The 106,159-nt window shown below is 28.6% G+C and overlaps 11 protein-coding genes, 4 long non-coding RNA genes and 2 pseudogenes across 28 annotated transcripts; 7 read left to right on the top strand and 10 right to left on the bottom strand.

The window, feature by feature from the left end:
- Positions 1-3,701: 3,701 nt before the first annotated feature.
- LOC145189825 (acid-sensing ion channel 1C-like) lies at positions 3,702-7,633 on the bottom strand. The gene is made up of 7 exons (XM_090089650.1): positions 7,485-7,633; positions 5,802-6,544; positions 5,513-5,660; positions 5,320-5,376; positions 5,052-5,238; positions 4,555-4,646; positions 3,702-4,021 (listed from the first exon to the last, which is right to left on the bottom strand). Exons 1-7 carry the CDS (start codon positions 7,558-7,560, stop codon positions 3,891-3,893), a joined length of 1,434 nt encoding a protein of 477 aa, XP_089945776.1. The 5' UTR covers positions 7,561-7,633; the 3' UTR covers positions 3,702-3,890.
- On the top strand, positions 7,237-18,340 carry LOC145188180 (uncharacterized; annotated as a pseudogene). Its single transcript, XR_016453114.1, has 7 exons — positions 7,237-10,246; positions 14,314-15,639; positions 15,809-15,913; positions 15,984-16,161; positions 16,259-16,290; positions 16,486-16,705; positions 16,802-18,340. The product of XR_016453114.1 is annotated as an uncharacterized LOC145188180 (transcript).
- Positions 10,291-13,919, bottom strand: LOC149887249 (uncharacterized). Of its 3 annotated transcripts, XR_016453117.1 has the most exons (4): positions 13,611-13,919; positions 13,135-13,177; positions 11,355-11,472; positions 10,291-10,844 (listed from the first exon to the last, which is right to left on the bottom strand). It is a non-coding gene; the product is annotated as an uncharacterized LOC149887249 (long non-coding RNA). The 3 variants fall into 3 exon arrangements; XR_016453115.1 differs by lacking the exon at positions 13,135-13,177 and having other exon boundaries at positions 10,628-10,844; XR_016453116.1 differs by lacking the exon at positions 13,135-13,177 and having other exon boundaries at positions 10,632-10,844; positions 13,726-13,919.
- A 267-nt stretch (positions 18,341-18,607) lies between the features above and the next one.
- On the bottom strand, positions 18,608-21,626 carry LOC149887250 (zinc finger BED domain-containing protein 4-like). Its single transcript, XM_090091496.1, has 5 exons — positions 20,977-21,626; positions 19,810-20,865; positions 18,938-18,941; positions 18,732-18,848; positions 18,608-18,685 (listed from the first exon to the last, which is right to left on the bottom strand). The coding sequence occupies exons 1-5, from the start codon at positions 21,624-21,626 to the stop codon at positions 18,608-18,610; spliced, it is 1,905 nt and encodes a 634-aa protein (XP_089947622.1).
- A 4,832-nt stretch (positions 21,627-26,458) lies between these two features.
- On the bottom strand, positions 26,459-32,313 carry LOC145189826 (acid-sensing ion channel 1C-like). The gene is made up of 8 exons (XM_090089649.1): positions 32,153-32,313; positions 31,909-32,015; positions 28,933-29,669; positions 28,681-28,828; positions 27,246-27,302; positions 26,893-27,079; positions 26,723-26,814; positions 26,459-26,634 (listed from the first exon to the last, which is right to left on the bottom strand). Exons 1-8 carry the CDS (start codon positions 32,188-32,190, stop codon positions 26,504-26,506), a joined length of 1,497 nt encoding a protein of 498 aa, XP_089945775.1. The 5' UTR covers positions 32,191-32,313; the 3' UTR covers positions 26,459-26,503.
- LOC149887251 (uncharacterized) lies at positions 31,589-36,421 on the top strand. Of its 3 annotated transcripts, none has more exons than XR_016453119.1 (3): positions 31,605-31,762; positions 31,866-32,254; positions 35,581-36,421. It is a non-coding gene; the product is annotated as an uncharacterized LOC149887251 (long non-coding RNA). The 3 variants fall into 3 exon arrangements; XR_016453120.1 differs by lacking the exon at positions 35,581-36,421 and adding an exon at positions 32,770-32,889; XR_016453121.1 differs by lacking the exon at positions 35,581-36,421 and having other exon boundaries at positions 31,589-31,762; positions 31,866-32,263.
- Positions 34,036-35,587, bottom strand: LOC149887252 (uncharacterized). The gene is made up of 2 exons (XR_016453118.1): positions 35,348-35,587; positions 34,036-34,604 (listed from the first exon to the last, which is right to left on the bottom strand). It is a non-coding gene; the product is annotated as an uncharacterized LOC149887252 (long non-coding RNA).
- A 961-nt stretch (positions 36,422-37,382) lies between the features above and the next one.
- Positions 37,383-49,439, top strand: LOC145190091 (acid-sensing ion channel 1-like). Of its 4 annotated transcripts, none has more exons than XM_090089652.1 (8): positions 37,383-37,517; positions 38,885-38,979; positions 46,131-46,870; positions 47,207-47,354; positions 48,300-48,356; positions 48,518-48,704; positions 48,956-49,047; positions 49,202-49,439. In XM_090089652.1, exons 2-8 carry the CDS (start codon positions 38,901-38,903, stop codon positions 49,330-49,332), a joined length of 1,434 nt encoding a protein of 477 aa, XP_089945778.1. In that variant the 5' UTR covers positions 37,383-37,517; positions 38,885-38,900; the 3' UTR covers positions 49,333-49,439. The 4 variants fall into 4 exon arrangements, 3 of the variants coding, with proteins under 3 accessions (XP_089945778.1, XP_089945777.1, XP_089945780.1); XM_090089651.1 differs by lacking the exon at positions 37,383-37,517 and adding an exon at positions 38,400-38,534; XM_090089654.1 differs by lacking the exon at positions 37,383-37,517 and adding an exon at positions 38,539-38,612.
- LOC149887253 (uncharacterized) lies at positions 40,574-42,115 on the bottom strand. Its single transcript, XM_090089655.1, has 3 exons — positions 41,964-42,115; positions 40,904-41,881; positions 40,574-40,745 (listed from the first exon to the last, which is right to left on the bottom strand). Exons 1-2 carry the CDS (start codon positions 42,058-42,060, stop codon positions 41,127-41,129), a joined length of 852 nt encoding a protein of 283 aa, XP_089945781.1. The 5' UTR covers positions 42,061-42,115; the 3' UTR covers positions 40,574-40,745; positions 40,904-41,126.
- On the bottom strand, positions 42,452-44,542 carry LOC149887254 (uncharacterized). Its single transcript, XM_090089656.1, has 2 exons — positions 42,664-44,542; positions 42,452-42,589 (listed from the first exon to the last, which is right to left on the bottom strand). Exons 1-2 carry the CDS (start codon positions 43,102-43,104, stop codon positions 42,473-42,475), a joined length of 558 nt encoding a protein of 185 aa, XP_089945782.1. The 5' UTR covers positions 43,105-44,542; the 3' UTR covers positions 42,452-42,472.
- Positions 49,440-51,565: 2,126 nt separating the features above from the next.
- On the bottom strand, positions 51,566-53,693 carry LOC149887255 (uncharacterized). The gene is made up of 2 exons (XM_090091122.1): positions 53,313-53,693; positions 51,566-52,289 (listed from the first exon to the last, which is right to left on the bottom strand). Exon 2 carries the CDS (start codon positions 52,287-52,289, stop codon positions 51,759-51,761), a length of 531 nt encoding a protein of 176 aa, XP_089947248.1. The 5' UTR covers positions 53,313-53,693; the 3' UTR covers positions 51,566-51,758.
- Positions 53,694-59,131: 5,438 nt separating this feature from the next.
- LOC145190300 (neo-calmodulin-like) lies at positions 59,132-61,002 on the top strand. Its single transcript, XM_090091730.1, has 4 exons — positions 59,132-59,344; positions 59,499-59,675; positions 59,834-59,966; positions 60,175-61,002. The coding sequence occupies exons 1-4, from the start codon at positions 59,254-59,256 to the stop codon at positions 60,275-60,277; spliced, it is 504 nt and encodes a 167-aa protein (XP_089947856.1). The 5' UTR covers positions 59,132-59,253; the 3' UTR covers positions 60,278-61,002.
- Positions 61,003-62,019: 1,017 nt separating this feature from the next.
- Positions 62,020-63,648, top strand: LOC149887256 (uncharacterized; annotated as a pseudogene).
- An 803-nt stretch (positions 63,649-64,451) lies between these two features.
- LOC145190302 (poly(rC)-binding protein 3-like) lies at positions 64,452-71,906 on the bottom strand. 3 transcript variants are annotated; one of them, XM_090090898.1, is made up of 15 exons: positions 71,727-71,906; positions 70,059-70,112; positions 69,439-69,462; positions 69,323-69,355; positions 69,158-69,201; positions 68,731-68,803; positions 67,919-68,038; positions 66,679-66,699; positions 66,094-66,201; positions 65,950-66,018; positions 65,661-65,694; positions 65,507-65,550; positions 65,352-65,401; positions 65,115-65,234; positions 64,452-64,891 (listed from the first exon to the last, which is right to left on the bottom strand). In XM_090090898.1, exons 2-15 carry the CDS (start codon positions 70,101-70,103, stop codon positions 64,732-64,734), a joined length of 945 nt encoding a protein of 314 aa, XP_089947024.1. In that variant the 5' UTR covers positions 70,104-70,112; positions 71,727-71,906; the 3' UTR covers positions 64,452-64,731. The 3 variants fall into 3 exon arrangements, with proteins under 3 accessions (XP_089947024.1, XP_089947025.1, XP_089947026.1); XM_090090899.1 differs by lacking the exon at positions 71,727-71,906 and adding an exon at positions 70,204-70,302; XM_090090900.1 differs by lacking the exon at positions 71,727-71,906 and adding an exon at positions 70,208-70,283.
- Positions 71,907-74,648: 2,742 nt separating this feature from the next.
- On the top strand, positions 74,649-76,627 carry LOC149887257 (uncharacterized). The gene is made up of 2 exons (XR_016453476.1): positions 74,649-75,319; positions 75,427-76,627. It is a non-coding gene; the product is annotated as an uncharacterized LOC149887257 (long non-coding RNA).
- A 5,557-nt stretch (positions 76,628-82,184) lies between these two features.
- Positions 82,185-94,793, top strand: LOC149887258 (origin recognition complex subunit 2-like). Its single transcript, XM_090091382.1, has 17 exons — positions 82,185-82,311; positions 82,428-82,571; positions 84,903-84,983; positions 85,075-85,152; positions 85,563-85,597; positions 86,122-86,170; positions 88,432-88,501; positions 89,638-89,659; positions 89,771-89,878; positions 91,073-91,179; positions 92,710-92,842; positions 92,955-93,051; positions 93,173-93,237; positions 93,347-93,428; positions 93,511-93,744; positions 93,903-94,021; positions 94,155-94,793. The coding sequence occupies exons 1-17, from the start codon at positions 82,293-82,295 to the stop codon at positions 94,242-94,244; spliced, it is 1,533 nt and encodes a 510-aa protein (XP_089947508.1). The 5' UTR covers positions 82,185-82,292; the 3' UTR covers positions 94,245-94,793.
- Positions 94,794-100,562: 5,769 nt separating this feature from the next.
- Positions 100,563-104,681, bottom strand: LOC145190315 (uncharacterized). Of its 4 annotated transcripts, none has more exons than XM_080067145.2 (5): positions 104,327-104,681; positions 103,846-103,996; positions 103,031-103,220; positions 102,572-102,666; positions 100,563-101,230 (listed from the first exon to the last, which is right to left on the bottom strand). In XM_080067145.2, exons 2-5 carry the CDS (start codon positions 103,994-103,996, stop codon positions 100,692-100,694), a joined length of 975 nt encoding a protein of 324 aa, XP_079923271.2. In that variant the 5' UTR covers positions 104,327-104,681; the 3' UTR covers positions 100,563-100,691. The 4 variants fall into 4 exon arrangements, with proteins under 4 accessions (XP_079923271.2, XP_079923268.2, XP_089947507.1 ...); XM_080067142.2 differs by having other exon boundaries at positions 100,563-102,411; positions 104,327-104,448; XM_090091381.1 differs by having other exon boundaries at positions 104,307-104,384.
- Between the last annotated feature and the right edge of the window lie 1,478 nt (positions 104,682-106,159).

Raw genomic sequence — 106,159 nt, forward strand, 5'->3', positions numbered from 1 at the left:
CTCTACTTCCATATTTAAATCAAATTATTTTTATTTTGTTTGGAAGCGAGTTTATAACCGCGGTGCGACCTGATATAAAGTTATAAAATTATTTTCCAAATATCTTTTAGGTTTTTGAGTTGGAGTAATTTTCATTCGCTCATTTCAATAGTTTTTTTGTTTTTTTTTTGTGCGTCATGTTTTATACAGAAGTTAACAGATCGATATGCACGAAGAAAAATCTTCTAAAAGTAATACTCCCTTTTTTTATCTTGCTTCTTGGATAATTTACAGGTTGTCATTACAAATATATTTATATATATATACATATATATATATATATATATATATGTATGTATGTATGTATGTATGTATGTATGTATGTATGTATGTATGTATGTATGTATGTATGTATGTATGTATGTATGTATGTATGTATGTATGTATGTATGTATGTATGTATGTATGTATGTATGTATGTATGTATGTATGTATGTATGTATGTATGTATGTATGTATGTATGTATGTATGTATGTATGTATGTATGTATGTATGTATGTATGTATGTATGTATGTATGTATGTATGTATGTATGTATGTATGTATGTATGTATGTATGTATGTATGTATGTATGTATGTATGTATGTATGTATGTATGTATGTATGTATGTATGTATGTATGTATGTATGTATATTTTTATATACAGTGGGGTGCAAAAAAAAAGCCACACTAACATTTTTTCTTGACTTTAAGTATAAAATGTTTAATCAAGCAAAACAAAAAAAATTGGATGTGGCAGTGAAAAGTACAGGAAAGAAGAGGTATGTTATATATATATATATACTAATAATTATATAACAAAAATCTTTAAAAATACGGAATAATATGGGCGCATTTAATATTTTAGAAAACAACTAACTGATATAGGAATTGGAATAATTATTGAAGCTGCTGACCGAGCAGAGTCTTTTAGAAGAATTGGAAAGCGTTTTAATTGGCAAAACTCCACTATTAGCAGATTGGTGAAGAAATATAAACGAACTGGTACAACTGAGAGGTCCATCGGATCAGGGAGAAATCCTAAAACTTCAAAAAAGGAAGATCGCTACATTCTTAACTTCGTTAAAAAAGATCGTAAAATCACACGTAGTGAGATAAAACTAGATTTGAAATTTACTAATATCTCAAAGTGGACAATATCTCGTCGAATAAAAGCATCAGGTGAATTTTTTTCCGGAAACCAAATAAAAAAATCATTTGTCAGTGAAATCAATCGCAAAAAAAGATTAAAGTCGTGCATTGAGCACAAAGATTGGATATGTCAACAATGGATTAAAGTTATTTGGAGCGACGAGTCTCCTTTCGTCTTTTTTATAATGGTTGATCTCACTGTTGGAAATTAGTTGGGGAAAAACTCAACCCCCAAACATGCAACACAACCATTAAACATGACAAAAAGGTTGATATGTGGGATTTTTTTAGTGCACACAAAGTTGGAAAACTTTATCGGGTGAAAGGCACCATGGACCAGCATTTGTATCACAAAATCTTAGTTAATCAACTTTGACCAAGTATAAAAGAAATTTTTCCTAATGTTGACTACGTCTTTCAACAGGATAAAGATCCCAAACATACAGCACCGTTGAATAATATCTAAACCTAAATTGATACCAGTTATGTTTTGGCCAGCACAGTCGCCTCATTTAAATCCAATAGAAAACCTAAAGTCTATGCTGGATAAAAAATTAAAAGATCGTAGGGTAACAAATGAAGATGAACTGTTCCAAATTCTTCTTGTTGGTTGGAAAGCATTGCCAAATGACATATTAAAAAGACTTGTAGATAGTATGTCTTCTAGATGCCTAGAAGTCATAAAAAGCAAAGGGTGGCCAATTAAGTACTAATACAGCTAAAACTTGAAAAATACTTCATAAATCCTAATTTCTTTTTATTATATGTAATATACAATAATATTAAAAGCATTAAACCAAAGTTGTCTTATATTACTTTTATTATATGAGTTTAAGACAGTTTTTATTGCTTTTTTTATTAAAAAATTGAGTATGGCTTTTTTTTTGCACCCCACTGTGTGTATATATATATATATATATATATATATATATATATATATATATATATATATATATATATATATATATATATATATAATCTATATAAGCTCAGTACAAGAAATTCTTTAGAAAACTTTTATAGACTTTCGAGATTCTATAGAAGCGTTATAAAACTTCATTAAGATTCGCATAAAATTCTTATCCTCATTTAAAATTATACACATTTGAGGAGTTTGCATGAATTAACTCTGTTAGCTGAGGTAAAACTATATAAGTTTAATGAAACCATTTTTTTCAGCAGAGCTTATACTAAAGATGCTCACCATGAGTTGCCTTGGATAAAATAACCCTGACATCATCGCCTTCTAGACTTAGACCCCAGAGTGAGTTTGCATTTAAAACGGTGTTTTACGCACATACAAAAAAGCAAACTTTGGAAAATATTTTTTTTTTTTTGTTTTAAAAAGACTAATATAAAAATTTTTTGTATAGAACAATTTTTAGAAATATTTAGTAATTATTAATTTTTGGGAATATAGATTTAGTTAACCGTATGACTCTCTAGATTTAAAAATTTACAAAACAGACATGCGCACAAACCTTGCAGGCAAACAGTATAAACATTCTGCTATCAACAAAAACAAAGTCTTTCTCATTACAATAGTATCTATTTGCATTCATTGTAAAGATGGGCTACTCATAATCCTAAATGCTCACCAATATTGTCCACCCAACCCTGACCTTTTGTGTCAATTCAGTTGATCAATATCTTTCATTTTAGTGAGATGTTGTAAAAAAAAAGATCGTTCCCAACAATGTCACTATTAAAATGTCACTAACAAAATGCAATTCTATGAATATGATAAAGAAAATGCAATTATGACATTAAAAATAAACTATTTATTAAATCAGAGCTTTGCGTTTAAATAATTATCACATACTTGCATTTAGGTATTCTGAATTTATATCATTTTATAATGAGTTTTCTGAATTTTATATTATATTAAAAAATAAATCTTCTTTGATTTTTTTTTTTTGTTTAAAAGTTAAAATAAAAGAACAATACTATTGTTTTGTGATCATTCTACCGAATGAGTAAATGATCTTTGTGATCATTAAGACGATTGACTTATGAGATCATTCAAATGAATTTTTATTACACAGTTACCTTTTTTTTCCTATGCAATCTCATTTTAACATTTGGGTTTATCAATAGGAAAAACCTTTTAAGTTGTATTTGAACTCATCAATATATTTTTTTTTTTTTACGAAGAAATAAGACAAACTCACAGATGAGGTAGACATGTTTATCCCATATTTAGTTAAATGTTTAAGGACCAATAGCTTTTTTAAGAAAAATCAGAAAAATGCTTTTCTTAAAGTTTTTATTTTGCTAAAAATCATTCGAGCAAATTGATTCATGAAAGTTGAACTTTGTCAATCTTGAGGTCGTTTTATAACCGGCTCAAGAGTAGCAAAGAGATTAAATCTTATGTGTTAAAATATATCTGCAGATCTGCAACAAGAAGACAGACTTTTTTCGATTGCACTTTATGAAGTCTCACACGCGTGTACTCCAGGCGAACACAAGCAAAGAATCAGTTGAACCAAGTGATCCGACGGCTAGCTATGAAGAACTGATACGACTTGAGTGAGAAATATTTTTGTACGTTTAAAATTTACAGATTTTTTCAAATATATATATTTTCATCGTTCGATGCCATTTTAATAAATAAGCGTAGCTATTTTTTGATTTACTTTTTGAAACGCTTTATAAAGGTTTGATAATTTAATCGTTCTAATCAATAAATCCAATTGCTTCGTTCAGTCCGTGGTTTATACTGAAGTTAAAGTTGAAAACTTTTCAAAAAAACGAGTATACGTCACCAAAGCCAAGCAGTCTATGAATTCAAAATACGACATCACCCCGGCACCAATAAATAATCCGATCTGACCGCCAATATCTCCTAAATTGTAAATAAGGAATAATGTTTAAAAAATTACAAAAATAGTTACCGTATATACTCGCGTATAAGTCGAGAAATTTTGGACGAAATATTTACTCTAAAACAGCAATTCGACTTATATGCGGGTCAGAAAAAAATCAAATTTATTCCTTGAAATTTTTTTTCGTATTTCTTATTAATATTGATTAAAAAATGTTTCATTTAATATTGATTTTGTATTGATTTTTGGATCGACTTATACGCCAGTATATACGGTACATTAAATATATACTGTTAGAAGAATGAAATTTTAGTCAATAACGTTTATGACCGTTTTCTTTAGCCAGCACATGTAAGGCTTTTGTTTATGTAAGGCTTTTGTCAAAATACTCCTGGGTTGCTATCAGCAACATCGGCTTGGTATTTACGTTACGAAAAAAAATGCTTTAAATAACATTGACTATTAAATATAATACAAAAAAAAAAAGCATAACTATTTTATGAACTTAGAAACTGACAATTATATATTACATTTACTATATAGAAAACTTTACCTAGCCACACCAAAGTATCGTAGCTTGGTTTCTGCTCGATTAACTCATATGATAACTCTTCGTAGTAAATAACAAGGCGAAGTAAATTATCCCTAAAAACAAGAAATTATTGTTATTATTATTATTATTATTATTATTATTATTATTATTATTATTATTATTATTATTATTATTACTATTATTATTATTATTATTATTATTATTATTATTATTATTATTATTATTATTATTATTATTATTATTATTATTATTATTATTATTATTATTATTATTATTATTATTATTATTATTATTATTATTATTATCATTATCATTATCATTATCATTATCATTATCATTATCATTATCATTATTATTACTATTATTATTATTATTATTATTATTATTATTATTATTATTATTATTATTATTATTATTATTATTATTATTATTATTATTATTATTATTATTATTATTATTATTATTATTAATATTATTACTACCAGAAGTATTTTTACCGCATAAAACCAAGTTCATCGGTAATATTTTCTACGAAGTGAACGATATGCGGAAGTTTACGAAAACGATTCGCAAGCGTCCTTGCGTACTGAGCTGTAGGAAACAGGGCTCGAGAAAGACTCATACCATAAGAGTCAAGTTTGCACGGTATCGGACAGTTATACATTTTCATTTTGTTGAAGTTCTCTAGATAAAAGTGTTTTTGAAAAACTTGAAAAAAGAAAAAAATAGTTTATGATTTTAAAAAAAATTAAAAAATATATATACCCCATGCCTGCCAAGCGCAACAATTCAAGGTTTGGAACGAGCAGATTGGTATATCTCCTTAAAAAAATCAATGAATTTTTATGTCGTGGAACGAAGTATCTGTTTGAACAAAGTTATTGGTTGATCAAGCATGTTAGAATATATACTTATAATGAAAAGCTATAGATACTTATATAGTATAAATGCAACTAACCTGGCATAAAAAAGTCCTTACATTGACAAGTAGTATACACGTGATCTGTAAGCTGCTCAAGCCAGCACGTGTGCATGGAGTACCCGTCGAAATATTTTAGATGTAGGGAACCACATTTGGTTTTGTATGGGGGTTCTAAGTTTATAATCTGGAAGGAAAAAGGGTTCCTGTTTTTTATTGTTACCTTTAAAACTTTATAAATGTACAAACCAATATTCTATGTTAATATAAAAAAATATATATACAATAAAAAAAAAGCTTTTTAAAATAGAAATAATGATAAACAGACCGTCTTCTTTTCGACTTGAATATAAGTGGTATATCCAGGGGGTATTATTAAGCCACGCATTTTGATTGGTTGTTCATCTTGTCCGTGTAGCATCAGGTGAATTCCTGCATCCATTTCGTCTCTGTAGTACTCATAATGTTGAACGTTAATAGTAAGCTTAAGGCTTCTTGTCATTCCGACTCCGTTTACTTTTAAAAGTGTGTGAGGGGGTTTTCCAGAATTAAATGTGAAACAAAGTTCACCTTGCATCATATTGAATTCTGTAAAATTTAAATGAGAGCATTTTTTGCCATGAAACTCGCAATCAACAATCATTTCATCTAAACGTAGTTTAGCTCCTATTGTAATGTTGTTGTATTCTTCGCCTGATATATTTTCTGGGGTTTTAAAATTTAAAATAGATTTGTCGACTTTGGTTCCGTTCATTTTGCTAAACAGAAATTCGTTTAAATTACAGAATGATACCGCCGGAAAATTAATTTCGTTGACGTATATTCTCATACGAGAAGTATTAAATGGGTAAGACAGATAGTTGACGGTACTTTCGTACACTTTTTCCATGGCGTATGCGAATGCAGCTACAGTGATAAAAAGCCATATTGTACGGCGAACGCAATTATTTCTTTTGTCAGTTATATAAGTAAGCCCATGAAAAGAAAAATGATCAATCATGTAGTCTATATGTTCTTTTATTTTTGCGTCCCGCTGTTCGCGAGGAGTTTTTATCTTTCCACTCTCTTCCTCTGAAAATAAATAAAAGTCCGAAGTTATTTTACAAAGCATTAAAACAATTTTAATATGATGACACAGACATAACAAGGATGGGTAGGCCAGCGGCCCGAGAACTGTAGATAAAGTCTAAAGATCAAAATAACTCTCCACTGTTTATCGTAACCATTATAGCATGTATCAAATAAAGATAATGCTTTAGTTATATAGGATGTATCGTTAGCGTGTACCAAATAAAGATACATGCTTTATTAACTCAGACACCATTTTTAAACGCTTTACTTTGAATTCTATCACAAGTATCTAGAATAAATAGGTTTTGCTCATGAGAATTTCACTTGTTTTAATTAAGCTTAAAGAAAAATATTCGTTTCAACGAGATCAAGGTTGATCAACCCGCATAAAGCAAACGCCGAGTTACTAGGAGAGCCCCCCCCCCCCCCCTATTTTTTTATTATTTTTTTAAATTTGTTTTTTATATATTATAACCTGATAAACAGCGCATAAATTATTTTTAAAAAGTTTCGTTTTTTAGCGTAAAAAGAAAATTTCAAGTGCGCTAAATGGAATTCTCAGCATACGCTAAAATTACTAAACGTCTGAACCACACTTTTTTTTAAATACGTCATTTTGAAAAGTCTTTTGAAATTTTGAATGAAACGACTTCTTTTCAAAATTAAAAACAAACTCGCGTAACTTAAAGAATGATTACGCATGCGCTCTGTGACACACGTGTTTCGCGAAGGAAAAAATATCCGTTTTAAGCCCTCAAAGTTAACGGCGTTACAATGGATAAAAATGTTCTTGTTCAAACTAAAATCTAATTATGGAGATGTAATGTTTTTTAAAAGATAAATTTTGATATGGATTTGAAAAGTAAGCATATTTTAATTTTTTTTTTTTTTTTAAACCTCTCGTAATAATTACCGCCCTAAAGGAAGCTAATAAACGTACTTTTTGATGTGTCCTTCTGATGGCTTTCTTGAATTGCATCAACTGTAATTTGAGCTACCTCTTCAAACTGAAGCATCGTTGTTTATTTTTAAATAATGCGATGCCAATTAGTAATTTGTGTATATGATAGTCAAAAACGTAAAGCCTACACGAACATATTAATTGATAAAGATCACGTAAATCGCCATCAAATCAACATTAATTATCCGAGGCTTCAAAGAAGTCGATGATAGTGATCGATAATAATCCATGTTGTTAAAGGTCGCTAATCTTTATAAATTAGTTTTATTTTGTAAAGCTGTTTTTTTTTTTAAAAAAAAAAATACCATTGGTACATTAAAACATCGAATAAATGTCTTCTTGCGAGTTTTTTTATTGTTCAATTTTTGAAAAGAATACTTAAAGATTGAAAGTCTTTAACTTTTAATTGGTAAAACGAGGCGAAACAAAAATGCGGTCACTCTGAAAAACACATCTTTTAAAATAAACTGATAGCTCCTGACATGTCCTTTTTTAAAAAAAATAAGTCAAACTCGCTATTATGTCATACCAATCAAACTGTAAGAAAAAGGTTAAAGGTCGTCTTCCAATTTATCTAAACATTAAACAAAACAAAAAGTGCTTGTCGCTAACGATAAACTAACAAACACTCAAATCTGAATGCGGTTTCTTTCTAAATATTGTAAAGCCAATACTTCGATGTCGAAGACCGATAACTAAAATAGGCACGATAGCATTTCTTCAAACTAGCAGCAACTAAGTTTTGTACACAAAATATGTATTTACAATTATGTCTGATAATCGGAGACATCGATGTGTTATCTTTAATGACAGAGAGTACGAGGAATTCTCCAACTATTGAAAATCTGTAAACGTGTTTTTCAGCTTCAACATTTTAAATTCCAATTACATCATTTTAACTTTATATTGAATAATGTTCTTTTAGAGTTGTATCTAACACTTTGTCTTTATATAAGAAGCTTATAAATATCAAAAGAAGCTTATAAATATCGTAAGACAAGTTTTCATACTCAAACGCATCTTAAGGCGGAACAAGATTAAAATTTTTTTTTTTTTAAATTTGTTTTATAAGTTTATAATTGAGGTTTTTGATGAGACAGACGCCAGTGAGTTTTGATGACTTTTTCAGCTTGTGGATGATAATTTTTGTAATTACTTAGTATTTAATTTCAATCATGAAACATATAAAATATGAATACATAAAATAAGTGACTGGAGCGCTGAATAGCTTTTTATCAAAATTCAGAATTTCCACTCTAAAAAACATCTAAATCAAATACAAAATAATACATCTAAATCAAATACAAAATAATACATCCGCATCAAATACAAATACAAAAGTCAAATACACCTGAAGTCTAAGGTAAAACCCCTTAACTGCACCCCCCTCATTATTTGATTTTTTCCTGGAGTATTTCTTCTGTAAGTGGCTGTTGATTTGGACGCTTCAGACACTTTTAACTTAATAATGGTTTTAATTGGTTTTGCAACAAATTCTAAAGTCAAGACAATAATTACTTTCATCAAGTCGCTCCGCCTTCTCTATCCTTAGGTTTATTTAACGGAGTGCTGGTTTGAAATTCGTTTACAAATCGTTTCTTGAAAAAATCAGTTTTTAATATTTGTAAATGATAAACTGGGACAAATATCTTCAAGAGTTCATTTATTTACAAAATTGGAAGTTTGCAAACTAAGGCTTTTGTTTCTGTTTGCTACATATAAACGTAAAGATCGCCAAATTATTTATTTTTCTTAACAAATATTTGTATGTAGTCTAGGAACATTAAAGCGCCTCAGTTGTAGAAAATAAAATAACTTTTAAAAGTCAAAGTTTTGGCTTAATTGCCCATACCATTCCATTCTCCACTTTTCTTTCCAAAACAAAATTATTTTATAAGATAAAGCGCAGCATTTTCTTTAATATTTTGTAATGCATATATTTATACGTAGTTTTATTAATTTAAAAGCTATATATAAGAAGTGGTAAAAAAAAAAAAAAAGAACTAAATAGACTCATTAGAATTGCTCCCTTTTTTTTCCATTCATCATAGAAAAATAAGCATATTTCTTAGAGAACCCTTATTCCTTAGAGATTCCTTAGAGAACCCTTTTTTGGCATAACGGGAAAAATATCTTAGCTATACGTCAATAACAGTTAATTGGTACATTACTTTTTGATTTAGTTTTATGAAAATGTTACTCATAACTTTTATACTAAGTTAAGTCTGGTTTAAGAGTTTGATCGTTTGCCAATGATAACAAATTGAGTTTTTTAAAGATTTTCACAAAAACTAAATGTTAAGATGCATGCAAATGTGTCGAAAAGCGAAGCAGCAGAGCAGCAGACAGTAGGTATAAAGGATGGCTTCAGGATCAGCAACAGAGAAACAGAAAATAGATCATTTATTTTCGAGAACTGCGTCATAAATACTCCAAAAACATTTACAAAGACAGGTGACATCCATTGTTATCCAGGGTTCTAAAAGTCAAATAAGCTTTGGAGTGCGAGAGTGGTTTTTATTTCGTCAAGTAAAAGCCAAACCGAGGTTAATTCATTGTGAACATACCAAAATCTTGAGCGAAAACCACGAAAAACGCTTTTTTCAAATATAGTTAGAAACACTTTTCCTTGTAAAAGTAGTTGTGTTTATTAATCATCTGCGAATTGCAATTTTTTTTTTTCTGAATCAAACGAGATTCACGTAACAATAGGAGAAATCTCGTATGTTATGTACCACCCAGTGGGCACAAGAACGTTTTGCAAACGTTTTTTAAAGGTCCCGTGAAACGTTTTTTAATGGTTTTTTGAACGTTTAAATGAAACGGTGACCGGACGTTTTCCTAAAAACGTTTTTTGAACGTTTTCTAAGCGTCTCACAAAAACGTTTTTTAATGGTTTTTTGAACGTTCATATGAAACGGTGACCGGACGTTTTCCTAAAAACGTTTTTTGAACGTTTTTTAAAGGTCTCACGAAAACCTTTTTTGATGGGTTTTTATTTTATGTAAATGAAACGTTTTAACCTTTTCAAGGATTATCCTAAATGCATTTATTTAAGTATAAGTTATTTCAGTAAATAAGTTATGTTATGCAAAAAAAAATCTTTTACAAACGAAAATTTAGGAGCAACAGCCTAGATCACGATAATTTAATAAATTTCTAAAAGTTTAATTTTTTGTTTATTTAAAATATAAGCATACAAAAAAAAAGCATACATTTACAAATAAGCCTACAAAAACGTTATAAAATAATTGTTATGCAATTCTGTCAAGAGCTCTCTTCAAATGATCTTCAACTTATCGACCGAATCGAACTTCGTTGTATGTGACACCAGTGTTTCTAAAAACAGAACTACTATAGAAATCTTTCATGGATTTCAACTAGCACATATAAAGGGTGTTACTTGAACACACATTTATACTCATGGTAAATTTTACACTTCACTTTTAGTTTATTTAACAATTTTTTTAACCTTGTTATAATTTGATTATGTAATAAAATAAAATAAAAAAGCCTGATGAAAGTTCCTCATAACAATAAATTCAAGTGATGCTTCATGGGTAGTTTTTTAAACTTGATGAAAAAAAACTTCATATATTATTTATTAATGTTGGAAATACTTTCAAACTTGATAAAAAATATTTATTTACATAAAATGTTTAATAAAACCAGATGACATTCTTTGATAAACTTACATTCAGAAACTTTTTGCACTTTAATAATAGGACTTGCTTCTCTTATGTGCAAATAACTGTGATATGTTGCACTGTTTCATTCAAATATGAATAGAAATAGCTTCATACATTTATTAAAAAATTTATTTATCTAATATTTTTAACTCAAACATACCTTGCATTTATTTGCTTGTAACAATGTCTGCACCTTTGATACTCATAATACTCATCAAAATTAGGTTCAATGAAATCATTAATAAATTTCGTTTTTACTTCTATTTTTTCTCCATACACTAAAATAGTAATTTTTATCTCATTTACATTTCATATATATATACTAATTTTATTATAAAAAACGCCCTTTAAAATAACTTAAATTTGGTTGAGATTGTTTTCTTGCAACTATTTCTTTGCTACTCAATACTGAGAACATATGCACAAAAATCTTTGTATTATATTATATCTATAACAGTAACAAATACAAAAACTACAAGTTAGAAATTAAATGAAATGCACTAAATTGTTGTAAAAAGTGAATAACTTTATTTTAATACTTTATAATAAAATGTGTATAACAAAAACTAAAAAATGTAAAATTTCATACATTAAATAAAAAAAACAACAAAAAAACTGCTTTTATATTTATATATAAATATATATATGTAATTTTTATAAAAATTATATATATATATATACTTCATAATAGCAGCGCTATTAAATGCACTTGAGATATTTGATATTGTTGTTTTAGGTTGAAAAAAAAACCTGTTAAAGTAGAAAAAGTATGCCTGATGTCACTCTAGTGTGTATATATATATATATATATATATATATATATATATATATATATATATATATATATATATATATATATATATATATATATATATATATATATATATATAATTTTTACCATTAAATGTCAAATTTAAATAAAAAAGAAATTAATTTAGAAGATTAAAAAAAGTTTAAAAATTGTAAATAAAAGGTGTTTAATTGATAAATTGCCTGCCCAAACCAAAACCCTCAGTCAATGTAGCAAGACTCCTTATATGTTCTAACTATATATCTGTATATATACATATGTATATTTATGCATTTATTTAAAAATATGTATATATATTTATTATAAATTTATTTTTATACATTGATGCTTATTATATATCAAAATACAACAATCACAAAAGAAATATATAGGCTATGCAGTTATCTATCTACTTTATTATAGCTATACAATACCATAATACAAATTAATAGATTAATAATTCTACTATAATAATTTACTTTATTAATATTATAATATTATATAAAAATAATTTTATATGACCATATAAAAAATCATAAAGTGTATAACAGTTATATTTAAAAAAGTTTTATTAAAAAAACTTGTAGAGCATTTATATGAAGGCATTCCATGTTCTTGTAAAGCATACACATGTGTAAGTAAATGATTACAGTTTGTAAGATAAGGGTTGTGAAGCCATTTTTATAGGTCCTGCAAAAATATTATATGAAGTAAAAATTATTATTAACTTAAGAAGTTTTTAAAATGTTTTTTAAAGGATTTAATTTCCAATCGTTACTCGGGCAAACATCAAACATTTCTGTGTCCTTAGGAAACATCCATGTTCTGTACTCTATTTTTTTTCCCATTATTTTTCATGCATCCTATCAGGAGTTCAGTTTAAATGATTTCTAATCAACTTATACACCAAACTATATTTTGTTTGTGAAACTTTTAACAACAACAGCAACAAAGAATTCTACATAAATTTTTTATAAACTGCGTTTAACTTGCTCGTGTAAAGGGTGTTACATATACACACATTTATAAAAGTAATTTATTGAGGGAAAATCACACTTTAAACATTATGTTAATAATTTTACAAAAGTAATATAATTAATTACAAAATTTAAAAAAATTTAAATTTGAAAAAAATAAAAAAAGTTATTACTTTAAAAGTTTTAAATTCCCAGTTCTTAGGTAGTCTTTTTTAACTTGTAAAAAAAATAAATAATATATTATTTTTAACTTATTAAAAATACATACATATTTTTTAACTTAATCAAGATAAAATGTTGAATAAAAACAGAAAAATTACAATTAACACATTTTTTGACAAACTTATATTCAACAACTTTTTACACTGCAATATATGGACTTACTTCTCTTATATGCAAACAAATGTGATATGCTACATCATTACATTCAAACAAATGCAAAAAAAGATCATTTTTTATCAACTAAATAGTCTACTATAATCTAAATAGTCTAAAAAGTCTACTAAATTTACAGTCATTTTTTAAATTTTAAATCTTCAATAATACTGCGTAATAAAGAATTTTTACTTAGCTAAAAACATGTAAGTGCTCAATAATTTTATAGAAATATTATCCTATGAATGTCATTATGGAAAAAAAGTGTTTTTACTTGTACATAGGTTGTAAAACTGTTTCTAGCTGGAGTAGAACAGTCCTCCTAGAAATAGCTACATACATTAATAATAAAAATAAAAAAATAAAAAATTTTTATAATTCAAACTTACCTTGTAATAGGTTCTGACTATTTTTATGTAACTACAATTGCTTCCTTGTTGCTTATATTTGAGGATGGTAGTTTAACTTTAGTTATGGCAGTTTAGTATATACATACATACATACATACATACATACATACATACATACATACATACATACATACATACATACATACATACATACATACATACATACATACATATATATATATATATATATATATATATATATATATATATATATATATATATATATATATATATATATATATATATATATATATATATATATATATATATATATATATATATAATATAAGTGAGAAACCTCAAAAATTAACTTTGCTTATATGCTTACATATATATCTTTGTTGTTCAAATTTGTCTAATATTACGCATGCGCAGTTAGTCGTTTACAGTTTTCAAAAAGCGTTTTTTAAAGGTTTTTCTAAGGTCCCTCAAAAGTAATAAAAAAAAGTCTTATTAAAACGTTTATCAAACGTTTTTAAAACGTTTTACCAATATATTCGACGTTCAACCGACCATTAAACGTTTACTAAACGTTTGCAAAACGTTCCTGTGCCCACTGGGCAATAGCCGTCCAAAACTAATATCGCATCGGAATAAAATAATGAGATTTTTTTATGTATCATATCGGCATAATAAGGCGTCTCGGTAAAAAGTATCGTTACAGATTTTTTAATTATAACCGATATTTTAACGGTGTATCGAAAAATTACTTTTTTAATTATTAAAATACAAAACGATAAAAAAAAAAAAAACGAGATGATAATAACTTTTTAAATTAACAATTTAAATGTTTTTAACAATTTAATCAGTTTATTTTTAAGTCTTGAAGCTGAAAAAGCTCTGATATTCGTGGTATCAACTTGGTAACTTGTTGGTAAGTAACTTTTTAAAATACTTTTATTTGCTTTACTTCTTGGAATATCAACAATGGATGGCGTTAACTGAGAAAGCACATTTTAAACACACGAAATGCAAAATAATTGAAATATTTTTCTAATTACTGTGTTGTTATAAGCTTAAATTTCGAATAAAATAGGTTTTCGTACAATTTCATATTACTTTAAAAAAGCTTTGAACTTTCGTTTTCTGTGTTTTTTCGTAAGTTTTCGGCAATAACTCAAGGTTTTTTAAATGACAAACTCTTAGCTGTGTATATAGTTATTTATTTCTTACTTAATTATAACTCTTTAAGTTGCGACGGTGTGGCCACCTTCGTACTTCTACTACATGTAAATTTGCAACGGAACGCCCACCTTCGTACTCAGTACTTCTACTACATGTAAAAGTGCTGAGTGAAAACTGAGATATTACAATAAATTCCGGAAAGCGCAATAATATTGAACTACTTTTTGAAAAATTATTTTTGAATTTCAACATTAACCATAATTATTGCTACGACAATAAATGAACGTCAGATCGATAGAAGATATTTATGATCAAGAAGAACACACGGTTAGCCTTAACCAAATTTAGGTTTTCTGCATTGTGTCCAAATTAGTTTCAACGTTTTCTGAAAGAGTATATTTTACTGATCACTATGTATATAGTCGACCAAATCAGAAAACTACTATTAAATAATTATGGCATTTCTAAGATTTTTTTGCGCCTTTTTTGTCTTTTACGACCATCTTTAATCCGCCATTTTTTCTGCCACAAATTTAATTGCAAAAGACAATCATAGAACAAATTTTGTTTTAAAAAATGTTAAAAATCAGTAAATCACATCCTCAGACTATTTTAGATCATCAAAAGAATAGAGAAAAAGTATGTCTTTTGTGGTCGCAAATGTCATATGAAAATAAACAGCCAAAACCATATAATTTCTAAATTTCAGAGCTGTTTTTCGGATTATAAAATTGCTGATGATCGATACCCTACTGGATTGTGTCCAAGGTTGGTATACTTAATGATTTTTAACTCAAAAAATATATAAAATATTACAAACTTAAAATCATTCACATAACTGAAAAACTGGATACCTTGTTGAACTCAAAGAAATAAGATTTGATAAATGAATCAAATCTCATTTTGCTTGGTACTGGCATATCTTTATCTTTTTAAGGTGTAGGGGTATAGTTGAAAGAACAAATGTTGTTGATCTCAGGCAGAAAATTAATTTTGACATTGACTGGTCAAAGATGACTATCCTGGCTAAAACACGAAATGGGTAAAATGTTATTTTATTTGTATATCTGTTGTAAAGAAATATAAAATTATAATTTTTTATATAATTTTAGGAAACTAAAAACTTGCAGCTGTGATATATGCAAAATCGCAAGAACGCAGGGAAGGATACCCCAGAAAAAATCTGGTTATAAAGAGTTTTAAATTGGCAGCTATTAGTCCGCGGTGTAGTTCTTGTTTGACTAATGTTACAAGAGAATTGCATCATAAATGCAATGCAACAACGCTCAGGTAGAAAACGTTTTTATAACTTTGATTATTTGACTGTGAAAGGTTGTATATCATGTTCTATAGAAAACAAGTTCGTAAATGTAATTTTTTTTTTCAGAAATAACATATCAGCTGCATCTGGATACCAAGGTATTAGAAAAACCGTATTAATTTGCGTTACTTATAGAGAGATAAGTGAAAGAAATGTTAAGAATAATAAATCAAAAATGATAACTTTTAAATTTAAAAAAACCTTTGTAAGCTTTTGAACCTATAACCTTTTTAACAATGTAAAGTTGTCGAAACCTTTTTCATTCAGTTTCCATAGTTTTGTAACTTATTTAGATGTCATGGAACAAATGGCTTCTCACGTTATTAAAGAAAAGCTTTGTAGTGAAAGTGGTAACACCATTTCATTGAAGACAGGAGGCATGAAATTGAAACTATCTATTGGATCTGAGAATACTCCAAAAACAACCAATTTTACTCACAAAAATCTTCTTTATATTCAGAATTATCTTTCCTTAAGTAACCATCAAATGATAAAACTTGCTAATATGATAAGGTAAAATCACAATACTAATACAAATTTAATTCTGCACAATAAAATGATGCAATATTTGGAGTAAAACTTATTATATAAAAAAGTTAATAATTACAGAGTTGTTGAAAAAAGAAGAAACGCTGAAGAACCTGGACTGAAAGACTGTGTCTCTGATTTGGACAGTTATCTTCTCCCATTATTTACCGAAGAAAATATTTTATTTGAATTTAAAAACAAAGATAAAACTTTGGAATATAAAAACATTACAGTAGCGTACTGAAATGATGTTACTCTTTTTGTTAAACTACTCCTGGATCTTAAATGTATTGATTCTAAGAATCAGTTGCTAAAAATTGTTGTTGATGGGGGAAGTGGTTTCATCAAATTTTGTTTAAATATAGTTAATCTCAATGAAACTTTTGAAAATTACGGCAAAGTTGAAATAGATTACCTGAAAACAAAATCGGGAGCAGCTTGCAGGTCTTTATATAAAGATGGTCTAAAAAAATTGTTTAAAGATTCGTCAGTAAATGCTTCATTTCTTCTTCTGGTAGCTCCAGAAATCCCAGAAAGATATTTAAACATTAAAATATTATTTGAAAAATTAAATCTTGAAAAGGTTGAGCACATTGTGGTATGCGACATAAAACTTAATCAGATTCTGACAGGTATATCTCCAAGTAGCAGTTCAATTCATCCCTGTTATGTATGTGAGTGGGATAGAAGAGAAACTTGGACAAATGCTCCATACAGAACTTTCCAGAGCTGTCAAAACAACTATACAAAATTCAAAGAATCTAGTTCAAAACCTAAGTGTGCACAACATTTTAAGAATTGTATAAACCTTGTATTAGTACATGGAAACCCCTCTGAATTTCTTGTAGATAGACTTGTTTTACCAGAGCTTTATGTAATGAACTGTCAACCATGTAATGGATAATATGGAGAGGATTTGGTCGGAAATGAATATGAAGAAGATTTACGAATAGCTGCAAATATTTAAGACTGGTCAGCATAGTGGAAAATTTAATGGAAATTCTTCTCGAAAAATTCTTAAAAAGTGGAAAGTCTTTAATGATAAGCTGCCAATTAAACTAAAGTCTTTTGGAGAATGCTTAAGGTTGTTAAATTTAGTTGTTGAGTCTTGCTTTGGATCCAGACTTGATGAAAACTTTCAAAAATATCGAAAATTTAAAAGCCTGCTATAAAAACTTGATGTTGGAACATGGTATTACTTTAACACCAAAATTTCATATCCTGTTCAATCATGTATCTGAATTATGTAAAACAAAAAAAATGGGACTTGGATTTTATTTGGAGCAATCAGGAGAAAGTGTTCACTACCTCTTCAAAACTTCCTCGTGGAACCGGTACAAGGTGTCCGCAAATAATTCTAATTATGGACTTAATTTAGTAAGGGCATTAAGTTCTTATAATGGAAAACATCTTGTTTCTCTTGGACATGTTGATCTAAATGTTGATATTTTTTAGTGATTCAATTCAAGAAGAAATAATTTTTAATTTTATATTTGTAAATATTTTGATGATTTAAAACATTCCGATTATGTGAATTTCCAGTCTTAAACTATGTAATATAACACAATACCATCTGTATTATTCATTTCCAGTAAATTGTCTGTAACTTTTACAATAAAATTTTGAATCAAAACATGGCGGACCAAAAAATGGCGCAAAACACTTGCAAAAAAAGGCGCAAAATAAAAGGCGCAAAATAAAAGGCGCAAAATAAAAGGCGCAAAAAATCTTTAAAATGTCATAATTACTTAATAGGAGTTTTCTGATTTGGTAGACTATATACAGAGTGATCAGTAAACTATACTCTTTCAGAAAACGTTGAAATTAATTTGGACACAATTCAGAAAACCTAAATTTAGTTAAGGCTAACTGTGAACAGTGTTAGAATTATCGTAGTGACACCATTAAAAGAGGAAAACTTGTAGGCCCTTCAACTGCTGACAGGTTCAATACTCTTATGTCAACCTGGGTCAATTATATGACAAGTTATCCACTACAACTCAGAGCTTACCTTGAGATAATGAAAGACATAACAAGAGGCAATCAACCCTTCAACAGAACAACCCTGATTTGAAGACATTTTGAGATACTTTGCTCCAAAAGTTGTTGTAAAGTCAGCATCAACTTTCTTCAAATTTAAGTTAGTAAAAATTTTTTAAAAAATAAATGGTAATATGTTGTGTTGCACCTTATTTAATTTTAACAAACAACAAATACTAAGCTAAAACATACGAATATAAAATAAATATTGAGATTTCAATACATACTCTCACAATTTTTTGTTTTTTAGATTTTTACCAAGATATTACAGGAAGTAACAATAATTTCCTTATCAAGTTATTACCATTACAATAAACAACGATAATTAATTTCCGGATCCGAACCAAAACATTTTTCTAATTTTTATAACTTTTTACTAGGTTTTTCAAATTTTTAAACTAACAATCTAGTAATTTATATTAATCAATATTTATTTTTAATATAAATTTTGATTAATACAAAATTATTAATTACTGTCACATTATTAAAAATTTATTATCTCTACTTTTAGGTTGCCTTTGCTGTATGACAACATCAAAAAGGGTGCAGATCTCTGGAAGCTGATCTACCAAAGGCACCTGGTATGGCTGTATCTACAAACACTTGGACATCAAGAAACATGGATTCCTATCAGTCATTGCTTCTACATTACATCAATGATAATTATGAACTAAAAAAGTTTGTGATGTCTGTTGCTTTTTTTAGCAGAAATCACACTGCAGCAGCCACTGCTTCACGCCTAGACATACTAGCCGAAACCGAAACAGCCGAAATTTGAAAAAAAAATGTTAAAAATCCCTGAACCTTTTATGATCACCGAATTAAAGCAAAAAAAACTATTTTACGTATATCTAAGCAATCACCATGTAACATAATTTGATAAAAACTATAATATGTCAAAAAAAAAAAGTAGCATATATGTAAAGACATTTTAATAATTAAAGTTAACAATTGAAATATTTTCTCTACAGAATAAAATTTTTTCCATGTTTTCTGGCAAAAGTCTGTTTCTTTCATTTGAAAGAATGTCTCCAGCAGTTGAAAACAACCTTTCAACTTCGGTAGATGTTGGTGGAGGTGTAAGGAATCTCTTTGCCATTTTTGCCAAACCAAACTTTGCTTTTAATGTTGTTTTTTCTTCATACTCTTTCCAAAACTCTAAACAGCATGAAGATGTTGGGCTTTCTAAGTACTCGTTTAAAACTTCCTTTGCTAATTTGGAAGTTGGATTTTTGGACCTTGTATTTTGTGACTGTGCAATTATATTTTGCATCATTGAAGAAAACCCAGTGTTCTCAATAAACTTAGTTTTCATCACAGGAGTAGTTTCATTTTGGCTCAAAATGGAACTGTCTAATTCCAAAAGAACTTGTTTTTTTGCAGCTTGAAAGGCTTCTTGGGATCTAAAGAAGTGGTGCTTGTATCTGGGATCAAGAAGTGTTGCTATTGCAAAATGATCAATGGTTTCTAAATCAAAAAAACGTGCCTCCATTGCTTTCTTTAAAGCATTTTTCATGCCAATCACTTCTTCGTCATCAGAGGGAACTTCGAATGATTTCAGGATTGTTGTCACAATTGGAATACATGCACTGATGCAAGCATCCTTTCCAGAGAGCAATTTGGTGGCTTCTTCGAAAATCGCTAAAATGTGTACCAACTTTTCACACAGGTTCCAATCCTGTACAGTGAACTCAATGCCGCTGGAAGGACGGATTAGCAGCGTGGTAGCAATTGCTGATTTCAAGTACAGAATTCTTTCAAGCATGTAATATGTTGAATTCCAGCGTGTTGGGACATCATTTTTGAGTCCGAGCCTGTCAAAATTGTTCATTTGAACCTCTTGTTGTTTGTAAAGCTCAGCAAAGAAGGAATTTGAAAAAGAAGCATGAGTGCAAAGCTTTCGACATTTTTCTATCAAGTTTACAGCACTCTGGAGTGAAAAAAGTTCTTTTTTAATCACTAGTTGAAGTGAATGATTTAGACACCCAGCAGACTTGTAAACACACTGTGGTTCTTTGAAAGCTGCTTTTATATTTGCAGCATTGTCTCTTAAGCAGAATGTGATCTTGTCATTTAGCTCCCACTCTTTCACAACATTCTCAAGTCTTTGAAAAATGTTTGAAGCAGTATGTTTTTCATCAAACTTGGATCATGACAGGCAGAATTTGATCCGCTCCCATTTGTCTGAAATGAAGTGTGCCATCATGCCTAAGTACTTATGATGAAAGGATGACCAAGCGTCCAGAGAGATGGAGATAGTTTCAGCATTTTTTTCGTTAAGCATAACTTTCGTTGCAAGCTTAATCTTTTCATAGGCTGGATTGAGCATGCTTCGGTAGTATTTCTCACTTCCAATGTCAAAGTGTGGTTTAAAAAGTGCATGATGGCGTAAAAATCCCGGATTATTCACAATTGACCAAGGCTGTAAGTCGAGGATAATCATTTCAAATATAGATCTATGAAACTTAAGACCTTCTTCGGAATTTGAATCAATTTTTGAGATATTGTCAACCCAGCCAGGCATTGTAAATTGCAGCATTTCAGTCCTCTGGCGTTTTGATCTGATGTCAAATAAAGGTATTGTTCTTTTTTTAATTGTAAGAGGCTCAAGCTGATCTGAAGTTGGTATATTTTCAGGATTGTCGGTAGTTGTGAGTATTGCTTTTTCAGTTAGGAGATTTTTTAGAGTAAGCTGTGGATGCCGACTTCTTAAATGTGATGAAAGTCCGCTAAGTGATTGAAGTTTTGGATTGTGGGATCCACGAGATATTTTCAAATTGCAGATATTGCAAGTTGCGTATTTGGAATCACTGGCTGCTACGGTAAAATGATTCCACAAATAGCTTTTCTTTCGATTATTTTCCATTGTAAAATTTAGCACTGAGAAACTTTGATTAAATTATTGATATTGGTTACTTAACTTAAATGTTAACTTGTTTAAAGAATGATTTGAGAATAGTAACTTGAATCAATTATGTAACGTGACTTCAATTAAAATTTCTACAATTGTTATAGTTAAAAATTGATTTACTAACAAACGATTAAAATTAGGAAATCGTCATGATCCCACTCTAAATTAAAAAAAAGTTATCTAGACTTTAAAAAAAATCTTATAAAAGTTTCGGTTCATTTCGGTTGTGGTTTGAACCGAAATTTCGGCCGAAACAGGAAAAGTAAAAAATTGCTGTCGCAGAAATTTCGGTTTCGGCTTCGGCCGAAGCCGAAAGTTTCCGTTCACTAATTCAAAGTTTGTCTCGTTCTTTGTGAAAAAATTATTCTTTTGATTTTTTTCTCATTCGACCAAAAAGTATCATTAAAGCATCATTTTTGAATAGTTAAGTGGTCAATGGTACAACATATACGTTGTACCTTGACCACTCTATTACTCAAAAATGATACTTTTTGGTCAAAGCTGTAATATCAAATAAGTCCCAAACAATCCATAAGTTTTAAATTATACATTGTTTGAACTTACTTAATATTATAGCTTTTTTCTATATTGTAAAGAAACATATGGCTTACTTCATGTCAGTAAAAGTTTGTATGACCATTTTGTTTTTTAACAATAACTAATAAATGGTGCATTACATAAGTCTACTATTAGTTAGGTTTTTTTTAACAGATCTTGTTTTTGTATGAGGCTATCTAGTCATGTACAAATAATCCATTCACTGTCTTTGTAACCAGGGCCGTTTTTTAAAGTACTTCTATGGTCATAATCTTTATGATTTTGTTTTATTTAAATGTTTTTTTTTTTAAATAAATAAAGGAAAATGATATCAGTTATGACTTCATTTGACCATCCGCACTAATTAGCGTCTCCTACACTTCCAGGAGGAGTACTGGGTAATACAAGTAGTATTAGGATGCTATTTCCAGTATAATTAATGGCTACTATCCTTGTTATATTATTGCCACATTCTACACTAGTCATACTCCCTATTTGTTTTTTTGCCTTTTGGGGCTATGATTTTTGGTGTGAACTGTGGTAACTCCTGTTTCATCACAGGTCCAAATGTTTGATGGCTTAAAATGATAAACTTCTAAAAATTTTTTAACTGTTAGACACAATTCTTATAGCTTTTTTACTGAGTGCCGAAGATCTACCAAGACTTGTTTGCTTTGGTTTACACAGAGATAACTTATCATTATATCTTTTCCGAATATTTTTCAACCATTGTTCATCAGCACATTTCTTCTTTATCCATTAAGTTTTATTTTTTTTTTATGAATCTGATCTGCTTTAACGTGACCCATAATACATATTTGCAGAATCTGCCAAGTATTTTATCAAAGTGAATTCTTCTGTTAATATTACTTTTTTTGGTTTCCTATGTGAATATAAATATTTTATGCTTCCAAACTTCTTAAGCTGCTTTAACTAATATATCAAAGCTAATTTTTTAACATTTTAATGTCTTGCTTCTTTACTTAAATTAATCTTTTGTTTTCCAACTAACTTAATGATTAAATTTGATTATCAAGAGTTATACATAAGCACATAAAAATATATATTCCCTTAATGAACCATGGGTTAAGTGTAAATTTAACTCTCAATCATTTATATAAAATATGATGCATAAGATATAAATGTAAATACCTCCCTTAAATATAAATACCTAGTATAGGCCTAAATATATTTACCTTTCATATCCTTACACACATATCAGAAAAGAGAGGATACCTCTGGACATGGTATCCTCTCTGATATGTGTGTAAGTATATGGGAGGTAAATATATTTAGGTGGGGGAGGAGCCAGAGCAATTTTGCAAGGGGAGGAAGGATGACAAGATTTCTTTTGTAAAAAGTGTTATCACAAAACTTCATTGTTTTCTTAAGAATAATATCTTTCAATTTTCTGCAGTTTTCAGTTGTCTAAATAATTTATTTCTAAGTAAATTTTATAATTTTACTTTGCCTATTCTAAAATGCAGTGATGGGTCATTTTTTTAAATTCTATACGAGGAAGGAACATGTTTTTAGAGAGAAATAGGATAAAGCGTTACCGAATGAGATGATTTTCGACGGGTATATGCCGTGCAATACTGTTAAAAACATTACACTAAATAATATAAAATAATAAAAAATAGATATTTAAACTAAAAAGTATATATTTAATTACTCTAAGTTTAACAACATTCCGAATTAACTGATCTAATTTTACATTGAAGTTTAGCCATTTTAAATAACTTTATATAAATATATTTTAAATAAATCAACTCAATTTATTAAAAACTGTTACTTGTCCAATGACAAAATTTTTAAAAGTTTAACTGGGGATTGATGTAATATATCAAATACTTCCTCGTATTTCGCAAAAAAAAAAAAAAAAAAATCGATGCAAAAACTGTAAAACAATTCTTTGTTTCAAATTTAAGTAGTGCGTAATTAAGAGTTTTTAATCACGAAGATATTTCGAAATTATTTTTTAATAAAGAAGAAACTTTCGAAGTATGAACATTTTTACGTTTTTACAAAAGAAACTTGGTGCGTATCGGATAATTGAAGTAATACGAAGTTATGTGCGGAATGAAAAATATAACTTTTCGGATAGCTCTGTTCGAATGGCTTTTTGATTCCTTTAATAAAAGCAAATTTTAAAGTTTGCATACCGGATATTATCAGAATTCTTTGTAAGAAAATTTCGGACGAAAGTTTTTTAAGATAATTGAATTATTAGAAAATTGAATTATTAGAAAATTTTTTACAAATCCGCTTACAAAGTTTTTTACGAAATCTGGGATAAAGTTATATACGTCAAGTTATATACGAACTTTATCTTAACGTGTCTATAACTTTATCTGGGATAAAGTTATAGACACGTTAAGATAAAGTTAGAAAACTTTTTCTTTGTTAGCCATACATTTTACAACATTCTTTCTTATAAATCTCAACCAATGTAATAATTTTTGAAAAATATTTTTGTAATAATTTTTTTTTTCTTTTGTAACAATGCTTCGAATGTTGTCCTGATAAATCTTCAATCTTAAGAATCTTTATTACCGCTATACTTAAACTGAATTTTTCTTTAAGAAGCACAAATTTTCACCATGCATCTCAACTTAAAAATAATAAAAATAACGCAACAGTTGAAAAATCGTCAACCATTAATTATTACAACAGAACCAGAGCTCTGTATTGATTGACTTTCTTTAACAAAATTTGAATCATATTCATACATCCTCCCTTGGGATACGAGCCCTCATATTCATATATCTTCCCTTGGGATACGAGCCCATATATTGGTGAATTTCATCAGAGCTTAAGAAAGCAAAAGGCAGATGTTAAAGAATATTGTCGGATTCAAGATAAAAAAACAAGCTGAGGAAAATTTTTTTAAATTTTTTGGCTGGAAAAAAGTCTAGAAGCATAATCCATTATGACGCAAATCAACGTCGCAGCACGTGATGTTTTGTCTATAAGAGTTTAGCGAAAAATTTTTTGAATTTTTCTTTTAAGATTTGAGCAAATATTATACTTGAAGAAAGATGGCACCAAAAAGAGAATATTGGTACATCTTTTTCCCTCGAAATGCAGCTTCAACTACACAACCAATGAATTAAGGTTTGATTCATTCTAAAATAGTAAAATATTGTTTAATTCGCTTTAAAAAAAAGTGCCTATTGCTCCTATAACTTAACCAAAAAAAAAACAATCGCTAAGGTTTTTGTTTTTTTCAACCATGCTCACACTGAGGAAAGCGTGTAATACCGTTCCATATAAACCTTCAATATCTTCTTCACCAGCTCATTCAAGAAAGCAGGCATATCAACGAGGCAATTGAGAGAGAGAGAGAGAAGAGAGAGAGAGGGAGAGAGAGAGAGAGAGAGAGAGGGAGAGAGAGATGTAAGTAAGTTAATAACTCTTTCATCTTCTTTTACAGCTCTGTGTTTTAGACTTGAATGAAGATTTAGTCAAAAATTTAGAATATAAATCTTTGAAAATGCAAAATTTATTTCATCCTGAAACTTAGGAGCTCATTGATGCAGACCTTCATACAAGCACCAAACACCAACAAGTTATCAGAAAACCTTGACCAAGATATTAAAGCCAACGTTACTTTTGGTCAAGGCCATCAGACAAGGAAAATAAAATTGATTATATTAATGTCTTTATCAAGTCAGGGTTTTTTTCCTGAAACAAATATGTTACAGAAAAAGTGTCTTTGCACGACTTGGGGACTTACTGAAAGCGTTACAGGATTCTTGTCTCGTGGATGGAGAAGACCCATGTCGCAAACAGGAAAATGTAATGACTAATTATTTCAAAATCAAACATTAAAAGAGAGAAAAGTTGCCTTACAATATTTCTTCTTTGAATACGGTCTTCCGTTAAATTTTAAGAAATAAGACTTAGTTTACATAATTTGAACGATTAATTTATTACCAGTGTCATCCTCGTGCTTGTCATCCTTTTGACAGTTTGAATCATAGAGTACATTATTACTTATAACTATTTAAAGTTATAATTCATTTCTTTAATAAAACTTATATCAAATCAATAACTAATTTATATGGAGATAAAATTTATTTACACGAGGTTGGCATTCTCTTTTGCTAATTCCTGTAAATCAAAAAAAAAAAAAAAAAAAAAAAAATTAAAATCAACTTCAAAAAAGACCAATTTTCATTTTCTTATCGGGTGGCGACTAAAAACTGTCTGTTTACAGTTTAAAGACCATAAATAAAACATACGCGTTTTATGTTTTGCATTGAATTTATACTTTATATTCATTTTGTAGTTTATCCTGGGGTCGACAAATGAAACTTCTCAAAAAACCGAGTATAGATTACCAAAATTAAACAGTCGAAGAATTCGAAATACGACATTGCTCCTGCTCCAATGAACAACCCAATTTGACCACCAACATCTCCTAAATATTTTTAAAAAAACTTTAAAATAAAAAGTCAAAGGTATTTACCGATAACTTTGATGTACCCGTGATGCTATCATATATTTACCTAGCCACACCAATGTGTCATAACTTGGCTTCTGTTCGATTAACTCATATGAAAGATCGTCATAATATATAACAAAGCGAAGTAAATTGTCCCTAAAAAAAGTAACAGCTGTCACAGTGGGTGTTATAGATAAACTATTGTAAAAAAATTCTTAAAGGGAGAACCTTTACCTCGTAAAACGGAGGTCATCAGTAATATTTTTTATCGTGTTCACAATATGTGGAAGTTTTCGAAGACGCTCCGCAAGTGTACTGGCGTATTGTGGGGACGGAAAGAGTGCTCGAGAAAGACTCAATCTGTAAGAGTCGATTATACACGGTAATGGACATTTAAACAACTTCAATTCATCGAACTTCGCTGGTAAAATAATATTTCCTGGTTTTTATTACTTCGAACAATGCATAATAAGCCAATCATTTATAATAAATTTGAGAAATAAGATAATAATAATATGATTCAAACCCTTGGCATAAAAAAAACTATTTTAATTTTTAGAAAAAAAATTGATGTATGCAAAAAATACCCCATTCTGGCCACATGCAGGTCACCGAAACGTTTAATGAGCAAATTGGAATATCTCCTGAAAATATATTGCGAAAAACATTAATTGAAAATAACGTTGTGAATTAAATTGTAAATAATTTATAATAAATGGTATAACTCGCAAAAAAACAATCATATAAGTAATCTATATTAAATGGTATATTACAAATAATATACGTTACGCGATATATTATGAAAATCTATAATAAACGAAATTATACAAATAATGAATAATAATTGGTATATTGGAAATAGTAAAGTTACATTGAAGTTAAAAACTAGAAAAATAGTTGAACTTTAATTTTTGAAATTTGAAAATTTTTATTATTTCATCAAATATTTGTATTTTTAGTTAAACTTAACATAAATAATATTTCGTATGTAACTACGTATTAGCCAGAATTTTTTATTTATCTTTAATTATGCATTTTACTTAAATTTTTCGTAAAAAAGTATGATTGAGTTTAAAGATGATAAATGATTTCTTAATAGCACAGTTTTTTGATTGCACAGATTTTTTAATTGTACAGATGTGACTTCCTAGTGGAGTGTTACTATAAATGTAATTTTATTGTCCGTTCTAACTTTTATTTCCAATTTAATTTCAACGTGATTAAGATAAAAAATCTAGTTCTAGCTCAAAAACTCATTAACCCTTTCGTGCACCAATTAATTTTTCCATAACTAACATAACCCATAAAAAATCATCTACAAAATGACAGCGGTACTATGAAATGTTAAAGTAGATTTTTTCTACAGCCTTTTTCAACTCTCATTTTTTAAATAATATTGTTTTCAATCGGTTAGAATGCAGCATTTGATTTGGGGAAGCTTAGTTTAATTTGTTGTTATAAAACAACCCAGCGCATGAAAAGGTTAAGGTAGAGAACCCTTTCATTTGCGTGTTGCTAAGACGTTGCAGAAGAAATATTATTAGTTAAATAATATTACTGAGCCATGATAAAAATTAGTTTGCTTTTAACATATTTTTCTAAGTAAGCATACCCAATCAATTGATTCCAGTTCTTATTTCCTTAATTGCTGTAATCAAGGGTTTTATTAAATCTCAGCCTCAAACACCTTTTACGGCAATTCGTTTTGCTATTCGTTAACAGGTTCGTCAATAGTAATATTTATCTTCTGTTAAGCCTTTCGTGCACCAAATATTTTTCCATAACTAACATAACCCATAAAAAATCATCTACAAAATGACAGCGGTACTATGAAATGTTAAAGTAGATTTTTTCTACAGCCTTTTTCAACTCTTATTTATAAAAAAATATTGTTTTCAATCGGTTAGAATGCACCATTTGAATTGGGGAAGCTTAGTTTAATTTGTTGTTATAGAACAACCCAGCGCAAAGGGTTAAAAGAAAGGGTTAAAAGACTCGTAAGATCAAGTTAATAAAACAAACCTGGCATAAAAAAGTCTTTGCATTTGCATATTTTATACACGTGATCTGTAAGCTGCTCAAGCCAGCACGTATCCAAAGAGTAACCATCAAAATACTTTAACTCTAGAGAACCGCATTTGGTTTTGTATGGAGCTTCTAAGTTTATGATCTGTAGAAAAAAGGTTTTGATAAATATTTTTTATTTATTTAGTTTGTAAAACCTTTAGCTTTAAAATGTAAAATTTTTTCTTAGAAGTAAAAATTAAAGTATACCATCTTTTTTTCTAGTTGGACGTAGGTTGTAAAACCAGGAGAAAGCGTTGGACCACGCATTTTGAGTGGTGTATCTTCTTGCCCATGTATAATCATATGAATGCCTGCATCCATTTCATCTCTGTAGTATTCGTAATGAAGGACATTGATTGTTAACTTGAGGCTTCTTCTCATTCCCGCACCTCCTACCTTTAACAGTGTGTGAGGGGATTTTCCTGAGTTGAACGTAAAACAACGTTCACCTTGCATCCAATTGAACTCTGTAAAGTTAAGTTCCGAACAATATTTGCCATCAAACTCACAATCAACTAACATTTCTTGCAAGTTGAATCTCGCTCCTAATGTTACGTTTATGTACTCCTCACCTGATACCGCTGCTTGTTTTTCTGGATTTAAAATAGCATCATCCACTTTTGTTCCGTTCATTTTAGAAAATCGAAACTCATTGAAGTTACAAAAGGAAACCGCTGGAAAATTTATTTCATCAACATATATTCTCATTCGAGCAGTACTGAACGGATAAGAAAAGTAGTTAACGGTACTTTCGTACACTTTTTCCATAGCGTATGAAAAAGCAGCAATCGTTATAAGAAACCAAATTATGCGGCGAAAAAAATGGTTTTGTTTGTCAACTATATAATATAGTCCATGAAAAGATGTATGGTCGATCATATCAGACACGTATTCTTTTATCTTATTGCTTCGTGCTTCTTCAGGATTTGTTATCTCCTCTTCTTCTGCAAAGTAAAAAAAAAAAAAGAGATATCACTTCACACGCCTAAGTGGTTTGTGCTAATTATCAACTTAATTATGCGCATTTCTCCCTACATCTTTGTAATTCATTATCATAATTATTTTCGTTTCAGCATTTTGAAAACAGGCAATGTGAAGTTCAAGGAACCTTTTTCAGAATAAAGTTCATCGCCAATAAAGAGATGAATAAAATTAACAAGTCGTAGCAAATTAATCGAAAAAACTAAATTTAGGAAAAATTGTATTTAAACTCAAACATTTTTAGGATTACAAAAATTTAAAAAAAAACTTAAAAAAAAACTTAAAAAAAAACTTAAAAAAAAACTTAAAAAAAAACTTAAAAAAAAACTTAAAAAAAAACTTAAAAAAAAACTTAAAAAAAAACTTAAAAAAAAACTTAAAAAACTTAGAAAAACTTTTGACTACTTTTGTTTATCTCGTGTTCGTCACCGAAATTTAAAAAGTTTTCTCTTGTGTAGAGAACTCACCAGCTTTTATTTAAAAATAGTTTGTTTAAATATCTCAACCACAAAGGCTACCGAAAAAGCAGCAATCTAAAAGTACTGGTCCGCTGTCATGCAAAGGGGTGTAAACAAACGAGCCAGCATGTTCATTACTTGAATACAAAGTGAAATGTTTTAGCCGGCAAAGAAATCTTAGAAAAGAAAATGTCTTATGGAATGATGAAAATCACATTACGAATTCTCCACAATTCAAAAACTCATTATGAACACTTGGGATGTAATTACAATAAAAGAAAGAAAAAAATTTTATCGTAAGAAAACTACTTTGCAAAAGGTAAACCTCAGCCCTCAATAACTAGTCACCATATTTTTATTTTAACTTTTGCATTGAATTGAGCAATAGTCGTGCACATTCGTGTGCACATGTATTCAACGTACACTTGTACTCAATTATACATATTAACTACATATTAAAAACATATTAAATGTAGATATCTAACTTTGCAAAAATTCCGTAAGAAAAAGTGAAGCAGGTTTTTAAAGTTTTTAAAGCCGGTCGCCGGTTTATTTTAAACTGATAATTCATTTTTGTTGTGCTTTGTTTCTTTCATTGCGTCATTTCTGGCTGGCCAAACAAACTTGGTTGGCAAAAAATTTACCTCAGTATGGAAGTGCGAGTTAGAATCTAGTTAACATATATCATTTCTTGTACCTGCATAACGAGCGTATAATGAAAATGTACTTTTTTGAACAATATAAAAGTATCAACGTTTTAGGTAATGATCATTTAGGTAATTGGTCATTTAGGTAATTGGTCATTTAGGTAATTGATCATTAACAAACGATTTGTTTAAAAAGTTAACGAATTTGTTCTTTGATGAATCTGTTTGTAAAATGTATTTTAGCAATCAAATTCAATAAATCAATTCAAAATGATTTAAAGGATTGAAGCTTTATTTACAGTGTTATATATAAAAAATGTCAGTACATCATTACATATGCGCCTTATGTCAGCACATCACTACATATGCGTCTTATGTCAGTACCTCAGTGAGCACGCCACGAAATATAAACGTTTTATTCACGTATTTTATTCGGAAACACAAGTAAAATACGTGAATAAAGCGTTTATATTTCGTAGCGTGCTTATTGGGACATCACTACATATGCGACTTATTGATATTGGAAAATATAATTCTCTGATTTTAGGAAATTTTCTTTTTAGTGCCATGGTCACCTACTTTATGCTTTGGAGATATAAATAAGTCATTGAGAAGTTGATATCCTGTTACTTAAGGAGGTCCTTCACATTAAGTGGAAAAAAAGAATAATGCTGACAGATTGACAAACTTAATATAAGCAGCAACGTTCATTATCTCTTTATTGCACATAAAGCTGCATGACAAATTCTTAACGGGTTGTTTTCACTATGCTAATTATACGGACGTTTGATTTCTTTATGATGTCATTGACAAAAAACGTTATTGGTCTTGCAATTCTTTTTTGCATAAAATGCTTTTGTACTTGCTAAACTCTTAGAATAAAAGTTGTTTTTAAAAAATCAATGATACAAGCACTTGTAATAAGAAAATTGGCGCGTCTAAAATATTGAAGTAAACTTTAAGTATTATAATCTTTTTTGTTACTTTATTTATTTTTATATATATTCCTTAGCAACTTTTTTTTTCTTTTTCTTTTTTTTTTTATATTCAATAGTGTATTCATAAAACATCGATCGAAAGTTGTGGCTATCACCTACCTTTTGATTGATCTTTCGCCTGGTGTACCGCGTGGACTACTACTTGTGCTACATCTTCAAAGTTCATCCTTCTTGGAATTTTTGTTTCAGTAGTATGCCTTTTTACCCTACCAGAAAGTAAAAATAACAATTCTAATATATGAAGAGCTGAAAATTTTTCAATGTGATTTTTAAAACTAAGTGTAAATGTTAAAGTAGTTCGCCTTTAATAACAATTTTGCGATGATCATAATCGTAATTTAACCTTTTTTTGGGCTTCAAAAATGCAGTTGTCAATAACATCTTATTCCTTGCTAACGAAAAATTCTGAATATCAAACACATTGTCGTTTGTAAAAAAACACAAGGTAAGAAAACTCGATAAGCTTTTATGTAAAAAATTGTTTGTTAATAATCCCTTCTTCCGTGAATAAGCACTTATTTCCTGAGATCTTTTTTTTTTTGCATTGAGTTCTGTTCTCTCTGCTCCGGTTTATTTAAAATGTTTTCTATAGTTCTACAGCAGAAACACTCAGCACGAACCTGGTGACATATTATTGCTATTATTTTTTGAATCATTTTAAAGTTTTGCAAGGTGCTGCAATCCATCATAAATATTTGCAACGATTGTCAAATCTGATCTTCGTTCTTTAACATTTCTAAAGTACCCCCCTTTTCCCCCTTCATCAGTTCCCCCCCCCCGTCTAAAAAAGTGATCTCTTCCTACTATATATTAAGGCGGAATTTCATTTTACAAACGCAGTCATAATGCATCTATGAAATAAATTCAATTAGTGTGTTGAAATACTTACAACAAAAATTGCTAAAATAAACTAATTGATGAAAATAAACAGATTTTGCAAAAAATAATTGATCCTTTTAGGTTGCAGAGTTCTACATCTAGTGGCGTAGAAAATATTACCTGGAGCAGTTGTTCCACTCTGCTCCTTGGCGCTGCACTGCTGTTCGAATCACATTTGGACTTATTATGCACTAATTGTTACAATAGATAGGAAATCTTCTGGGAACGTTTATGAAAATGCTTAGGTGGCTTTACTTCCTAAAAAAGATTTATTTTGCTGATATTAAAAACTTTGAATAAAAGAAATTAATTACTGGAACAAGTAATCTATGAGTAGAAACTTCTCGCTGTGTTACACAAAGCTAAAAATTGCTGTCTAAAAAGATCAAGAAATTTACATATCAAGGTTTTGTTTTGTAAAAACAAGACCTTCCTCACAGCAATTAATCAAAATAAATAAGCATTCAGACTTGATTCGTATATAAAAACTCAGTATTAAAAAAATGCATATCCTTTAATCTAGAATTTAGCTTTATTCTGCAAGCTTTATAAAGTCATCGGGTTCCGTACTTTTTAACTTGTCATTCTCCAAAGAACAGAAGTTAATGGACGAGAGTCGTTTATATATGAAGAAAATGAGTTAGGGAAGTTTTTTGAACAATAAAACCTACAAAACGAATTAATAAAAGCGAGTCAATCAAATATGTAAATGCTTTGCAGGTGAAAACGATAAACAGAACGGTTTAAGCTTGGAATAAGAAATTAGAAATTTCTGCTATTTTGAAAATACATAATTTCATTACGCAAAACAATAGATAAGTTTACTAAATATGAACGCACTACCACACCTAAAATATTGACTCACTCCCACAGTTAAAGTGTGAACGCACAGCCACACTAACACTAAAAATATTTCAATGATAAAATACTCGATGCAATATAAAAGTTGTAAGCATATTTAATATTGTATTGAGTATTTTTAGTTTTCGTGTAATAATACCTAAGATAAAGTATATCTTTAATCGAATTCCAAAAAAATAGACTTTAGCCTTCTTTACACTAAATAATTAAATATCTAAATTAAGCGCTCTCACATAATTTCACCCTAAATAAATAAACTTAATTATATCTATAGATATAATTAACTTTTTGTCTTACAACCATCATCAAACTCATTTTCAGCCAAAACTACGGTGGCCAATACTTCTTCAAATTAAAATGTATATAAACTTTAGACTACGGAAGATTTATGATGCATTTTAAATGAACTTAAAAACAGAACAATCTAATTAGAATTTTTCTCTGCAATATGACAATTATTAACATTAATAGAAATAATAGAACCGCTTTTGTAAAATAAACACGAATAATAGAATTATTTCCGTAAAATTAATACAAATAATAAAATTGTTTTCCTTAAAAAAAAAATAATAGAAGAAAACAAAAGCTTCATAAAGTTATTACAACATTAATATTTAAATAAACTCAAAAAGTTTCATTTTGTAGCTCTACTAAAATTAGAAAATTCTCAATTGAAAAAAAAAATTGTCCTTTTTTTTTTTTTCTTTAAATAAAACTGTCTCGTATATTGATTTAAACAGTCTATTGTGTTGAAAACTTTGAAATACACTAAATGGAGCAATCGATAGCCAGTCTTCGACTACCATCTAGCCACTCTCTGACATAATCACTCCCTAAAGCACAGAGCTCCAATCAGGGCGTGAGGGATCCGTGCTCAGACTGACAGGGTGGCAGATTTACTATTTTCAGGTCAAACCAAAGAATAAAAGATATTTTTCTTTTATATTCATACTCACGAGTTGATGCTTTAATGAAGTATTTTATATTGTATAAAGATGAGCTCAAACTGTCGGGAACATTGAAGAAACGCGTTGGTGCTTTTCGTTCGTCATTTTCTAAAAATATTTCAGACTGAAACTTTTGTTTTTTTTTGTTTCGTATTTTGTTTTATTGTAAAAAAACACCTCAAAAATCGTAACATAAAAAGTTCTTTTAATAATTTTTATCTTTTTAAATTGAATAAAAAAAATTATTGTTGCTCTAAGTATTTATAAACAAATGTTGCGCACTTTAAGAAAGTTCCTTTTACATTGGGAGATAAAATTATTTTAAATTGCTGTAACATTTTTAGCTTTGGAAATATTGCAGCACTAATATATCATATATCCGTCTTCAATCTCTTCTTAAAGATGCTTCCTCCCCCGTCCAGAATTTAAAGTAAATAGTAATACATAGACTCTATAGCTTTTATCCTTAAACCAAGAATTACACAAAAGATTAATTAAATGTTTATTTGATCAACTTATAAAAATTAACCAAGTATTTATTTAGAGACTAAATTATGACTAATTAAAACCCTAAAAAATCTCTGTAAGCAAATAAAATATTACCCTCCTCCCCTTTTAAATTTATTCTGGCATGTTTCTTCTTAAAGATTACCAAAAAAACCCTCCTTATTCCACTGCTCTCAAATGATTGGGTCAATTTTTTTTTTTCTCCAAAGAAAATTTATTCTCTTTAAAAAACATTTCTTATTATCCAAAAAGTAATCCAAAAAAAACACACTGAACCTTAAATATTTTTACCAACATTTTTTACTTTATGCTTGTTTAAAAAATTATTATATTAAAGTACTTACTGATATGTAACTATCAACATCTTCAATTTAACACAAGTTTATGTTCTAACAAAGTATCGTTCGTTTCTGCTCTGAACGAAAATCAAAACAAAAAGCAAAATCTATAGCAACACTTTTTCATAAAAACACTTTTTAAAAAATACCATGCAATCAAATATTTTTTTTGTTCATCGTGGGTTTTATTTCATACTCGAAAAATAGTTTTGTTATAAAATATTTTCATTACATCACAGCAAACAGCAAACTCCACTTGAAGATCAGCCATGAGACTTTGCTCACAACTTGCATAAACTCACCATTTTCAAGTCATTTTCTCTGAAGGTCGCATGCTCGTTAAGTGGGAAATATTTTTTTAGAGCTTTGTAAAGTTTCAATCACAATCACAATGAAAATTATCAAAATATTGTCGGCAGGCGGGCGGTGGGGGGGAGGGGTTGTGAATCCTCGCTGGTACCAACGACATAAACATAAGTACAGCAGCGTGATTATCAAAAATTTGACTAAAGAAAATTCGAAGAGTCATTCGAATAATGGCTTTAAAGTTTATACTCTATTTATTACGTTTTAACTGTGTGTAAAACTTTTGAATCAGTGAATATCCGTTCGTTATCCACTATCCGTTCGTTATCCGTTCAGGTTCGTTATTATGTTGAGTTCGGGTTAGTTATTATATTGCGTACAGGTGTTATGTATTTTTAAGTTAAGATGAGGTATTTATTGCTGTTCTAACTGATACTCAGTCAGACGTTTTGCACTTATTCAAAATAACCTTAAATGATTGGTGAGTTGGATATCAGAAAAAGATAATCTGATTATATTTTAGCAGTTTGAAACCATTTCTTTGCTTTTGATTTAAGTATAATACAGACTTTATTTCCTTTCACCGAATGCAAAGTGATAACAACATGGAGGATGCGGAATTCAAATGAAACCCAATCAACTGAAAATTCATTTGCGCAGATTTCCTGTTTGCAAAAACATTTATCGAGATTTTGATCCCAAGTGATCCAGATTGATCCAGCATTTGGTGAGCTTGCGCAGCAGCATCATGGCTTACCTTTTGCATTATTATTATTTTTTTAAATACCACCTTGTCGAATATTCTAATTTATATTCTAACATCATATTATGCAAAAATTTTGGTTTTCTGTTAAACATTTTTTATTAATTTATATTTTAACTTTTTAAAAATTGCATCGTATAAAACAACTATTAATACATTCCAACAGAAGAACAAAATAAATTTAGAGAAATTAATTAACATATCAGCTTAAAAAATTTTAGTTATTTTATATATGATTTATGGATCCGCCACTGCCGGTAAAATATTTAACAAATAACAAACTAAATGATTTCTTGTAACACCAGAGAGAAATTTCCTTAAAGCGAATTGGGACTTTTTTTTTGTTGCCAAAATATAAAACGTTTAGAAAAAATTTGGTCTGAGACTTCATCCTTTTTTTTTTTTTTTTTTTTTTTTGTAATGTATTTAAGAAGCATGTTCCTAATGTAAAGTGTAAACATACGGTAAACTTTCATAGATTTATACTTGCTGCCAAATTTACTAGACAAATCACAAGTCTCGAGCGCTTTCAACTGTCTTGGAACTTTCACTGGGCTGTTTCAGATAATAAATGATGTGCATTTGCAACTAACGAAACGTTAACTAGAAATCTAGCAAATCCTTTTTAAAACAGTAATTTGTCACACTGATTTCACCGTCGTTGTGCTTAAAAAGCAATTTTCATTAACGTTACTTCCTACTTTTAAAATCGCATTTGAATATGAAAGGGATTGGAACTAGTTTGTTATTCTAATAATGATTGTCACAAGTCTTTGTAAAATTAAAATCCCAAGATGCTAACAGGAACCTTTATTGAGAATTTAAGTTGTATAAATTAACATTTGTAGTTTAAAACCTTTATAAATCTTTCGCAGTTTAAAATAGTTAAATGTCGTTTTTTTTTTTTTTTTAATAAAAGGGTTTAGGTGAAGTACTACATAAATAAACTGTTTATTTTTTAGCAAAACGTTTATTAAAAACGCTTTTATAAATCTAAAGATCATAGTAAATAACGTGCAAAATAAATAGATTTTTCGGCGTATCATAAACAACAGAAGTTTGTATTAATAATCCTTTTTTTGAAATCCAACAGTTTTTTTTGACATGGTAAGTTTTTTACCTAAAAGTTATTATATAGAACGATTTTTCTTACTTTTTTTTTTTTTTTAAAAAAAAAACTCCTCGTACATTGTCAACGCGTTATAAACTGACAAAAGCGTTTACAAAGAAAACGTGTGTCAAAGAAGTGCAAAACGCGTGTCAAAGAAGTGCAAAAAAGTGAACTTTGTCAATTTTACATCGATCGATTTCTATCGATGTTGTCCGAAAAAACTGATCGTAATACTAACAAAACTTAATTTTTGAAAATCTGGATTCAGTCTAAAAATAATAATGCATTATCTACTTAACTATTTAACAAACTATCTATTTAATTAATCTTGTTTTTAAACAGAAATCTGAGCTAACAGAAGCTTTAAAACCCGTTCCGATTACACACTCGATACTGCCAGTCCAATCCCGTATCCAAATATATATATTTTATGCAGTGGTATTTTGTTAATCACAGTAGTAAATGAAACTAATTTTGGAGCCATCTGTCGAATTCGAATAATTACAAAACAGAAAATCAGTTTAAAAGTAAAATTTACCAATATTTTCTCTTTTCGAAATTGTTGCAAGTTTCCTTGACTTTCTTATTTCTGCAGTTAAAACTTATCGAACCATTTCATAAGTTGCGTCGGACGCCTAAATCAGATCTTCGGTGGGTATACTTCATCAAAAAAGTAGACCTTAAAAATCTACCCTTTTCAGCTAACTGCACAAAAAGTTCAGCGTGCATTTTCAGCGAGTATTTTGAAAAGAAAAACTCTATAAAAATGACAATTAAACACAAGCTTTTTAGATTGTTACGCTGTTGTTGTAGTATACTTTTAGATGGATAAAATTAAAATCGATTGTTATTAATGGGAAATGTTAACATCGCGAGGAGTCGTTCAACAAAAAGATTTGTTTTCAATTAAATTCATTAAAGTAATTTGTAAATATAAAAAACGTTCCTTTCCGTTCTTTGTGATAGAAGGATTTATCATAATTAAAGGAAAAAGCCCCGATTTGACTCAAACAGTAAGTTTTATAATCGTCAGACTTGCTTTGGTTGATAAAGTTTTCCAGTATTATTTAATTGTAAACTCTCGGGAATAAGTAATTAATTTTTTTTTGAAGTGCTTTTTCAAGATTTAAATGAAAAGATATGATTAAGTAGAACGTCGGCAAAATCTTTCTAAATATTTTAAATAATTTTTTTTATATAAATCTAATTTTGAAAGATTATCAAACCTAAATCCACTTTGGTTAAACTGCGTTGGATTTTTATTCTAAGTTCTTTTAGCTAATTACGATTGTTTACAGGCACATTTAAGTGATCTTCATCAAAAATTCTGTTTAAATTTTTTATTTATACCGTTATATTGAAGGTATTGCAGGTACAAAATGGCAAAAATGCTTAACTTCCAAGAATTAGCACAAATAACAGTCGATGCGATACAAGAATCAAAAGAAACACTGAAAAGTAAGTTTAAATGATTATATCTCATTGTTTGGTCAGTTTGTTGACTCGCTAAATTTGTTCGTACCACGTGACACCCCAGTCGTCCTTAAGAATTGTTAAAATAAATAAATGTAGTGATTTAGAAAATGTTGACTTATTTTATATATATATAATATACATAAGTCATATATATATATATATATATATATATATATATATATATATATATATATATATATATATATATATATATATATATATATATATATATCAATGTAAACAATATAAAAGTGATTTGAAAAAGTTATTTATTTATTTCTACTATAATTAATATATTTTTTTATTTATAATATTAATATCTATTATTATTTATTTATTACTACTATTATCATTACTATTATACTTAATATTGTGCTTTTTTATGGCTGCTGCCATTCTCAAATCCTGTAGCCCAATTGTCTCTTTTCCAAAAGCTGATCACAGATCAACAAAAGGAATTTCCTAAAAAACAACTTGCAAAAGTTTAAAAACAAAAACAAAAACAAATTTTTTACAGGTTTTTTTCAAGTGATTTATAAGCTTTTTAAAACTACGAAGGTTATTGAATTGAAACAGTTGTGATGCGTTTTTCAAATATCTGCCCTACGCAACCTTACATCACTGCTACTGCGCAACTATTGATTTTGATGCTGGTTATATTGGATCAACTTATGCAGATTACGCGGTAGTCTGTGAAGTTCCTGATGACGTAGTTTGTAACCATACATTGGAACGCAAAAAAAACTGCGTTTTGCGTTTGCGTTCCGAAATAAAAACTCACACGCAAACTCAAACGCATTTGAAGCAATTTATTGCGTTTACTTACGTAAACGTAAACGCAATTTACGCAAATAACTGCGTTTACGCACGCATTTAATACGCAACTTACTCATATAAAATGCGTTTAAAAACGTAACTCAAACGCAACTTACACGTATAAATGCGTTTACAAACGGAACTCAAACGCAACTTACGCGAATAAATGGGTTTGCAAACTTGACACAAATTCGACTTACCTAATCTATTATAAAAAAATGTGTCTTTTTAAGAAAACGCGAATAGTTAAGTAATTACTTTTTACTTTTTAATTCAAAGATATTATATAACTTTTTATTTAAACCGTTGTGTTACTATTGAAACTATTGCATTGTATATTCATTTTATTTTTGTGCTTTTCAAGTTCAAAAAATATATTATCTTTATATGATAAGTTTACATTTCACTATCTGAGTCATCGTCGTCCGAAAAATCATTTAAACTTTCAAGAAGTTTTAAGTTTACTTTTAACAATGAGCGACTGATAATCAGATCAGCAGTCATGTTGCCTCGTCTCTTTTCACATACAAAACCAGAAGTACTAAAATATCTCTCTATAAAAGCTGCTGATGATGGAATATTTAGTAAGGTGACAAATAGATTTCGTAAAATTGGCATTTTAGAATTTTTGAACCAAAAATCATAAGAAGGATACACAGATACAGCAAGTCCTTTCTCTTCAATTTGCTTAAAAAATTAAAGTTTTTCTTTTTCGATTTCAAGTAAATAGAGTTGTAAATTAGGCTGCCGAGCTTCTGGGTAATAGTTATCATCTAGCATAAATCCGCTGAGCGAATCAGTTTGCTGATCATTTGAACTCAATCGTTCTTTCGCTTGTGTAAGCTCACATCCTGGTTGCGATTCTAAAGCACTTTGATAAATATTACGTGGTGTAAAGAATTTCAGAACTTCTCGTAGATTTTCTACTGCTCCTAAATAATTTTAGGTTGCGATACAAACTTTAATATAATAAATTAATATATAAAAGTAGTTAAACTTATAAATTAGGTTTTGAAGAACTATTTTTTAAACTAAATTTTAAAACTTTTTCTTTGTCTTAGTTAATTAATAAAACCTTATAACTAAATACCTTTAACAATAAATTGACAATCAGGTCTAAAGAACCACAATTTAAGCTTTGAGATATTCAACAGTGATGCTACTTGATAAATTCCTGAGTTAAGTTCGTACTCAAACTTTAATTTAAAAGAAGAAATTAACAAGTTAGCAAATTCTTTTCCATTTCCTTGTAACTCCATTCTACTCCATTTTGAAATCATAATAGTCAATGCAGGCAAAACATCAGCAATCGATTAAAGATTTTTTTGTACAATTAAGTTGAACTGGTATGCTGGAAGAAGGATTTGTAGGTATAGTTCAATCTTATCTAATTCGATTGGGCATTGATTTTCCGGATCAAATGCATTTCTTTTGTAAGCCTTTTGAAAACTCTGTAACATTAGGAAAGCAGCTGACCAACGAATTCCATCACAGCTTGTTTTTAATTTAGCTTCATTTTTTATGTGGTATTGAACGCTATTTATAGATTGATTGATGCTTCTTGCGTACTTTGAAAGCGTCGCAAGTAAACGACACATATATTTTTGTTTCTTAATAGCGATTCGTACAGCGATGTTTGTTTTATGAGCTGCGCAAGAAAACCGCGGTAGTTTCGATGTTCCCAATTCAATTTCAAGATCTTTAATTAGTTCAGCACTATGAAGATCGTATTCGTTATCTTCGTTAAAGTCATAAGTGATGTTTACATCCTCAGCTGTTTTGGCTAACTGAATAACATTTGTAAAAGTAAGCTTCCTTGATTCAGTTAATAGCACTTCAAGAAGTTCATCAGAGGTTTGAATTTCAATACTTAAGACTTCATCTTCACATATTTTTAGCTGCTCATTATCTGCTTCTTCAATATAAAGAGCAACCTCTTGGTTCAGCAATGGATCATTTTCAAATGCACTATCGCCTCCTTTCGTCTCTTCAACTCTATCTTCTTGAGACTTTTCAAATAATTGCTTAAATAGTCTGACAAATGAGCTCCCTTCATCACATGTAATAGCTATTAAATAAATATAACTTAAGTAATCTATAAATTCATTGTATTTACAGTAATTAAAGCTATAAAGTTTTAAAAAAATTACCATTTATTTTTGATTTATTGAAGGTAAAGGTATTTATAATCTTTTCAATCCCTAATTTAATATTTTCTGCATTGTGAAGTCCCGTCATCTGTTCCATACCAATAATGATGATTTCTTTTTTTTAAATCACTGTTCGTTAATGCTGCACCAACTGCAATAAAGTCCAACATTTCAGGAGATGTCCATATATCACTAAATAAAGTGACAACCAGGACATCGTCTAATTTTTCGTTAATTATGTTTGATAATTTTGCCATCGTTTCTGGTATCAAGTTTTCTCTAAAACTTTTTGCACAAGGAAGTGGAACTTTGACTATTTTCCTCAAAAAGGGATTATTAAATGCATTAATCGAGCAGTTTGATGTAATAAAGAACTTGATAGCGTTCAAAGTATCGGCATCTAGCACGTTTCGCTTTTTATTTGATTTGTTTAGTGTATCGTATGAGTCAAACCACTTACCCAAAATGTCATGATGTTTTCTTTGTAAATGCTTCTTAATGTTGGATGTTCAACCAATACGAGCAGTAAACTTTTGATTACACAATATGCAGAAAAACTCAACATCATTTTGTGATTTATTTATTTGAGTATCAGATGTAGTGAAATGAAGATAAGAAGTATACTCCTAAAATATATAAAAATCATACGCTACATTGTTCTTAATAACATTTTAAATCTAAGAAAAAGTAATTTAATTACCCGTTCAGTTAAATTTACAATAAACTTCTTTTTGGGAAAAATGTTTCTTTGACCAAAATCTTGCATTTTCTTTATCAAATTACACGAGTCTTCAGATAATTTTGCCAAAAGACTATAACCCTGAAACCTTAATCTCGGGTCTTGCTGAATAGGAGGAATAGAAATATTGGAAACTGAAGTATTATTCGAAGACTCTCCCGATAATGATGTCAACGCAGCACTTGTTGTCTGTATAGTAGATTTCGTCGTTTTTGTAGGATTTATAGATCTTGTTCTTTTTGAAATTGCTTCTCCAAATTTAGATGCAGACGAACTTTGAGATAAATAAGGTTGCAATTGTAACTGTTGTGATTGCAATATATCTTCTTCATGTCGCTTTTTTGAACTAGACTTTATGATATCCTCATGATAGATTTTACTCTTGCGAGATTGATGTGTCATATTAAATTAGATATTTATGAAACGATTTAGTAAAACTTGGTTTTGTTTCCTAAACTATTTTTTTTTATAATTTTATGTATAAGCTGCATACCATAAGGAAATGCCTATAGGAACTTCCTTAAGCTATAAGGAAATGCCATTAGACATATCCCTTAAAACAAATTATTACGTGTTTTACATGTATTTAGGTCATTTTATAACGAATTTAAAAAATAATTATTAATCAAATTTGTTAAAAATGATATTTAATTTCTCATTATAATGGCTCCTTTTAAAATGAGTGAATTATGTTTTTAAATTGAGTGAATATAGCCAGATTTTTATAATAATTGAAATGAGCTTGCTAGTTAAAGGTATTAAGCTATACTTTTTTCTAAAAATAGTTTTGGTTAAAATAATAGTACCGTATACAACTGAGTATTATTGTGTTCAATTTGTGAGCGGAAAATGAGTTTTCCTTTGTTTTAAGCAATTTTTAAAGTGTGCTCGTGCGCTGACCAATAACATAGTGTTTTTGTGGTTAATTGCCCGTTTTAAGCAATCTTTCTTACATATAAAACGCCCTGTATATATTTAGTTTAATTATTTATGTTTTGTTTCAAAAGAAATAAACTTACCTAAAAGTTTTAAGCACTAAATAATCACAGGACGTTTTGCCCCCCACATAAAAGGGCATTTTTCTTCATCCAAAACCAGCTAATTGCAAATAAACTAGTTTTATTGATTGAGTTTTAAAGTTTTTATACTTGGAATATTGTGGAATAAATTACCCACAAAACAAATATTTCTTTATTACAATCACACAAATAATACAACTAATTTTCTGTATATTTTAGTGGAGCAAGATGTTCTTAAAGTCAAGTCCCTTGCGCATTTGTGAGACCTAGGTAAATTAATAATGTTGACTTTATGGACATCTTGCCCCACCCTATCCTAAACTTGAAAAAATAAGAAAGCAAAAGAAGAGAATAAAAACAATTGTTAAAAAAAATGAAATGAAAAAATTAAACTGTAAGGTGCAACGAACGAAGGGGGAGAAGACTGAGTCAAAGTAAGTAACTTTAGTATATATCGTACATATATATGCTATATATACACGATCTTTCTTACTGTAAATTTTATGATACGGAATATATATATATATATATATATATATATATATATATATATATATATATATATATATATATATATATGCGTACGTTCCGTTTGAGTTCCGTTTGTAAACGCATTTATACGCGTAAGTTGCGTTTGAGTTACGTTTTTAAACGCATTTTATATGAGTAAGTTGCGTATTAAATGCGTGCGTAAACGCAGTTATTTGCGTAAATTGCGTTTACGTTTACGTAATTAAACGCAATAAATTGCTTCAAATGCGTTTGAGTTTGCGTGTGAGTTTTTATTTCGGAACGCAAACGCAAAACGCAGCTTTTTTTGCATTCCAATGTATGTTTGTAACACACACACACACACACACACACACACAAAAAAAAAAGGAATTGCAGAATAGCTCGTTGCTATTGATTTTATTACTCTATCTGATGTTTTAAAGACCTTATTTATCAGTGAGTAATAAACTGGTTGCTTTGAAACAGCAATATTCTTGCAGTTCGATTTTTTGTTCCTCAACTTAAAACGGTTACAAAAGCATCACCGCAAACTTCAACATCACTTATACAAATGGCTCAAATTATACCAAATGATCTTATTTTCCGTAATTTTTTAAATATAAATTTGATAGGTTTGTAAATAAAGATTGTTGTAAAGCATCGATAATAATTGATATATGACAATAACCGATATTTATATGAAAATAAATGATTAAGCGTGTGGCTTGTTTAACGTCAGCTTTTGTAGCCTTCAAGTTTTATAACTAAAATAAAGGCATTACTTTAACTGGAGTGGTAACAAGTTCTCCGTATATATTTTTAAAAAACAGTTAAACAGACATAAACTCATTCTTTATTTTCATTCTTTTCATTTGTTCAATAAGTATGCTTTCTTCAAGATTATAGTTGTAATAAAAACGACAACAACAACAACAGTAACAATAACAACAACAACAACAGTAACAATAACAATAATAATAATTATGATGACGATGATAATGATACAATAATTATGACTAGAGCAAATATTAAAAATAACAAAAATGGTAATAATAATAGTAATAATTGAATGTACTAGTATCAACAATAACAAAAATAATGAAAATTGTAATAACAAAAATAACAAAAATGACAAAAATAACAAAAATAACAAAAATAACAAAAATAACAAAAATAACAAAAATAACAAAAATAACAAAAATAACAAAAATAACAAAAATAACAAAAATGACAAAAATAACAAAAATAACAAAAATAACAAAAATGACAAAAATAACAAAAATAACAAAAATGACAAAAATAACAAAAATAACAAAAATAACAAAAATGACAAAAATAACTATGATAAAACTGTCAATAGCAATAAAGATAATCCTGAGATATAGATTAAATTTTATCCTCAATTTGATGGGAAAACTCAAGTTTTTTTTTTCTTAAAATGATTTTTTTAAATTATCCATAATATCTATTTAAGCAGTTGATCAGCAGTTGTGATGTGAAAAAGGTTTTAATGAAAAATGCTTAAAAAAAGTGAACACTTTTGATGACACCATGTTTTTTTAGGCTTTCTCTTTTTTTAAGTCTTTTTTCTCTTACAATTAAACATTTTATGCAATTAGCTATGATTTATTTGTTAAGTAAATTAGCTATGATTTATTTATAAAGCATTTTCTTTTTCATGGTTAAATTTTTAGTTTGATTTGTGCATACAAATAACATGATGAAATTTTAAATAGTATTTATAAAATTTAAATAAATTTAAATTTAAATATTATTTATAATTTCTGCTTACAAATTAACAAAAACATACTATATTTTTGTGCGCACAAACTATGACATATGCGAAAAAATATACAAGTTTGATGCTCTAAATTGCGTTTTAAAAAGGTTAATTTTAGTATTATTTTAAATTTGTAGATGAAGAAGAAGAAAAGAAAAGATCTCCTCGAGATTTACGAAATGACAAAATAAAGGAGCATATAGCGTATATGATCGACAATTCTTCGTTTCACGGACTTTCCTATATATTTGATAAAAGACATTCCGTTCGCAGGTTAATATGGCTTATTATAACGTCAGCTGCATTTGCATATGCCATGCAAAAGGTCTACGAAAGCACAATGAACTATTTGTCTTACCCGTTCAATACTGCTCGTATGAGAATATACGTCAACCAAATAAACTTTCCCGCAGTATCGTTCTGTAACCTAAATGACATGCGATTTAGTATGATGAACGGAACAAAAGTTGACGATGCGATCTTAAACCCAAAGACTAGCGAGTTTATTTCAGGTGAAGAATATATAAACGTTACTTTAGGGGCAAGACACAACTTACAAGAAATGTTAGTCGATTGCGACTTTGATGGAGAGAGCTGTTCTCATCAGAACTTTACAGAGTTCAACTGGATGCAAGGTGAACGGTGTTTTACATTTAATTCGGGAAAATCTCCTCACACTCTTTTAAAAGTGAAAGGGGCAGGGATATATAGAAGCCTGAAGCTCACCATCAATGTTCAACATTATGAATATTATAGAGATGAAATGGACGGAGGGATTCACTTGATCCTTCATGGACAAGATGAGACACCGGTAAAAATGCGCGGCCTTATAATTCCACCTGGATTCACCACATACATTCAATTAGAAAAGAAGACGGTACACTTTTACTTTCTAACTTTGCAAGGTTTTCAATTTAAAGGTTTTATTAAAGCAGGGGGCAATTGGAACTGAAGGTCAGAGGAAGAATGAGCATCTGCAATCGTTTTAAACAACGTTTATATAGCTCTTTTCGTTTCAGTTTTAAATCTGAAATTAAAAATCATTTATTCTTTAATGTTAATTGTTTGGTATTTTGAGAAAAAAGTATAGTTCTTACCATATTGCTGGTAATTTTGATATTGCCCCTCACCCCCTCACCCCTTCCATCCGTTAAATTAGCTCAAGTAAAATATGATAAAAACTGAAACACATTTTTTTATTTTTATTTTTCAGATTATAAATTTAGAAGCTCCTTACAAAACAAAATGTGGTTCAAAAGAGTTGAAGTATTTTGACGGTTACTCAATGCACACCTGCTGGCTTGAGCAGCTGACAGATTACGTTCAAAAAGTTTGTCATTGTAAAGACTTTTTCATGCCAGGTATAGAGCGGGTACTTAAGCATGACTTTGTCAAGAATACCACTCCTACAAAATAGTAAAACCTTGCTAACCTAGCTGATCCGAGAAAACCCTTTAGTGGAGTGATAAGGTAGACCTATTGGAATAATAGTACGTATTTACCCCACCAAAGGGTTTTCTCAGGTCAGCCAGGCTCGAAAAATTTTACTATTTGATTACATAAAATAGCAGGAGTGATATCAATGATTTTTTTTTTTTTTTTTGCTGCTGCTGCTGCTGATAAAAGTTTTTTTTTTTATTTATATGAAAAATAGTTTTTCAAATTTTTAGTCAAAATATTTTATGTTAACTTGGAAAGAAAGAGAACTGTGTGAAACATTTTCTATCTTAATGGGTATTTAATCAAAATAATTATTTTTTATTTTTTGGGAAGAACAATTGTTTGAAGTAAAAACCATATAAAAATGTTTGCACGGATTGTTTTTCAAAAAAGTATTCTGACGTCAATAACTTCATAGAACATAGAGCTTTTTCTTTTGATAAAAAACAGAAGAAACTCAAACAAGATCAACATTTTTCCCCTCCTTTTTTTCGGTTTTTTTTTCAATAATACCTCAATACTACAGTTACTACAATACTTTAATACTACATTTTTGATAAATCTTTCTTTTTTCAACCTCGAATAATAATCGATAGTTTCTTTTGAAAAATTTTTTGTTTCACAGTTGATGCTGTTTATTTTTTAACATTCACAACTGGACTAATTATTTGTGAGAAACATCTTTTTTTATTTTAAACTGTATTTATGCAATTTTAAAAAATGATTCCTTCGGATTCGAAAGAATCACGTAAATAAAAGTATGGAATAGATATTTCGGTCAATTTTATGCAAAATGTTTTATAAAAATTGGAAAGAATTTTTTTGTCTCTCAAAAACCTTTTGGTAAAATACATTTTTTTTTTTAGGAGACATTCCAATATGCTCGTTAAATGAATCGGTGAGATGCATGTGGCCTGAATGGGGTATAGTTATACATTTAAAGCAACATTCGCGTCTAAAATATGATTTTGTTTAATTTTCATAATTGGTTTGTTGTTGCTTGTCTTGTAATAACTGTTATTGCAGATTGCAAAACTTAATACAATTAGTAAAATGAAATTTTGAAATAATAACTTTATCCTAGAAAGGTTCGACAAATTAAAGTTGTATCACTGTCCATTGCCGTGCAAAATTGACTCTTATGGCGTGAGTCTTTCACGAGCGTTATTTCCTACAGCTCAGTACGCCATTACGCTTGCAAATCGGCTTCGTAAACTTCCGCACATTGCGAACAACGTAAAAAATATTACAGACGAGCTTCGTTTTATGAGGTGAGTCAACTTTAAAGACCTGATATAATAATGTCCAATATTGAGATCATAGCTTAACATTGAATGGTAATTCGTTGTTAATCGAGGGTTATTTCGGTCCTGAGAGTTTTGTTTTAATAACCATTTTTTGCTTAATGAATGATTTGTTGGTTTTTATTGACAAAGTTCTTAATTTTCTCTAACAGAATAGTTTTTTTTTTTTTTAATATTTGTGAAGACATTTTTGAATCATACTTTATATTTTTTTTCAGAGATAATTTGCTTCGTCTTGTCATTTATTACGATGATTTGTCATATGAATTACTTGAACAGAAGCCGAGCTACGATACGTTGGTGTGGCTGGGTATGTTTTTAACTTCAGAGATCTTCATAAACTTTTTCCTGAAACATCATCGTAATATGAAAGCTTTTCGTAGATGTTGATTTTTAAATGTAAGATATTTACATCTATGAAAGATTTAATTTTTTATATTCAATTGTTTTATTTTTTTATTTAGGAGATGTTGGGGGTCAAATTGGGCTATTTATAGGTGCAGGAGTAATGTCCTATTTTGAATTCATAGATTGCTTGGCTTTGGTGATCTACACGCGATTTTTTGAAAAGTTTAGTTCACCAACCTCAGTATGAACTGCGGTCAGTACAAAAAAAAAAACAAAAAAAACATTTATTGTTTGATACAAATAAATTATCAAATATTTATACGCAATAAAAGTAACTTTTAAAAATTATATTTATATAAATACTTTCAAAATATTGAAAAACAAATGTTTTTTCTTATGAGTAAATATATAAAAAGCCAAATACCCATCTGTTAAATCAAACAGCATAATTATATAATGAGACAATTACTAGAAAAAAGTGCAGTAAGTTATTATTTTGAGCATTTATTTTACAGATGCATCAGAAAATATTCATGTAATTGTTCACACCACACTATCCTCAATCATTTTTTATTGGTATTTTTGCAATCATTTTTTTGTCAATTTTGCTACTTCGCGAGGTTAGAATTAAAAAAAATAAATAAAAGTAAAACAAATTGTGAATAGTGATGCACCTTATAGGAACTGTCTGCAATTACTGAAGAAAATCAATCAGTTTTCAGTTCTTTGTGTAAGAGTGGATGAAAGAGGAACACTAAGTTTAGAAATAAAAAAGGACTTTAGTAAAAAAATTGAGTGCATAACCGCTTTAAAAAACATGTCCGCTGTATTCAGTACAGAAGCAGCGACCTGGAAAAAACTGGAGTCCTGTTTACGAGAAGTTACCAACAAAACTACAAAAATTCTAGGTTTTTATCCAGTTTAACAATTGAAGATTAGAGAATAAGTGAGAAGTATCAACCTGGAGAACAAATTATCATCTGGAGCAAAAACAGCATGCTATTAACAGATCTTTGTGATGTTCAGAGAGCTTCTGATTTACATAGCTTGCTATCTGATTGCTTAGAATCTTAGTTTTCAACATGCTATAAATTAAAACATATATGTTTTTAGGAGCTTCAAATAAACGAAACCTAGCATATATCTCCGAGTGTCACATAAATGATCTTAATGCCCATCCGGGTAGGATTTATTCATTTAATCTCAACGATGAGGTTGATTCACTAAAAGTCTTATAAACATGTCACAAAATTACAAAACTTTGGTGGCTTTTAGCTGCAATTTTACGCTAACTAATTTTGAAGCTAACACTATTATTTAAGATTGTTCGGTTTTATTTAAGATTGTTTGCTTAAAATCCGATTATATTTTTTATAACTGGGAAGAAGCGGCGAAAGTTTCTTGCTCCAGAGATGGCTCAAGCAGTTTTACAATTCTCAACAAATTTACCAAGAATAATTCACTCGTTACAGTTAAGTGTGTGTCCTTTAAATCATTCAAATATCTTCTTCTGAGACATTTGGGTATGTATGGATAACTAATTAATCTATTGACAGCTGTAATGAGATTTTCTCTACATTTGTCCGATGTAACTACCTTTGTAATGGATTTTTTATTAAGTTATGTTGTAAAAGCAAGTAATGACTTTTTTTCATCATCATTTTTTTGTGCTGAGCTCTGCATATCCTTGGCGGTTGTTGCTGCAATTCAACACCTTACAGTTCTCTTGTGCTTCCAAGTGGTTCGATTCGATCTAAATAGTTTTACACGCCTCAACACGTGGACATTCCGAGCAAATAATAATTGTTCACTAAGTGTTAAACAAATTGCTTCTTACTTTATGAGTTGTTCCCAAAAAATCTTGTACATCGCAGCTTATTAGTGCTAATGTACATCGCAGCTAATTGCAATAACAAGAGGTTCTGTAATTTATTGATAAGTACGTACAAGTATGAGTCGTTCCCAAAAAATCTTTGCAATGTACATCGCAGCTTATTGCACCCTTACAAAAAAACCCAGTGAACTTCCAGTGAAAAATTGTTCCAAAACCCAGCGAACTTCCAGTGATCTTTTCCAGCGAACTTCCAGTGATCTTGTTCCAAAACCCAGTGAACTCCCAGTGAACTTTTCTAGTGAACTTCCAGTGATCTTTCATAGCTAATTAGCTATGAAAGTTAACTTTCATGTTTTTATATATAAAAAATGGAAGTTTAGCGAATTCGCTGGAATTTTATTTTTTAGGATATATTTTTTTTAAAACGTTCATAAACATTTTAAATATTTAAAACCGTTAAGCGCGAAATAAGACAAATTAAGCATAAGAAAAAAAAAAGTTTAATATAACATTTATTTAAAAATATCGATATTTAGAATAAAAATATAATATATAAATAATAAACTACCTTAAGTATGAATACAAATTTTCATAAATTTTTAACAAGAAAATATAAAGTAAATTCACTAATATAAAGTAAATGTTTTTTTTTATTGACCTTATGGCTATATTTATGGCTCAGATTTTGTAAATCTGAGCCATAAATACGGGAACTCCATGAGTATTAACAACAAGTCTAATTGTTGCTTGCCCATTTTCTTCAAGATCTGCTAAATGTATCCAATTGTTATCGCAAGTATTTTTAAGCTGTTTGTTTATGTTTAAAATATGAAAAAATTTCATTTCTTATGAAGATAGGATGATGTAAAATATTTCAAACATTTTGGACACTGCTTATTAAGACTTAAAGCAACTTCACAAACATCACAAAAAAAAACTTTTTCATATAACTCTTTTCCCTTCTTAAAAAACTTCAAAAACAAATATTTAGATGTAGGCAAAACACTGTGTGACAATAAAATAGTTAAGAGAGTTAACAACGCCTCTAAGGCTTCGTAGGACAAATTAAAGCGCAAAACAAAAGTCATTATGCATAAACATGCATTAGAGACATTTATCTTTGAGCCAGGATACAGAGGTAGACTCTCTGAACTTTCATTTTCATCAAACTCATTATTGGTTGTTTCATTTTTTGGTTCATCTAAGTCAGATAAATGATCCATAAATTCATTGTCAATAGAATGATTGTCATCAGAGGTACTCTCAATCTGTTGTTGAGCACAGTTAACTTTTGACATCCTCCAACGTGTTGTTCTTGGAATACTTACTTCCCCTGATTGCCATTTCTTGTAGCAACCAATTCTAGGCATCTAAAATAAAAGAGGCAAGCAGGTAAAATTAAACTTTAGTTAAACAAGATTAACATCAGAAAGAGAACAAGAGAAACTATTGTGCTTAACTTAATTGTGCTTAAATAACAATGATGCTTATTTTACAGCTAGTTCTTTAGTATATAAAATCAAACTATACTTTTATTTGATGAAAAATTTTTTATCAAGTGTATGATGTATATATAAATATCAAATGCATATATATGTTAAATGAAGGTGTTTAAGCGGTATAAAATTTTATAATTTTATTTTATAATTATTCAGAAAATTTAATATTCTTTTGAAAATTATAAAACTTACAAAATATATATTCTGATGAGTCTTAATTGATGAAATTTTCTGATGAGTCTTAATTGATGAAATTTTCTGATGAGTCTTAATTGATGAAATTTTCTGATGTCTTAATTGATAAAACACAGTGTAAAATGAAATAAGTTTGATAAATGATATTTACTAATTTATTATTGCTATGTTCTTTTAAGAGCATTGAGCACTCTATTTTAAGAATACATTTAAAATAATTCGGATATATACATGTATATATATATATATATATATATATATATATATATATATATATACATATATATATATATATATATATATATATATATATATATATATATATATATATATATATATATATATATATATTTGACATATTTTTGAAAAGCTTTTTTTTTGTAATTATAAGGACCCCTTAAAATATTTTTTATTCCTAAAAAAATTTTAAACCTAGTGTTTTTGTATTAGATAGAACACATTTAGGGGGTGGGAACAAATTATTTTCAAAAATGCTGTTTTTGGGACACCCTAATATATATATATATATATATATATATATATATATATATATATATATATATATATATTTAAAAATCAATCATTATCTATTATGTTCAATAATCTACAATAAAGAAATTTATAATAATAAATTTTTGTGAAATTATGAAGTTGAAAATGTATTCGCTTTAATAAAAATGAACATACTGAACAACATACCTATGGTTTTGGAAATTGAGTAGAACTTAAAATAATAGAAACTGAAACTGTAGATATAAAAAAACAACGTTTACTTTATTACAGAAATTGGAAAAAAATTTTCAAGATGTTATATCTGTCAAATTTCAAAAAAGTTATGCTAGCAAAAGTTATATCAATATTGAGTTATGAAACCCGCGGCGTTTTCGATTATTGAAAATCAGCGCTAAATTTCCACTAAGGTTTTAGATCACTGGAAATAAAATGACGTTTTTCGTTAAACTTCCAGTGAACTTCCAGCGAAGTCGTAAAATTTGCGGAAAACCCAGCGAACTCGGTGAATTTCCAGTGATCTTTTACATTTCCAGTGAACTTTCACTGGAAGTTCGCTGGGTTTTTTTGTAAGGGCAATAACAAGATTACTGCATTTAACATACAGCTGAAAATAAAGAAGTTGTTTAATTTTAAGTACCGCAAAAACACTTGCTCGGTAAAGTTATGGCATATACAAAATATCTGTCCCAATCCGCCAAAGTAATCGGTGATTGAGATCTTGTTTAATACCATCAAAAGAGCTATGTATCACATTTGATTTATTTTTTACTGTATCTAATTTGCATGTATATTTTTAGCTTATATTTTTAGCTTTTTGTTTATTTGTGATCACATTTATTTTACTAAAAAAATTGTTAAATTATTCGTTAAATGTTTTTTACTTAAATATTTTATTATAAACCAGGTAAGATTTAAAACGAGGTAACATTTATTTTTAATCGAGGTAAGATGGGGGGGGGGGGGTATACCGTAGACAAGTACCTTTGAACATGTCTCTGGTTTAAAAACCGACAACCGAATTTTTTTTTTTTTTTTTAACATATTAGCTGGATTGACTGAAAACACAATTTTTAAGCATCGAGGATATAAAATTCAAACGACATTGCTGTTTCATACTTTCACAAAAACCACAAAGAAGTTCAAGAGTCTTTTTACTGACTAAAATTTCTTTTTATCGATGAAAAACACCGAACTTTCTAAACGAACTTTTTTTCTTAATTAAGCCTGTTAGTTAGAGCTCGACAGGATTATTGGCTTTTATACGTAGTTCTTTTTCTATTTGAGATTTCAGTGAAGACATAAGGAAAGAAAACCTGTTCCATTCCTCTTTAATTATTTTAAGTCTTACTCTCATTTGACCAGTAAGATTGTCAAGTGCGGTATTGAACGAATCAGATTCGAAGCTTTTTATGCTTTATCGTGGTTGTAACCAGCAGCTTTCTCGTGGAAGGTCTTCTTTTTTCACGTTCTCAGCAAACATAATTATTTGAATTTTAAATTTTTTGCAATCTCTATTTCCTCCTTTAAAATAAAGTTCCAAGATAAACGGATTGGGTCCAAATCCATCAAAAGACCAATCAAGATCTTTTAGTTCATCATCCAGATTAAGTTGAGTAATTGGGAAGAAGACTCAATTTTTAACTGCCATCAGACATTTAAACCAAAAAAGTAGTGAAAATAAAAAATTTAAAATTAATTCCCCCCGTTTTATAAATGAATGCACTTCATGACTACTTTCTGTAGAAAGGTCCAGTTCTTTTAGACGGTTTAATAATTATAGGGTCTCTCTTGCTTTCTTGCTAGAAGCTTGACTAGTTTAGTTTTTGTGCTCCATCGTGTCGCAAGCAGTTATGTAAAAAACACCAACAAAATGGGCTGCAGCTAAACAGAATAAAGAGTTTTTGAATTTTTCCAAATTAGGATTTCACAGGAGCTTTTCATTCAATAGCGTTAAGACCACATAAATTTAAATTGTAGGCAGATTAAAAAAAAATTGCTTATGGATTCTTTTGTTTAATTAAAGTGTAAGCTCCTTTGAAGGTATCTGCCATACTAGCGCCATTATTGCACCCTTGAACACGACAATTTTTTTAAGTTAAGTTTATTCTCTTCCAGGTCATTAAATGTTAATTTAATTAGATCAGCTCCCTATTTGTTTTTAAGATCTTCTTGTCTAAGCAACCGCTCTCTAATCTCTTGCTGCTAATTATTGTTGAATCAGAAAAGCCGAAAACGAAAGTGATTTGCTCACTGTGGGACGAATTACTTTCGTTTTCGGCTTTTCTGTTTCTGTTATCTTATATGTAATCTGTTATGATGGTGCAGAAAACCAACCACTTGATTTCGCAAATCACTTCTTAAACCACCAAAATGCCGCACTCCTCAATGAATTTGTTCTGTGAATCTCAAAATAAGTAATGACCTTGCATGCTTCTTTCCTCTTCTTAGTGCTTAGCAACAAGATGCAAATGATCTTTAAAGGTTTTATTGTGGTTAGCGATCAATTCAATTGCACAAAGAAAGTTTCTATTCCCAAATGGAGACAACTTTAGACTGGAACCTGAAATAGTTATAAAAATACTGAAATATTAAGCCATATTTATATGCAATTATAATGCAACAAAAAAAAATATATTCTTACCCATAAAGGCTAAATTTTTTAATTTTTTAAAATTTCTAAAAGCTAGGAAAAGTGTGACGTCAGAATGCAACGTAAAATTTCTTTCGATTGCCTGGTTTCATTTGCGACCTGTCTTTTCTAATTGTTGATCAATTGGCTTTCGGCTTTTCAAGTTTATCGCCACTGTTTTCCATTCGAACCAATCAAGATGGTAGCTTCAACAAATTTCACTCTGTTGGAAACTTTAATGCGACCCAAATGTTTTCCTCTACCTTCCATTTTTCTACTTCCATTCCAAGAACACAAGATTCCAAGAACACAAGATTCCAAGAACACAAGATTCAAAACGAGCCACTTTGTTTAGAATTATGACAATTTAGATTATGACTCTATTAATAAAGTCTATTGTTAAGATTTTTGTAATTATTTTAAATATAGTAATATTTTCATTTGTTATTTCTGGCTCAAGTATCAAAATGCTCTATTAAACTTAAATCTATAAGTTTACGAAATACACATTTTTTGTTGACTGTTTTTTGTTTTTTTATAAAGATTTGTTCAAAATACATATTTTATCAATTAAGTAATTAATTTTCACATACCGTAATTTTGTCTTCAACATTCTCTGTATCTGTTTATCTTCCAATAAACTTATTAAACGAAGTTAACAAATCAAATGGAGGTTTAACCTTCTTATTAATGCATTTTTGGCAACAACTTTTTAAATGTAACTGATTGAAAGTTGTTTTTGTTAAAGTGCATTAAATTGGGACCTTCATTCCTAAAATAAGAATCTGTTTTTAAATCATGAAAAACTGTATAATTATTTTCCAAATGCCACCAAACACCTTTACCACAAAAGTCATAAAGTCAGTTATTCCCTCAAGATTAGTTTTTATCATTTTATGAGGAATTACAGCTGAAATTTTTGTCTGCACTGATTGCTGTTAAATGATTGAATTATTACGTTTTGCTTTGTTACTTTAGAGACTGAACTTGTTTTCATTGCATTAATTTATCACTCTTTTAGAAACTTTTTCTCTGCTTGTATTCGAATGTTGCTGTTATGTATTGATTCAAGTTTTCAAGAATAAGTGCTCCCAGCAAGCACACAACGTTACACAAACTTTATTGATTAATTTTTCTAAAAGTTTATTCTTCATTTTTTTTATGGAGGGATCTTGATGAGATGTTGTGTAAAACTTCAGGAAGATTTGTTGTAATAGATTTTTTTGATGCCATAGATTTTTTTCTTGCTAATCTTATGAAGATTTATACAAAAAACTGATTGGAAGAGAAGAGCATGTTGAAATCCAAGATTATACAAGCAAAATATTATCCTTGGTAACCTGCATCGTTATGGTATATAGGCAGACTCGAGTATTTTGAAAAAAAAAAAATTATCTTTGTACTAGAGATCTCTTTAATTGCATGATTGACAAGTCGATAGTCTATAGCCTGCTCCTCTTAATTTGTCTTTTTCTCCAAAACATAATTTTTACTGTGTCTTCTTTTTTCTTTCTGGAGCTCAATTTTTGTGGAAGAAACGCTTTTTTTGTGATCTTAAAAAACCTGAAAAGGCTCTTTAGGGATGATTTCATGGTTTTTCATATTTGATTGAACTAGTGAATTTAACTCATTGCTAAAATAACCACCAGCAAGGTCATTCTTCAAAGGTTTTCTAAATTTTTTTATTAGCTTCTGCTCTTTCTTCTGGAAATTTCTGTTTATCATCAGAACTGAGCTGTTAAAGAATTAACTGCTTTCAACTTTTTTCCTGCTGGGTCAGCAATATTTTTCCATTATAAATTATTAACTTGAGTTTGGTAAACATTCAAAGTTTAATAAAAAATTTAAAATGACAGTCATGGATACTATTTGCTGAAGACTTTTTTATTTGATTGTGTTACCTATTTATGTATCTAACTTTCTTTAAATGAATTACCGAATTTGTTTACAAGTTGCAGAGTTTTTTAGATTTTACACTTTTTTGTTTATTTATAAGTTTATTATAGCAAAATGAATCTAATGCTTTATATATACAGAAATATGCAATGGTTGAATTAAGTTATAAATTGTGTAAAATAGTTGCAATCTATAAATTTTAATTTTTTTTTAGATGTAAATTGTGCAATAAATACTTGAGAGTAATAAAAATTTAGTTTTTATTCATCATGGTACTTTTATTTTTCAATTTTCATTAGCCTAACCACTGCGTTCTAAGCATAGGCTGCATTCAAACTCTTGACACTAACAAATGTAGGAATTATATAATTTTATTGAGCTTAGGAAATAAAAATTTATAAATAAACAAAAAGTAGCAAAACATTTTCATTCTAAAACAAAAGTTAAAGATTGTTTATTAAATTACGTTAAAACTTGGTTTGCTACCCTCTCCCACCACTCCTATCTAACATGTGCTTAACATAATCTTGTATAAATCACCCTTTGTCAACTTTGTAAAGTTTTCAAAGTTATTTTCCAAAGAATATGAAATTAAGAACGGAAAATACGAAATTAGAACGGAGAAGCGAAAAGAAGAAATGAAGTTCAATAAAACTTTACTGTGAAATTGAACAAAATTATTTAAGGTGATCAGTTTTTAGAAGAAAAAAAAAAAAAAAATCAAAAATTTAATATTATTATTTCTTACTTTTACAATTAAACAATTTGCTTGATTAGATTTCTTTCCTATATATTGGTTTTTGAAGATTGTTTTATAATTATCTTTGATTGTCTAATGAGAAATAAAGTTTCTCAATATTAACCTAGCTGCTTGGATTTTAAACACAATCTCCTGTAGTATTTATAAAGCAATAAAAAAGATTAAATGGAATTTGAGAAAAAAAATTATTATTATTTTTTTAATGTTTGTATTGCCTTTTTTTAGACCCAACACCAATTAGAACTTCAAAGATGGCTGAAAAATTAAAATTACAATTTACATAAATTTACATAAATTTACATAAATTTACATAAATTTACATAAATTTACATAAATTTACATAAATTTACATAAATTTACATAAATTTACATAAATTTACATAAATTTACATAAATTTACATAAATTTACATAAATTTACGTAGACACCTGCAAGATTTGTTAAAGTTTTTATTTTTTGTTGCGCTGTTATTTGCTGGTATTAGTTAATAGAAAATTTTTTTCTGATGCAATTTGTGTTTCTTAACATTTTAACAATATTGCTAACATATTAACCCCCGTCTCGCACGACTCCTACCAGTAATCTATTCAACTTAAGATTCTCCGTAAAAATTCAAGTACACAAACATCATAAATGAGGTTGTTGAGATCATAAGAGAGAGAAATTGTTTCTTCACCAGCAATCGCAAGAGATATTCGCTGCAGCGTAAAAATATGAATTATTCAAGATATCAACTCATAAAACTTTATTAACTTTTGATTGAATTATTCAAACCAAAAGCTCGTATCGTTGAAATAACATTTGTCAATTTGTTGTTGCCGAAATCAGATATAAGCGACACCATGAGCAAATATGCCTACAGACAACGTTTTTCACCAGACCAAATTCGAGAGTTCAATGATGCATTTCATCTGTTAGATAAAGATAATAATGGTAAAAAATTATATAAAAAAAACAAAAAAACTTTAAACTAAAAACTTTCCTCTTTCTTTCATGGGAAAGTTTTTTTATAGTGACGAGAATTTTCTCATTTTTATATATTTACATTTCATTTTCAAGTTTCATTTACATTTAATGAACTTTAAAGGATATTTCCTGGTCCATGAGCTTAAAGAGATGCTGCTTACCATCGGGTACAATCCCACTGACAATCTTCTACAAAATCTCACGATTCTTGTTGACGACGGAAATGGAAAAATTGTTTTCGACGAGTTTATGGATCTCATCGATAGACTGGAAACGAACGATAAGAACGAAAAAGACGGTATAAATTTTATTTGAAGATGGGGATTCAAATTTAGAAGACATTTTATGAATATGCAACTTTTTGGCTCGTTGATTACATCAAATAAACATTTTAAATCTTAATTATATTTTCAACTCCATGCATCATAAGTTAAGTAATAAAAATCATTCATTTAGCGAAAGCCGCCTACAACGCGTTCGATTTCGAAGGGGTTGGTTATATAGCGGCTAATGACATTAAAGAAGCGCTAATGCACGTGATGGAAAAAGCATCAGATGAAGATAAAGAAGCAGTTCTCAAACATTTCAAGTGAGTAAGAATTTTAATTGTAAAGATCTTAAAAAATTGCTATGATTTAATTCATATTTATACTATATTAATATCATATTTATATTATACTTACATTAAATTATTGTATAATAAATCATGATATACATATATTATACATATACTACAATGCTTATTACATTTTTTTTATATTTTGCACATCTTTTAATAAAAATGGTTTGCTCTGCAGGTTGGAAAGAAACAGGAAAATTTATTTCAGAGAGTTTAAAGACATGGTTAGCGGTTTCAGACCTCGAAAGGAAGACGGAGAAAGAAAGCTCAGCAAATTTTAATGAAATGCATGTCTGTTTTTTGTTTCAAGCTATTTTAGATAAATGCTGCAATATAACCACCGCATGTATCAAAATATACGCTAAGATCTGCAATACCCTTTGTCTTACGCTAATTTTACTTTAAATGTAAAGTTTCATAAAGTTTAAATTATATTTTCTTCATATATACTTTAGAAGTGCATTCATTTAACTTTAGGTCAATGCTTTGAAAGTTTTATTTTCAACCGAAAAAGAGTGTTAAAAAACCTTATGTTATCACTTTGTTTTTTTTGTCACTTCTATTACACAATTGAAATTTTTTATTTTCGAACACACTCATCGCGTTTTTCGTTCCAAATCGCAATATCAAGTGAGCGACCTTTTCGGTTCAACACGTGCAGATATAAATTATTATTGAGATGTGCGTTTGTAGTCGTTTTAAAAATGAGGAATCGATGATAAATTAAAGGTATGCGACATGACTTACATGTGCACTTTACTAGTGGCAATACAAAAATACTTTTTCGAAGCTTGCATACACTGAACTGAGATACCTGGATTCAAATAAGCTTGCATACACTGAACTGAGAAACCTGGATTCAAATAAGGGTTTATTTTTGAATCTTTTAATTGAGAAAAAATATTTCTAGTGAAAAATTAAAAGTCCATGAAATCTTTTATATATTCACTGCATATTATTTAGTGTATTTTGAATTGTGGGATTTAAATGAATTATTGCTGTAAAATTTCTTTTTTTTTCTCAGTTTTGTTATTCGGACATTTTTACCCAATACCACCCACGGCGATCTTTCGTATATAGATTTTCCTAATATCCGTGGATCTGGAAATTACCAAATAGTGAAACAACTCCATGTAACCTATTTAAAATGTTTTATACAATGCGAATTCACCTAACTTTGTAAACAAAAACTTGTGCGTTATACAGTCAGAACGTTGTTCTTTTGAAACCATGCAAATAAAATTCACTTTTAAGATTATCGACGTTCGGGGGCAGATTACCGACGTTCGGGGGCATTTAAAAATACACACAAAGGAACAAAGGAATTTTGATTTTTTTTTTGACAATTAGGAAAAATAAGACCTGTTTTATTAAGAAAAGAAGAAAGAGAAAGGTTTGTTATTTTTGTTATGTAGAATTTACTATTTAAAAAATCAGTCTTTTTTTAGAACTTTTAACCGAATGTGTCACGAGATTCCAGGTCTGCAAAATTATTTAACTTTAAAGAAATAATTGCGTGTCTGTATTTTGTTCAAATAAATAACGAAATAATTTCTTTCTGTATTTTGTTTCGTTTTATAAAACTTGGTGTTTTTACTGTTTCTTTCTTTAATCTGAAGTAAATTTCTGATATCGCCAGAAAATGGTCAGACTCAAATCGCAAACGAAGTTTACAAAAATGAAATTATTTTCTATAATTTCAAAGTAAGTGAAGAGAGAATAAGATTATGGTTCTTCAAGCTGTAATAGTATAACTGGAATTAATTAACTAATAGTAATTAATAGTTCTTCTTGTTTAGATGAAAAAGTTATTATAAGATAGTGTAGTGAATATTGGAGTATCTGTTGAAGAATTTTATTCAGGGTCTTATAAATGCAACAAAGGCTACAGTGCACTCTGAAAAATTATAACTGAAAGTGATCAGTTTGATTGTTTTTGCAATGTTTTAGAGTCAGGAAATGGTCAGCCAATGTTTGAATGCGTTTCAAAAAATGGTGAAGATAAAATTGGTATGTCTTTGTCTGTGAATCTGAGGATCTCAAGTTATGGATTAAAAAACTTCCAAATGCAAACTTGGTGTTTACAGATTATAAGCGAATTTGTGCTCAGCACTAGCCTAAAGATGCAGAATTAAAAAGAGTCAAAGGTAATAGGTTTGTTCCAGTGCATCCTCCATCAGTCTTTAAAGGTATATCAGTGTCTTGTATTCCAATAGTGTCTAGAAAACGAGATGTCACTGGGTTAATGTGCTCTGAAAGAAATAGTTTACCTGATGAGTTCGAAAACTTTAAAAAAATGGAAGCTATTCAATTTAATTCAATTGTAAAAAATTTGAAGTCAATGATAAATAACTGTGAAGAAAAATTTTATTTTGTTGAAAAAGAAAAAAAAATATTTTTAATATCATATGAAAATTGTGGACCAGTACCTAAGTTTTCAATATATGTAACTTTAGAAGATTCTGGAGATATTTATTTTCTTTTTTAAACAAAGGAATTATTAAATATTATTCTCAACTGGAGAATGCTGTTAGTTATGTTATTAATAATGAAACAGATTCTAAGCGAGCAAGTTATATTAGGCATCAAATAACCAAAACCAATTGAACGACAAAATTATGGATTAGTTCTCAAAGTTTTTTGTGATGAAACAGTTGCAGCATTACGTGTAAAAATTCCTGAAGCTAAAGATACTGCACTTTTTTCTGAAACAGTTGTCAAGTGATAGTTTATTGTCAACAGTAAAGCAAAAGGTCTATATATTAGATTAAATGATATTCAAAGAAAGCCTATTACTTCAGTCAATGATTAGCAAATAGATTTCTTAGAGAACTATATTTCTTATTTTGCTGAAAATTTGAAATGCGTAAATTCAAAATTAAGAGAGAAAAAGTTAACAATGGATACTGTGAGTGCTTTGCAAAAAACTTCTAAAAGATTAGCAAGCTGTGCCAAGTATTTGTTGAATTGCGGTGTATCTTATGTATTGCTAGGACAAATGCAATCAGATGCACTAGAAAAACAGTTTAGGAAATATCAGCAAGGGTCAGGTGGCACATATCTGATAACTGTGCAAAAATGTTATTCAAAAATTTAGAATCGACAAAACTTGATAGACGAGCAAGCAGATTTTACAATATTTCCTCCTGCTCACTACCACTGTGATAACTGTGAACTTGATGTGTAGTTTGATATGTCAATATGTGAAAATTGTGAGGTTCAGTTGCCAAATGAATGCAAAAAAGGGCTTTTATATATTGCAGGTTCTATTGCTTACAAACTTCCGGAATTACATTCAATTTTAGAAGAAACAGACACCTTTGATATGTTTCAAGAAAATGGAACTTTGATTAGTTCTTTGAACAGGGGAAGACTAAGAGAACCTTCTGACAATTTAGTCTGCTTTGTTATTTATTGTTTTTTTATATTTGAAGTGACACTTGTGAGTAAAGTTTCACCATTGCTGTGTAAGAGAGGATTAATTGACATTTTTATTAACTGCAATAGTAAATTTCAATTGCTTGTTCGAAGTGTTAAAAAAGTTTGCTGCATTTTAGCAAACATTTCTTTAAACAATTGTTGTAAAAAACACTCTGAAGATTTTGGGAAGGAATGTTTAATAAAACAAGCAAAACTTTCAAATTCAAAATAAAGTAATTTTAGTTAAAAAAAGTCAAAATAATTTTAATAAAATAAAGTTAACATGTTTGTTTTTATCAAAAAATTTATTATTTGTATTTCAAGTGTTAAACAGCTAAAATAAACATAGTTATAAAAATGAGATTTAGTCATTTTTAGCTAAACTCTTTAAATTTTTATTGTAATTAACTTATTTATAAACGTAAAAAAAAATTTCTACAATATTTGCTTCCGAAATTTAATCAAAATGTTTTGTCCTAATAAAGCTCTTTGTTTCTGAAGTTTGTTTACAAAAGCAAGGATAAAAAATAATTTTAACCGTAAAAAAGTCGGCCTTCGCTAATTTTACGGAAAATGAGCTGTTGTGGCCTGTTTGAGAAGGCCTTGAAAGTACGGAATGAAAAATCTTATAAAAATAAGACCGAATGATAAAACACGGACGATCTCGAAAAATTTACTAATAAGTCAAATAGAAGATCGCCGTGACCGATAAAAGGGGAGAAAGCATATTTCTGTCAGTTTTATCTTAAGCAGAGTCTGAACTATCGTTGATGACTGACGAGTACAAGTCTGGCCACTGAACCCTAATTTTTTCACTTTACTATTTCATATCTTTAAGTTTAAAGAGGAAAGATACGACCTGTGAAGTGATTTTGAATGCTGCTTATTTTTCTTTGAATTTATCTTTAAAAATCAGAAAACATGAAGATACGTTTCAATTTTTACAAGTTCTTGTCATTCAGTCGAAGGGATTGAAGTTTTTAAAATTCCGATATGAAGTACCTCGCATTCTTTTAACAAAGAGATTACATTATCTCCATTAGATATCTTTTTATTTTTACGTAAATATAACAATTACAGTTAATCAGATTATGACTTGGAATAAACATATCTACCTAAAAATTATCATAAATAAGTTTTAAGATGTAAAGGTTTCAATAATTTATAGCTTCATAAACATAGAGAAAGAAAAAAGAAAACTTTTTATAAGTGACACATTTTTTGTCAATAGAAAAAAATTATTTTGTTTAGAAAAAAAAAAAAAGAAAAATAAATAATTAACGATGAAAGTGTGACCAGTAAAAAAAAAATTTCTTTAATCACCTATGTCGTCTGAATCGTAATCGTTTCCACGGCCTTGAGGAGGCCCCCGCCCACGACGATTTCCATCATCTGTGCCATCACCACCTCTGGTATCGCGACTATCGCGTGTCCCTTCGCGACGATTACGGTTTGCTTGACGTCCCGCGGAAATTCTAAAAAGTAAAATAGAAACCAAATGAAGCTGAAATACACCACATAATTTTGCTATAATAAAATGTTATAGACAAAAAAAAGTGGCAAGAATTTTTTTTTTTTTCTACCACATTTTTTCTCTCGCTTTGTTTCGCAACGCTCCTTTGTTTGCAGCAAGAAACAAATAAGTTTTGCGTCAGCTAATAATGTAACTAGTTGTATGAAGTTAAAAAAACAAATTACCTAGCATTAATTAGAAATGTTGCGCAGCTAACAGCTTCTGGTGTGCCAGCAATAATAACATCAGACATTCGGCTATCTTTCTTAGATTCCTCGACGTGTACAGTTGCACCAGAAAATTGTCTAAATATATTTCAACTTTAAAATAAAATATCATACGTAATCATATATAATTAATTAAAATCATTTTTCTCGACTCAAAAAAAAAAAAGAAAAAAAAAAAAGGGTGAAACTTCGAACCTGATTTCATTTATATGACATCCACCTTTTCCAATCAATGATCCAATCACCTAAATAATAAAAAATATTTTCAGAAGAAATATTTAAAAGCTCAACCTAAAATTCATTCAGTTTTTTCTTAAAAATGGTGAGCAAACAGAAAATCTTCATCATACATTGCTGGGGAGACGAACTTTCTGTTCACTTCTTCTCGAAAGACCTAAACAATAATTTTATAAAATCCCATATACATCTAAAAAAACTACAACTTGACAAGAAAAAAACTACAACTTGACAAGAAAAAAACTTAGGAGGTTATTAAATTTTTACCTGTAAAAGAGAGTTGCCCACTCATAACAGAAAGCTAGAACACAAAGTTTCATGTTTAAGCATAATTACTACAGCCTGTGAAAAAATAACTCATTTAAAGCAGTGGTTCCTAAAGGGGGCAGTAGCACTCTGAGGTCTTTTATACCCTTATGTGTTACACCTTAAGGATGTGTTATAAAAAAAAAGGAGAAGGTAAGTAGGAGTATTTATTCATTGAAGAAAGGCAGTAGACCGAATAAGTTTAAGTTCTAACGATTTAAACCAATAAAAGAGAAACTAATAGATGTACCTGATGAGGGCCCATGGAGCGTGGATACATATGGGGGTAGTATTGGACATTGTTTTGACGAGCAGGAAACTAGGATAAAATAAAATCATTACAATATCATGATCATCATGATCATCATCTAAAGTTTAAATATTAACATTGTACCTCCTCAAAAATATCACATATTTTTGCAACACATAGTCCTAAAGCATCTGGTGATCCAGCTAATGTTACAGATCGCTCAGATGAACCTGGAAGTGTTTCTGAAGGTATCTACAAAAAATGTACTAAAAAATTTTAAATAATATTCATCATATGTTCATCATCTATTCTCTTCAGGCTTCAGAATGAAAAAACAGTTTTGAACCAACTAATTTAAATTTTATAAATTTTTTTTGCTGTTATAAAGAAATATTTTCAAAAAATAACTATTTTTTTTTAAAAAAAAAATTTCAAAGAAAACTTATCTAATAAATATATTTTTTCAAATATATTTTGAAAGGTAAAAAGATATAAACTTAAAAATAATGCAACAGGATCTCAAGATGACTGCTGAATTTTAAAGTGATATATACCTTTGAGTTATGATGATCATGTAATATTTTTTTTAAACTTGCTTCAAACTTTTTTATTAAACTTTACTAATCCTAATTTAATCAATAAAAAAAAAAAAAACAGAAAAAGCTCTGAGATTGCAAAAAGGTGCAAAAAGATTGATGCACATTCATAATGCATGAATGTTTTACTTACAGTAATAGTTGCCCCTGAAGCCTAAATAAAGGAGAAAAAATTAGTCAATTTGAGAAAATAAGAAAAAAACAAAAGAATTGTAAAAGAACAAATAAAGTAATTATTAGAATAATATGTTTATGAAATTCTTTCATAAACATTGCTATTTTAAACTGACAGAAAATTATTTTATTCAACCAAGCAATCATAAAAATATATTTTATTGTTGTAATCCATCAAAAGACTATTTTGTCTGCTAAATTATTTAAAAGCTTTAGGTATGGCTAAAAACAAAATGACATACTTGAAAAATTGGGAAAAAGAGTTTTTTTAAGATTTAGGTGCTTGTAAAGTTTTACTAATGATGTGTTCCATTCTATTGTTACAAAACTTCTGCATTCTCTAACTTAAAAATTGATGTTTAAAGGTGGAAGTTAACACAACACTTTGTGCAAAGTTCAGCATAAACATGATTACTAGGAGTAAATAATTTTGAAGCCAAAGCTGCTCAAACTATTAATAACAGTAAGTGCACATTTGATAGTTAAAAACACAATACAGGAAAAATTGTCTACAATTTTCCAAATTTTTAATTGACAGTGCCCGAACAAGTACATACATAAAAAGTATTTATGAAGAAAAAAATGGCTGAGGGCTGGATTTTTAAAAAATGGTAATTAATATCAAAGGTGTGATTCATGTTTTGCCATCAAAAGATTTATTTTAAAAAATCTTTTTTTTTTTTTTGAAGAAAATCTGTGTCATGCTTTCATATATTTCATATATTATAAATATATTTTATATATTATGAATATATTTCATATATTTCATATATTATAAACATATTTCATATATTATAAATATATTTCATATATTTCATATATTATGAACCTCTAAAAATAACTGAATTTTGTAACAGTGTCAGATCAATTCTGATAGTTAAACTCAAAAAACAAACGTGTTAACAAATTTAAAAAGTGAGGATTCCACAGTAAAAGGTATTCTGCAAAGCAAAAAAAAAGGAATGAGGATTTAAAAATTTATCAATAACAAGTCATCCTAGACTTAATTCACTTTCTGCTGAGCCCTATTCCTGTGTTTATTCATTCATACAAGTCAAAATACATTTGTTATTGTTGCTGTTGTTTCAAAAAAAATCTGATTTATATCAAGGTTGGAAACCTGTTTTAATAGTATTTTATGTTAACTCGTGGTCTTTTTAAGACAGAATTAGAAAAGAAATATCCTCAAAACAAGTTACCTCCCTAATTTCTTTAATTCTTTGCCCACCTTTCCCAATCAAAGGACCACATTGACTATTTGGTACTAACAACCTCAATGTGACAGGTGGAATATATTCAGTATTTGTGCCAGATAAAATCTAAAAAAAATTTTATCAATCAAAATTTAACAAATAAAAAAAAAGTAGGTGAAACAAATTCATTATTAACATGTTTCTAATTTAACACAAGTGGCATAATAATGCCGTAATGCAGAGAGATGTCAATTTATCAAATTAACGAGCCAGATACTAATTTGTATCATTTTTAAAATGCAAATCGAAGCAAATCAAAGTTTATTGTAAATTTATAATTAGTTAATAAATTACAAAAGGGAATAATATTGCAATAATTTCTAGAACAATATAAACAAGATAACATCACAATTTTTCCAAAATATAAAGTAGTTGATTTTATCCCAATTATAGTTAAAAAAAATTGAAGAATATGAAAACACTAAATGAAAATAAATATAAATAAACAATATTGAATTGGAACAAGAAGATTTAGTTTCTTGAAGGAGAGCACAAAAAAAAAAAGAGATAATGCAAAAATATATTCTGAGTGGGATATAAACCAAGTCTTACATCAGAAAAAGTGATAGGTTTTTAAAAAGATAGCAAATGATTACACTCAAAGTTAACAACTGATTATAAAAAAAAAATAAACAAGAAGGTATTGGCATATTAGTAAAGAAATGATATACATGGCTAAAATAGGTGATCAAGTAACTCGGGAAAAATGATAAAATGTAAGTTTTTTAAGATAAATAAGAATGATTTATAAGAATTACTTCTTGTAACTTTTCAGCAACCATTCGTACTCCAGATTTTACTTCTGACGATGTACCTTTGATATTTAATATTCTATAATTAAAATATATATATATATATATAAATCCTAAAAAATTGTTCAAAAAAGCGCTAAAAATCATTATATAAATAAAACCTAATCAAAAGTTTCTTGTAAAAATTTGTTGTTTTTCAACGCAAAACAAAAACTTAAAATATCACTTTTAAGCATGTACTTGTTTTGTTGTGATATGAATATATAAATGTTAATATATAAAAAATACAATAAGAATATACTTTATACTACTGTACAAAGAAAACTTAAAATAAAAACATGTATTAGCATTAAAAGTGTAAAAGATAAAACAAAATTTTTTTAACATTGTAAAACATTAAAAAAGTATAGTAAACATACAAACAAAAAATTACCTTTCAACACCAGAACTTCCAGAAATATTTATATTTGCTCCACTCTAAAGAATAATAACAAATATAAATGAAGTTAAATTAAAAGCAAAACAAAAAATAATGCAAACTTCATTTTCATTCAACTACTTATGTTCAAGAAATGTTGCAGTTTTCAGAATAAATTACCTCATCTCTCATTTGTCTGATGTTTCTTCCTTCCTAGAAAATAATTATCTTAAAAATAACACCAGTATGAATAAACCACATCAAACCTTTAAAATTCATCATAGTAAATAACTTACTTTACCTATGATACCTCCAGCATCCTAAAATAAAAAAAAATTTTAAACTTCTTTTTAAAATAGTCATAATGCTCATATTTTCATCACTCATTTTTTTCATTTCTTTATTTCTTTTTTTCTATCTTGATTTAAGTTTGAAAATTTCATAAATCCAAACATTATAAGTATTTGTACAACTCTGAAGCTTTTTACGGAAAGTTCAAACACTGATTATAGTTTGGCTATAGAGGCTAATGTGTTCTTTGATTCTCATTTATTAGAAAACCAGGATGCACTTAAAATTTCTTTAGTGTAGATTTTTTTTTAAATAAAACTTTGTAATGCATGGCCTGCTTTTATACAACATAAAATTATAAAAAGGGAAAAAAAAACTGAATTAACAATTTCAAAAAAAATGCTTCTTTAAATGCAATTTCAAAAAAGGTCCCGTATTTATTCAGGATCATCAATACAAACACCTGTTTTCCTCTAAATTAGAAGCCCAAAAGTAAGAGGCTAATACTTCAAATGATTCTGTATATCAATAAATCACTATTGAATCACACACTATTATCCATTTTGTGTATTTTGTGTTCTTTGACTCTTAAACAAGAAAAAAAAAAAAAAAAAAAAAAAGATACCTGACTCAAAATAATAAAGTGAAGTTCCAATTTCTCTTCTGCCATCCCACAAACCTCATAAAAGAAAAAAAAATCTCTTAAACCCAATTCACAGTGATTTGTCAATGATTATGACATTAGTTTATTTATAACTTAATTAACAAACCAACTTATGCCTAATTACAGCACATAAAGCTCAAAGGTAAAATTTAATATTGACAAGCCAGTTACTAAAGTCAGCTTTATGGAATGACCTACTCATGAAATATGAGATTACTATAAGAACTCAACTTATGTGGAATTAAAAACAAGAAAATTGTTTTCATGTATCTTAATAATCTTTAAAGATTTGGTGAGAAGTATTCATTTACATTAGTTTTTCTCTTGAAAAATGTTTTGATAAATTTAGCAATATTTATTTCAATTTAAAATTCATGTAGAAGCCATTCAAAAGTATCAAAATTTTTTTTTTTCTTTTTTCATATATAAAAGAGTTATCATTCCCATGTCAGCTATGAATGTTTATTTACTGGGAGGTCTCCTCTATTTAACTAAATTAATCAAATCAAAAATGTTAAATTCTTTCAATTTATAATTAATAAAACATACAATATGTTAATGTATAAAAATGCATAAATAAATGCACATATTAACAATATATACATTTTATATACATAGTATATACATGAAATGCATTATTATTGCGCCAAACATTTAGTAGTAGAGGATTATTTTATTATTTAAAAACTACAAACATGATATAGTGCAAATAAATTTTAAAAAGTGGCGAATTACAATTTGAAGTGTTTTTATGTAAGATTTAAAGTGAGAATTTAAATTTTGGTGGAGGAATAAAACTTAGAAATTGGAATTAATAGTTAAGTAAAAAGACATTGTTCTTTAAATATATTGTTATACTATATTTAAGTTATTTTATGACTGATTTTATGAGTGAATTTAGAGTAAAACAAGTTTGTAATCTCAAATTTCACAACAATCTACTTAGGCTATAAATAAATGTTGTTTTTATTTATCTTTTGTACTAAGACGCTTTAAAATCAATAACAAACAAACCAGCATATTTACCCAAAGTCATACAAAAACATGTTCTGCATGTTTGTGTTTTTAATGGAGTTTTAAAAATGCTGCTCCTTGTTTTTGATATAAAATGTAATTTTACATCTGTAAATACAAAATCTGTTTTGATAATCACATGCACATACAAAAAAAATTACAAAACTATTGATAACTTTGTAAATAAACACACTTTGTCTTTAACATAGCATATAACATGCATTATAACATATAGCATATCTAAGTTATGGTTTCTGTCAATCTGATAAAGATAACATTGACAGTTTGATTATAGGAAGCTGTGTATAAAAATGGTGTAAAATTTGGTAAAATCTTTTATTCTCAAAAAAATTAATAAATAACAATAATACTTTTTATCCATGTATACATACATATCATATATATACTTATATATATATACATACATATATGTATATATACATATATATGTATATATATGCATATATATGTATGTATATATAAACACACACACACACACATATATATATATATGTGTATATATATATATATATATATATCTTATCAACTCGACTTTCAGAATTATATCGGAGAATCTATCGGAAATCTAGAACCAAAGTAAATAACTCCACTTACCAAAAGAAGGGGGGAAAAGTTTATGGTTTCCTAAAGTAAGGGCTTCACAATAAATGGTGTTCAGTGAAGCAGAAAAAGGGGGAATGAGGATTCGATATTATGTTAATAAGAAGTCGTCTTTGACTTCATTCGCTTTCTGCTCACCGCTATTTCCGTGTTTATTCATTCATACAAATCAAAGTTATGAAGATCAAGATGTGCGTTTGTGCCATAACGGAGATAACTTTACAAGAAATCTGCTGAGCGGATTATTTATTCTAAGCTAAAGCATAAGTTTATGATTAGTAGCTTCAATTGATTTCGTTCATTAACAATGAGAATTATTTGATAAGTATTATAGAATAAAAGTTTTTTTATGAAAATAAAAAAAAAGTTACTCTCTTTTGTTAACTCCTCGCATCCTTATGTACGCATGTAAGTCATTAATACAAAAAAGACTTTTTATACACAGCACTTTTGTGAATGCACGACAAGTTTAAAGCATAACAAACTAACATCAAACCAATAAATTGATTTTAATTAGGGAAACTAATACCTCTTTTTTTAAATATCATTCATGTTTCGCGCTTAATGGATCGAAAAAATTGGTTTATGTTGTTACTTAAAAAATTTGGAAAATAGTTTTTTTTTTTCCATAATCTTTAACTCTCTAATAATAAGCGCCTGCTATACTCATTGTAAAGCGTGAGTAAAAAGATCAAACTTAACACGTTATCTTTTTTCTCTCGAACGCGTTCCAGAATGCTTCAACAACTTCCTAAAGCTCTAAATTAGAAATGTAAGAAAAATAGCGTGTTTACTAAAAAATTCGTGATAATAAGATTATTATTTTACAATAGCTTGTTTTGCAATCAAACGATGCATACAAAGGTTACATTGAGTACGTAAAGTATATAAACTATACATTTAGTTGGTTTTTCAATTAAGTCTGTGTTTAAACATTTCTTATTCCACTGTCGTAGTATTTTAATAAGCCAGAGTGCAATAAGTAAGAATTGGTTCTTATAGAAACTAAAGAAATCATCAAAGTAATCAGTGAAGGAAAAGATTAATTTTAAACGAGCTACAAATGAAAATGCTTAAGCACTGAATTGTTAATTTTACATTAAAGTTGATATAAAATGTATAAATATGGCCTTGATAAGCACAAAAAACCTAAACACGAGCAACCACTAGCGTTAAACTGGTTTTAAAAATCTTTGACGTTTATGCTTCTTTTGTGATTTAGTTTTTTGTAAACTTTTAATTGTAGTTCTTCGGTTTAACCCGTATCGGCTCAACTGTTTGTAAAATTTGACTTAAGAAACAGTTTTGTTTTATTTGAATTTTGCACGTGGCAATTTGATTTGTCTTAAGATTAAAAAATGTTTAAAATAATTCTGTTTTTATGACGCCCAGACATTTGCAACATTTTTATTGACAAAATCAGACATTCCTTGTTAACATAGTCTATACCAATGATGTGAATATGCCGATCTTGGTCTATTTAAGTGCGGCTCTCATCATAGACTTCATGTCACGCCGTACAAATAAGCGTCGTATAATAAAAAAAACAACATGAAAATAAAGTTTGATGGATCATTTGAAAAACTGAACAGTATTTAGTTTAGCTCTCGACGGATTCTACAGACTTTTAGTCTGTCTACAATTGACCATTTTTTGTCCACTGTGTCATTAGTATTGTTAAACCTAGTAGCTTTAATCGGAAGAACTCGCGGCACCGATGTTAAAAAAGCTGAGCTTAATTAGATAATAAACAGGTTTCAACTGCCTCGTGGTAAACGTGTAAGTGTCGCGACTGACGGGGCGCCAGCAACAGTGGGAAAATCTCGAGTTGTAAATTAAAAACTCCACGCTTTGTACCTTTTCACTGCATAATTAACCGCGCATATGTCGTGGCGAAATACTTAAAATTAAAAATGTTTAGAGTTGTTTTTTGAGAGCTCCTAAATCCTAGTATTATTTTTACAAAAGAAAAAGGGAAAAAATAGTTCACAAATAATGTAGCGCAAATTTACTTCTATGATTGAAGTTTGGAAAGTTGTGTCAGAATCAAAATATCCTTTCTTAAAAAATACCACTTGAGTTAATTCCAATATTTGGTACAAAATATTGCTGTGAATCTTTGTACTCGACATTGAAGTTCGTAAACTCGAAGCCTTGTTCACAGTTGATCGATCGACATCTCACACTGGCGCGAACGGCATTAAAAAAATTCGGGCGTAATTAACTGTTTTCAATGTCTTTTTGTTAAATTTATTATTGAAACTTTGAAATAATTCTTTTAATTATAGTTAAAAGAATTATTTCAAAATTTCAATAATTATAGTCACTGTGGTAATGAGAAAACATTTAACAAATTAAAAATTATTTTTCTCCAAAAAAAAAATAGCTAACGTTGATTCAAATAAAGATGTTAAATTCAACAGATATGCGATCAATAAAACTACGTATGAAAATTAAAAAGTAAAAAAATGCGGTCCTGACCCTTTTTTTAAAACCTTTTTTGATGGGTCAAGTTCGCCCATATAGTGGTGGTGAGTATGGTTGGTGAGTATGGGTAATTATGTGATAATAATTATGTGAACTTCACCATATGACTTAACAATTGATATTTTTTAAACTTTATATCTATAGACTATTAATTTCAAACTTTAACTCATTTAAAAAAACTCAAATTTAAAAAAAACTTAACAATTACTAAAAACCTCTGTCTAAAACTAAATTAAAAATTCGTGCTGTAAATAACTAAAAGTAAGCATCAGAGTCTGGGAAGTCTCGTATATACGATACTTCCGAGTTGCAATCCTTCCAAGATCGATGACAAAAAATCTCGGACAAAATCCTTCTGATCTTATTAGAATTTGGTATAGCAGGACGAACCGTTCATACGGCGAAAACACGTACTTCTGATACTTCTCAGCGTCCAAAAAGTAGCCGGTATTTAGACGGATTTTCGCCAATATTTTCATCAACCTAAATTATTTTGCTGTGACGTGCTGCGTGTCAGTGTCACTTTAGTTGTTGCCCGAAGCAGATGCATAAAAGTTTTGTTAGATTTTAAAATTAAATTGTGAAATTTGAATATCAAATTTTCAGGTTTGAAAACGGCTGATTTTAACAAGAACGAATTCAAGCAGCATCAGCGAAGATGATAACGTAGAGAAGAAGACGTTGCTTCTCCTAACACCTCTGCGCCGACCTTGATCCAAACACCTTAGATTAGGTCTCAAATAGCTGGCCCTCATACACCAGTCATAGAAGTGATTGAAGGTGATGAATCACTCGAAGCTGATAGAGCTGATGTCGAACAAGGTGCACAAGGACGGTACCAATCAAGAAAACAAAAATCAAGTAACGCTCAGACCGCTGTAACAAGAAGCAGAAGTTTCGTTCTGAAATCTGGAACTTCTTTACAAAAGTCAACAAAGACGAAGCAAAGTGCCACAGGTATAATAAACTCTACCAGTGTCATGACTAAAATACGGCAGGTATGAGAAGCACTTGTTTGCAAAACATCCAAAAAAGAAAGGCTTTTAAAGGCTACTGTCAAGTCTAAGTACGAAAACGTTGCCCAACTGTTAGTACTGCTAGTAAGTACTTACTCAACTAAAAGATGTTAAACAATACTTTGTTATAATAAAACGTTGTTGATTTTTAGTATATTTAACTTTAACTATTTATTTTTCTACCTTTGCAGATGCACGAGAAGCCTATCGGTAGCCACTAACTCCGGTACCAACTTGTTCAAACAACAAAGTGATGATGGTGGAAAGCATTCTCACCATGAAGGAAACCAGGATTCGGCTTCGGGACTCTAAAATGCAAGAAGATCTTGCATCCGGATTCAACCAATTGGTGCTTTATGATGAAGATCTAGAGATGATACAAAAGATTAGGCTCGTGCTCACCGTGTTTCAACCATCAGTGAAATTTTTTTCTGGTGATAAGATTACATCCATCCTTCGTGTCTGAAATTTTCAAGTTGTGAAACAAGAAAGCAGCTGTTTAAAATGAAAACAAACAAGATGATAAACAATTCAGAAGGCTGCAAAGGGATTGAAGACTTCTGCGAGGAATTTAATAGACAGCTTGATCACCGATTTCCTCAGTGTGGTGCTGTCTTCTTTTTTTCCCTGTTCGATAATCAATCTAGTTTGGAGTAAGAAAGCGGATTTAAGCAATCGAAAGCACCTAAGAGAATGAGAATTCATAAAAGTACCAATAATCAATGACAATATTTTACTCAATGGAAGGAAATGGAAAGAAATTTACTTAACAACAGAGGCATAATTTATGTAGAACTTAAAATCATTCTAGAGAAATTAAAATAAAGATAAAAGAGAAATTCAGAAATGAGGTGATCTTTTGAAAATACTTTTGCACTGCATCAAATACCTTGCCATGCAAAACCTGGCTTGGCAAAGCTATAGATAGTCAATTCAATCAGATTTTAATACGGGAAGTTTAATGGAAAATAGTGGAAATTCTCTAAAATACAATGGACGATGAAAGCACGGCTAGTGTGAATAAAAGTAACGCAACGTTGAATTCAAAATTGAATATTAACATATGACTTTCTAACATCGCTAGGGCTATGGAGCTTCATTCTGTTGCACGCAATCGCGAAGTCATTCAAGCCTCTCACGCTTCCTTTTAGTTGTTATATAAAAACGAGCATTTTTATTACTTTTCTTTCTTACAAGAAGTAAAGACCGCTCTGGGACGCTTACTTATAAATAAAAAATAAAATTCTTTACATCGTATACAAGTACTATGACACACTCCATTAAAATTTAAATATCAAAGAAAGAGAAGTGTTAGTAACTCCTTGAAAGAAGAAATTCGAATTTGCAAATGAATGGGGAATCGAATTTAAAAGACGTCAAAAAAAGAGAAAAGAATGGACGGCGAAGCATCGAGAGATGTTAGTTTATCCGCAGAAGAAACGGAAAGAGCTTTGAAAGGAAAAATCAACCGTCTCTTTAATGAATAAAAAACAAAAACCGTTCGTTTACAAGAAAACAATGAAAAGTTTGGATTTCTTTTTGAAATGAAATAATTGTGTTTTAAAACAGAAACGAAGTACTTAAAAGTAGTTTAAAAAAAAACAAAACAAAGAAAGAAAGTCACACCTGTCCGGAGAGCCTCAAAACATAAAAGTCATGCTCAAAAAATAAAACCAATTGGGTTTGGAAGCCCATACATCCATGTTTCAAAAAATAAAAAGATTGAAATCATCTGCCTACGTCCAAGGAAAAAAAATGACTTTGAATTTTCTCACGTTATTAGCTCTTTTCCTAAAGGCCTAATGAAGAAAAGATGATACTTATTTATGAATAACTATAAAATTTGATCACTAGAGAAAAATAAAATTTGATAAAAAAATAACCATATAAAATAAACAAAATGAAGCTAGATTGCTTTTATTGTTAACCCATTTTAAATTGCATAACCCTAGGGGTATCTTTACCTGCTAATTCGCTTTCTTTTAAAAGTCAAGTGTTTTAAACGTTTTTTTGAGGCCATATTTCTTGAATAGCTAGGTCCATTTTATTGCTTACTACTTAGCAATACTTACAGTGTTACATATTTATGTCATTTAATGGTGAAATAAAGAAGCTGTAAAAACATAAATTTTTTTATTAGTTGCTGACAATAAATTAAGTCACTTATCAAATAAAAACACAAACAAGTACTTTTTGCAATTTTAACTTAACTTGGACTCTTTCAAAATGCCCAATAGTGCCAAATCTCATGAAGAGTGTAGAAAAACAGTGTGTGTTGTATGTATGAAAAAGTGCAATTCACCAATTTCTGGTGTAGCCTTTGAGAGATTCAAAAACATTTTTGCAACAGACATTGACTTTTTGGACTCTAGAGTTCCAACTGGAATATGTGGAACTTGTAGAAAGAAACTTAGAAGGGTTGAAAGAGGAGTACCTGTCAAGCTGCCTACTCTTTATAATTTTCAAACTATCAATGTTAAGACTGAGACAAGAGGTTCCAACTGTAACTGCCTGATTTGCCAAATTGGTAAGCTGAAGCTGACTGAAAAACATCCTTTGGATAATTCTACAACTTTAAATACCACAAATCCCCTGAAAAGATGTTCAGATTGTTTGTCATCACTAGGAAAAGGCTTACCTCATAAATGCAACTCTATTTCTTTGAATTTAAACCTTAGAGAAATTTCAACAGAAAACAAAAAAGTTTTTGAATAGACAGCCTCTGCAACTATCAAAGTTCAAGAATCATCACCAGGTGGGACAATCAGGCTGTCAGTGACTGAGGGAGGTCGTCCATTACCTGTTACCCTCGGTAACTTAAATTTTGTACCTTTCCTGTTTTTAATGGACTTATTTTGTCTGTTCTAAGATTACATTTTATAACAAGATTTTTAAAATTTGTTTTTAGGAGCATCATGTTCAAAATCAACAACTGCAGAAAAGTATAAGTTAAGTGCCCAAGACCTGGTGCAAATTCAGAAAACTACAGGCATGTCTAATATTGGAGTCAAAAAACTTGCATCAAAATAAATTTGGTTCCCAAATTGCCTCTTTTTGAGCCAAACTATCGAGCAAATTTTCATGAAGCAGGGTTGCAACTTACAAATTTTTTTACAAAAACTACAATTGCATTATCAGGCGAAAAAAAGCCACACAAAGAGTACAAAGTTGTTCACTGCAAAAATCTCTCTGACTTTCTAGCAGAAATTTCACTTAAGAGACAACCTCAAGCAGGTCATCTCATAAAGGTTGGGATTGATTGAGGTCGAGGCTTCCTAAAGCCTACAGTAAGTCTTCAAAGAATGAATGATGAAAATGATTCAAGCAGCCCACCTTCAAAAAAAATTGTCACCTCTCGAGCTCTAAAAGACAGTGGAGTTAAAAAGCAATTTCTAATTGCAGTTGCAGAGAATCTACATGAGAATTACAGCAACATTAAAAACTTTATTGAGCTTGTTCAACCCGGAAATGTAGACTTTGTGGTCTCTTGCGATTTGAAAGTTGTTAACATTTTATGTGGTTTGCAATGTCACTCTAGCTCACATCCATGCCTATACTGTGATAGTGAAGCAAAGAACTTAGCTGAAAAAGGTGTGCTCAGGACGCTGTCTGATCTTCAAAATTGTTACACAGACTTTCTTTTAAAAGGTGGTGACATTAGGAGGGCAAAGTTTTTCAACAATGTTGTCCATGAACCACTTCTAAAAGCTGATCCAAGCAAATTCATTTTCGAACTAATCCCCCCAATGGAACTTCATCTGCTTATTGGGATAGTAAATCACTTGTTCAAAGCACTAAAGGAAGCATTGCCAGATGCAGATGAGTGGCCAAAAAGACTCAACATCACAATCCAACCATATCATGGTGGACAATTTGCTGACAATGATTGCCAAAAACTCCTGAAAAATGTTGATGTGATAGATCAGCTCTTAGAGAACCTAGATTCATCAGTTTTGGCCATCATTGATGCATTCAAAAAATTCAGTGCTGTTGTTAGAGCCTGTTTTGGAAATGTCCTTGACAAGGAATATGAAAAAAAAAATTGAAGAAGTTCGGACATCTTTTTTAAGTCTAGTATTTGTAAGTGTGACCCCAAAAGTGCACATCGTTTTTTTTCACATTGATGATTTTATCAGAATGAAGAAAAAATCCTTTGGTCCTTTCAGTGAACAATCTTTGGAAGCTCTTCATCACGATTTTCTGTTCAGTGGCAAAAATACAAACATTCAAAATTACATCCACAATATGGAAATTGGCTTGAAAGATGTGTGGTTGAATACAATAGCAAGCACATTTAAGTGAAATATGTCTGTTGCATCTTTAATGAACATTGAAACTTTTTTTACTTTAGAATAAGAGTTTATGACAAAAAAAATCAACTGAGAATGTACCTATGGATTTATTTAAACTGATTCAAAAATTTATTTATGAGATTAAATCTTAAATACTTATTTGTTTAACCTGTGTGTAACTGCAGTTTGTAAAAAAAACCCACAGTAAATAAAACCTATGATATTTAGAGTTTTGAAACAGCCTTTGCCAAAGTTTAATTATAGACACTATTTAAATAGTTTTTTTATTTTGCGACAGTGTTTTAAGTTTAGAAATGATTCAAATTCAAAGAAAAAAATGGTGGTTAAAGTAATGTTTTCCATTAAAAGCAAGGTCAAAATGAATGACTAGTTCAAAGTAACAATGATTTCCTACACATTGACAGATGGCTTAATTTTTTATTTTTAAAGCCTTTATGTATAGACTATGCATATCAATAATAGTAATATCAGTTTTATTATTTATTTCCTATTTTTGAGTGTGTCTTTTGTGGTTTGAGGCTCTCCTGGCGATAGAGCAAGGAACAAAAAAATCCAAAAAATAAGTCTTTTTTTTTTCTTGGACGTAGGCAGATGATTTCAATTTTTTTATTTTTTGAAAAATGGATGTATGGGCTACCAAACCCAATTGGTTTTATTTTTTGAGCATGACTTTTATGTTTTGAGGCTCTCCGGACAGGTGTGAAGCACGTTGTGAAAAATTTGGAAAAGCTTGCAGCTTTAACGTGAATGGACAAGAATGAAGAAAGTTTGGATTTTAGAAACTTGCTTACAAACCATACCGAAAAAGTATCAATTCCAGTTCAATTACTTAATTTGATTGCGTAATTATTCGGGGCTTGATATTTTTTCGGTTTCTAATACCTTTTGAAAGATCATTTAGCAAATTAAAATCAATACATTTACATTCGAGAGTCTCTTTGGGCCAAAGTCAATTATGTGATCTTCCTTCACTGAGTATAGAGCGATAGAGATGATGATCGAAGAAATTGACTCCAATAATATAATTAAACAACTTGCATCAGCTGAAGCAAAAAAACAAGAAAGAACAGGAAAGATAAACTTGTTATAAAGTCTTAATAAATTTAAATTGTTTGGTTTTATCACCCAATTTTAAAGCAGTATTTTAGAAAATAAAACGTAAGCAACCTATCATCGGAGATATTTAACCTAGGTACGCGTCTGAACAACCACTTAACAAAACACAATATAGTTTACTAGCTCTGTAATCACAACACTTAGAAATTGCTTGTTTTTCAGGAAGTACAATCTGTGCTCTACATTTTAGTGTATGTAATAATTATATTAAAAATAAGATTTTGCAAAAGGTTCCAATGGGCCCATTTCTCTTCGAAGTTTGCCTAAAATAGGCCCAGGGGCTCATTTTACTCAAAAAACATTAAAAAATTAAAAAAATGAAGTCCGATTTTCATTTAAATAATGATCATCACTTGTATGTAGATAATCATTAGCTCATTAATCTTAATAAAACTATTTTCAGATCTGAAAGCTCTGTTTTTATATCTTCCTGGAGCTGAGTATAAGAAACTACTATTCATCAAGCATCTTAGCTGTCATTAACAGCTGCACAGAATATTGCTTTTTTTTTTAAAGGCATTTTATCAATTTCTTTGTTAGAGCATGCTTCTTTGGTTGCTATCGTAAAATTTTTGTTTTCTTTTAATGGGATTATTAACATCTTTGCGATTGCGATTAGCTTCGGATTCATTTTTATAGAGTCTGCATGTCAGAACAGCAGCAAAACTGCTCTTGCTGGAGATTTTTTTTTCCCTGAAGCAATAACTTTTAGAATAGACAAAACATGTTTCTGAAAGTTACTAATTTTGATTTGATGTTTTTATTGGTGACAAAACAGGTTTTGAAAAGTTTAGATCTAGCGTCTAAACCTGAACAACAAATGGAGTTTACAATTTCTGAGGATAGAAGCTCAATGAGAAGAACATCATCTTGAACAATGCCAAGAATCCGCAGTGGTTTGATGAGTAATGGTTGTTCAGCTACATCTTACTCTGTTGCATCTTTATTTACCAGCAACTGCAGAGGAACATCAGTTGTAAGTGCTGTAGAAAAATTTGTCTATAAAAACATTAGAATTAAGAAAAAGAAAAAAAAAGAAAAAAAAACAAAAACATTCACAGCAGTTATAGCAGATGCTGCCCGCAAGTAAGTAAAGCCCTCTTTAATCTTGATAAATTTTTCATGCTATTTCCCGCAATAACTTCTTTCTTAAAGCGCGAAACTTTAAAGGTTTTCGAAACTAAAATTTTACTGCGACAAAGCATATAGCAATTAACAAAAGCAGTATGTACAAGTATGTACATACATATATAAGTATGCACGTGCTATCGGGTTTCCGGTTGAGTTATACCAATCCTTAAAGCTAAACATTGTTATTTTGTCATTTGTAATACAAGTTTTAGAAACTTTTTGATACCTAGAATTTTTAGTTTAGCTCTTCTCTTCTTAATAAATGCAAAAGTCAAATACTTATTTTATTAACATAAAACAATTCTAAATTACATTTGTTGAATTAAATTTTTTGTTGATACTGATATAAGTAAATTTGATCCAAGCAGTATTTTGGCACTCATAAAATTCAAATTTTAAATTGTATCTAACATCTATGAGCTGGGTTATCTGTAATTCCTATTACCAACTGTAACAATGTATTAATCTTTCCAGAATAAATATAATATTTGCTAACAATGGAAAAAGAAACCAGAGGTAACTGGTACAATTCTTTTTAATATACATTAAAAGTATTAACAAATATTTAACATTCATAATTTGTTTACTGAACACATAGTATAGAGTTTTGTTAGTAGTATTTTAAATTTTAGGGAGAACACGCCAGCAGACTCAATTTAAAAAAGGAAATTTTAATGTTAGAAAAAGCTACGATGAGGACCAAAAAGATAAAGATAGTGATAATCAAGATAGTGATTTTGAGGATGAAGAAAAAGATGACATAGTTAAAGCTAGAGGTTTTTTTTTTATTTTTCAAATTTTCATATTTTTTTATTTTTATTTTTCTTATAGTGTTTGCACATTTTCTTTACTAAAGATAATCAAGTTCTCTAAGCTATATTTTAAAGTTTTTTGATGTAAATTTAAACAGAAATATTATTAATTCCTTTGGTTAATAAGGAATCCTATCATCTCCTTTTTTACAAATTTGCAAACAAATATGATAGTAATTCCTTAAAGAAGAGCAATTTTGACCCTATTATTACAATAAAAAGCAGTTCCTAGACTTAAAAGAATTTTTTTAGCGCACCATTTGTTTTTAAAAAACAGTTATAAAAATAGAGTACAAAAGCTAAAAAATCTGCTATTAAACTGTGTATAGGTTTATTTTTATTTAAGCAACATATATCTAGAAAATCTGTCAGTAAGAGTAATCAATTTCAACAGCTCCCCAGGCTGTAATGTGTCATTATCATTATCTCTAAAGTTCCATTTAACATATTTTATATTCCAGTTCATTTCTTTAAATTTCTATAAATATATAGCAGCATAAAAACCAGAAAAAAATCCCAGACTTTAAAGAAATTTTCTTCACTGAATTAATATTACTTTTATTGGTATTACATGCTATTTCTTTAATTCTGTTAAATCTTAGTTAAATCTTGTGCAAAGTATTTTTTACAACTCCCAATAGTTAAAGTCTCTTTAGAAATATCATTACTAGAAATTGCATCAATAATTTTCGTTGATTTTGATTCTTGCAGGTTTTTTTAATTGTTCTTTTCATTCATCTATCAGTAATAATCATCACTATTCTCTTTCAGTTTTTAATTTCAGTTAAAGAAGCAGTTATCATCTGGATCATCTACAAGTGTGTCTTCATTTAGGGGTTGTTATCCTAACAAATGTGTAACATCTAAATGATATACAACATTCTTCTTTTAACTTCTCTTCATCTCTAATTTGGTTAAATGCTTTGGGAAGATTTCTTTTTTAGTAGATGGTTCTTTTTGTCTGATATTAATATTCGATTATTTATTCCAGGTTTCATAAAGTTCTGCCAGCACCAGTTTTTTTTACTTCTGCATTGTGTTTATCATAATTCTGATTATACAGTGTGTCTAGAAAGTTTATACAAGGGAAAATTCTTTAGGACACTGGTCTAGTTTTTTTTTATAATAAAATTGTCAAAACAAAAGGTTAAAAAATTTTTTTTTTTTGATAATCAAAGTAAGAGTTCCTCTATTTATTTATTTATTTTTTATTTATTTATTTTTTATTTATTTTTTATTTATTTATTTTTTATTTATTAATTTCTCTATTTATTGACAACTTTTTTTGTGCATGTGCAACAGTTTCTTCTCTCTTTTAATTAATAATTAATCAAATAACTACTGATTTTTTACCTGTGATATAATAATGGCCATTAAGTTTTAACAAATTGTGTTATTTTTTATCTTTCCAACTTTTGTTTCCTCTGAAATAATACCTGTTATTTACGTTGTTATTTGTTAATTATACAATACCCCACATTTAACCAGGGAATTCAAAGAACTTGCTCAAAGAAAGAGTAAGAAACGTGTTTCTCAATAAAGGCAAAGGCTGTTATAAACCACTTTTGACTGTAAATGACTTCCTAAAACTATTGAAATGGTGCCAAGAAAGAATCAACTGGTCTGTTAAAGAATGTTCTCATGTAATTTTTAGTGATGAAATAATATAAGATAACTGAAACTTTCAAACAAAAAGCCATCAGAGAACTGCTAAAGAATAGTTTTATAGTTACATCTTGCTCTTGTGTTTTTACATATATAAATTTGTAAATTAAATTTTGATAAAGATTTTGACAATTTTATCATTAAAAAACTAGACTGATATCATAAAAAAAATACGCAGACAAAAAGCATTGGGTGCTATCTAAATCTAATAATTGCTAAAAGCAATTGCTCTGAACTGAATTTCTGCCTTTAAAATACTGTTTTTGTTCAGCACAAAATAAGAAGTATTTCGTGTTGTCCCTTGTCAAAAAAAATCATAAAGATATGGCTGTGAAAATAAAAAATCATAAATATATGGCTGTGAAAATAAAAAATCATAAAGATATGGCTGTCAAAAAAATCATAAAGATATGGCTGTCAAAAAAATCATAAAGATATGGCTGTCAAAAAAATCATAAAGATATGGCTGTGAAAATAAAAGTGATCATTACACTAATTATCTTTGTGCAAAATTTTTCCAAAACCAGCTGTTGTTTCCTTTAATATGAAAATTTAATAGTTATTGTTGGGTTGAATATTTATAAATTTTATCAGAAATTTAAAAAAAAAAAATTTTTAATCTATTAATAGTTCTTCCTGAAGGCGACTTGAAAGGGCAAGATATTTTTGGTTTTAAAACACCAAAGAGAAAAGAAGCATTAGCAAAAGCAGGTGAAAATGTAAATGTAATGTGTTATAATTTTTGAATTTAATAATTGATAGCCTCCCAATATATTTTAGATTTTTATATATCTTATTTTAGCACTAAGTTCAATTCTTTCAATGGATAAATCATTACAAAATAAAAAGTTATCTGCAAAAAAGAAAAAAGAAGCAAATGGTAAATAAATAATTTTAAAACCTTATATATTTATTATATAAAAATACTTTTTATTGATTGGATAAGTTACATAGAGACATTAGAATTATATTTTTGTTAACATTTTATGATTAAACCTTTACTGTATTTTTTAAAGTTGAGTATTTTGCTTGATTTTAAGTGAATAAGTTTAAAATGATATTTGCTCCATTTTAAAAACGTTTATTAATGGTTTTTACTGAAGCAAAGTTTTTTGAGCACATGTTTTACAACTTATATATATATTTGTACAATGAAAAATTTAAAAAACTATCAAAAACACCAAACTTTTAAATATATTATATTTATACTTGCTTAGAGAACTGATATTTTTTTCAAATTAATTTCTTTCAAAATAACATTGAAAGGTGTTTCTAATTTTCTTTTTCCAGCTTGTGATGAAACTTTATCAAAAAAAGAGGAAGAGGTAATTTTTTTTTTTTTTTTTTTTTTTTTTTTAAAGAAAAAGATAATTCTGTTATTAAAAAATTTATATTCAAATTTTCAATTATAAACTTCAATTATAAAATTATAAGAATAAAGTTAATGTGTTACTAAAAAATAAAGTTCAAATAAAAAAATTGTCATATATAATTGATATGTTGTAAAAAGTAGTCATAGATGGATAACATGTTGAAACAGTTGAATATCAATCAGGAAAATATTTCTTTGAAATTAATTGCCGAATTGTCTATTTTTGTCTTAACGAGGATACTGTGGGTAATTCACAATTAGTTAAAAATTTAAAGTTAAAAATTAAAAAATCTTAAAATTAACTTGTTTCTTACTTCAACTATATTATAAAGAGTATTATATATTATCAGTATTAATGTTAATACAAAACAAGAAGATATGAAATTTTTCAGAAACAAAAAAATGATCTGTTTTACTTTTTTAATTTACTTTTTTGTTTAATTTATGGATCTCATAACGTTAGATTTTCAATTTCAGAATAATAATAAAACTGAGTTGCGACCAGGAAACATCTTACATATCCACGGTAGCTTGTTTCAACCATTTTTCTTTTATCTTTCTGCTTTTCTCTGATATTCTTAAAAAGTTTTTGTTTCAACTATGAAAGGCTAGTTTTCTTTTCCATGTTTGCGGTTTTAAATTTTACAAGAGTTTTAAAGTATATTCTTGATTAAGGTTATTACTACAGCACTTAACCCGACACCGCATACATTTTTTTCTTAATGGTTTAAAAAAAAAATTTATAAAATAATATCAAAATAAAGTTGATAATTCAAAAAAATTAGAATATTCATTTTTTTTATGGGGGTTCTTTTAGGCTATATTTCTTTAAAGCATCAATATGCAATCGAGTTTTAAAAAAGACGAGATTTGTGGTTATAATTATGTCTAGAAACCTAGCAAATATTCCACAACAAAATCAAATTTAGTAGCTTGAAACTTCTGTTTCTTTTTTACTATAATAGCAACAAAAAAATTGAAAAAAGGGATTCGGTACAGATTTCCGTAAAAAATCAAATACAAAACAAACAAATTTGTTATTTGCTTTATTAATAAAGTTTGATAAAACATGTTAAACATTTTTTAAAAATAAAATTCACCAGATTCAATCAGTGTGAAAATATTTGAAGCAGTTTTATTTTGCAGTAAAGCACAAGTTCACTTTGCATCTTTCACAGTAAACTTTTGTGATGTGCTGACATTCAGGATTCTTGCATCTCCCCTTTTTTACGTCATCCATGAATGCAGGCCAATGATGATATCCATCTAAATGAATAGCTTTTGGTGGTAGTGGGGGTGTAGGACCATGTTTTTTTTTTCTCCACAAATTCTTTTTCAATATTTGAAGAATTGGGTCTTCCTCTTTTGTGAGTTGTTGCCTTACCTTTTCTAATTAAACAATCAGCAATTATCATTTTGAACTCTCTGAGCTTCAATAATGTGTTGCCTTCATTTTGACGACGATACAAGATCCATGATAGAACCACAACCATGTCAAAAAAAGTGCAAAAGCAATTTGTGGTACCATTTTTTAGACTGTATACTAATTTTTTGAAGACTAAGAAATTCATCTAATAGGTCTGCTCCACCCATAAACATATTATATGCTGTTACAATCGATGGACAAACAACGTTTACTCTTTTTTTTTGCTTTTTGATCAAAACGAGAAACATTAGATACTGAGTTGACACTTTTATACATTGACAGTAGTGTTACACCATTTCAGGAGTGTCAAACCATTTGATAGCCCTCAATTCAACACCGTCATTGGTGGTTATCCATAGCTTCACAGAACCTCTGCCATTCTTTCTCATGTTTTGATCTGATGTCATTTTTATTTTTGAAAGATGATTTGTTTTACTGTACCTAGACAACCAATTCCTTGCTCATGAAGTGTCTTGAAAAGATCAACACCTGTGTACCAATTGTCGCAGAATAATTTATACCACTTGTTCCTAGAAATATTCTGAAGTAATGTTAGCTCTATATTTTAAGAAGCTTTTAAATTAGTTGATTTAAGCATTTTGTAACCCCATTTCTTAGGTTTCTTTGGATTGCATTGTTTTAGTCTAGATTTCCCTTTTAATGGAACTATTTCTTCATCAATACATGATAATTCTGATGGTTTTAGATTTGAAAATTGTTTTTGTAAATGATCGACAAGGGGACAGATCTTATAAAGTCAAAGGAAACATGTTATGGGCCAATAACAACAACACAGAAAGTGTTTAGAAAATTACTTTATATATTAAAAAATATTGTAAAATGTATAATGTTGCTTTAAAGCAACACACAGTAAAATAGCAGAACCCATATATGGAAAAAATGGTTTTAATTCTTTTTATTACACTCACTAAAGATTAAAAATATTTAAAATAGTTTTAAATATATTCGAACCCTTTATATATGTTTATATGTTTAGTTCAAAAAGTACCTCTTTCAACAGAAGCTAACTGCGGATTTCTGCTTGTATGAAATTGATAATAACGGCAGTTTTTAGGAACAAAAACACAATTAGTGTGTTTTAAACCGTAGGTTTATTAGTATATTTTATGGAATAACTAAACATAAGAGTACAAATTTAAATTGACACTATGAAATTCTGTTTGTTTCTTTAAATATACAATATGCAGTGTTGGGTTAATAGAAAATGATCAGGGTGCTTCGAGATTCTTGTTTAAATTGATTTCTATAATTTATGTCAAGTTGAATGTTAACCTCTTGATATTTTAAATATTGATGCAGTTCTTACTAAAGCTTTGACATTAAAAAAAATATTTTTTAAGCAATAACAAACAATATCAGAGATGATGAATTTGACAGTGAATCAGATGATGATCAGGATCTCAGTGACAAGTATGAGTCATAACAAGGATTTATTTGTTTTATGTGTATGTGCTACAATTTATTCTAATACACTGGAAGGCCTTAAAAACTGCATCTATTCAGGAATGTAGTTTTATATTAAAGAAATGATAAATTATTTCATGTCAATGAAAAATTTTTTAAATATTTTCATTTTAAATTTCCAGAACATAATATTTTCACCAAACCTATAATTTTCTAATTTATTATCACATTTATTAAAAACTGTATTCATTTCTGCACACCTGCACTTTTTTCATAATCCAAAATTAAGTTTTTATTGGTTAATTTAAAAAATTAATTTAAAGAAAAATCATATCAGTACTGAAATATGCTAACTAATTATGCAATGAAATATGCTAACTAATTATGCAAAGAAAATATACTAACCAATTATGCGAAAACTTAAATTTATGATCAAATTTAAATATTTTTTTTATCAAATTTAAATGTTTTTTCCCTAAAATTCACTTTAGAAATTGTTTATTTCAAAAAGTTCTAATGAATGTTTAATATACCAGCATTCTGAGATACAATTCATTCAGTAAATTTATTTCAAAAAGTATTTTTTTTATTTAAATATTCAATAGTTTTAAGACTCAACTTGCTAAAGTACCAAATCAAGTTAAACTTTGCACAAATCACCTTTGAATGCAGTGGTATTCAAAAGCTGGATACTTTTGATGAAAGTTATCACCCTTTAATTGTTAATTACTCAAAAACTGCTGAACAGATTTTTCTATTTTTGCACCATGAAGCTAACTAAATTTTTTATTTTAATTATTTTTTACAGTTTTAATTGGTTGCTTAGGTTGAAACAGAATAATTTTGCAAATACTTGATTTCATTTCCTGGATTTTTGAGTTATTTTTTTAAAGATGCATTTTTTCTTAAATTCTTCTTTTCTTAAATATCCTCCTTTCAATCATTAAAAATATTGCTGACCTAGCAATTGTAAAAAGTCCTTTTTGCAATCATTTTCATCATCTTCACATTTAGATTTTCTAACTTTAGAGGATTGACCTGTCTTTAATTAGCCAGTGAAAAATGATGTTTTCTTTAACAAACAGCAACCTTAATCCAAACTCAACTTTAAAATGGTAACTGCTTTGTTTTGTATGTTTTAGCAATACTGCCAACAGTGAAAAGGTGATCTTTATTTTCAAATGTTAAAATGCTTTGTTCTTACAATGTTTTTGCATGGTGATGGTATACTGCTCTTATTGAACTAATTTTATCTCTATGCTGCTTTTATTCCAGGAACAAGATCTTCTTGATTTGTACTTTGAAGTGCACAACAAGAAGTATGCATCTGTTACATCAGATAGAACACTATCAAGCCTGCAGAATCCTAAGATGCCACAAGAGGTGAATATGCACACTTTTTTCTTTAGATTTTGTGTTTTTGGGGAAATTGAGGGGAAGGTCTAAATTTTGATCAAATTTTGTGTTGAGATGATAAAAGTTTCATTTTTTAAAATATTTTCATTTATTTTCATATTCAAATTTCTTCATGAAAACTTTGTGTTATCTTTTATTTTATGACATATTTTAAGTTATTTTCGAAATTTTTTTTACAAGTGTTTTAACATGGAGACTTTGTCTTGCATTTCTTCAAAAATTTTTTGAAAATTAAAAGTTCTACAATTTTTAATGTGAATCAAACCACTAACTGTAAAGAAGATATCTTTTTATTAGGTAGGAAAATACTCAACTTAAAGTTTCTTTTCTTTTTTTGTTTGTAATTAAATTTATTTAATTATATGACAAAAATGTATTTAAAAAAAGCTAAACAAATAAAAGATGAATTGCTTTTGAGTTTTTTTCAAGCAAGTTTTACTAAACAATTGCTCAATACTCAAAGCATCACAATTCTAAACTTTTTATAATTGAAGATGCAAAATATCTTGATTTACCTTGTACAAAAAGGAATGATGATTTATCTTATACAGAAGTAGTGGAATAAAAGTGAGAGCTGTTGACGAAATAAGTTGATTAAATTAGATCTGCAGAAAATTTTTTAGATTTTCTTTTGTAAAGATGTTGTTAAAACCATGTAACATATGTTACTACTGGTAAAGACTCATATAATATTAAAGTAATGTCATCCACCTTTAAGAGTTCTTCATTAAAAAGATTTCAAATAAGACAGAAAGTAATTTTTCATATACTTTTGTTAATTGGATATTGGATATTGTATCCATAGAAATATTTAAATCACAACTGTAAACCTAATTCAAGTAAGTTTCCTTTCTAAAACTGAAAAACTGGTGCTTGCAGCTAAAAATTTCAAAAATGAGCTTTTAAAATTTGTTTGGCTTCGTCAAGCATGTAGAGGAAAAAAAAAGAATGAATTGCAAATATTTTCTGTTTTACATTTCGCAGCAAATTAAAAACTTTTCCCAAAATCTTTGATTTTTTTTTTAAATTAATAAAAAAAAGATTTTTGAAAATACCAAAATATTTTATTTCTGTGTCTTATTTTTTAATAAATTTTATTGCACTTTGATGTGTACTGTTTATTTTCAAGTCAAGAAATTCTTTAACTTTTTAATAATTTAGGAGTTGCGCAAACATTTAAAAGAAACTCAAGTCAGTCATATTAACGAAACTGTCCAACTGTATGAACAGCAAACATATCATTTTCAAGAGTGGATGTTCCAACTTCTGTAATTAAAGTTTTAAAAAAATTCATGCTGTTCCTTTTATGATAATAATAATAGTAATAATAGTAATGATAACAATAATAATAAAAATGACAATAATAAAAGTAAAGATAAAAGTAATATTGTTGATGATGATATTAATAATGATAATAATAGTAATAATAATAATAATAATAATAATAATAATAATAATAATAATAATAATAATAATAATAATAATAATAATAATAATAATAATAATAATAATAATAATAATAATAATAATAATAATAATAATAATAATAATAATAATAATAGTAATAATAATAATAGTAATAATAATAGTAATAGTAATAACAATGATAATAATAATAATGATAATGATAATAATAATAATAATAATAATAATAATAATAATAATAATAATAATAATAATAATAATAATAATAATAATAATAATAATAATAATAATAATAATAATAATAATAATAATAATAATAATAATAGTAATAATAATAATAATAATAATAATAATAATAATAATAATAATAATAATAATAATAATAATAATAATAATAATAATAATAATGATAATAATTGTATTAATAATAATAAATTTATTATTATTGTTATTATTATTTTATTATAATTTGTTATTATAATTTAATTATTATTAATTTATTATTATTATTCTTTTATTATTATTATTTTATTATTATTCTTTTATTATTATTATTTTATTATTATTATTTTATTATTATTATTTTATTATTATTATTTTATTATTATTTTATTATTAGTATTATTTTTTTACTATTATTTTATTATTAATATTATTTTTTTACTATTATTATTTTTTTATTATTATCGTTTTATTATTATTATTATCATTTTATTATTATTATTATTATTTTATTATTATTATTATTTTATTATTATTGTTTTATTATTATTATTATTATTTTATCATTGTTATTATTTTATTATTATTATTATTTTATCGTTATTATTATTATTATTATTATTGTTATTATTATTATTATTATTATTATTATTATTATTATTATTATTATTATTGTTATTATTATCATTATTATTGGTATTATTATTATTATTATTATTGTTATTATTATTATTATTATTATTATTATTATTATTATTATCATTATTATTGGTATTATTATTATTATTATTATTATTATTATTATTATTATTATTATTATTATTATTATTATTATTATTGGTATTATTATTATTATTATTGTTATTATTATTATTATTATTATCATTATTATTGGTATTATTATTATTATTATTATTATTATTATTATTATTATTATTATTGTTATTATTATTATTATTATTATTATTATCATTATTATTGGTATTATTATTATTATTGTTATTATTATTATTATTATTATTATTATTATTATTATTATTATTATTATTATTATTATTATTATTACTATTATTATTATATTAACAATGTAAATTTGAAAAATTAAAAAAATATGTATAATTTCAAATTTAAATTTACTTATTTATACCTAGGTGCGGCTTTAATATTTTGCTATATGGCCTGGGTTCTAAGTGCAATTTAATACGTCAATTTAAAGAATGTTATTTGAGCGATGTCGCATGCTTAGTAGTAAATGGATTTTTTCCTGGTATCACTATAAAACAGGTAATTTCTTTCAAAAAAAAACCACGTTTATGTTTATTTACAAACACAAAAAGAAAAACCTGGCAGCTTGTGAATTGCAGCGATGACGCGGTTACCTTTTTTTTTTTTTTAGATGCTAAATACTATTACTGAAGATTTACTCAAAAAAGATGTTCGTTTTAAAAATATAATCGACCAAAGTATATTTGTAAAGAAGCATTTTGATTCGGGTAATTTATTTACTCAGCCTTTTTTTTTTTTTTTCAATGTTATCTTTTTAGATTCGAGGTGCGTAAAATTGAAAATAAAAGCTTGCCTAACTGACATCTAACGTGCTTGATATTTTAATAGAAAAATCCAATAAATTATTTGTCATTGTCCACAATATTGATGGGGCCATGTTACGTTCCACAAGTGTAAGCAAAACTTTTTTTAAAAATTTTTTTGTAGCTACTTGCATTGTTACATGCTTAAATTCTACATTTTTAAAAATGTAAAATTGTATCAGTATCATTTACTATTCAGGCTCAAGCAGCACTATCTCAAATTGCTAGCGCTAAAAACGTTCACTTTATCGCCTCGATTGACCACATAAATGCACCATTGAGTAAGTTGGTTCTGTGTTAATTCGGACTTTGCTGCATTTTTTGTAGAATTCATTTTGTGTGTAATTTTTTTGATTACAAAAGTTTGGGACCAAAGTTGTTTAAGTTTGTTCAATTGGGTTTGGTACGATGCTACAACCTTTGAGTCTTATAATCAAGAAACCTCGTACGAAAATTCTTTGTTGGTTCAACAGTCTGGTACTTTGGCGTTAAGTTCTCTAGCTCACGTATTGAAAAGTTTGACTCCTAACGCTCGTGGTATTTTTAAATTACTTGTTAATTATCAGTTGGATAATGGAGAAAATTCAAGCTATCAAGGTAGGTATACCAGTTGGTTTTTTTTTTTTTTTTTTTTTTTAATTTTTTTCTTATTAACTTTCTTTTTCTTACTTTCGCCAGCATAAGAAATGTTCACATGGATTATTCTAAGTATTTATTAAGTATTATTATTATAATAATTTATTATCTTTATTAAGGTTTTTCAATCAACGACTTGTACAACAGGTGTCGAGAAATGTTTCTTGTGAATAGCGACTTAACTTTAAGAGCACAGCTGACGGAGTTTAAAGATCACAAACTCATAAAATCAAAAAAGGTAAAAACCTGTTCACTTTACTTACTACAAAACTTGAATATCACATATCAGGGTTTTAAAAATGTTACGTATCAGAATTTTAAAAAATTAGTCGATTGTTTTTAAAAGAATCTTTACTTATATATTTTCTCAGGGATCAGACGGTGTGGAATATTTATCAGTTGCTCTAGAAGAATCCACATTAAAACAGTTCCTTGCAAATGAAGAAGACTATGCGAAATAAGCCTGAAGATACTACAAGATGAATCATTAGTCACGAGGAGCGTGATTTATCTTAAAAAACTGCTGCTGCAATAATGAGCTGCAATCTACAACGGAAAATGAAATTGTAAATCTATGTTCTTTATTGGTTTTCGGAGTCATTGTTTGCTGAAATGCTTCATTTTCTCATCGAAATGCCTCATTTTCTCATTTGTGTTTCGCTCAGTTACACCCTCAAATAAGTTTTCTTAAAACTAAGTGTAAAAAGGAAGTATCGTGATTGCTCAGAGCAGTAAAACTATCCACAATGGATTGCTGGTGACTGGAATTTTTTTTATCAACAACAGTTGTCCCCTTTTTTTCGACACGCTAATTTCTCATGTAAAGATCCGACACTTTTCTTGCCGTCGAATTTCTTTCTTGTGTAAACTTCCGACTCTTTTTCGGCAGTCGAATTTTAAATTAGAGACATGAAACTTTCTTTTTATCGAATTTATTTAGGTTTTTTTGTTTGTAAAGATTTTAATGGATGAACAGAGAAAAAAAAATTCTGATCCATCTATTAGATAAATCTGTTTTAGAATTTGATTGCGCGGAAACAACATTCTCCTAGTTTTATGTTTGTATTTACACGATAGCAAATAAATGATCAAAGTTTCTTATTTTTTGGAAGAAGTTTTTTGTTTAGAGTTTAATTTTCTCTAAAAATTTGCTTTTATAAATCAAACTTTGAAAATTTAACATGAAATATTTCTTGCACAGTGCGTGAAGAGGAAACTCGTATAAATAGGAAAAAGCAATAAAATAAATCAAAATGCAATCATAATGGTTTTACGTCTTTCACGCCAAAACAGGAAAAAAGAGTTTCGCAAATTTTTTCTTGCTGGGTTTTGAAGTATGGAAGTAATCAAAAGAATGATAACTAATTTCTAAAAATTCCATTGCCGATCCCGCAGTTGCAAATCGGACAATCGCCAAACGTAGTTTCATATACCGCTATAACTCGTATATATTAATTTACTTAATTTTCAGTCAAGCCTTGTTGAAAAAAAGGCATCGTTTCTGCTTGTTAAAAAATAACAGTTTAAACAAGTTTACGAAACTTATTTTACATTATTCGACTGAAATTTCGATTTTCGAGAGTTGAACTTTTATACCAAGAAACAATCGGACGTTGTTGTATAAAACTCACACACATTTTTTGAATTTCGTGAAAAACGTATTGGATCTCAAATTTTGCGACGTAGTTTTTGATCTTTAGAACAGTCAATTTATTAGCTGATCTTTGATCTATTATTGTAAAATGTAGATCTCATGAGAAACAGTATTAATTACTCAAAAATGGAAAGGGGGGGGGAAATCAAGTGGTCTCGATATGCATAAAACCGTCCAATTGAACTGTTCTCATAAAAAAGTGTTTGAAGTTTCAAAATTCAAAATATTTTAATTTGTTATTTTCCAATTGCAATATTTACATTTGTTACACTTTTTACTGTGTGGCTATGAAAAAAGCTCGAGTTCATTCAGTGTTAAAATTATAAATTACAAAATTTCGTTTTATCTAAAACTGTAAAATTTAGCGTTTAAAAGTGGGTATCAATCAATAAAAAATGAGACCAAAGTACTTTTAAAATGTGATCAATAAGCATTATTTAATATCAATTTAAAAACTATTGTTCAGCATAAACTACAATTGCTTCGTGGGTGGTTTTGGATAATTTCAAATAGCACCAGAAACTATTTAAATAAATTTTGAACTCTTGCATGTGTGTATAAATAAACACGTGAACGTCAGTTACTTTTGGAAACTAGCAATTAAAGTAACTTAAATTAAACCGTCATCCGATCCGTCATCCGATCCGTCATAGATGTGACAGTTTAATCAAGGCCCAAAGTAATAACTCGTTCGTAGTTTCAAATTAGCGAAAAGATCACTTTTGACAAAATTTTTCAGAATCATTCAAAAGTTCTTTCCTGCGTATTTGATGAACAATGAGTGCGATCAATCTGTTATCTATCAGAAGAATGAGGAACTAAAGTAGTTACGGTGTGTCTAATGATCTTTATAATCCGCTTTTCTTTACTCTGGGTATATTAATTGCGCCAATATATTTCTTCAGCAAAACTTCATTTTTAAATTAATGTTGTTTTACTAATAGGAAAATATTTGTTGGATGGCATTTTTATTTTAAGTCTGTAAAGATATTAACTTTTAAAGTTTTAAATGACTTTGGGGCTTTCTCTTGAATTTCCTTCTTTTTTTCTGCAGCTTTCTGTTCACCTTACATTTTTCTATTTCCACTTTTATTGATGCAGTCATTTTTTTTTGGTAAATAAACTTCTATTACAGACGAGCAGGGTTTAATAATTTAATTTAGTTATTAAAATAATCATTTGATTTTTTAAAATCTCAAAATGATCAAATCAATTCTTCACGATTCACTGAAGTTTATGATCTTCAAAGATGCGAAACCATCTTGGAAGTAGGAAATGTTCAATAAATCTTTATTGAAGGTAGATGATACTTTTAGAAATCATCTGAAATCTGAAGATAGAATAGATTTCGTAACCTTAATCTTTTATTTTTTTATTCAAAAGTTTTAAAAAAAATTTTATACGAAGTTTTGTTAAGTTTTATGCTCCTCACGACCACGTTCATAATCACGTTGTCAAGCAAGTTCACAATCCGGATTAAACAGGTTTACTTTAACATCCATTTTATTTTTTTAATTTTTGTAACTTTTTCCTGTCAAAACTTAACAGTATATTTCATGAAACAAATTTAGGTATAAAATTATTTTGGAATGCTTTTTGATATAAGTATATATTCTTGTATGAATACCAATATAGTGACGTTGAAGTACGAAAATGTAGTTATTCTAAAAGTTTGTAAAAGTTGCACATGTTTTATTTTGAAGAAAACATGTGATGACCAGATGTCTTCTACTTTGACGTGGTAATAAAAAATCGAGTGAATAAAATTGGTTAAATGACTTTTAATTTGATTCATTGATTTAGATTGATTAAATTTGTTTAAATGATTGGCATTTGTTGATTGATTGACATTGATTTATGGAGTATCTTGGATTTCTATAACTACCATAAAGCTTGCTTATGCAACCATTATCTAAAAAGTTGGCTGGTTACTCAAATAAATCTTCTTGAAAAACTTATTTTTTATATGAACAAATGATATCTGGAAAATTTTCGCATTTTATTGCTTTTCTTTGTTTTTGTTTTAACGGTTTTTTCTATAAACCTCATTTAAAATACTTTGAAGTCAAAACCTCATTTTCTTTTTTCCAGTTGTAAAAAGTTTTCTTCTGTTTTTAATTGAAACAAATATAAAAATAAGCGACCAATGTTAATAAAATAATTACACGACCTGTTGTTACGCAGCTGTAAGAATTTTTTTTTTTTTGTGACTTTATTCACGTTTTCATGCATGGATCTCAATGCTTGTTATGCTTCTTTTTGGATTTCTTTAATTTCTTGCTTTTCATATGTTTCTTCTTGTTGAGGGATTTCTTGCATCCAAAGTCGCATGGCATTGGTAGCGGTGCTGGCGGTGCACAGGCTGGTGGTGGTGGGGGAGGTGGGCAAGGTGCGGGAGGAGGTGGGCATGGTGGTGGTGGAGGAGGAAGTGGGCATGGTGGTGGTGGTGGTGGTGGTGGTGGGGGTGGAGGAGGAGGCAAGCACATTGGTGGTGGTGGTGGGGGTGGTGGGCATGGTGCTGGTGGTAGAGGGCATGGTGGAGGAGGTGGTGGACAGAAAACTGGTGGTGGAGGTGGTGGAGGTGGTGGAGGTGGGGGTGGAGGAGGAGCGCACATTGGTGGCGGCGGTGGACACACTGGTGGTGGTGGTGGTGGTGGTGGGCATGGCGCTGGAGGAGGTGGACACGGTGGTGGTGGGCCGCATCCTGGCGGTGGTGGTGGGCAGTTAGGTTGTGGTGGTGGTGGTGGTTTAGTTCCATCGGTGACCGGTGGCATTATTCCTGCATTGAATTATAAGAAAAAAGAAGCTTGATATACTTCGGGGTGTACTGATGTAAAACGTCTTATCATATTCATAACACTAATTTAAATAATGGAATTAGATAAAGTCAGTATAAGATTTAAAAAAAAATTCTCACAGAATAAATTGTTTTTATTGTAAGGTGAATTGAATGCTGGCAGTTTTCCAAAAGTGTGCAGAGGTTTAATGCATAAAAGGTGTGCGAACGTTTTAATATATAGAGAAACTTCCCTTATATAAGGAAATTTTAATAAAAATACGGTTATAGTCAATCACAGCTGATGAAAATCACAGCTGATGTGCGTTACAGATAAGAAGCTACTATAAATCATGATGATGATAATAATAATAATAATAATAATAATAATAATAATAATAATAATAATAATAATAATAATAATAATAATAATAATAATAATAATAATAATAACAATAATAATAATAATAATAATAATAATAATAATAATAATAATAATAAAAATAATAATAATAATAATAATAATAATAATAATAATAATAATAATAGTGATATTAATAATTGTAATAATAATAAAAATAATAATAATAATAATAATAATAATAATAATAATAATAGTAATAATAATAATAATAATAACAATAATAATAATAATAATAATAATAATAATAATAATAATAATAATAATAATAATAATAATAATAATAATAATAATAATAATAATAATAATGATATTAATAATTGTAATAATAATAAAAATAATAATAATAATAATAATAATAATAATAGTAATAATAATAATAATAATAACAATAATAATAATAATAATAATAATAATAATAATAATAATAATAATAATAATAATAATGATATTGATAATTGTAATAATAATAAAAATAATAATAATAATAATAATAATAATAATAATAATAATAATAATAATAATAATAATAATAATAGTAATAATAATAATAATAATAATAATAATAACAATATTAATAATAATAATAATAATAATAATAATAATAATAATAATAATAATAATAATAATAATAATAATAATAATAATAATAATAATAATAATAATAATAATAATAATAGTAATAATAATAATAATAATAATAATAATAACAATATTAATAATAATAATAATAATAATAATAATAATAATAATAATAATAATAATAATAATAATAATAATAATAATAATAATAATAATAATAATAATAATAATAATAATAATAATAATAATAATAGTAATAATAGGTATAATAGTAATTATAATAATAATAATGATAATAATAACAATAAATCAAAATAATTGGCGTAATAATACCGATAAGAATAATGTAAGTGAAAATAAAAAATATTTGATGAAAGTGAATTTTAATCCAAGTATTTTTACTTTGATACAGTTTCTACGCCGAGATGTTTAAGGTCGCTAGCGCTAGATCTAGCCTGTATAATAATTTACGTGTGTGGTAAACGTGCATCTTAATGAATGGGTTTAATTTAGAATACTGCATTAGCAAATTGTCTTTTCGCTTAACAAACGTTTGGGGAGGGGGAGGGAGCTTGAAGAAAACTAGATTTTTAGTTAATAGTATGATTCACCTCTTTTGCTTGGTTCGTAATAATCTTGTTTTTAACAGAAGCGTTTGCTGGTGCCAATGTTTTGTTTGTCACTTCGGTTTTTTTTGAGGAACAAGGTGCCAATGAACAGGGCATTGGAATGGTCAGAGGATAAGGTAAGGGTGCTGGAGCTGCCGGTTGTGCCGGAGGTTTGTTTTCAGGTACCATCATCAAAGTAAAAGACGGCATAGGTGCTTGTACCGAATTAAAACAACACCAATCATAACATGCAGGTGCACACTCTTGTGGGCAATTTCCCTCACAGAAACGAGGTGCAGGATTTGGGATAGTTTCAGATGGTGGGCCAGGTCTCATGTGACCACCGAACAGTACAGGCACTTGGGACGCAACAACTTTCTGGGGTGGTTCTAAGATGAAAGGAGCAGAAAAATTGCATTCTAGTTTTTCAAATGAAAGGAAAAGATAGCCTTTTAGACTTTTTTCCCCTGATTTTTAAACTCAAAAGTTTTAGTTTTTATTTAAAAAAAAAAATTAAAATAGAAATATAGAATGCAAAATTTACAGCCAGAAATCTGACTATCTGCTCCCTTCGTTACACATCAGCACAAAAAAATTGATAACGAAATCAGTTAAACATAGTTGAGTGTCTCGCGGACGTTTCACTTTTGAATGTTGCGAACTTTAAGGAAAAATACTATTACTTAATTGTTCATAAAATTCAAAAGTGAAATGTTCCAGAGAATATATCCAGAAACGTTTTTGTTAATTGGTATATGCATATAATCTAAAAGAAGTTCGTAGAAAAAAATTGCATATAAAAATAATGATCTTGTGTGTAATATGTTTCCTCCAATTTTTTAGTCGTTGAAGTTTTTTTTAACAGTATCAGTTTTTGGCCTTCTTTCCTTTTTTAGCGTTCTTGCCAGTCGTCCTCTTTTTGCAACATTTCTTTGAACAACCTTTAGTGCAGAACTTCTTGCAAGCACCGCAGGAGGGCATCATTGGTGGGGGCTGGCCACAACCCGTGCAATCCTGCTGCATCATTGGCAATTGAGGTGGAGATTGGCCACATCCACCGCCACAACCTTGTTGCATTGGCATTTGCATCATGGGTGGGGGCTGGGCACATCCCATACAACCTTGCTGCATTGGCATCATGGGTGGGGGCTGGGCACATCCCATACAACCTTGCTGCATTGGCATCATGGGTGGGGGCTGGGCACATCCCATGCAACCTTGTTGAGCTGGCATCATAGGTGGGGGTTGGCCGCATCCGCTGCAACCTTGTTGCAGTGGCATTTGGATTGCCTGATTGCAACTAGGAGCACAGCCCATATCCATTGGTGGAGGAGGGGGAGGTAGAGCACAGGGGTTTTCACATGGAGGAGGAGGAGGAGGTGGTGGAGGAGGAGGAGGCAGTATACCTAAAATGTTTAGTAAGAAACTCTATGTATGCTATTTACAGAATTTATTATCATATCAAAATTTTAATTTTTTTTGGATGCAATTTTTTTCTTCTTCTGCTGTTTTGACTTTTTAGATAAACAACAGTGTTTTGGACATTTTGGTGAGCAAACACGTTTGCACCCAGAAGAACATGCTGGTTGTTGGTTCGGACATTGAACGCCTGAAAAACAAGGTGCTTGCGGTGGAGGCATTTGCTGGCCGCAGGGAAAACCGCACGGGCGCTGCATAGGGATTTGCTGTCCGCAAGGGAAACTGCATGGTTGTTGCATGGACATTTGAACTCCACAAGGCGAACCACAAGGATTTTGTTGTGGAGTTTGTTGTCCACACGGAAAACCACACGGTTGTTGAGAACTTAAGGAAGGCATTTGCTGCCCACATGGGTAAGCACATGGAGACTGCTGGTTGTTTTGCTGGCCACAAGGAAAAATACAAGGTTGTTGTATATTGGGAACTTGCTGGGGGAACTGTGTACATGGAAAGTTGCATGGTTGCTGAGCTAACATTGGTTGCTGCCCGCAAGGAGGGTTTACGCATTTTATTGTTAATTCAATAGGTTTAGCTTTTGGAACTGGAGCTGGGAGGTGCTCAGGCAAACAAGCACCGGGTGGAAGACACTGTAGTGGAGGAGGTGGCATAGCGCAACCTTGTGGAAGTACACAATTTGCTGGTACAGGGGGAGCCTGAGCTGGCACACAGCGCTGTAAACCAACATCACAGGAAATAGGAGCAGGAGGAATCTGACATGAAGGAGGTATTTGGCATGTCGGCATTGGTGGTGGCATAACTGGCATGGGTGGCGTGCAGGGGGGTTGGGAACATGTAGCCTGTGGGAAAGCTTGGATTGGCATACATGGTGGCTGAGCGCATGGTGATTGTGTGTATATAGGCATTGGTGGTGGCATTGGCATTTGTATTGGGGGAGAAAATTGCATGGGAGAAGAGCAGCAGGAGGGACTAAAAGATGGTGCGCAAGAAGGACTGCATTGCGTTTGTTGCTGAGTTGCAGCGTATCTTGCCATATCGGGATGGCCATTGCAACAAAAATCATGACAGGCAGGAGCACATTCTGGGTCACAGTCTCCTGGGCATAAACGTGGAAGCGGTTTGGGTACTGACACATCTAATGGGGGTGCGCCTATTACAAAACAAATAAAGACATTCAGTCTCCATTGATTCACGAATTTCATTACGAAATGCTAAATTGGACTGAGATTGTTAAGTTGTGATGTATGATGACTATGCATCTGTGCAACTCTTACTTGTGCATCAAACAAAAATATCCTAAACAAACCTACCGCTTCCTGAATTTTCTTCATCATCAGCTGCTGCTGGTGGAGGTGGTGGTGGAGGTGGTGCTGGAGCTTCTTGATCATCGGGTAAATCATCAAGGCTAAAGAAATAATAAAAAACTTACATTTTAATCTTAATAATCCAACCAACCCTCTGAAACTCATATTTTTATAAATATTTATTAAAAAAGGTCATTTTACTTATTAATATGATTATTATTAGTTACGCCATTATTATTTTATTACGCAACTTTTCTTACACTTTTATAAGTCATCTGCTTTTTACAAAAGCGTTTCTATGATATAGATTTAAATGAAATCAGTTAATCAAATCAAAAACATTTTTCACATCTAAGCGCAAAAACGACGTGTTTAGAAATGCAGGATTTTAAAGCAGTTTGAAAACAATCTAAAGAGGAGATTAAGAAAGCATCGAGAGTGATAGTAAAGTTTTAAATAATTTACTTTGCATTGGGATCTGGTTCTGGTGCATTTGCTGTTGGTTCAGCTGCTTGCTCTTGAGTGTCATCAGCAGGAGCTTCGGGAGCAGGAGCGGGAGCGGCAGCAGCATCATCAGCTGTAACATCAGGATCAATTGCATCATCAGATTGTTGCTCGTCATTGTTTGCGAACTGTTTTTTCTTTTCAGGAGGAGCTGGTTGTAAAATTATTATTATTATTATTATTATTATTATTATTATTATTATTATTATTATTATTATTATTATTATTATTATTATTACTATTATCATTATTATTATTATTATTATTATTATTATTATTATTATTATTATTATTATTATTATTATTATTATTATTATTATTATTATTATTATTATTATTATTATTATTATTATTATTATTATTATTATTATTATTATTATTATTATTATTATTACTATTATCATTATTATTATTATTATTATTATTATTATTATTATTATTATTATTATTATTATTATTATTATTATTATTATTATTATTATTATTATTATTATTATTATTATTATTATTATTATTATTATTATTATTATTATTATTATTATTATTATTATTATTATTATTATTACTTTCGTTGTTATCATTATCATTATTATTTTGTTTTTACAAACAAATAAATTAATTAAAAAAAAAAAAAAAAAAAAAAAACGAAATTAAGAATATGAAGTAGTTACAAATAAATATGAAAAACGATAAGTATATAAACATGTATAATTCAGTTTTTAGTTGCAATAAATTATAATAAAATATTTTTGTTTTCAAATTAAAAAATATCTCACTTAATGCTTTTTTGACATGTTTCGCTTGTTGCTTGGCAACATGCTTCTCCTTTTTTTCTTTCTTTTTATCTTTTTTTACTGGCTTCGCATCGAAAGCAACAACAAGGATGCATGCTACTAAAGCAAGCGTCAAGATAATCCTGCCGTTCATCTAAACAAATGAAAAGCCTATAGAATAAAACGATCCTCATCTTTTCAAGTTTCTCAAGTTTTTAGTGCGCAAATGGTTTTGATATAATAACTAACCAAGTATTAAGAAATTTTGTTAAGTTACAAAAATTTAGAGCTGCTAAAGTTTAAAATAAAATTTTTTTGTTTCTTATTAATTTGTAAAATTGAAGTAAAAACTTAAAATGACATATGAATAAGCCTTTTAATACTTTAAACGTTGTTAACACTTTATTTTAAACTTGTCTATTTAAATTTATTTCTTAAGAAGACTTAAAACTAAAATATCTCACCGTAAAAACCTTTCACCTACCTTGGCAAGTTTTCAGGCCCAAAGTTATTTTTTCAACTGATCAAGCAGTATACTAAACCTGTTGCGTTATTATGAAATCAATGGGTTGCACATTTTCTCATAGCTGATGTCAGGGGGGGGGGGGGTAAACAGTTATTCGTTTTACTTGAATGTAAGATTTTAATAGAGCCTTATTTGTTAATGGAGGTTTTTACGTTTGAAAATTTATGAAATTTTTCTTCAAAAAAAAGAATTTTTCTAATATCTTTTTGTTATTATTAAGATTCAACTTTATACTTGAGATCTAAATAAATATGTCTGGTAAACATTTAAATAGCTGCACCCCCTAATACGTTCTACAGAGACATGGTCCAATGGTTTTAAATTATCGAAGCGTGCAGCTCTTATTCAGAAATTTTGATGAAGCGAAAATGAGCTTTGCAAAAATAAAATTAAAAACAAAATGAATACAAACTTTTCTCCAAAATAAAAAGTAACTTGACGCACCCCTTCAAAGCTCGAATCAATTGAACAAATAAGACGCTCGGAGTCATCTCTAAAAACTAAGCTTATAGGTACAATATCTAGCATAAAGGTAAGCTCAATGAACCGGTATCCTAACGACTTTAATTGAACGCAAACAACTTAATCTTTGTTCAATCAAACAAAAAACTCAACAAAAACAAAAAAACTCGGGAGAAACGAAATTAGAATTAACAAATAAAATAAAAATGAAAATGTTTTTTTTTTTTAATGGAAAGTTTTTCTAAGCATGAAGATTTTTCCTTCGCTTAAAAATCGGAGCTTTGTACGTATGCATATTGTAAATGTGTGTGCATCGAGTTATCATCCTTTAAATTTTTTTTCTTTACCCAAATTTATTTAATTGAATTTTTTAAAATAAAGCAAAAAGATGTCTTCCTTAAACTAAAGTGAGTTTCTAAAATTTGCAATCTTGATCGTGATTTACGATCTTGATCTTGATCGTGAATTGAGGATACGCGTCAAGTATTCACTCATCTTCAGTGGCTTTTCCGCTCATGTCTCCAAATTTCCGAAATCTTGCGCAAACAAGTGATCTATCTTCTGTATTACCAGCGACGAGCAGTTACGAAATATTTAAAGAAATAGTTTTTTTTTTTTTTTTTTTTTTTTTCTTCATAGCGGCTTTTTTCTCTTATGACAAACAGTCGCTTTTCAGTGCACTTTTTCTTGTTTTTCTTGTTGTTTTTTTTTGGTCCAAATTTTGGTCCGAAAAAAAGGAGAAAGTGTTTAAAACAACAAAAAACTTAAAAAGCCACGTAAAAAGAAGGTTTTTTTAAGTTGCTATATACCACTTCCTAATATGTTCTGGTAGTGTAAACAATACCTAACCATTTTTCGGTTACCTGTGAGGAATAATTAATTACAGCAGAGCCGCAACTTTGTGTTATCTTAAAACTTGGTTTTCCATAACTTTTTAAAAATAAGATTAAAAATTGTACATTTCTAATTTTAACTTAATTTTTATTTTTATTTGTATTTTATCAACGGGGCAATATAATTTCATAAATAAACTGTCGTGTACGTTTTAACAATTTTTAATAAAGCGTATATAAGTAAAATTGGTTATAAAATTGTAATGTTAAAATTCTAAATGAATAAAGAGAGATAAAGATATGTTTTAAAATAATATTAAAAAATTGACTAAATAAAAATTTAAAAAAAACCGTATACTAGGGTAACCTGGGGCAAAGCGAGACACCGAGGCAAAGTGAGACAATTAGGTTTTCCAGCTTTGTACAGAATTTTTTAAAAATGATTCAGTATTTTTGTTTAATTATATTAAAAATTTCATGTTTTTTTTTATGTTTT

This window comes from Hydra viridissima, unplaced genomic scaffold, assembly GCF_058129835.1.
Source record: "Hydra viridissima isolate aposymbiotic clone 2 unplaced genomic scaffold, HvirCarnegie_v1 scaffold_6, whole genome shotgun sequence".
Taxonomy (NCBI): Eukaryota; Metazoa; Cnidaria; class Hydrozoa; order Anthoathecata; family Hydridae; genus Hydra; species Hydra viridissima.

What these genes read in the sequence shown, in the direction of transcription:
- LOC145190302 (XM_090090898.1), bottom strand. Translation starts at nt 70,103, where the DNA reads ATGGCAGAAGAGAAATTGGAACTTCACTTTATTATTTTGAGTCAG. An exon ending in CTTCAGGGGCAACTATTACT is followed by an intron (nt 66,202 to 66,678) that starts GTAAGTAAAACA and finishes CATTTTTTGTAG; the next exon opens with ATACCTTCAGAAACACTTCC. An exon ending in TGGGCAACTCTCTTTTACAG is followed by an intron (nt 65,551 to 65,660) that starts GTAAAAATTTAA and finishes ATTATTGTTTAG; the next exon opens with GTCTTTCGAGAAGAAGTGAA.
- LOC145189825 (XM_090089650.1), bottom strand. Translation starts at nt 7,560, where the DNA reads ATGCTTCAGTTTGAAGAGGTAGCTCAAATTACAGTTGATGCAATTCAA. An exon ending in TAAGGACTTTTTTATGCCAG is followed by an intron (nt 5,377 to 5,512) that starts GTTAGTTGCATT and finishes GATTTTTTTAAG; the next exon opens with GAGATATACCAATCTGCTCG. An exon ending in TTGCGCTTGGCAGGCATGGG is followed by an intron (nt 5,239 to 5,319) that starts GTATATATATTT and finishes ACTTTTATCTAG; the next exon opens with AGAACTTCAACAAAATGAAA.
- LOC145190315 (XM_080067142.2), bottom strand. Translation starts at nt 103,996, where the DNA reads ATGAACGGCAGGATTATCTTGACGCTTGCTTTAGTAGCATGCATCCTT. An exon ending in ACATGTCAAAAAAGCATTAA is followed by an intron (nt 103,221 to 103,845) that starts GTGAGATATTTT and finishes TTTTACAACCAG; the next exon opens with CTCCTCCTGAAAAGAAAAAA. An exon ending in GAACCAGATCCCAATGCAAA is followed by an intron (nt 102,667 to 103,030) that starts GTAAATTATTTA and finishes TTATTTCTTTAG; the next exon opens with CCTTGATGATTTACCCGATG.
- LOC145190091 (XM_090089652.1), top strand. Translation starts at nt 38,901, where the DNA reads ATGGCAAAAATGCTTAACTTCCAAGAATTAGCACAAATAACAGTCGAT. An exon ending in TTCAATTAGAAAAGAAGACG is followed by an intron (nt 46,871 to 47,206) that starts GTACACTTTTAC and finishes TTTATTTTTCAG; the next exon opens with ATTATAAATTTAGAAGCTCC. An exon ending in TAAAGACTTTTTCATGCCAG is followed by an intron (nt 47,355 to 48,299) that starts GTATAGAGCGGG and finishes TTTTTTTTTTAG; the next exon opens with GAGACATTCCAATATGCTCG.
- LOC149887253 (XM_090089655.1), bottom strand. Translation starts at nt 42,060, where the DNA reads ATGGAACAGATGACGGGACTTCACAATGCAGAAAATATTAAATTAGGG. An exon ending in CAATAAATCAAAAATAAATG is followed by an intron (nt 41,882 to 41,963) that starts GTAATTTTTTTA and finishes TTTATTTAATAG; the next exon opens with CTATTACATGTGATGAAGGG.
- LOC149887250 (XM_090091496.1), bottom strand. Translation starts at nt 21,626, where the DNA reads ATGGAAAATAATCGAAAGAAAAGCTATTTGTGGAATCATTTTACCGTA. An exon ending in TGGTCATCCTTTCATCATAA is followed by an intron (nt 20,866 to 20,976) that starts GTACTTAGGCAT and finishes CATTTTTCAAAG; the next exon opens with ACTTGAGAATGTTGTGAAAG. An exon ending in ATGTCTTTCATTATCTCAAG is followed by an intron (nt 18,686 to 18,731) that starts GTAAGCTCTGAG and finishes TAATTGACCCAG; the next exon opens with GTTGACATAAGAGTATTGAA.
- LOC149887254 (XM_090089656.1), bottom strand. Translation starts at nt 43,104, where the DNA reads ATGACACATCAATCTCGCAAGAGTAAAATCTATCATGAGGATATCATA. An exon ending in TTGTAAATTTAACTGAACGG is followed by an intron (nt 42,590 to 42,663) that starts GTAATTAAATTA and finishes TATATATTTTAG; the next exon opens with GAGTATACTTCTTATCTTCA.
- LOC149887255 (XM_090091122.1), bottom strand. Translation starts at nt 52,289, where the DNA reads ATGCCTAGAATTGGTTGCTACAAGAAATGGCAATCAGGGGAAGTAAGT.
- LOC145190300 (XM_090091730.1), top strand. Translation starts at nt 59,254, where the DNA reads ATGAGCAAATATGCCTACAGACAACGTTTTTCACCAGACCAAATTCGA. An exon ending in GTTAGATAAAGATAATAATG is followed by an intron (nt 59,345 to 59,498) that starts GTAAAAAATTAT and finishes TGAACTTTAAAG; the next exon opens with GATATTTCCTGGTCCATGAG. An exon ending in CGATAAGAACGAAAAAGACG is followed by an intron (nt 59,676 to 59,833) that starts GTATAAATTTTA and finishes TCATTCATTTAG; the next exon opens with CGAAAGCCGCCTACAACGCG.
- LOC149887258 (XM_090091382.1), top strand. An exon ending in TATCAAAAAAAGAGGAAGAG is followed by an intron (nt 85,598 to 86,121) that starts GTAATTTTTTTT and finishes TTTCAATTTCAG; the next exon opens with AATAATAATAAAACTGAGTT. An exon ending in AACTCATAAAATCAAAAAAG is followed by an intron (nt 94,022 to 94,154) that starts GTAAAAACCTGT and finishes ATATTTTCTCAG; the next exon opens with GGATCAGACGGTGTGGAATA.
- LOC145189826 (XM_090089649.1), bottom strand. Translation starts at nt 32,190, where the DNA reads ATGTTATTGACAACTGCATTTTTGAAGCCCAAAAAAAG. An exon ending in GGCGAAAGATCAATCAAAAG is followed by an intron (nt 29,670 to 31,908) that starts GTAGGTGATAGC and finishes TTTACTTTGCAG; the next exon opens with AAGAAGAGGAGATAACAAAT. An exon ending in CTGCATGTGGCCAGAATGGG is followed by an intron (nt 27,080 to 27,245) that starts GTATTTTTTGCA and finishes TTATTTTACCAG; the next exon opens with CGAAGTTCGATGAATTGAAG.